We start from the raw sequence: 121,896 nt of genomic DNA, 5'->3' as shown, positions 1-121,896 counted from the left end.
TTCCTCACTTTGGTTTTCCGGTTAGCATAGCCGCATGGGGACTGTAGGTACCCAGAGCTGGGTACCGCTCCCCCAGTCCCGCTAGGCCTTAGGGGACTGGGGTGCTCTGGGGGACAAGCCTGGTCCTCCAAGGGCTGGCCTGTCCCCAAGCTGAATGTATCGATGCTTGCGTTCCTCATGCTAGCTCCTTACTGACACCAAATTTGCTAAATGATGGCTCTTCCCCAACGATGCCAAAGACGTGTCGAAGGAAGTCATGTCCCACTTGAATACAACGTGATGGCAATGCCTCATCCCTTGTCATTTGCTCCCGGGCTCTGTCAATCAAACTCCTGCAAGCTCAGATTTCATCTCTCTCCCCTCTAACACGATGTTCACTGAACTAGCAAATGAAATGTCAGGGAAAAATTGGGAGGATTGGGGAAAGGGGGAGAAATCCGGGAGACAAAACACACTTTGAAAGTCCTTGCCTGCTTTCCAGGCGGCACAGCGGCTGTCACGGCGATCCTGTGCTTGGGTGAGACAGCTCAGTGCCCCTGATAAATCCCCTCCTTGCCCAGCTCCCACTGATCTAATTGCTGGGAGGCCCCAGTGCCTGGTGCTGGGGCAGAGGAGGGTTGAGGCAGCTCCCGTCCCAGCTACCCAACACAGGAAAAAACACTTTTTTTCTGTGATGCAATTTGTTTTTCTGAAAATAACTGGCTAAACAGTGGGAAAAAGGTGAAGAGTGCATGTTCTAAGCAGAAACATTTTAGCCTGTACAAGGGATGCTTTGTGGCATAGCGGTGACTTATAGATTCTCCGGTATTTCTGTGCAAAGCAAAATCGTATTACTTAAAACCAGAGTTGTTTGTGCAGCTGAAGGGAGTTAGGCACCAGTTCACCCTGAATACCTTGAGCATCCTCTGAAAATTCAACCTAAAATACTACTGTGAAGAGACCGTTCCTGTGTTTTAGGGCAAACTACTCCAACCACACTCGTTTAGTCGGAGAGCGGTTGCTGGGTTTGGTTGTAGGGGCTGACATCAAGAGTGTTTGCTGCCGTGGGATGGCCATTGCGGTTGGCTCGGCTTAAGGAGGCTGCGAAGGCTGCGCCTTGCCTCGTGCCACCTCTCTGGGTGACCGTCACCAACCCCAAACAGAAATGACATCCGTGGAGTAAATTATTCAGGGCGCAAGCGGTCACTCCTCGCCCGTGCGATGCTTTTTGCTGCCAGAAATTGGGGTTTCCACATCTTTACGCCGAGGCTGGGTCTGGCTCAGCACCGATGCTCTCCCAGCATCACCTCGAGTCCCTGAGGAGTCGCTTGGTTTTCCTCCTCCCAGTGGCTGAAATGCAGGTCGTCTGCCACTCCTGCAGACGCTTTTACCTTTATAATGAAAACACAGTAATGGTTCCCTGTTGTCTCCCTGGATTTGTGGTTAAATTGCTTTGTCAATGTAATCTTATATCTTAATGACCAAATAATGGCGAGCAACAGGAGCGGAGTAAGAAGTCGCTGGGTATCATTTTGCTGTCATTGTGAAGGCCTTGGAACACGATCCCCATTACAGCAGAATTTGCATTAACATTGTCTGGCCACCATAATCCCACCCAGTTAATCACATTTTTAGAATATTAAAATAGGTCTAACTATAACCTGGGTTGTAACCCCTAGATCCCCAAAGGGCTGGATGGGATTTAGCTCAGGCAGCTCCGTAAAAGCTGACGGAGTCACTGAGTGAAATAACCGAGCGATGCAGAGCAACTTGGCTGATCTTTTTTAGCCATCAAATCTTGTTCTTTGCTGGCCAAGTAATACTCTTGCTAAATCTACAGCATCCTGGAAAAAAATATGAAAAATAGCCCCTGTCCATGCTCAGTTATTTTGGGTTCACGGTTCAATTTTCACTTCCCCCTATCTATTAACAAGTAATGACTGTTCTCTAGAGACGTGCTGCCTTCAGTAGCTGGACTACAGCAGTCAGAGAGGATCCCGGGGTGTTCAGGTCCTGTTGTTCTTGGTGCTAAATACCCTGTTAGAGAGAGGCATCAGGTGTCCCTATGGAACTCGCGGCGATGCGCTTCACCTGAGCGGAGTGCTAAGCAAGCCGCAGTATTTAGACAGCACTGAGTTCTCCTCCCTCTTCCAAATTTCAGTATCTTTCTCATTTTCTGCAACCATGAGCACAGCAAAAGGCTTCTGGTGTAGGATTTAAATAGACTCTAGGTGGGAGGCGAGAAATATTCTCTTAATGTACAGATGAGAAACTGAGGCACGGAGAGATTGAAGGATTCACTCCACGACTGAATTACACCCGGAGTCTGACTAAGACAGGGACAGGAATAGGGACTGTGCGCTCCAGAGTTAGAGCGCTAAATTCATCCTGGGAAATCAGGATGCATTTCCCATCCCTCCTGCTGCTTCCTTGGGTGGCATTCGTGAAGAATTTATCTTACCCCAGCCGTTACCCCAGAGGTGTTACCTTCATCGGATGCTTTTGTGGCTTGATGAGGAGATGAGATGGGATGATTTCTGGGAATGGGGTCATTGACCCCATCTCGATGTACATTGGGGTAACAGCACAGCTCTCCTGGAAGGATGTGAGCCTCGGGGACTGCGGGGATCTCCCGCCTCGTGTCTCTGCAAGGGAGAAGGTGAGGATGGCGGGACTCATCAGTCTGGAGCCAGAGGTTGCATTGTACAACTTATTCCCCAGTTGCTGAGCAAATAATCATCATTAAATCAGGGATAATCTGGTGGGGAAGAACCAGTGGAAGGTTACAGGGAGGGCAAGCAGCCGAACCTGGCTGAAGCAAGCTAAGCGGAGCAGGATTAGAGCATCCATTCATCTGTTTTAGCTGTATAATGTATAGATTGCTCCAAGTTAATCTTGAAAAGTTGGGCTGATGCTGAACTGTCTGTCTGATGCCGGTGGTCTCCCGCAGTCCTGTCTGCAAAGGTTTCAGGCGATTATTAGTGACCCAAGTGGCAGCCTCGAGCCTTTCTCTGTAACTTTTGTCCATGCTATGAGCAGGAGAGGTAGAGCTCATGTTTCCGAGATGACATGAGAAACTTTGCCAGTGAGTTAATACTGCGCTGCCTTGATGTGGCGGCTGGGCTTTGCGCGTTCCCCGCTGTGGGAGGAGAGACAATACATTTACAGTGCGTTAAGGTATTATTGTAACAGCGTTTGCGCTGAAAGGTTTCTGATCCTCTGAAATAAAGAATAGCAGATTTGTCCTAGATTTATCAATGGAGGCAGGGTTCCCATTCAACGCGAGGGAGGGGAGAGCCCGAGGGAGGGGAGAGCGGGCGAGATCCCGCTCGCTGCGGCAGCCGGGCTGATGCCGTCCCGCTCTGCCCGGCTCCCTGGTCCTAACAGGGGATGAGGAGGATTTTGGTAGGAGAAGGACAACCCCAAAAGGCTGCTTGAGAGATGATGGGGTTCAGAAAGGAGGCAGCAAAATTTCCAAGTGATAGCAGAGTGTTGAGGCAGCCCCATGCCGGGAAAGAGCTGAGGCTTGGGGTGAAGGTCCTGAGATGTTTCTGCAGCCCATGTGCCCCTGGGGAGGGATGCTGGGGGGGGGTTCCCCTCTGGCCGTGGGAAGAGGGAAGCTGTGTATCCCCGTAGCTTGGAAATCTGCCCTGAGAAGGCTGTTAAAGGAGGAAAAGAGTGATGCTTGCTCTGCTTCTTTGTAGAAACTGCATCTGATGTTATAAGTCAGCCTGTAGATCATTGCACAGGGGGATTTCTTAAATGGCCGTTAGGAATAAAATTAAATTTGTTGAGACCAGATGCAGCAGAAGAGCTGGATGAAAAAGCAGAGAGAAACTTCCGGAGGGAGGACTGGGACATTTTGCATTAGACAGAAAAGCCACAGTCTCGAGGAGCGGGTTTGATGCTGCACCTCGCACGGTGAGCTCCCAGCCTGCAGGAAAGCACCGCCCAGGTCAGCCATTGCAGAGATATCCCTTCCCCATGGCTTTTATTCCTCTGCTTCTGCCCTTGCGCTCAGCCCTCCTGGTTTTGGAATGTGACCTAGGCCACTTCTGTTGCTGCTTGACAGATCTGGGGCTTGGTGCAGTGCCTGTGTGCAGACCCCTCCAGGGAACACGTGTGGAGCCGGCTGTGGCTGATGCCAAGCAGGAGGTGATGCTATTGCTGTATCCTGGACGCTAAACCCAGCCTTGGCTGGGGAGCCCATGAGAAGGAAGGAGCTGAGGGGACTTTGCCTGGGAGGAGATGATCTGCCCCTCCGGCCTCTCTGTGCCTGCAGCGATGCTGCTGCTGCTCTCCTGCCACAGCTTAATTGGCTTTGATAGGGTTATTGAAGCAGCAGAGGAGCAAACAGGGCCAGGAGGTCACACAGTGCCGGGGGCCACCAGGCTGCAGCCCCTGGCAAAACCCTTTGAGCCAGCGAGATGCTGGACCAAAGCTGCCCAGAGCTCAAGGGTTAATGTCTGCTGCTGTGTTGCAGCTAATGGGGGGTGGGTGGCGGTGTAACAGCTTAATCCTCCTCCTGGTTTTAAGGCAAGGGCTTTTCCTAGCAGCATCCCAAAGGTCTGTGGCTCTCTCAATAGGGCTGGAACCAATTTCCGAAGAGTTTGCCCCCAGCTGAGATCCAGAGTAAACTGTTGCAATTATGGAAGTTATGCCTTGTGGCCTCAAGCCTTTTGTCATCAATAAATGTTTATGGTTTAAAGCAGCCGTGTTTGTTTGCCTTAGACCAGATGACAGTGATTTATTGGCAGGAATCCTGGCAGAGGAAAGAGATGAGGCAGACAAGTCTTGAAGTGCTACACACGTGTATGTAGTGAGCAGATGATGGTTATTTCATGATCATGAAACCTGCAGAAAATAGAGCCTCAAACTTGGATGTGAACAGTTGTTTCCAGGAATTTTTCTCAACCTCCACGCAACACGGGCAGCTCAAGGGTTAATGATGCTCCAGGGCTTTGCTTCCTGCTGTAGCTGGGGTTTGGGCTGGCTGGAGATGCTGCGTGTTGGCAAGGAGGGGCGGATGCTTTCGCTGGGAGCAGGTTGCTGATTAGCACTATTAATTGCTGTAGGAATGATTGGGGAGCAAGACTGGGGACCCATTGCCCCAACTCCTTCATCGCAGGAGATCTGCAGCCTCGAACAAAACAGGACTCAAAAGTGGGGCTTAAAGGCAAGGATGGGGGTGGCAACAAGGACACATGTCTGAGCCTGGGGCAAGGTGACACGGCCTGGAAACGAGCGTCCCTGCGTGTGATCGTGGGTGAATGTCTTCTAATAGCCACACCGAGCTGCTGCCTTACTGCTGGTGTGAAAAACCCATCGCTGGCCGTGGTGAAGGTGGAGGCAGAGCGGGGAGCTCATCTAAAGGCTGTGTTGGGTTAGGTCGCACAGCAAGGTCCAGTTTTTCATCCGCAGAACCTTGCTGAGGCTCATTCCCCCAGGAAACTCCTCTGATTTCTTGTGGCAGAGGGTTTTTTGCCCTCTGTCAGTGAAGATGAAGGTGGGTTCGGCTCGCTCAGACCTTGTCTGCAGTCTTAATCTGCCATTTACAGTCTGGAGCCAGCTCTTACACCAATATTTATTGTTGTTCCCCACCCCCCGGGTTTGTATATTTTGTACATCTTGTTTCTAATTTAAAGTATAAATAAGTGTGATCTTTTCATCTGTTTTTCTCCCTACCTTCTGGAGGCTGTGCTGGTTAGAAATAACCATGGCGATGAGCTAAAGCGGGGCTGGTGGAGGGGTTTTAACCTCCATCGCGGCAGGACCACCCAGCCGGCGTGGGAGCGGCAGCGGGGTCGCCCTTCTCACCCCTCCCCAACCCTCGTAGTCGGGCTTTTTCCTGAGCCAGGAACTCCTTGAATTGCCTAAGCCCCGCTTGGCACGTGGCTGGGGATTAAAGTGTTTCTGCTGTCAGGGAGGTTTTGGAAAAGGAGGACCCATGGGGGGGCTGGGGGGGCACAGCTGGGTGCAGAGATCAGAGGTTGCCACTGATGCACATCTCCTGGGGACAGAGTGTTTTCCAGCGCTGGGCGCCTGCAGAGAGGCTTTCGCCTTAAAAAAATCCCATTTGATCAAAATTAAACTATTTGCATAAGAAGATCAATTAAAGGGAGGAAAAAAAATCCAAAGCCTTTTGGCTTTCTTGCAGGAAAGTCTGAATTGCAGATTTGGGTTCAGACTGAAAGTGCCTTGGTCGAAGGCTGGCTCAGCTTCACTCCTCCGTTTATTTTGCTGGGGGGGGGGAGTGCACACGGACACACACATGCATGTGCAAACACGCACACGCGTGTGCACGCAGGCACACACACGCGCACACGCACACGCTCTCTCTTCTATACAGAAGAAGAAAAATCCCCAGCACTTCAGCCAAAATGCTGATTCAAAACAACTGTTGGCGGCTGCGACTGCCGCTGTCTGCTTTCCATTACCCACAGCCCCGCCGCGGCTTGAAACGGTGACTTGAAACAAACAGGCAAACCCCAAAATTAATAATCAAAATTACATTTTGCCTTCCTGGGGGAAGGGCAGAAAAACTCTTTCTAAGGTAGCGGTTCTGCCAGGAAAAAACTCTCCCCGCTTGCAACCCGCTGAGCATCAAAGGATGCTCCCCGGGAGGGGACCGGAGCCCCTCGGCGTGTTGCTGGGTGGGGGTACGGATCGGGCCCCCCCGCGGGCTGGGGCAGGGGAGGGGGTGCCCGCAGCGTGCTGGGGGCTGCGGGGCAGGGCTGGGGTGCTGGTGGGTGTCTCCGGGAGCGGTGACTGAGCGAGGCGGTGCCAGGGCTGGGGGCGGATTTTTTGAGAAAAGCCTCAGCTCTTCAGAGCAGCGGCAGCCGCTGGAGGAGTTGGGCGGCTGTTTCTCCCTCTCTGCCTGGAGGAGGAGGAAGAAGAGGAGGAAGAAGAGGCTTCGGCTGCCGCCTCTCTGATCCTCCCCCCCTCCCCTTCCGCCCCACACCTTTATGGACGAGCGCCGGAGCTTGCTTTACTCTCCGGCTGCCTCCTCCACCAGCCGCCATCCGCGGGGCGGCTCGACCAGCAGCCACCACAACCTGGGCTACACCGAGCAGCTGCCCCCCGCCGCCTCCCAGCCGGTCCCCGACCAAGAGGAGGAAGAGGGTGAAGAAGGGGAGGAAGGCAGCATGACCGTGGTGGGGGGCGGCGGAGACCCTTTGCTGGAAGAGCCACAGCATCCTCATCCTTTGCTCGGGGGGGACCGCTACGATCACCCCCCAACTCCCGCCGCCGTCCCTGCCGGCCAGCCCGCGGGCGGTGGGGAGCACGAGTGCTGCGAGCGGGTGGTGATCAACATCTCGGGGTTGCGGTTTGAGACCCAGCTGAAGACGCTGGCACAGTTCCCCGAGACGCTGCTGGGGGACCCGCGTAAGAGGATGCGCTACTTCGACCCCCTCCGCAACGAGTATTTTTTCGACCGTAACCGTCCCAGCTTCGACGCCATCCTCTACTACTACCAGTCGGGTGGGCGCATCCGGCGACCCGTCAACGTCCCCATCGATATCTTCTCCGAGGAGATCCGCTTCTACCAGCTGGGGGAGGAGGCCATGGAGAAGTTTCGGGAGGATGAGGGTTTCATTCGGGAGGAGCAGCGGCCGCTTCCCGACAAGGAGTTTCAACGCCAAGTGTGGCTCCTCTTCGAGTACCCCGAGAGCTCTGGGCCAGCCCGAGGCATTGCCATAGTCTCTGTCCTGGTCATCCTTATCTCTATTGTCATCTTCTGTCTGGAGACCCTGCCTGAATTCAGGGATGACCACGACTATGAGGGAACTGGGGGAACCTTTGGGATGGGCGGCGGCCCTCTCCCACCTGACGTCTTCACCAACTCCTCGTCCTCAGCCGCTTCCATGGTGTCGTCCTTCACCGACCCTTTCTTTGTAGTGGAGACTTTGTGCATCATCTGGTTCTCCTTCGAGCTGCTGGTCCGTTTCTTTGCCTGCCCCAGCAAGGCCACCTTCTCCAAGAACATCATGAACATCATTGACATTGTGGCCATCATTCCCTACTTCATCACACTGGGCACCGAGCTGGCTGAGAGGCAAGGCAACGGGCAGCAAGCCATGTCCTTGGCCATCCTCAGAGTCATCCGGCTGGTCAGGGTCTTCCGCATCTTCAAGCTCTCCCGGCATTCCAAGGGGCTGCAGATCCTGGGGCAGACCCTCAAGGCCAGCATGCGGGAGCTGGGCTTGCTCATCTTCTTCCTCTTCATCGGCGTCATCCTCTTCTCCAGCGCCGTCTACTTCGCAGAAGCCGATGACCCCAGTTCAGGTTTCAGTAGCATCCCTGATGCCTTCTGGTGGGCGGTGGTGACCATGACCACAGTGGGCTACGGGGACATGCACCCCATCACCATTGGGGGCAAGATTGTGGGCTCTCTCTGCGCCATCGCAGGGGTGCTAACCATCGCTCTCCCTGTGCCTGTGATAGTCTCCAATTTCAACTATTTCTACCACCGGGAGACGGAAGGTGAGGAGCAAGCCCAATACATGCATGTCGGGAGCTGCCAGCACCTCTCGTCCAGCGAGGAGATGAGGAAGGCTCGCAGCAATTCCACCCTCAGCAAGTCTGAGTACATGGTGATCGAGGAAGGGGGAATCAACCACAGTGCATTCAAACAGGCTGCCTTTAAGACAGGCAACTGCACAACCACAAACAATCCCAACTGTGTGAACATTAAAAAGATCTTTACGGATGTTTAAGAAAAAACAAAACCAAACAAACAGCAACAAAATCTGAGGATGCGGTAAAAAAATAATAATAACAATAATAATGCAAAGTGACTGTGTACTCGGTATTGTGTGGAACATGCACCATCGTCGGTCTGTGTGTGCCCTTGTTTTTATACGTTTATTTTTTTAGATCCTTCCTTTCTAAAGATCCAAAAAAAAAAAAAAGGATTTAAAATTCTCCGAAGAAGACGACTAAAGGGTAAAGAGAAGGAAGATGAAGACAAAACACACTCACCGTCGAAACAGGTGTTTGTTCTGCAACATGTTGCAGGGCTGCTTTTGTTTTCTTGGTTTTGGGGACCTCTCGCTTTGCTCCTGGATTCCCCCCCCTTTCCCTAAAGGCAGCGTGTAGCCGATTTCCCTTCCATCACATAAGCTCACTTGTTGGATTAACAACCCCGGATTGGGTGGGGGGACGAGGAAAACATGTTGCAGAGCGTACTGGAAGGGGGGTGGGAGGAGATAACCATTTAATTTTGCAGACAGTCTCTGTTACCACATTGTTAAATGACACTTAATATTGAAACACGTGTTGTGCCGTTACGGGCACATCACAGGTTCTCTTTTCTCCGCTGTTAGATCATTTATGAAATTCTAATCTGGTCAGAGACTGAGTGCAATCAATGCTGATTTAAACAGAAAAAAACCAAAACCCCTCATTTTCTATTTTTGATTCCCTTCCCCTGCAACCCTACGGCATTATTTCATCCAATGTCAAATTTGTGGCCGTGCAACGGGTCTGTGTGTGGGGAGGAGGGAGGTGAAGGGCAAAATGGAGCGGTTTCAGGTGCGTGGGGAGCGATGCTGGCGTGGACCGGGGGATGCAGGATCCGGGACGGGCTCCTCACCGTGGCTGTGCAGCCTCAAACCCACCCAGCTGGAGACAAAGGGATATTTCCTCCTTTTTTTGCACTGTGTTTGGGAGAGATGCAGCCACTTATCGCAAGAAGATTAAAGTGGCAAACATGCCTTCCAGCGGAAGTCACTAATTCGGACGGGAGTGATGCAGTTGCCATGGCGACCCTGGTTTCCTGGGAAACCCCCAAAGGTTGTCATGGCATCCCTTCTCCCATCCCCCTTGGTCCTCAATCTTCCCACAAAAAACCTTTCCAGATGGTTCCAGCTCTGTCGTCCCTCAGGACATCGTGGCTCTGCCCTGCTACGTGACCCCATCCCGGCACCCCCTTCCTGGGCCACGTCCCCCCTGCGGCTTCCCCCGTGCCGAATAAAGCGCCCGTAGGCAATAAGCACCCCACAAATCCACCTCTCCCTCGCAGAGGAGCTCACACCTTGGCAGTGAAATTTGGGGATGGAGTCTCTCGTCCTGCAAACACGAGCGCTCGCCCCGCCGAGAACGACCCCGCGCTCCCCCTGCGCCGCACGGAGCCCGGCCGTGTCCCCAAACCCGCTGCGAAACGGCACCGAGCAGCCGGCGGGAAAGCTGGGCTGAAAAACCCCGGCAGCTTTTTGAAACAAGGGGGACACGACTATAAAGAGCAGGATTGAAAAGTAACCAAAACCCCGCCGGGGAAAATGCGCCGGCTTCATCTTTACGTGCGCACCAGGGGCCACGGGACATCTGACGGGATCAGGTGAGCTTTGCACGGGGTAAAGTTCAATGCATCGTAAGGTAACGTTGCTTTTTGGGGACAAACCTAGTGTTTTCCACTACTTAGTTTTATTTTTCAGCTTACCTTGCTGCTCTCAGCTATTTTGTTCACGTTAGGTAAAGTGGGATAAGATCCACCATCTCGGATGCTTATATTTGCTTTTCAGCTTGCTTTTTAGTGCTACGCGTAGCAGGAAAACCTGCTGCCTTTCTGCGGCTGGGATTCTCCAATTCTGAGCTAAAAGGGTGGTTTGCAGCAGTTTAGCCCTTGCGTCTGACCCCTGCCATCGAAGCAGGCTGAAGGCAAGGCCTGGCTGCTCAACCTCGAGTGCCTCGGCTCCAGCTCTGCTCTGTTTTGCTGGGTTTTGGGTTAAATAAAACCAGATTCCTTCAAGGCAGCGATCTGCGCAGGGATGCTGTTGGATACCTCTTACGCCAAAGAGAGATTTGACCCCAACCTGTGTGAGTCACACCTTTCCCAGGCGTGAGGAACGGGGGATTTGTCCTGAGCGATGCCGGCCACGCCAGAATTGGAGTTTAGCTGGGATTTTACCCAGACTTAAAAGGATCAGGACAGTTTGAAACACTCTCCCTTAGTCCCAGTTAATAAAGCCCTTATAACCAGGGAGAACATCAGAGCAGCTTCTTAGCTGATGGGACGTGACAGCTTTATTGTAGGTCCTGTAGTTTTCACCAGCTGCAGATCTAACAAATGATCTTTATTAGGGAGATGCTCTGGAGCATCCTGGGGGGTAACAAACCTGGGACCCCTTGTCCGGGATAACTGGGAACGCCCCAGCGTGCCTTTTCCCCAGGCTGAAATGTCATTTCTGCCTACGAGCTCTCACTTTTTATTGTTCTTAAAGCTTTTTCTGCGCGCCTATTCTTACAAGGAGGATTTGAGTTTAAAAATGGGGGAAATGGTCGCACTCGGGAGAGTTTGCAGATGAGTTCTGTGTCTGCGTTTCCTCCGTGGCAGCTGCACGGGGTGCGGAAACCACATGTTCTCCTGGAAGAGGCAGAGCACAATTTTCGGTTTCTCTGCCGTCTAAAATAAGCAGAAACCTTGCAGGTTGTTAGTTTCCTTCCAGACCACTGCCTACCTTATTTTGTAGAGGCAGAATAATTTCAAACGGATTTTATTGACAGTAAAAGATGCCGTATGGGAGAGGTGACAAGGAAACCACTTCATCCACTGGAGTAAAAGGCAGTTTTGCTCCAGTACCAAATGGTATGGCTGAAAAAATATAAAAGCACTGCTGTTCTCTCTGTAAGATACATCAAAAAAGTCGGAAGTGGAAAAATGGGGATATCCTTTTGATGCTCTGCCCCATTTCTGTCTGCCTCTTCGCTCTGTGCTGTCTCATTAGGTACCGTTCAGCGAGATAAATGCTTTCTGTTGCTGCACGGTCTGACGGCTTCTCTTAAACTGGCTGCCGTGTGCGTTGTGCCAGGAACTGGAGAGATTGCTGAAAGATTGCTCTCTTTGCAGCCAGCTGCTTATTTAACTTACTTTGCTCTCTTGCAATGTGCCTCCTATTAGGTCTTAGGGCTGTTTTAACAGTCACTTGGGAGTTGAAGATGAGCTTCAGCCTTTGCAGTGTTTTGGACTCCACTGTTTCTAATGTGCTTAGAGGGGGCAGCATTTGGAGATCAGTATTAGCGGAGCTGCGTGCCTGCTGTCTGGCAGCCTGCTGCAAAACCTTCCCAAGGCAAGGCGAAGGGCTTGCCTAGACTCAGCTTATTACATTAAATGGAGGAAAGTGCATTACTGAAAGCTTCTGGCTGACATTTAAGATCGCACAGAAAGCAAGCAGGGGAAAGGCTGCCTCCCTGGGTAGTCCCTGCTGTGGACTCCCCCGCTTCTCATCTGCATGTGCGGTGTGGCAGGGACGCTCTCCAAAATGTCCTCCTCCTCCGCCCCTGTCCTCCGTACCCGTCACCTGCGAGACTAAGTGACACTGCAGGTGCCGAAGGACGGGAGCAGGGATGGGGACAGGCAGCTCCTGCCCCAGGGACGCAGCCGTGGGAGGCCAAAGCTGCCTCCCTGGAGGCTTTATGTATTCGGTTTATATAGGGCCGCCAGGAGATACAGAGCCTGTACAGCCTCCTGCCTCCTTTCCCAGGCTCCTTTCCCTTTCCCTCTGCTTGTATTTTGGGACCTGTTCCTTTCCCCTCTTTCAGCCCTGGACGCCACCTCGAAACACATCCTTGGTACGGGGGGATGCTGGGGACGCAGCAACCCCAACCTGGCGCCTCCGCTTGGTACTTCGACACCAGCACCTTTTCCTCCCGCTTATTTGCCTTTTTTGGGTGTGTTTCCCCGCCCGAACTCTTCTGAAAAGGTTCTGTTGTTCTCCAGCACAATAGTTGCCTTTCAGGTGCTCGGGGCGGCCGCAGGAGCAGAGCAGTATGTCCCACCCCGCGTGTGGGCACGACAAGGGCTGGGGATATCTCTTTCCTCCGGGAGGGTTAAATTTCTTCCCAGGGAATTGTTCCTGCTCCATCACTCGACAAAATAAGATGTTTTTTTGTTTGTAATCCCCAGTTTATGGACAGTTAAGTGGAGGCAAAGGGCAGGCGAGTGGCTTCAAGGGCAGACAAGTGGCTTCTCCGGAGAAGGGAAGGAGCCATCCAGAGCTCATCGGCAGCGGAGGGGTCTCTCCTGGCAGAGCTGTAGCACAGGGAAAGGGTCTCCTGCAGCGGTTTGTGTGTATGAAGAGCATTCTGCATGAAATCTGTTTAATTGTGTAGTTTGGAGCCCTCTTCCTGCCAAGCTTTTAAAATATGCATATCTTGGTGAGAGCACATGGAGGCTCCTATCGCAGCCTGATGGAAAGCAGGGCCGGTTTTTTTTTCCATTTTTAAATGCAAGTGATCTCTGGGTAGGCTGCAAACCTGCGAGTGCAAACAGACAAATAGGATTTAAATGTGATTCATTTTGCCCTTCGGTCTCAATTGCTGCGTGTACCAAGAAGGAGAGCTCAGAGCACCGCCATCCTCGCGCAAAGGCAGCTGTATGGGCAAGGGGTGCGGGGAAACAGGGACTTTCTGGATGTTGTAGGATGTTGTGGGCAGGGCAACATCCTATAAATTGTCTCCTTCACTGCTACGGAGCTGGTGCTGCTCGTCTGCACCCATAGTCTGAACGGGGTGCTTGGCTCGACTTTGGGGGCTGTTGTACAGCAGGAGGGTGTGTTAAGGACGGGATGCTGCTGCACTAACGCAGCACCCGCTGGGCGCGGGTGGGCCCGACGGGTGCTGCACCGTGGGTGCGGGGCGGCGTGAGCCCTCGCCCAGGGCCAGCGCCGGCAGCCAGGAGCGCTGGAGCGATGCGCTCCTCCGGCAGGAAGGTTTCCCTGGAAACAGCCGCGGGACTGTCACCGCTCTGACGGGGACATTTTGGGGGTGTTTTGGGGTGGATGCCCTGAGGTGCCTCATCCCGGCCGGGAATCGCTTCTCTGGCAGCGGGAGGGTTTTGGCTTCGTTTTGGGGGTGGCGACTGGGGGTTTCCTTTGGGCAGAAGTAGGACTGGCGTGAGGAGGGGGCACAGCCCTGCTGTAGGGCAGAGCCATCGCACGGCGGGGGACGCGTTGGCTGCTGGGGGGAGCCCTGCAGAGCAGCCCCAGCCCCGTCTCCACAGCATCTGGCTCTTGCCCCCCAGCTGAAGCTCTCCTGGCTCTGCTGTGGTCGAGTCCAAGACACAGTCGAGACCTTTTACTCCTGAACTTGGCCTCCTGAACAAGAAGTTGAGTAACGGTGTCTCCGTCAAAGCGATATTCATCCCACCTGACGGCACGGCTGTTTGCTGCTTTGCGCTGGGAGGGCATCAGGGCTCCTGCTTTTTGTCACCAGCAAAACCCAATCCCATTTTTTGCTCATGAGAACCATCCTCTGTGCAGGAGAGGGATGTGTGCAGGGTCCCACGCTGCCCTTGTAGCTGGAGCCCTTTCATCCCCGCTGCTGGCAAAACTCAGCCAAAAATGCTCAAAGAAAACCCCCTGTGAGCCCCTGCGTGCTTTTCCTTCCATGAATAAGGTGCTGCTTTATGAGATACCCAAGTTTCAGGGTCCGCCTGTGTCTCATCACCAGCCAGAGCCTGAATTCTCGGCGCTGAGGATGCTCTGCAGCAGGGCAGGGAAGCCTTCATGCATGAACCTCCCCGCAGGGCACCGTCAGTTTTCTCCTTCTTATGAACCAGGACATGCTCCACTAAATTAAAACCTGTCTCCTATCTCGTTCAGCTTGTCACTCGGGTTGGGAGTAGCTAAAATACTTCCCGATCGCTGGTCTTCCCCTGCTCATAATGGGAACTGTCTTTACCCAACCGCGCTGCACACTAATACGAAGAACCCCAGCTCAGCAGTGCAGGCAGCAGCACGCGCTTCTGGGTTTGTTTAGCAATGATTCATTTCCTTAACACTTGTAATTCAGATGCTTTTCTGAGCGTGTTTAAGCTCTGTCATGTCTGTTGCTTTTCTACAGTTCTTGCACTTCATTTTTAGCATCTTTTAACACACACTGGGTGGGAAGGCTTGGTTTGGATGGGCGGCTCGCACGGCTAGATTAGCGAGTGGCTATCTCTGCTCTCGCTGGCAAGGATGCAGAGCGCCGTCAGTTTTATTTTGATGCTGACCAGCACCAGCCGCTTTGCCTTGCTCCCTCCGAAGCCCCATCATGGGTAGATACAGAAAATCCTTTGGGATTGTGTCGTGGTTCGATCGGCGGCAGAAGCACCACAGGCTCAGCCTCTGCGGGCTGCCGGCAGCAGGGTCCGTGCTTGGGTCTTGCTCTCAGGGGAAGCCGAAGATTGCAACGGAGCAGGATGAACATGTGCTTTCCAGTGTTTCTAGCATTTGCAGAGAGATGTGTTTGCCGTTCGAGTTGGCTGCAGTAGAGGAGCTGAGTGCAACGCGGGGTGGCAGGTGATGCTGTGCTGCCTGCGGGGTGTTTGGCATGGGGGTGGTCCCCGACAGCGGGCATCCCTGCACCCCGGGCCTGCGGGCTGGGGGCACTGCGGCGTTTGCCGGGTGTTTGCTGTCGGCCTGCTGCGTGCCTTTGGGCAGGTCAGCTCCTCTGGGCCTCAGTTTCCCCATCTGTAAATGACATTGAGCAGCGTCATCGTTCGCAGTGAAACACGCTGGGAGCAAGTGGCAGTTTTGAAACACAGAACAGGAAGTAAAGAATCCTCCAAAGGTTTTCTGTTGTCAGCTTGCTTGAAGCTTGCAGAGCCTCCAAACCCTCCCCCCGATACCCCATTAACTGCAGTTATTTCCCCGAGCTGGAGGGAAGCCCAGGGTTTCATCCAGCTTCCCCAGGGATGCCAGCTCTGCCCTGCGGCTCCCCTTCCCATAACCGTCCTCCTCTCCTCCAGTTTCTTCACTCTGCATATTTGAACTTGCTTTTCCATCCTTACAGCCTGTTTCTCTTGAAATCTCTGTGCATTTACAGTCAAAATCCCACTGCTCCCTCCTCGCTGGTCTCTGCTTGGAGCTGCCACCACAGCTCGGTAACGATTTGAACCTCAAACTGTTGCGGCAGGTTAGAAATGAGACATAAGAAGTTTGGGCTTAAAATGAACCTGCCTGCTGCAAATCTGAGCTTGCAGGAGGGATGTGAAATGAGTTTGCTGTGAGCTGGGTGTAGCATTGCAGGATAGAGGGCTTTCCTACCTCTCTGTGTGTGTCGGTGGATGCCGGCACCTGCCGCTTGTGCTCTAACCTGCAGGTGCCTGAATTATACTCTGCACTTCAGAAACCTCTGAGTTAAAAGAGGGACTCTTTCTGCTGCATCTGAAACAAGCCTGGTCTATTCTCTCCTGGGGCTGGACACCTTTCAGCAAGGTCTCTCCCATCCTGGTTGCAAAATGTTCTGAGAAAGCAAAGCATGCACAAGGAGGCGCCAGCCAGTGAACGCGACCTGGGTTCAGCTGGTTTTCTGGCTTGTGGTATCTCCTGGGAACTGGCTTTGTTACTGCGTTTTCTTAACCAAGCTGTCATGCAGCGCCTTTAGAGGAGAGCATTACGCAAGCATTTACCTTTATCTGCTAAATGAGGACCTCAGTAAGAAAAGATAGCAAGGTAATATGATAAGATCTGTTTTCCCTAACCCTGCGTTGATTGGCATCAATTATATCTTCCTCTTTAATTCTGTACTAAGAGTCTCAGCCATTCCAGCATATTGTTTGGGATCAGCGACAATGGCCAGACCCATCATTTTGCAGGTCACTTTGTTTATCCCTTAAAAAATTGGCCCGACTGGAGCTATTTTCCGGTCCTCTATTTTCACCAGGTCCAGTGCTCAAGAGATACTCAATACTTGTAGTATCACGAGCTGCTCACCAGCTCCAAATGCTGGGATACAAGTTACTTGGCTTGGCCAATTTAAAAACATCTACTTTTTGTGGCTGCTGTTTAATATCCTCTGTTTCTCTTGGAGTGGAGAGGATTTCATCACCCCCATATGATGGGAATACATCTGGATCCCTTCAGGAGCCGGAGCAGCAGTATCTCATGAATGCGCCTGACTTTTCACTTGCACTGCTGTTCTTGCTGGATTCGGTGAAATAACATCATCGTTAGGCTGAGGGTTTGGGGTTTCTCTCTACAAGGGCAAGGATACAGCCTGAAAAGGCAGCAGGGAACCCCAAAGCACTGGATTATTTGCCCAGTTTGAGAAAACTGTTATTTACCAGTTAATCTGCAGAGCCCCAACTCTGCCATCCCCTTCTCGCCAAACCAGGCCGTGCCAGGCTGAAGGTGCTATTGGGGCTTTATTTGTGTAGTACTCCAGCAACGCTCGAGGATCCTGGCAGTTTGACCATTGCTTTGCAAAAAAAGCAGAAGCCCTTCCCTGCCGGCAGGTGGGAGGGGGGTGTAATCCCCCCCCAGCAAGCCCAGTCCAATAAAGCATAAACCCCAGTTAGCTTTAAGCCCATGAATAGTCCTTCTGGCACTTCAAGATAAGCCGGTGCTTGAATAACTGGCTGGTCTGAGACCCTTGCAAGGAGCACTAAGCTCCTCTGGTAGCTTATTTTCCCCGAGTGCCGCGCTGCCTTGCAAGGGGATCTTTGCTTCTCGTGGGAAATCCCACCTCTCTCCTTTCTCTGCCTCCCTTCAGCATCCCTGCAACATCATCCCTGCGACATCATCATCCCTGCAACGTCCGGAGAGCAGGTCTCACCCTCCTCGGTGCGTGGATCCTCTCCCGTCTGGCATTTCTCCATTGTGACTCTCCCTTTGGGGAAAATAGGTGCATTTTGGGGGATGAGTGGGGATAGATCCTGGTGCGTTAGGCTGGGCTCTGAACTGGGCAGACAGATCCTTCCTACCTTGTCTCAGCACCGGCTGCTAATGAAGCACCGGGCTCATGTGGTATGATTGGTGCTAGTGCTCATCTCATTAGTTTGCACCACACACTGGTTCTAATATAGTTAATGAGCCTCACTATAGGAAGCTTTACTAATTCCCACTTGAAAAATCACCACGAAAGGGCCAGAATTTGAGCATGTGACTCCCACCGACTTACGCAGGGCTTAAACCCTCAGGAAATTTGGCCGTGCCCCCTCTGCAGGCGGGCGCAGAGCCCGGGGCGCGGCGCGGCAGGAGGAGGGATGCTCCGGTTGCTGCGGTACGAACCAAAGGCAAAACGTATGATTCCTGAAAACGGGCGGGATGTAAGGAGTCGCAGGAAGTTCCTAAGAGTTTCAGTGCCTTAAAGACGGAAGGGAGCATCTCACTATTAAAATAGAACGCAGGGTGAGTCCCTCCGTGCTGTGGGGTTATTAGGCGTCGAAGCCGATGCAATACCAGCTGCTTTTATGCACTCCAGGGGCTCGGCAGCTCTGGCACTGCAGAGGTGGGGGGATTTCTTTTTGCCCTTTGCTAGCCATCTCCATCCCTGCGTCAAAACAAGGTCTCGGGTTTGAGCTCAGTGGGAACGACTCCGTGGTCCGAGCACCGGGCACCAGGTCAGCCCCGGCTCCTGCTGTCCCCTGTATCGGATTTATAAGATCAAGCAATTGCTTAATATTGTGTGAATCATATCGGGTCGGAACAAACCCAGCTTGATTAAGATAAAAACATGATGAGGAAACCCCAGTTTGTGCTAATTATCCTAGATTGGATTTGGAGATTGCCGTTATGTGAGCTAATAGTTAATAACCGGAATATATTTAATGACTCTTTTTTCTATCTTTAGCTCGCTTTAGACTCGGTTGCATTTAGTCTGTTAAACAATTTTAATTAGTAAATTTTCACTTTTTTCTTTGTGGGGAAGGGGGATGTGAAGTTGTCAGAGGGGACCAATGTGCAGCATTTACGCTACTTTGCCTCAAAAAAAGCCCCCAATATCCTGTTGCTTATTTCCAAACCAGCCGGTGCATAAAAGCAGTTCTTTGCTCTGCCCAACAGATAACAGAAGAAGTTTCGAAATTAAGGCCTTCAGGACTGTGTTGAGAAATAAAACGTCTCCAAGGAAATGGCAAACATCACGGACACGACGACTGATGCTGCTGTGGAGCCGACCGACGGAGGGTCTGTCCTCCCCCATTAAACCCATTTCATATTTCATATATACATATGAAATATTATTTGCCACGTTATCTGTGTTTTCTAACAAGTGCATTATGTAGAAGGGAACATCTCTGCAGCCAGAAGATCATCTTCAAATCATGTGCAATATAACGGGACTGAACAAAGCCAGGAAAAAGGAGGAGGGGAGGTGGAAATCATTTGGACATTATTTCAGTCTTTTTTTTTAAGTTTAAAAAAATATCTCTTGAAAGATTAAGCAACCAGAAAAGAAACGTTAACCAGAGCTACTAATAAGCAGTCCAAGTGTTTTACTCGGGGTGGGAGGGAGGTGGGGAAATCCGGCTGCGCTCACTGGTCCCTGTCGAAGGACACGGGCTGTTTTCAGCGCTGGGACACGAATAAGTTCTGTTCCATTTTTCCAACTTTCCTGTAAATGCTCTTAACAAGTAGGTATGTGCTGTACTAAAGGCTGTGATTTATTTTAAGTCCTTATTAAGGAAGTAACATCTCCACTGATGCTGAGGAAAACAGTGTCACGCAGTCAACAAGTTGTGCCTTGCTTTCAGGATCACTCCATGAAAAACTAAAGTAAAATTGAATTTCCAGGGATGGAAAAGGTATAAATCCCAGTCCCGGCTGGTTTTGCCCCTGCTTCGTTTCGTGAGAGCCCATGCACCCTTCTCTGCTGTTTCACGGTACTCCCATCCTGAGGGAATATCATAGCATCGTGTTGCTAATACTATAACAAACAGGAAGCCCATCGCTCCTCTGCCCGTCGCTGCTTCATTCTGCAAGCTGGGCTTTGTTTTCTGTGGCAGGTTAAGAGCTGTGGGTTGCCTGCACTGGGCTGCGAAGCTGTTAAAGCTGGGGTCTCCGTAACCTCACTGCATTCCCGAGGCCTGTACGGGTAAATGCCCAGTGCAATGGGATAAACGGTCTGCGAAGGGATAAATGCAAACGGCAAAGGGGTTTGTGGTCTCTCCTGCTTCTGGCTTCCCCCTCTCGCCCCAGCCCCGGCCACCTCAGCACGCTGCCTCCGTCCCAGCTTTGAGACTAAAACCCACCCGGCACATGCTCCGTCGGAGGAGCAAGGCAATACTCGCAACAGCATTGGATCTCTGGGTGGAAATAGTGTTGGTGGGACCCAGGCGAGCACAGGAACCTCTGCGTCTGCGCTGCAGTGGTTCCCTGGGGATGGTTCGGGGAGTGTTAATTTGGACCGGACCAACCAAAGCGAGCTGGAGCTTGCCCTGCAGCAGAAGATGCTCAAGGGGAGGTAGCGGGAGATGAAATCGTTAGGCATGTGAAGCAGACTCTTGACTCCATGCTGCTGATTGCTTTGGGTCTGTGTCCAAGGACAAGCCTTGAGGTCCCCGCTGGGTACCTGGACAGTGGAGCAAGGACCGCTCTGCCTGGAGGGCAGCACCAAAATCTGGATCCTTCACTGAGCAGAGCCATTGACCTGCATTTCACTCCGGATCATGGGCAGGAGATGGGGAACATCCACAGGAGACACATGTGGGATGCTTCGAGGCACAACCCAAGTGAGGATGCACTTAAAAATAAACACCCTACTTGCAAGAAAGGCTCTGAAATGGGAAAAGTCGGGGGCATATTCGTGGCAAAGCAACCAGCTGACTGCACCACGCGTCTCTCCTTGCGGAAGAGCTTTGAAGATGAATGAGACCCACGTGGGTTTCTGAGCCATCGTTCGGGGCTAGGATTGCTCCGGACCCGTCTGTAGTTCAGCAGAAGACGTTCTCCTTTCTGGCTGTCTAAACCCCGCGTGCGAACTTCAGCTGAAATTAGGATTGAGACATTCCCTTAATGGTGGGGGAATCAAGAACCTTAATGGTTCTTAAAGGAATACGTTGACTTTGGTGAGGTCACGTTTATTTTGTTTGGTTTTTAAACACGAATAATTTCTCGGCTTGAATTCCTCCTCCTGTCATGGCATACGCATTGTTGGTGATGGAGACCTTTTTCAAGGGAGCAGGGCTTGAGGGTCCCAAAGACAGAAGTCTCTGGGGCTCTGCATAGGTACAGGCTGGGGAGAATGGGCTCAGATGTCGAGAGAAGAAACAAAAGTGAAAAGGCCAGCAGTTTTAGTCAAAACTACCTTGCTTATCGTGGGGAATGAAGAGCAAATATGGATCTGGCCTTTAGTGGGACGTTGCTCCGTGCGCTTGTTTACATTTATTCCCAGCATGGTGGAAACCCTGTGGCCACTGGAGCTGTGAATAAATGAATTAGAAAGGGCTGGTGCTGCTGGCACTGGGTTTTATGGCGGCTTTTGCAGCATGAGGTGCAGAGGGAGGTGGGTTGGGCACCAGGGCTGCTGGAAGAGCACGAGGAGCAGGTCCCCAAGCCCACAGGGATGAGCTGGGGGTGCCAAAGCTTGACTGATGCTGGGGAATCACAGAGGTGAAGCACCCAGCGGTGTGAAATCAATCCGGTGTGAAAGCCACCTGCACAAATTGGAGCTAATGGGAGCGGTGGCTCTCATTAACTTCGTGTTTGGCCATGCCCTGCCCTGAGGCCAGCCCGCGGGGGGGTAGGGAGAGGGAGCTCCTCCATGGGATCCTCCAGCAAATTGCTCTGCCAGCAAATCCCCGGGGATCGGGCAGTAACTGCAGCGCTGCCGCAGCCGGGGCAGTCAGAGGATGGGCTGGCAGAGCTTTATTTGCCTCATGGACAACTGTGTCTTGCTGGCACAGCCATAACCCACCTCCCAGGCATCCATCCCCTGTCTGCTGCAGAGGGGAGCTGTGCCCCCACCCAGGCTGTCTCATCCCACAGCTCCCCAGCACCAGAATTAATTAATGCTCAGACCATAAAAAGTCTGAGACCTTAAAAAGAACTTTAAGAGACCCCTTAAAAAGACCATAAAAAGTCCCCAGTGTTTGTGGAGTGAAGGCTGAGCCTCTTTCCATCACTAGGAACCCCAAATAACTCAGCAGTGGTCTCTTCCCCATTGCTGCTGGCAGGCTCGGCACATGGGACCGGGCTTTTTTGGAAGATCTCACCTCCAAAACCACTAAGGAGCTGCAAAATATATTTGTTTGCAGCCTTCCCTTCAGCACGATGGGTTCGCAGAATGCCCCTGAGGCTGCAAAGGAGATTGAACAAAAGCTTTAGCAGCTCTGAAATCTTGAGGGACTGACCCAGAAAGCACTTTTCTACCATGCCGGTGGGTTTGGGCTGCAGCCAGCCCAAGCACCCACGGAAGGTCTGATCCAGCAGCTTCCCACAGCCCTGCAGACAGCCCTGGGTTGTCTGAAGGGGTAACGGCACATTAACAGGAGAATTGATCTTCTGGATTGCAACACAGACCTGGATCTTGGGAAGCCCTGGTCCCAAAGGTGTTAAATTTAGTTTCTTTTGGAACATGATCTAGTAGCCCTTAAAATGGGGGATAGAATGTATCAGTACTAAAGTTATTTTTATTTTTCACCGGTGTTACGGAGAGCTTTTTTATGGCATGTGTATATGTAACATAATTATACCTCCTCTGTTTTCAACAGCCACTTTGTTAAAGCGTCTCTCTGTTACTGTTCAAAGTGCGTGTTTTGACAAGCAAAGTGATGGGAAAGCCCCACATCCCTTGGCCCGCCTGGGTCGGTGGGTCCCAGTGGTCCCCCTCCTGGCAGCAGGAGCGCCCCGTTCCCGTGGCCCGTGGCCGCCGGGCGCTCCGCTCCTCCCCTCCAGCGCTGAACCCACCCCTTGGGCATCTCACGCCGATGACAAGCTTGCCAAGTTCCAACCTCTTCTCGCTTTGTACATACTGGCGTTGCCGACGTTGCTCCATGCTGTTGGGTTTCTTTTGCTTGGTCGCTGAGCCAGCTAATTGTTAATGTGCTGTTTCAAAATAATCGAGAGTTTGATAGTCTTTAACTGTCAGTCCGGTATATTAACCTGTGTTGCCACGACTCTGACTCTAGCCTTGTGCGTTTTAAAGATAACCATCGTATCAGGACAGCCATGTTGAGATGTCATTTGGAGCGGAGGGCTGGATTTGGCAAGGGAAGACAAATTAAAAATGTATCCAGTCGATTAAAAAAAAAACAAAAAAGGGAGCAATTTAATGGTGGTTGACATCAAGAGAAGATCCAAAAAATAGCGTGCATTGATTCCCATAATCATCCGAACGCAGGCTGCTCATCTTTATTCATAGCCCTTCAAAGCCGTGCTCTGAGATGCCGAGAGCATCCCTGAGATGCCGTGCATTAGACGTGCTCTTTAGATGCTGAACACATAGACGTTTCTCCTCTGCGCCCAGCACAGCTGCCGCCTCCGGCAAATGCTGTACGCCATCCCTTCCCCCTTTTAATTTTAGGGTGCTGTTAAAGTGATGACAGCTCTGTCGTTGGGTCTGTCCCGGTGGATAGGCAGGAAAACCAGATCAGGGGAGTTGGGCCGGTAGAGAATCACATAAAGCCACTTGTTTTAAGAACAAGTTTTAAGATGTTTTAAGAAGGTGGCAACAATAGAAAGCAAAATATCTCATAAAGTGTTTAAGGGCGCTAACGAAGGCTCAGTGAGCACAGCAGATGGGATGGGGCTTAGCAGCGTGGCTGGAGAGGGCTTTCAGAGACAACACACAACGGGCTGCTTTGCTTGCCCCGCTAGATTGGGGGGAAAAGCCAGGATTACTGCGGCCCTATCCTGGCCTCCAGCCTCTTTGCACAGGTGCTGGCGAAAAAACTTGCAATATTAATGTCTCAGAAACCAGCCTTTGAGCACCACCGAGGGCGCAGAAGGCTTTAACTGCACACACACTTGGACGTTTTCTGAGACAGATGTTCAAGTGCTGTGACTGCTACTGAATCCTTTTAAAATGAAGGAATTCATGGGATAGCATTTTTCTCCCCTAAAAAGCTTTGGGAGCAGGCATGCTCCCCACTCTTTTGTCTTTCCATTGCAGAGTCAGCGAGAAAGCTGTCCCTTGAGCTGAGACTAAAGCCAAGTAGCAGCCCTGCCTGAATTAAGTTACCCAGCTCTGTAATCCCCATATTTTAATCCACCAGCCTCTGCTACAGGTAAATTATGTTTCTTTTTCACGTTTTTTCTGCCTTGCCCAAGATGACATCATCAGTGCAGCTTTAAAACGAACGGCCTGAGATACTGCCGTCACCCTCTGGTGTTCCCCGTAATACACCATCTCTCTGACCGTTGCAGGGCCAGGCCACTGACGCCGTGATTTCAATGCATTGCTCCAATTCCCGAGGATGATTTCGGGGCAGGACAATTTATCTGGCAATACAGAAGTCATCGATACAGCTGGACTTGCAAGTCAAATGGTATTAAGGGGAAACGTAGCCAGGAAATTGTAAGCCAGTGCCTGAAATAGGGCAGTTTTAAGGCAAAACGATGTGTTTACTGCCATGTCCCTTGTGCTGCCATTAGTATATCGGACATCGCGCTTCATTATTCAAATTGTTCAGGTCTTGCAGGAAAATCGCCTTCATTGCTGAAGGTGAGACATTCCCACGGCTGATTTTAGCATTTTTTAAGGAGAATGGGCTCTTAATTCATCACCTGAGGTCCCAAAACATTGCAAATGGGGGACATTGCATCGACCACCGGCCTCCAGCACGGGAGCAGCTCGTGTTTCTTAATTTCCCATCCTCTACTATGCAACTTACTTCCACGGTATCTTCCTGGGACTGAGACGGCTGGATAGAATTTTGGCTTTGCTTCCCCTCGTTCGCGTGCGCAGCTCGGTAACGCTGAAAAGTTTCCCTGACTGTCTCAACTGGACCACACGAGGGGTAGAGTTGAACAGTGAAATATTGCCTTGTGGAATTCAGTGTATCAGACTGAAAACTAAAGCCTTCCCTGCAAGGCGGCTAAATCCTGACTAATAAGGTGCCATGGGAACGATGCAATTTTGGCCTGGAGGTGTCAAGCGCAGCCTTGTTACTCTGGGTTCGCTGAGGACTCTGGTTTTGCCGGTGACCTGTGTTGCAATTGTTTAAACTTGTCCTTTTGATACCGGTCTGATGCTAAAACAAGCCGCTGCCTCCCATCGTCCTGGCGACCTCCACCGCGGTGTGGGCCTTGTGTTCAGTTACCGGTAAAAAAAGTGATATTTTTTTGTTGTCGTTGCGTGATTTTTTTACCTGATGTTGAATTTATTTTTTTAATGTTTTTTTTTTTTTCATTAGAACTTGAAACTGTTATTTCATACTCAAAGTTCAATAAAATGGCTGAAACACGCAGCACGTGGTGGTTTGAAACGGCAACGGGGTGGGAGGGAGATGTTGGGGATGCAAAGGGTGATGCGAGGATGAGGTTTGAGGTGCATCCTCTGGATGAACTAATTTTTCAGGATGAAATTATCTGCAACTTAATGCAATTCTCAGGAGTAAAATTTAATTCTTTGGAGAAATAAAACCTTGGGGTAAAACCCGCACACTTCCAGCGTCCCAACCAGCCGCCTGGAGAGCTGTGCTCTCTTTATGGACTGAAGAAATTTTGATAATGTGTCACAAAAAGGGACGTCACTGGCGACGCTTTGGCAAAGCAAACGCGAGCAGAGGTGCCCGCTCCGCGTCTGACCCGCTCGTCCTGTCACGGCGGGGGAATCTTGTGAAATGAGGTTCGAAGCTCGCTTGAAAACCTTGCTCTTGGCTTCGTACCATGTCTTTGAGCTTCACCCAAAAGCGAACGTGGCCAAATAATCTCAGAGCTTTTTCTTAGGCTACCGGTTGTCTGAAAAATATTGAATAGTGAGAATGGAGAAAGAAGTTAGGGTTTTACAAGCCACGTTTAATCGGTGGCAGCTGTGACTGGTCTCAGTCCTGCACTCCCACAACCTACGAGGAGAGGACTTCCAAGAGCAGCTGAAAACTGGGGACTTCTCTGGTTCCTTTTGCTTTTAAATTAACTCTTTCTGGTATTTTCAGATTTAATTTAAAAAGCAAGATTCACATTCCTGGTTTGGGACAAACAGCTAGAGATGGTGAAGCGAGCGAAGCCTTGGCTCAGCCCAAACCCCAGCTGAGATTTGGGATGAGCCACCTGAGCTCAGGGAAGTGCAGGGAAGGCTGGGTCTGGTTCAGGACAGGAATCACTTGAAGGGGACCCCTAAGTGATAAATTATTAGAGTTGGTGCTAAAATGGCTTGAAGTGCAAATATAAGCGCTGCTGTGCTGTGCCCCATGGCTGGAGGGCCCGGGCTCCTTCAAGAGGGGTTTTATTTTAGCAGTTGCTGAGCCAGGAGCACAATTACCCCAAGTGACTTGGGTATTTTTGCAAATCCAGTTCCTAGGACTGAAATCCAGGGGGAAATTGTGTAAAAGGCTGCAGGTGCTGAGTCGGGGGGCTCAGGACTGGGAGCAGAGCAGCAGCCAACAGCCACCCCAGGCAGGATCAAACTGGGGGAACTCAGCAATGACGGACAACGTGGAATTCTTGAATTTTACAAAACATACGGTTTGGCACTGTTGGCCTCAAGAAGGCTGATAGGGTCAAACAGGTTCCTAGAAAAGCAGTGTTGAGTTCTGGGGCTGTGGCTTTGTGTGGTTTTGTCTCTCTTTGCTCTCTAGGTTTGCTGTAAGCATCAGGTCTGCGGAGGAGGATGAGCTGGGTGGTGGACGACCCATGATGAGCAAAATCAGCTTCAGCTCAATTATTTCCAAATTATCTCAGAGAGGCTGGACTGGATGGGACCAAACTAGAAGCCGGCCAGTGTTGGTGGCAGGGCCAGATTCAAGGCTGGGAGGAGGGAGCCCCTGTGGTTCAGGGATGGTCAGAGCCAGAGCAGTGGTTTTAGCAGCTCTTGGTGCTTCTCTCTCTGCCATGGCCTTGGTTTCAGTATCGGGTCCCACCAGCGCTGTGCTGCCTCTGGCTGCAGGTTTCGGTTGGCACGCGGTTAACTGGGGCGTGCTTAAGCATCCTGTGAAAAACAGGATGCCGCAAAGTCTGAGATGCAGATGGCGGGCATGAATATCGTCAGCCCTGGAGGAAGGACGGGCACAGGGGCCATCTCTGGCACACGTCACCTGGCACAGGTTTGCTGGAAGAGCAGCAGGAGACACCTTCCACGGCACCACTGCTGAGCGGAGGGCGATGTTCCCATACCCAAGCCATCACTGGGACCCAGGGGTGAACCTTGATTTGAGGTGCACTCCCAGCCCCCAGGGGTTTTGCAGGGTTTCCAGCCCATACCTGGGGTGATAAAGGCATGGAGAAGACATTGCACCAGAGAGCTGCAGAGGGACTGGTTGTGGTCAGTGCCAACAGCTCGTCTCCCCCAAGTCAGGTTTTACTTAGCGACTTGTTGGCTTTTGGAGGGGGGAGCTGGGAGGAGCGCAGAGGCTGCGGGGGCAGGTCAGCCTGGGGGAGGCACGGTGTGACAAGATGCTTCTCGTGCTTCATCTCCGGGAGGTTGTAAACAGCAGCAGGTAAATGCCACCATGGCAGTAACACAGTGAAGAGGATTTGGAGCCACACATGGAAGAAGAACTTGAGCTGCCTGGGTTTGTGATGTACAAATTCATCTTAAAATAAGGGTCTGGAGGAGCCTGGCTGCTGAAGGGCTGGTTTCTGCTGTCCTTTTAGCTGATGTTTGGCTCATCTCCTTCCCCGAGCGTGGGCATCCCCACGCAGGGACTGCGTGGCTACGGCAGCCTCCAGCAGCGCGGCTCTGCGCGCCGATGCAACGTGTGCAATAAATCCTTCACTCGCTGCCTTGAAATCTGCTGCTTGGGAATTTCCTTAGGTGCCATTTCCTTCTTGCGCTATGAAGAGATATTGATTCATCATTCCCTACTCACCAGCTCACCACCAGGCAGGATTTTAATGACCTGTGTCCTACCCCTCTTTCCAAGCCAGAGCATCCAGCTCTTCCAACCGTGGCTTTTCCAGGAAGCTGCAGAGAGGCTCTTCCAGCTTGGAGTCAGGCTCCTGCTGGGTATTTCCTCTCTCCCCAGACCACGCCTTGCTAAGGAGGTCTCATATTAGATACTTTGCTACGTATCTTTCAAACAGAGGTTAGTACCCGAAATGATCTTCCTTTCTATTCCAGCCAGTGAGGCATGACATCCTTCCGCAAGGGTCGTTGGCCATCCCTCTGCTGTCGTATTTACCCATGGGACAGCTAAGATTATTGCTTCCCCCATGGAAATTTCCTTTACTTAACACCACCTGCCCCTGGCCATTGCGACCACTCATTTTATCGATGTGCTTTTGAATTTCTTCTACCAGGGCTTCAGTTTTAGGACCTCACTGCACTCGTTCACAGGCAGCACCAATACCGAGGATTTAGGCTGTTTCTGCCCTGCCAGTATTTGTGAGGGGTGGAAGCAGGCTGCATCTCCTGCTCTTCCAGGATGCAGCGTGTGATTCGCCTCTTGATTTATCCATCAGCGCGAACGAGACGTGCATTAACGAGTGGAGATGGGACGAAGACACCGACCAATGAATGGTGTTACAGGGGTGGCAGATGCTTGGCTTTGCAAAGCAGAGGGTGACAGAGGGGACCGTGCTTTCCTTGTCTGTCCCAGGCGGTGACCGCCGCCACCTGTGGCTTTCTCAGCTCCATTTGGGCAACCTGCCTTCGTCCCAGCACAGGGCCGAACAGGAGTCAATGTGCACAGAGCTCCTCAGCTTCAGGCCAGGGCTGCCTGGGTCTACGTGGGGCTCTGTCCCCTCTGTGTCTGCAGGAAAGGGAATGTCCCCCCGGCTTCACGGGGTCATGGAATCACAGAGGGTCCTGCAAGGGCGGTCGTTCCCGAGGACCCAGCCCGCAGAGTGGTGGGTATTTTGGATGCTCCCAGGACCTTCCTGCAGAACAGAAGCATTTCCTTTGTACACCAACATTTCCACAACCCCAGAAGAATTAAGGACAAATTAAGGGAACCTCCAGGACCTGGACCACGGACCTGAGCGGGGACTGAAGCTGCTCTTGCCCTGGCTGAGTCACCAGCCACACGGTGGGGCCGTGGGTCCTCTGGGTGCTCGGTGGTGGCAGCAGCCCCGGTGGGTGCTGCTCGTCTGAGAAAGCGTAAGCTGAGAGCGAAGGGTGGGGAGGGGGAGAAGGGGAAGCCGGGGCTAAAAATAGATATTTTTGAAAGAAGGGAATGAAAACCTCTTTGAAGAAGTGAGGGGAGAGGGGGAGGGTTTCCATGGAAACGGGGAAGTCTGTCTCTTCCCAAAAGAGGGAGTGGGAGATGAAGAAATAGTAAATATGGCAGAGAAATGACAGCAAAGAGGAGCTGCGAGTCGGTGACGTTCCCCATGGATCAAGGGGAGGGGGCTGTGGGGTCCGAGCATGCCTGGATCCCAGGGCAGGGCAGACTGGGCCCTGACACTGCCTGCCCAGGTAGCCTTGGGCATGTCACCTCATGTCCTCCCTGTGTCACCTGCAGCCCTGCGGCTGTCACCTGCCCACGTCACCGGCAAGAACAGCGAGCCCAGAGCTGCTGGGGACGTGCTTGCAGGTCCAGGTCAGTGTCACCATGATGGGGCAGCTCCAGCCCCTCCCGGCAGCTGGGCAGTGGCAATAAAGCAATGAATTTCCTCCCAACCATTTGAGAAGGTGAACCGAATCTTGGTTTGTTCTACTAGGAATTTTCCAACGTGGCACAGCCATTTCCAGGAGAGACCCCACAGGGAAGGGGGCTGGAAACACAGTGGTCTTGGCCAGAGGGTGAGGGCAGCCAGGGGCTTACAGCAAGGTTGGGGACCAAGCCAGAGCTCGCTGTCACGGTATGCGATTTGATATAGCTCCCAGTCTGCACGATCCACAATTTGGCACAGCTCATGACCTGGTGTGGCCCACGGTTTGGCACAGCTCATGATTTGGCACGCTCGCAAGCTGGCACAGCCCCTGGTTTGGCATGCCCCATGATTTGGCACGGCTCATGATCTGGCACGGCCATGGGGATGGCATGGCCCAAACCTTGGCCCAGCCCAGGATCTGGCCCGGTGGGCTGGGTGCTTTGTGCTGTGCCACACAGTGCCATCCCATGGCTGAAGCTGCCACTGTGCCGCTGTGCCCACCGTGGCGTCCTGGCCCAGCTGCCGTCATGCCCATGCCACCAAGCCGTGGGGAAGGCGCTCCCCAGCCTGAGCATCCCCCCCGGCTGCATCTTCTCCCTGCAGCATCTCCATGTGGGGGGAAGAGAAGAGGCAAATCATCCTCTCAGACCACTTTTCCTCCTGGCTTGTTTGCAGTCCTGCTGCTCCCCAGGGAGGAACGAATGTCTGGGGTGATGGGAACATCCCACCCCGCTCCACGCCTCACATCTGACCTTCAGCAGCTCATGGCCCCCACCCAGCAACAGACACATGGGATGAGACCCACAGGGTCTAAAGATAGCCTTTATGGGTCTGCCTGTCCCATTTGTGTGTGATGGGAGATGCTGTCACCCTGGTTGTCACCTGCATGGGGAACCAGTCCCAGGACTGGTGGCTGGAAGTTGTGGCCCATCGTGGCAGTGCAGAGGGGACCCTGAGGTCACCTAACTTCTCCCCCAAGGCACAGGCAATCTGCTTACAGGTACTGGCCATCTCCACTGGAGGTTTCTCCAATCTCCTCTTAGTCTTGTCCTCCCTAAGCTGAACAACCCGAACGTTTCAACTTTCAGCCCTAGTTCCTTGCTTCGTGGTGAGCATCACCCCCCTGCAGCTGGAAGGGAGGGCTGCTGCCTTGGGCAGATGGGCACGGGCTGGTTCAGACCTGGGGAAAATGAATCATCGGAGAGAAAATGAGATGTTCATCACCTCTCCTCCATCTCGGGGTCACAGGAGCACACCCGGCTTGGCAAAGCAGGCGTTCAGTTGGTGTCTCAGATAAATGCACTTTTGGAGCCCTGAAGCAAGTCTACTTTTTGGTCCCCTTGGAGCAGGAGGGCTGGAAGGACGGAAGCACAAGGCTGGGTCCCCTCGGCATGGAGGTGGTGGCCCGTAGCCAGCCTGCGGGGACGTGGGGGCTCAGCTGACACCTGGAGCCCCGAGGAGGGATGGGGGGGCTTTATCCATGGGTGATGCACAGGCTTGTGAGAGAACGGGTTTTCTTTCCAGAGCTGAAAGCACTTGTGCCTGGCCGGAAGGAGGCTGTTGAGTTCTTTTCCATTTGCTAATTTGGCTTGTCCTGTCCTTTTTGTTTGTGTAAGTGAAATAAAGTGGCTTTGAGAGCCTTTTAACCAGAGTGTCTGGAGCAGCCCGAAGGAGGCACCTGCCCAGGACCGATGCTCGCCCTGCACCAGCCTGGCGGTGGGTCCATTAGCTCTCCTGGAGCGAGCAGCAGCCTGCCATGAAATATTCACAATCATCTTGACGAGCTCCAAAGCCCTCAAGAACTGAAGTTCTTTACCGTGTTTCAGTTGAGCTAAATGACTTTTATTTTCAATGAACCAGCTCCTCTCAAGACCGGCCATCCAGAATGGTGGAGCATCTTTGGAGGCAAAGATGTTGCAACTCAGTGATCTCTATCAAATGAGAATTCAGAGTGATACCCAAAGGAGTTATTTTTAAAATAATCAGATATTTTATTATGAAAACCACCTTGGAGAAATACAGAGGGAGAATGTATTTAACATTAACTTTGCAGCCAAGCAATGTTTGCTGTTTTCCCTTTGGCCATGATGTGCCTTCCCAGGGACCAGGAGCCCAGCCCAGGTCCTGCAAAGCCCAGGTGGGGGGAGCCGCTCCGACCTATCGCACCATGATATTTTGGGATCCGCCAGCAGCATCTGCTCTGGAAAAGCAAAGTCTGCTCTGCAGGTCCAGGTCACTTTGTTCCCCAGCTGCCTTCATTTTTAGATGCTGTGCCACCACATCGGGGTCACTGGTGTCCCTCGGTGTCCCCTCCTCTTGCCACCACGCACTGAGGTGTGGGTGCTGGCGGGGCCGGGAGCACGGTCCTCTGACACAGGCAGTGGTGGGAGGTCGGGTGCTTTCCCTGGAGGGTGACTCAGCCCTGGGAACTTGCTTACAGCTTTCACAGCTCCTCACATGACAGGGGCCCAGTTATGTCATCCCCTATGGCTGGGGTGCCTCGGCTGGGATGGAGGTGGGGGCTCAGCGCCCTGCCCTGTCAGAGCCGGCTCTGCTCAGCACCACGGCCAAGCCTTGGTCCAGCTCGGCTCTTCCTCCTGGCACGGCTGCTGTTGTCCTCCCCTTCCCCCAGAGCCCCTCTGGCCTTGCAGGAGGTAGCATGGGTTCCTCAGGACGGACACCATGGGGAGATGCCGTCGTCTAAGGCTGTGCAAGATGTGTGAAGGTGGTGGGACAGGGTCTGTCCTCTCTGGAGGGGGCAGCTTGGCTTACGGCAGCACGGGGAAGCGCTGGTGCCTGTCCCAAGTGATGCAGCGTGAGGCCGGGCGTGGGTCATGCTTTGCAGTGTGACTCTGGGGCTTCAGTTTTGCTGTTCTGGTTGAGGCCAGTCCTGGGGACACCCTGCCCTGGGGGTTTCATCCATGCCCCCACAGCACCACATCATGGAGCATCCCCCAAACCCACCGCCAGCAGGACACAGTGGGGGGAACAAAGGGGAAAAAAGCACATTTTTGCTTTTTGTTTGTACGGTGCAGGCTGGCTGCAAGCCCATGAGTACAAGGTCTGAACAGCCTTTGGGAATAAAGGCAGTAAAGCCAAGGGAGCTCGTCTGCTTCCTGAAGGGACCTGGACACCAGATCGCCTGGTCCCTGGGGTGTCCTCGCGCCAAGTGACTTTCCCAGGGCCACACACAGGTGGAGTAAGGTTTACAATTTGGATGACTATAAAGTCCATGTGGATAAGAGAAATATTCCAGAAGAGACTTATTTTTTTAATTATTATAACAATGTGAAGACATCAGCTGGTTAAATCCATGTTAAACAGACAAGTGGGTGCAGAGCATCAGCTCGTCTAGTTCTCTGAAAGGCTGGGTTACGTCTGGAGTTGTCAGCGTGGCTGAGGGAGGCGGGTGCAGACACACAGACTATAATAATAGCTCCAAAATTAGGATAGTAAATCAGGAGAGCGTCACTCAATTCAGAGAAATTCCCCTGATTTGCTAGAGATGGGAATTTGGCGCTTTGTAAGGAGCTGGTGCTGTTTATATGAAAAATCCCCCTGGTTTTGCAAAACCTTCGCAAGGCGGCAGCAGGAATAACAAGTTAGAAATTCAGCTTCACTTGAATTGTTCTCTGCTCGGCCTCAGTTTCTGCATATTGCATAAGGATTAGCCTTGGGCAAATCATTTTCTGGATTCAGCCTCCCCTGCTATGGCAGATTTGCCTTCAGAACAGGCTAAAACGATGCAGATGACATTAAAAATCCCTCATCTAGAGTAGCCTCATGTCCAGCTGGGTGCAGGCAGTAAGAAAAACCGTACGTGCAAGGGTTGTTTGCGGCAGGGAGTGAAGGATTCCCAACTTTGCTGCAGGGTTAGAAATTCATTTTCAGTATTGGGATCTGGCTGGGGCTTGGGGAAATATATTTCTGTTTCAAGATGAAGAGGGATGCTGGGAGGAGCAGTGGGAGATAGCATCCCCCTTCACTCTCTGGTGCTGCACCCACCCCTGGCTCTGGGCCACCCGCAGCCCCTGGCACTTTGGGGAGTTAAAACAATATGGTTTACCCCTCCCATGTCCCCAGATCCCCACGACTGGCTGGGCATTGTGCTTAGCACTGATTTTCTCGGGTATTCCCGGTGGTCCGTGCCCTCCTTTGCCACCTCGGGCTGTTGTCCCTGGGGCGATCGCCCCCGGCACTGGCAGCCCCTCGCAAATTTGACCGCTGCGTACGGGAATGGAAATATTTCCATCGCCTCCTCCAGCACTTGTGTTTGCTGGGTGCCGGGCGCCTTGCGGGACTTGTTGCTGCCCCAAGGCTCTCCTCGGGGCCCTGGGGCAATGGCAGAGTGGTCCAAGCAGATGCATCTGCATCGTGCCCTAAGGCAGGGCTTGATCCATAGGTCTTTTAGGCCAAGTTGGTATGAGCTTGGCCGCCTCCCTGTATTGGGGTGGGAGATGCCTCCATGTGAAGGGAGGTCTGTAAATGCAAAGAGATACAAAATTATTGCTTTTTACATCCTCCCCCCAGCCAAAAGCAGGACAGTGTGGTCCCTGCGAGTCTGATCCTGCCCCATCTCCATCCCCCAAGCTGCGCAGGGCTGGTGAATCTCCATCCCCCAGATCTCGCTGAGCAGATCCAGGCTATTACCAAGAATATGGTATGGACTGGAGCCGCATGGTAAAGCAGCATCACGTATCCAGGGATATGATTATTTCCCAGTGGTTGAAATCTAGGTCTCTTGCTTGGGAGGAGGGAGGCGGGGGGGGGGGGGGGGGGAAGACGCTCATATTAATCTTATGAATATTCATGGAGAAGCTCTGCTGTCTTCGGAGGTTGACTCCCGGGGTATGAGTTTGGGGGGCCGTAGGTGAGAGGTGCCGGCAGCGGCGCGGAGCAGAGCGGCTGCTTGTGCATTCGCCGCATGCCTGACTGCAGAGCCAATTGTAAGTTGGTGCCTTTTTCTCTCCCCCGTCGCCCTGCATCCTTTCCCCCCCCACTCCCCGCCGCTGCCCCGCTTAAATACAGCCTGGCCATAAACCGTGCGAATGGAGGGGTTTGCATTGTGGTCACCAACGTGAACTTGCCCTCAAAGCGTGCCACCCAAAATCTCACCCCTCTGAAATACACGCATGGCTCCTGCCTGCAGTGGTCCGTGCAGGCAGCGAGCAAACTGAGGGTCTCTGGGCAAATCTTCTTCACCTCCTCCACGCTTCCCCCTCCAACCCCCAAATTTGCATGAATTAACCCCAAAGATGCCTGGTGGGTTGCCAGGAAAGCATGCAATGGGGAGAAAGTAGGAGAAACTGAGTGTTGGGATGTGTAATGTCAACTCAGATGATGCTGTAACCGTCTCCGATAAGCACCAAGCATCACTGCTTGGCTTTGGACTCGGAGGAAGGAGCCTAGACCTCATGCTAAATAAAAATCAACATGTTAAAAGAAATAAGGCAATCTCTGTGCTGTTAAACAAATGTGGGGTGTTTGGGGAAGGGAGAAAGGGGAGGAGAGAGTTTACAGGCAGGAATAAAACTGTATTTAGAAAAAAAAATTCAAGGTTGGTTGATTTTTGGTAAAATGGGGGTTTGTGGCTGCCAGGTATTTTTTGCAGCACCAGAAAGGTGGTGTTGGTGGTGTTTTAGCACGATGCTCAGAGGAGCCAGGAAAGGTCAAATCCAGCTGAACTCCTGAGCCAGCCGCTGGGGAGCGAGCAGTGGGGAGAAAATGCAGGAGGAAAACTGGGACACATACAACCTCCTCTCCTCTGGGCCTGGCAGAAAAGGGTTAAGCAAAGCGGTTGAATGCTGCAAGCCTTGTCAGGGTTGTACTATTTTTTCTAGTGCATAAGGAGAAGGGAGAGGAGGGTTGCACGGAAAGGGGAAATTTCCAAGAAAAGAGGGATCTGCGGCAATATCTGCACCTCGGGTGATGAAGAGAGAACCCACAGGCATAAATGGCTGGGAGAGAGCTGAAATCTTTGCCGAGGAGATTGGGACCGCGGGGTTATTTTCCACCTGCCTCCCCTACCCGGTTCTGTAATCCTGGCTCAAAGTAGACAAGTCGAGTTGGAGCTGAAGAAGGGAGGTTAGAGGTTTTTTTGATTTTTTTTTTTATTTGGGAGGGAAACAAAAAACAAAAAAGGAAAAAAAATGAGAGGTTGGTTGGACCTCTCTGGATTGAGCATCTCCACGGTGTGAGGCAATGCAGGATGATCGAAATGAGCGCTCGTTAGGAGCAGGGATGCTGACGATCCGGCACCGACCAGGGACCATAGCCTCAAGATCCCCATGAGAAATTTTGCCCACCGGAGTCGAATTCCCCCGGGGGGGGTGGGTCGGCCGGGCTGGGGTTGGCTTTTGGGAGGATGGGGAGGGTGGATGCAGGTCGCGTGGGTCCCGCGGTCGGGCCCACGATGCTCACGGCTCCTCGGAGCCGTCTGGGGGGGCAGGTGGCCTTGTGGGGGGACAGACAGGGACCGGTGGGGGGTTCAGTCTTGCGGATGAAGCCAGAGCCTCCTAAATCACCCGGGAGCGCGACGCGTTGGCGCGGGCGCTGCGCCCAGTGGGTACCACCGCCTCCCGGGTGCTCGGCGGTGGTGGGAACCCACCGTGGCTTTGCAGAGCCTCAGCGGCCGGGGTGGGGGGGCTGCGTCGTTCCCCCCCCTCCCCTTCGCCTGGCACCGGCACCCACGGGCAGCCCGGCCCCACTGCACACCGTGGTGTTGGGCGAGAACGGAGGGAGATGGGGCTCTGGTTTTTTCCGCCTTGCCGCTAGCGCGCTCTCGCCCTCCTCTCGTGTTGCAGTGCAGGTTGGCCAGGCAGCGGGCAAACAGCTCGCAGGGAGGGAAAAAGGGGTGCCTGGAGGAGCTGAGGCTTTGCAGATGCTCCTTTCGAGCCCCCAGCAGCTCGCTACCTTCTTGGTGTTTTTTCCAGGCGATGCCACACCTCCCGAGGACACAGGGGACATCGGGTTTTGCTGAGCTGAGCATCTTTTCACCGTCATACCGAAGGCATCAGACAGACGCTCATCTGCCCTGAAGTGCAGATCTGCAACAGCTACCGAGAAGACTCTGTCTCTCTGTCTCTCTGTCTCTCTTTCTCTCTCTCTCTCCAGTCCAAACCATTACAAGACCTGACTTCCACCATCTGGGAATCTAACCCCTTTTATGTCCCTTCTCCTTTTTCTACGATGACTCACCATTATTTTTAACTTTGAAGAGAGAGGAAATTATGGGGATCTTGGAAGCCTGTATTTCTCTCTAGGATTTCCCCAGGGTCAGATAATCGGTGTTACTAAGAGACACTAAGATTTGGCTTCTCCAGGTAATGTGATTTGTTTTCTGTGTGCCATGGTGGTTTGCAGAGAATGACAGGAGCCGGGACACCAGCGGTCGAGGAGGGGGACTGCAGTGGTCCGCGGGGCAGCCTGCACCGGCGGCTGCAAATCCAGGCAGCCGCAAAGCTTGCCCGGTTGGCTGCCGGCAGGGAGGGCAACATGTCGCCTCGCCGCTTTACGGCCAGGGCAAGAGGATTGGGAAGGTGTCGAACTTAAAGGAGTTAGAGCTTTCCTAGAGGGTAGATTGCCTGAGATTGCATGGTTAAATGTTAACCCTTCGCTGCATGCCTGGAAATGAGCTGAGCCTGGTCCGCCTCTCCCCGGCGCCCCGTGGGGTCCCATCACCACTTTAGGGCTGGCTGGGGTTATTTTTCTTCCTTCCTTTTTCTTCCCTTCCCCCCTCCTTTTTTTTTTTTTTAATTGGAATTTTTATTTTTAGCCAAAAAAAGAGTTCTGGATTTCCAATGCCAGGTTCTTCCACACCGGTTCTGAATAGGTGACGGTTCCTCAGGTGTTTTCTCTCTTCCACCTAATGGGTTTAGATGGGAGTTTTTGAACTTTGTCCCAAAGAAGGCAGATTAACCCCCCCGAGGAAGGGGATAGACATGCAAGTGAAGGGAGCTGCTCTCCTCCCCCCAACTTTATTTCATCTCTCTCTTTCTCAGCAGGGGCAATTTTCTTTCCTTTATTTTTATTTTATCTTTTTTTTTTTTTTTTTTTAAATCATCCCTTCGCCTTTTCATGAGACACTTCCAAACCTACGTACCTGTCCTTCTGCAGGATAGTAGCCCTGCCCTGAATCCGATCCCACCACCGGGCACTGGGAAGAGTTTAGCATAAGGATTTCTTTTAAACCCCAATATGACAGTTGCTACCGGAGATCCTGCAGATGAAGCTGCAGCTCTTCCCGGTCACCCGCAGGACACGTATAACCCTGAGACCGACCATGAATGCTGCGAGAGGGTGGTCATTAATATTTCGGGTCTGCGCTTTGAGACACAGCTCAAGACACTAGCCCAGTTCCCAGAGACCTTACTAGGGGATCCTAAAAAGAGAATGAGATATTTCGACCCGCTCCGGAATGAGTATTTCTTTGACCGGAACAGACCCAGCTTTGATGCGATTTTGTACTATTACCAGTCTGGTGGGAGGTTGCGAAGGCCCGTTAACGTGCCCTTAGATATCTTCTCGGAAGAGATCCGTTTCTATGAACTGGGGGAAGAAGCGATGGAGATGTTTCGGGAGGATGAAGGCTACATCAAAGAAGAGGAAAGGCCATTGCCTGAGAATGAATTTCAGAGACAAGTGTGGTTGCTCTTTGAGTACCCCGAGAGCTCAGGCCCTGCCAGGATTATAGCTATTGTCTCCGTCATGGTGATTTTAATCTCCATCGTCAGCTTTTGCCTGGAAACGTTGCCCATTTTTCGGGATGAGAATGAAGACATGCACGGCAGCGGGCTGAGCCATCCCCCCTACTCCAACAGCAGCATGGGCTACCAGCAGTCCACCTCTTTCACAGACCCCTTCTTCATCGTGGAGACACTTTGCATCATCTGGTTCTCCTTTGAGTTCTTGGTGAGGTTTTTCGCCTGCCCCAGCAAGGCTGGGTTTTTTACCAACATCATGAACATTATAGACATCGTAGCCATCATTCCCTATTTCATCACCTTAGGGACGGAGCTGGCCGAGAAGCCGGAGGATGGTCAGCAAGGCCAGCAAGCCATGTCCTTGGCCATCCTTCGAGTCATCCGCTTGGTGCGGGTCTTCAGGATCTTCAAGCTCTCCCGACACTCCAAGGGGCTGCAGATCCTGGGGCAGACTCTCAAGGCCAGCATGCGGGAGCTGGGCCTCTTGATATTTTTCCTCTTCATCGGCGTCATCCTCTTCTCCAGCGCCGTCTACTTCGCCGAGGCCGACGAGAGCGAGTCCCAGTTCCCGAGCATCCCCGACGCCTTCTGGTGGGCCGTGGTTTCCATGACGACTGTTGGCTACGGAGACATGGTCCCCACGACCATCGGGGGGAAAATAGTGGGTTCCTTGTGTGCCATCGCTGGCGTATTAACGATTGCCTTACCAGTGCCCGTCATAGTGTCTAACTTCAATTACTTCTACCACCGGGAGACAGAGGGAGAGGAGCAGGCTCAATATTTGCAAGTAACCAGCTGCCCAAAGATCCCCTCTTCCCCTGACCTAAAGAAAAGCAGAAGTGCCTCTACTATTAGTAAGTCTGATTATATGGAGATTCAGGAAGGCGTAAACAATAGCAATGAGGATTTTAGGGAGGAGAACTTGAAGACAGCCAATTGCACGCTAGCTAACACAAACTATGTGAATATCACCAAAATGCTAACCGATGTCTAGTCGCTAAAATCTAGTAACGTATTTAAAGCTGAAGTGGAACAATTGCAGATATCGAGTGCTGCTCTGCATTGTAGTTAATACAGTATTTTCTACGGTGTATATTTGGTTCTGCATGGGAAGCAATAGCTGTGTAAGTGACTTTTAACCTTTGATTTCCACACCGAATAAGCACGTTCGTGCAAAGGAAAAAAAAAAAAACCAAACCAACAAACCATTTTGTTTCCCTTCTCCCATCCCAGGCTTGTGGGTTTCCAAAGGTACGGAGCAGACGGGCATTTCGAGCAATGGGATGGGGATGCGGGGGGCAGCTCCGGCCCATCCTGGGGTACCACGAAAGGCGGTCCCTGTCCCGCGGAGCTGGGTGACAGCCAGCTTCCAGGCGTGGGGAGCGGCTGGGAAAGGTCAGGCAGAGCTTAGTGAAGGGAAGATGCGGTCGTGTGGCCGAATTGCTTGAAGGCTCGGGTTTCTGCCCCGGGAATGCCAAGTGTGAACGCATCGCCCAGGCTCGTGTTTCATAACTGAAAATGCTGCATGCTGCAATAGTTTCAGCCACTGCAGTATGCCAGTGTGAGGCCCAGGGGAGGGATAATTAGTATGACGGCACATTATTTATTAAGTCTTAAATTTTCTATGCTAGGCATCGGGAGGGATGAGTAAATAAATCAAGAGCTTGGATTTTATTTATTTATTTAGATGACACTTCCATCACCAATATTTCCAGGATCACCAAAGACACCTCCACTGACACATTGAAAATGAGTTGGAAAAAGCATCATTTTTTATATCTATATATAAAACTGGAGCAACTATGCTGTGGCCTATAATATATTTATACTGCAGTGAAATTTAACCAGTAATACAGTACAGCTGCATGGATATTTGTTGCATGAATCTGAATATTTAATACACACACAAATATATATTTTCTTAGTAGACTATACAGTATTCATGTTTATAGTGTTTATAGATTCTCCGGTGGCTCGAAGGAGACTCATGGAAGTTAAAAACTCTCCATTATACTTAAAAACTAGATGGGAAGGCATGTGCTGACAACAGCTTGATAGATATCAAGGCAAAGCCTGAGTATCCGAGTATGCAGACACGAGAGCCGACTAACGCGAGCAAGGGAAGGTGAGCTGAAAGTTAAACACCTGCACTCATTATAGGGCGAGTAATTAGTCATTAATCTTAGTGTCATGAGCAGAAACCACGGTGGACCAGAGAGGGCACGAGGAGCAGGTGGAATAGCAGGTACCGGCTCTCCTGACCTGTCTGTTCAGCAATTTCAGCCATTTCCCGTACAATTATTGTGTGTGTGTATATAGATATTTAGAGAGCGACTATAGGGCCAAATCCTCAGCAAGCGTGAGGGCTCGGGGCACTGGGGGCTCCCTGGCTGAGGGCTGTTGGGGTGGTGGTGTGTGGGCTGCAGCAGGGCAGCCTGCGCCGGGGCGCCCGCGGGATCGCCAGGGCAGGGTGCGTTTTGGGCTGCAAAACTCAGCTAAGCCATGTAGAGCCTCAGCGCTGGTGGTTTATTTCCTTTCAGTAGCAATAGGTGCTGAGGCTGGGATGGGTCTGAGCTCACGCCTCTGAGCCTTTGCTTTGCCTTCCTGCAGGGTTTTAGGAGGGGGAGTCGAGGTGCAGAGACCTCAGGTTCGTCCCAGCCTCTTCTTCATCCCCGGTGTTATTCAGGGATAGGTGGGAGCTGTTGGTCCAGGGGGGATCTCATCTGCTTTCCCCACTCCCATCTGGATTTCCTTGTGTTCTGCCCCATTGCCAACAATCCCTAGGGACGGGCGCCCCATTCCTCAGTCAGATCAGGGGAGAGGGATGCAAACCTCTTCCAAGATCATGGTCAAGCAAGGCCTCCCTGGGGTGTGGGATGGGGGGTTTAGCAGCCTGCTGAGCTGGGGTGAATTTGGGTGGAACTGGGGCACGGTCAGTGCTGTAGCGCTGCGGTGAAGTGTGGGCGCAAGGAGGGAACCCCACTGCAGAGTGCGCGAGGGAGGTCGGTCAAACCCTTCCTGAGCTCAGAGAGGAAAACCATACTAATAACAATAAAATAAACGGTGCTAGCGTATTCTACAGCAATGGTTCAAAATGCTGCTTTAGGACCGGATCCCTTGTGCTCCACTCGGCCAGGTGGAATCTCTCCTTAGTTTTATTTTATTGATTGATTGATTCAGGCCTGGCTATAATTAATACCAAGTGTCCATGGTTAGTGTATGAGAGTCCTGGCTTCTGTGTGGTGCAGAGGACCAGCAGCATCAATGCATTGCATCTCAAAGATGCTCAGCACCACGCAGCATGGGGGCCCCAGCCTGTCTTTAATTATAGCTCATTATATTAGGAGCCTTCTCCTCCCTCTCTGCTGCTGCAGCAGCTCTGAAATGGGAACCCCTGAAATGTGTTAACATCTTAAACACACACAAAAAGAAACTACGCAACCAAAAGCGATAAATCTCTGCTTCTGAAGCTCATCCCATTGAATGGGATGGGGCTGGTGTGAGCCACTGGCTTGGACACGGTGCCCAGGGCCAGCTTCCATCAGTCCAGCTCACGGTGGGTCCACAGGGATGGGAGCTTGCGTGGGGAAGCTGCCTGCTGTGCTGGGGTTCTGCCCACCCCACCCATGGGTGCCCCTAGCACTGGGCAATCCCATCCCTGGCGTGCGGGAAAGCACCGAGGCCGAGGACAGGTAGCTGCAGGTTTTTTGGGAGGATGCTGGCACTCAACGAGACTTTGCAAAGGCTTCAGATGATTTGGGGGAGCGTCCACCAAAGTCCTGGGTGCGTCTTGTGCCCGTGAGTGCCATTGTGGTTTGGTACAGAGGAAGATCATAGTTTTCTGGGAGAGGTGTTTTGTTGGGCACAGTGTCCCTGTGGGCTTTCCAAGGCCGGGCAGGAGTGGAGAGTGGGTCCATGAGCAGGATCAGGCACATCCAAACCCACTCACCAAGCTGGGGGGGCCCGGCTGCCTTGGGAAGCCCCAGAACTGCATCACGGGGATGAACAGGGCCAAAGAGCAAGAGGCCACGTTCCCCCTGTCATCACCAAGGTGAGCTGGCGTCCGTCCCCATGGCAGAGGCCAGCACGGCTGGTCCCTTCCTTAGGATGGATCCTGCACCTCCCGCGCTGACCCAGGAAGATGTTCCTGGGGAAAACGAGCCCTGGTGGGAGAACATCTCTGGGCTGCCCTTGGCACCACATTTAGGAAATAGGGAAAACACCCAGATAAGTGCTCAGATATTTGGTTCAGGGCAAAAAAGGTCAGTGGGGGCCGTAGATGGAAGTGATCTGTCAGGCTGCACGAAGCAGAAGGGTCCAGGTTTCTCCCCCACACAGAGAAATGCTTCCCCTATAGCTTTTAATGGGATTTGTGCCTGCAGGTCGGAGCTCTAGTGCTATTTCTAGCTTTGCTTCTGACTCACTGATGTGATCTTGAACCAGTTTTTCAGGAGGAGACTGTGATTTTTTTTCATTTCTTTTTTTTTTTTTCTTTATTTTTTTCTTAAGGAGTTTGGTGTGAGAGACTCTGGGCCTGTATCTGCAGAGAAGCTGAGCATCTAAAACTCCCCTTGATTCTGAAAGGGTGCAAAAATAAGCTGCAAAGTGGGTCAGACTGAGGATGCTAAATTAGGAACTGGGGAGGGGGCGAGTCCCACCTAACGTAGGTGGTCTGGTTCCTTTCCTCCTTGCATGGAGGCGTTTGCTTCCCTCCAGAGCTGGGATGGAGGACTGCTTCTTTCTGGTCTGTGGAGGTGCGCCTGGGTTGGCACCCAGAGGAGACAGCACCTGTATTTTAGTTTAAGGCTTTGTGCTGTGTTTTTGGAGAGATGGAAAGTGGTAATTACAGTGCGGGTTATCTTCTAACACCCAACCGCATGCCTGAACCTGTGAGTAACCCATCAGCCTTCTAATATCTTCGAAAATCTCTGCTGCGAGCAATGGGGTGAGGCTCATGTATCACCTGGACACCACCAAATTATTAAAGCTGCTAGGAAAAAAAATATCTGTATGGGGCAATGAGTTTTACTGGGAAAACTAATCTCTGCAGCGATGTTTTATGTCAAAGTCCTACAGATTTGAATGCTGAGCTATATGAAGAAAAGCATCCCTAGATTGGTGTTGTGAGAGTGTAGCACGTGGGTGTATAAATATGAGCATATTTGTGCATAAATACACAGAAGGAGAGAAAAAGACAGAGGAGGAGGAGGTATTTCAGGAAGGGCCTTGCTTTGTTATCAGATAATTCCTGGGTCAGCCCTTGAAATTGCTGCCAAAGTCTTGTAGATTTTTCAGAGCTCGTGATGCACTTAGGGATGGGCCTGAGTGGAGAAGGAGATCCGGATCTGGCCTTGGAGGTGGGAGCATCCCGAGGGGCTGGTGGCATCTGGCTCCGCACACCCCTCTGCAAACCAGCAGCTTTGCGGCATCTCTGTTCTGGATCCTGAATCCCCGGCTTGGGCCTGTCACAACCATTTCTGTGTCTGTACAGGTGAAGCCAAGCAGAAGTCGAAGGAATTTGTTTGCGATGGAAGTGCCGTGCTCCACTGGGTGGGTTTTTCAGGGTTGTTTTTGTAATGGATGGATTTTAAGTTCCTCGAACCAATGCTGGCTTTGGGTCCCAGAGCAGTGGCAAGAAGCATCTCCCTGTTTTGGAGCCAGGGTGGGTTTATCTTGAGGTCAATATCCATGGGGGGTTCCCAGCGTTTCTTCTATCAGTGGGAGTTGGTCAGCATGCCGCTAGGGCGAAAGGGGCTGAGGGGCAGGGAGAGTCAGAGTCAGCCCCAAACCATTTTGTTTTGCAACCAAAAAAAATGCTGTGGCTCCCTCCTCGCACCCCCGGCAGCATTCAACCTCCTCCATGCCCAGTGCCTCCCTTGGAGACCTGCTGCTGCCCCTCACCAGGAGCCCCGAGGGGGGCCAAAGTCCCCCCCATGCACCAGCCACTGACCTGGCTCCAACCAAAGCACTGCCCTTCCCCAGCCCCGTGTGAACGGCACCCCGATGGCCTCAGTCTCCCCATGATGTTACTGCATTTGGCTGCCCAAATTTTGCCCCCCCTTCTCAGAAACAGGTGCTCTGACCCTGCGGCCTCCGATTGTGGGGGACTAGGACCAGCCTCCGGCTGTGTAAATCATCCCTGGGAGCACAGCACTGATTTACACCCGGGGATGAGATTCCCCAGCTCAGCTGTATGTGGTGAGAAATAAATTCCTTATCCGTGTTTTTCTTCCAGGGGGTGGTTTGGCTTGTAGGAGCCGCTGGACTTCATGTAACCGCTCGAGGTCCACGCATGTGGACCCTCATGGGGACCACATCCCCTCCCCAGACTTGCCTGGCTGTCCTGAGCTTGGGGTTGGTCTTCTGGGGTTTGGTTTTTGGGGATTTTTAAAATTTTTTCGGCTGCCTATAAGACTGTAGTTATCCGTTTGCGCTTGCTCCCTCATTGCTTGAGATTGCGCTCTTGTCCTCCAATGTCACACGCCGAAGCGCAAGGGGTAAAAATGGGTATTGGATCACCCCTGCGTGCAGTGCCTAATTTGAGTGAATCAATAGGAAGAGGAAATCCAAGAAGGACTCATCCTAAGGATGCTGGAGCTGAACCTTTTGTTTCCATGGTTACGGGAGAAATGGGACCAGGAATGGAGAGAGGCCTATAAACTGTTAAAGGAGGACTCGTGGGAATTTCAAGTCATTTAACCATGCGTTTGCTAGACAAAAATTTAGACACCAGCTGTATCCGAATTGCACAGTGTGTATAGACGTTACTGCTCTTATTGACGACGCGGGGTGTCCTGGGGTTTGGGCGGATCTACGGGCTGAGAGGCACCCGAGTCAATAAGGCTGACCGTTGTATATAGGTATACAGTTCTGTGTACATACATATTCCAAATGAGCATTTGCTGTCTGGTTTATCATGAGTGTATATAATTTATTCTTCACAGAGTATCACAATTTTTGTAAATATCGGCACTAATTAAGAGAAAATAAATATGTATATTATTGAGGAGTTATTTTGATGTCAGTTCTGTGGAGGGTGGGGAAGAAAAAGACAAGTGGCTGTATTTTTGGTAGACTGGGTATTTTTTCTCTGTATGTCTAAACCTTCTGTGAGAAGAGACAGAAACCATGGAAAAATCGGTTTTTGCTCCACCGTCAGCTGGTCTGCAGGGCCTGTTGAAGGGGGAGAACCGTGGAAGGAGCTGATGGGTGTCAGTGATGGGCACCAGCAAGGACGGACACGCGGCATGGTGTGTACGGGTTCCCCCGTGGGATTTGCCCCAAAAAAGCTCCAGCAGGATGCAGGTGGAGGGGAAGGGGCTGGAGCTGTGGTCAAGCCCCCATTTCCCATCGTTCCCCGCTCCACCAACTTGGGTATGGGCCATGTCTGTGCAGGTATCGGGGAACGGGTGGTGCTGGGGCATGAAACGGCTCTTGGGAAACCTTGCAGGCACCCAATGGGTATTTTTTTAAGCTGGTGATCCCTCTTGGGAGAGGGAGAAGAAAACAGGCAGGGATGGTGCTAGTAGCATATTCTCTGTGGGGTCACAAGCCTCATGTTCCCAGAGATGTCTCCAAGCAGGATCTCCCGCAGGGAACGAGGGTGGACTCCCCCAGGACGGCTTTGGCTCCTCTTGCAGAGGAATGGTTTGTTTGCTCCATCCCTGGGAGCAACTGTAGCAATATTTTCTCCTGCTGTTTTATCTTCTCCTGTCCTATGAGTGTCTTGGGGCAGCAAAGGGCAGGGAAGGCGCTGGGGGCGCTTGGTACTTTTGGGGTTTGCCCGTTGTCTTGGTGGCTTTCACAGGCAAGGCCGTGGCTCTGGGCTTCCCTTCTTGCAGGGTAGAGCTGAGGTAGCCCACCCACTCTGTGCTCACAGCATGGGGAGTCAAACATAAAGAGAAGAGATCATCCTTCTCCCATGGCATGGGTTGGTCCTGCTCAGCTCCAGGAAGCGGCACTGCCTGGTAACCCAAGGGTTAGCACAGCAGTGCTAAACCTCCACCTCAACCACCCCGAATTCCCTCATATTGGTCATGAAGGAGCCCCTGGTGTGGGCTCAAAGCCAGAGTCCTTTGGTCTGAGTGTGACTTGTACCAGTAAGGCCAACTGTGTGACCCGGGGACATCATGTTCCGTGCCGTGCCTCAGTTTCCCCATCTGTACCACAGCTTGCTAAGCTGTGTCCAGGGACGCAGCAAAGTGCAAAGCTTAGCTCAATATTGGGACAGTGAAAATGCATAAACGGGTGGTTGAACCCGTGGGTGGGTGTTGCGGGAGGAGAGGAGGTATTTAAGAGCGGCCAATTCTGCACATTTACATATGGAAAACCATTTGAGTGCACAAAAACTAACATAAGTATTTATGAGCAATGCATCCTGAGTGAAATGTCACAGTATTTGCTATAACGCTGAGTGGAAGCAGTCCCCAAACTGGGCCAGTTTGTGTTCCTCATCTCCATTTCCAAGCCCAGGAGAAGCTCCAGTCGGCTTTGGCAGATGCCAAAACCTTCCCTTATCTGTGTCCCGTTGGCTTGTGGACTTATAAATATCTAAACACAAAGTGGTACAAGGATTTTGCAGAATAGAGTCTGCTCTGCGCAGGCTTTCCAAAGAGATGGCAGGAGGAGGCTGCGAGGCAGATACAGTAATTATTTTAAATTGCCGGTCTATCAGCGTGCTGCGCCAGCCCGGCCGTGCTTGGAGGATGCGGGAGAAGCTGTCAGGGGTGTTGCATCCTCCTGCCAGCCAAGCTGCTCGTGCCTTTGCACCATTCACAGAGTCAAGGAAAGGGACAGAAGAATTACACGGTCCAACACGGAGATGTCCCCGCGCTTGGGCAGCCCTTTCGGCCCCGTGATAGCAGCTCCCAGCCTGTGATCCTGACTGCGGCAGGCGGCTGATCCCCGCTGAGCACAGCCTGGCTGGTTATGCCTGTGCTAAATGACCTACTTTCCTCCACTTTCTTTGCTGAGTGTTGCCTCTCTGCCAGGCAAAACCCCACAAAACCCCTCGCAGATCTGCTCTAGCTCATAAATAAAAGAAGTCTCCAAAGTGGCACAGCGATGCTCCTTGGCGCAGGGGGAACCACGCCGCATGCCTTTGCAAAAGCTCCTCTCTCTGCTGGGGGCTCAAGCCCTCAAAATCCTGCTCATTTACATCGAGGGAGGAAAAGATTCAAGTGCCAGGAAAGCACTACCTCTGTTACTTGTCCTGGAAAGCTCAGGATGCTCAAACCCCATTACAGCCCATCGCGCGTGCCCCAGGGACAAGCGGGAATTTTTAGCCCTCCTGGCTGCCTGTTAGCGAGTCCGCTTCCATTTGGCAAAGTGGGCACTTGGATCCTGAGATCACCTCCCGGACCAGAGCTGCGAAGAGGCCATTAAGTAAGATGCTGAGAGCGGGGAAGGGAAAATGATCCAGCACGCGGGAGGCTGCCACCCTCCCGGTGATGCTGTGCGGATGGCCGGGGCAGTGGGGCTCGGGCGGGAGCTGCTGCAGAGTCAAACCATTGGTGCTCAGTGCCGTCGATTTGGAGTAGCCTTAACCAAATGGCTGGGTGCACAAAATTTGCAAGGGCGGGTGTGTGAAGTGGGGCCCCCGCAGCCTATCTTTAGGTAACCTCTAGGCAAAGGTTTGGCACTTGCACAGCTCTCGCTGAGATGCACATTTATCCCACAGCTCTGGAAATCAGGCCAGGTCCCTCTTTCTCCTTCCCACTTTCTCTAACTCCTTCTTGGCCCTCCTTTGCATTTGTGCTGGGTGTTGAAAAACCTATTCCTGGGAGCAGTGCTTTCATCCACACCCTGGCACAGTGCGCGGGGCAGGAGAAGGGGAGCTTTAGGCGAATGAGAGCAAAATCTGGGTGTATTGAAGAAACACAAGTATACACTTTTACAGATGCTGAATTGAGTCTGCTGGGGCCCTGGATCTATGAAACATTAGGGCAGACAAAATAATGAGGTGTGATCCAGAGATTAAAGCCAGCTCTACCCAAATATTTAGAGCTACCCCAATATTTAGGCCCCTTGCTCCAATGTTACCCCAATCTCACGGGGAAGGCAGGCACTCAGCAGCTTTTCTCAGCCCGGCATGCTGAGCTCCTGCTTGGACATCGCACTGCCCTGTGCCTCTCTGTGCTGGGGAGATGCAGAAAGAGCCATGGTGAGGCTGCCTCAGCTTTTTGTCCTTAAAAATGGTGGGAAAAGCTGGGTCCAGGGTGCCTGGGAGATTTACCAAAGGCTCAGCTGGAGGTTTGCCCCCTCCAGCTCTCTGTGGCTTGCTGCCCCTGGGGCAAAGCTTGCTCGCTGCCCCGGGTGGGCACAGGAGACGGGCGCCTTGATCCAAGCCCGAACCCCGTGATGCTCCACAGATGAGTCTTTGGGAGATGATTGGTTTGAAGGATGGTTTGCTGAGTTTGTAGGGATCCAAGGGGATTGGGCACTACAGCCTCAGGGTTAGCAGAGAAACCCGGGGGCTGGTGAGAACCCGAGGGGGGTTGTTTCACTGCTGCTTTAATGCAGCTCCTGACAAGAGCAACACGGGGGTCTGGGGGGTCTGGAGATGTCAAGGTCATCATGCTCCTCGCATCCACACGGAGATCATCCAGGCGCAATCCGCCAGCTGCCCCCGCATCCGCAGCAACCTCCCTCCCGCAGTCACCTCTCCGCTCCGCAGGCACCGGGCAGGATCAGGCCCCCAGGACACGGTTTTTACCCAGCGAGAGGTGAAGGTGGGGGAAAGGCAAGGGAGGCAGAACAAATCTATTCTGCCAGGCACCTGCTCCCTGCCTTGCAAAAAACCGCCGATGGCACATAGTTTGAGAGCGTAGCCTTTTCCGCCTAGGCGCGGGGTTGTCTTCCACTGTCCTTTTATCCTTGGCTAATTAAAGGCAAATCTCTGCTGAAGGAACACAGTTCTTCATAGTTGAGCCTTAGTAACTAGAAAGTGGTTGTGAGCACTCAGAGGCAGCTGCAGAAATCCTGGGCAGAGATCATTTTTATCTCGCAGCTCACCAGCTTTAGCTCTGGGGATAATAAATTCCTGAGCTGTAGAAGGAGGCAACAGCAGATACAGCCCTGTGTTGTCTGAGTTTATGAAAGGATCAGTTGGATGGACCAGCTAAACTCCCAAGTCATCCCTGGAGAGGACCTCGGAGATGATGAGGCCATGGTGAGATCCCACGGATCGTCTGGGTCCCTGGAGATGCTGTGGGGACTGGCTTGGATGAGCTCCATCTGAGCAAATGAAGGTGTTTGCTTATCCCTGGGCAGGCAGTTCTTCTCATCCCCAAGGAGATGCCTAGAGACAACTGAATCCCATCTGGAAAGGGCATCACCCTACTGGTGATGGAAAGGGAGGTGAGGGAGGCTGCTCCCAGGTCTCTGGTGTTGGATGAGATCTTTGAGATAGCTGGTCCTGGGGAGCCCAAAACCAGGCTGGGAAGGTGGAAAGGGCAGAGGGAAGATGGACCACATTTTGCTGCAGCTGCTCTCTGACCCCTGCCAGCGCTCCATGGTGGAAGGGCTTTGCTCCAAACCTTGTGTTTTATCCCCATGGGAGGGCTGCACAGGCCCAGAGGAAAGGAGCAGGAGATGTTCCCCCAGCTTCAGCTGTCTAAAACCAAGCAGCCGGGTCTGCTGGGGTTACCTGGGGCTCTGCCTGTTCCCAATGGAGTGACTGGCACCACCGAGGGGTGGAGGGATGAGGCTCCTCTTGGCTGTTGGCCTCCCTCCAGCAACTGCACGGGGGGTCCAGATGGTTGCAACTTCTTCCACTTCCAGACTAGTCCAATCCATGATCTTCAGCATTCACATGCTGGTTATTTCCACTCTTTAAAAGGCAGAAGGAGAATTTAACCCTGAAGGACCTCCATCAAATAGGAAGAATGCTCTGCGCTTGTATAACATCTCCTAGTCAGGCGGCCCAAAGCACTCTACTCACAAATGTTTTTAAAGGTTTTGGGTTACTGTAATGCCCTGAAACCCTTAAGGATGAAAAAAACCAGCGGAGCATTTGGTACAGCAGGGCATAATTTCATGAAGACAGACACAAAAAAAAAAAGAGGTTGTGGCATTCAATAAGGCTGGCAAGAGGCAGGCAGGCATTGATAGTAACTATTATTATTCTGGTGATGATGTTACGTGGCTCTTACACAGTGCTTTTCATTAGTAGCTCTAAAGTGCTTTAGGAAAGAAAAGATTCAGATGTCTCGGACCGTCTGCAGCGATTTCAGCAGAGGAGCACAGGCGATGGTCGTCTGCAGAAGCTCTCACTGCAGCTTTACTGGTTGCAGGGCAAGGGCCTCTTCTGCTCAGCTCCCAGCCACCCTAATGCCATTTTATTTCTTATTCGGCTTCTAGAAGTCTCCCTGTGCTGCACGGCCTAGGGATGTGGCCCTGACAAAGCAGTGCAGAGCCCTGGGGACACCCCTTTCCATGAATGACCCCCTCCCCCACAACCCCCTGACATTCCCATTATACCTGCAATAAATGCAACAGACTGATGCAAAAATCTCGGCGTTTTCGCCCACCTGCACATTTATTCCCACAGTGGGAAGGGACACGAGGTCCCTGGGAAGGGGGACACCCCCATGGTTTCAGTCTGCCACCCTGCAGGCTTTTGCTCTGCACAGGCTGTGCAAGGACAGAGAGAAAGGGTATTGCAAGCGCTCCCTGGCACGGCTCTGCGGTACAAATTCCCCTCCGGACTTCCTCCCCGCTCTGGCTGGGGCCCAGGCAGGTAACATTAGCTGCCCTCTGCCATAGCCCTGCTGATGCGGGTGCGAGCTCGGGCTCCAGGCACCTGAGACCATCCCTGAAGCAGCAGTAGCTCCATCCTTGCAGCATCGGGCAGAGCAGCCTCCTCTGGGAAGGTCCGTCCTTGCCTTCACGCTGCCTGCAGCGTCTGTGGGCAGGGAGGAGCGGCTGAAGGTGAGCTGGCCTCATGCACTGGCTCAGTGAAAATACTGCTTTGAAAACAGCTGGTGCCTGTGCCTCATTTCTGGGGCCCTTGGGTGTACTCTGAACCCACACAAATGCTCCTGGGTGCTGCTGACATTCAGCCTGCGTTGGAAGGAGCCCAGGTTTGACGTCAGACGGCACACTGGCGCTGCTGACTGTCTGTGGGGCTTTGCAGCAAGCTCGGCCTCCGCCCAGGGGCTCCCCACTGCACATAGACCCCACTGCACGCAGGACTCAGGGTTTTGGTTGCCTTTTCCACTTGGCTCCTTTAGCATTGGAAAACTATCCTCTGCACTGGTTGGCAGGCGCGTACCCCAGAGCGTGTGCACCCAGACCGGTCCACGACCACGGGACATGCGCGTGGGTGTGCTCCCTTACGCATGGACATGCAAAGACATCCATTGAATCCCAGTGAGCACTGCTTGCAGATCCCTTCCCCTCCGTGCTCTAGTTCAGCCTTAGTGATGATGCTGTAGGGGAAAATAGCTCGTGGGTTTAGCTCAAGCAGTTCCCGGGTGGGATGGTGGCACCTTCACCATGGTGGGAGTTGACACTGGAAGAAAACAGCCCCTGTTGGCTCCAGAAAGAGAAGCAAAGGCACCTTTGACCACAACGCAGGCATTGCTGGGCAGGAGAAACGGGATGACACTGGGATGCTCTGCCAGAGGGAGAGGGTTTGCTCAGGTGGCTTCTCCCTGGCAGGGGCACGGGGGTGGCTCAGTTCGGCTCTGCTGTGCTCTGCGGCTCCCACGAGCTCGTCCTCTCCCACCCCACCAGCATCAGCAGAACCGCCGGCTCAGCACAAAGCTGCAACAGCGCGGCTCAAGGATTAGACATTCATTTGCCATAAATAGAAAATTGGGGGAATGTGTTTTAGTGTATTAAATATATTCTGAGAGGCTGCTGATGCGCAGGAAGATGACTGTCCTATCGATCTCTGTCCTGGTCCTGCTCCCCACCTCGCTCTGGGCACAGATGACCCTCTCGCCCTGTGCCAATCCCAGGGCCTGACCCTGTGGCCAGGAGCTGAGGAGTTGTCACCATGGTGGTGCTTTTTGGGAGCAAAGACCCCCTAGAGCTGGGCTCCCTAACAGGCTGGTCCGCTGGGGATGTCTCACGCCTATGGAGTCATCCCCAGGAGGACCTTTCCATTTGGTCTCAGCGTTGGGAGCCCCATTACGGTCAGCAGAGAGAAACTCCTCCACATGATTCATCCGGCTTAATTTAGCCATTTACCTTGGGGCCAGAAGAGGCATGCCTTAAAAAAAAAACATTTTTCTGCATTAGTGATGAAAGGAGTCAGGGAAACAAGCTCGGGTGGACCATAGATGCCCACTCTTGGTGCAAGGGATGCCACTCGGATTTCCAGAGCACCAATGCCTGAAAGACCCTTATTAGGACCTAACAGTTAGGAGCTGTGTGGGATGGGATGGCTTTGATACATGCCAAGGCAGAGCAGTGCTGAGACGTGGGGTTGGCACGACTGTAACTGCTTCCCATCACCAGCTCGATGCCTGGATCCCTATTTTCACAGTGAAGCCATAAGGTCATGCCCCCTGCTCTCTCTCCTGGTGCCTTTCATGCCTACAGCGAAGAAAGAAGACCCCTCTGGATGCTCTTTTCTGGGCCACATGCCTTTGGCATGCTGGGGATGTGCTTTCCCGACTGCCCGTGCTCCCACCGTCTGCTTTGGTGGCGTGATGCCCACTCATGCCTTGGCCGGATGGTTTCCCAAGGCAAGCTCTTGCCAAGTGAAGATGGGTTGAATGCCCAGCCAGCACAATGCTGCGGGTGCCACAAGCCTTGGCAATGGCATGGGGGAAGGGTTTGGGGGACAAGAGAGGACTGCAGGGTCCTCATGTAGCTCTGCTGAGTGGCATCCCTTGCACCAACAGTGGACATCTATGGTCCATCTGAGCTTGTTTCGCTGACTCCTTTCACTGTGAACGCAGAGAAGTGGGTCCTTTTAAGGCATTACTCCTCTGGCCTGAAGACAGATCTCTACATTAAGCTGGGTGATTGATGTGAAGAAGGTCCTCTTTCACTCTGCTGACCGTGACGGTGTCTTGGCAACAAGACCGCATGAAGTCCTCCTGAGGATGCCACCATGTGTGAGAGACGAGGAGATGAGTCAGGGGGCTCCAGGTTCCCACAGGTGCCATCTTTCCCCACACAAAATACAAGTCATCTTCTCATATCCTCGAGTCCTTACTGCTCGTAGCAGTGGCTTCTGGTGCTGCAAAAGGAACCCAGAGCAGCACCAATGTCCCATGGCAATGCAAGGGTCAACAGGGCTTTGCGGCAGCTCAGCTCTTTATTTTCTGTGCTACTGAGCTGGTTCAGCCCTAGGTGCACATCTTGGAGTGCCTTTGGTTCCCAGTGCTGCCAGAGAGCCCCAGCACCCCTCTGCCACCGCTTCAGTGTGGTGCTTCAGACCCTGCATATGTCCCTGGATTTACTCCAATTTTATGCCTGATGAGGCTCTCAGGAGTTACATTGCCAGTTAATGGACCTTAAAATACCTAGAGAACCTGGTCCTGCTCCCCTGACTTCACTGAGCGTGAAATCTTGCTGCAGGGTGGGTGATGGTGAGGGTGTCGGTGCCCAAGTCCTATGGAAGCAGGGAGGCTCATCCCTTCGGGTCCCATGGGAGAGCCCAGACTCTGCCTGGAGGTGAATATTTTGCATGTGTTTCCATGCAGCAGGAGCTACAAGATGTTATTTCTCAAGGTATCTTCTATTCCTTGTTCTCTTAATATTGGGTAAAAGCTATGCCCATGGCAACTGCCTCATGGCTATGCATTTCCAAGCCACGCAGACGTGTTCTCTCCACCTGATCTGTCTACAGGAGGATTTCCACGCGCAGCAGAGGAGCAAAGGACACTGGAAGGCACATGACGAGGCATCCACAGGGAGATCGGACTGAACCCGAGTGTCTTGAGAGTGAAGAACGTCCTTCTCAGGATGACCTGGTGATGTTTCCACCCTGAAGCAAAGCCACTCCTTTTTAGTGACTTCCTGCTTGGTTCATAAAAACATTGGGAAGGATGGGGAGATTTTCAGTGGCCTTGGGAGAGACAAAAAGTCTCATATGGTCCTTCTCCTTATTGATCAGACCATCCAGATAAGACCTTCCTCTGAAAGCTATTGCCTCAGCTGTCCATTTTTCCTCCAAAACCCTCCTGCAATGACTAGCTGGCTGCTGTCTTCAGCGGTTCAGCTCATGCTCGCATCTGCCGTTTTTATAAATAAGTGATGAGTGGATTGATTAGTCACTTCCCTCCGACTCCAGGCCTCTCACCCCCGACCGCTTGCTGGCTTAAGTGGAAACTTCTCCAAACTCTTCTAGATGGTACTGGGGTGCAGTTCCCCTTGGGATGAGGTGGGAGTGTTTAAGCATCAGAAAAATCTCTCCTTCACCTTTTTTCCCACCTTGCTGAGACATAGAGCTGGTTTTATCCTTGCTTACCCCCTTACCCAGGGGGTCCCACTCCGGATCCCTGGAGAGGGATGAAGACGAGGTGTTAGCAGGGTGGATGTGCCCGCTCTGGGATCCTCACTGCTGGGACTTGGTCAAGGTGGGGCGTACATTAAGGCGTGATCATGCCCACAGCCAGCCTGGCCACGTGCACCGCAGGAAAGGATGTGCTGCCTCTTTTCTCCCTCTGACAAGTCCCTTTAGCACAAATCCTCAAAATAAAAAAAAAAAAAAAGGGCCTGGTGTCTTGTGGGTGCTTTAAAACCCCATCCCCCTGCAACGAGTCCCTGCCCATGGTTATGCACAAGGTGGTTTTATCCTGGGTGGGAAGGAGCATTTACTGGGGTGTTTCCCCCCATTAACCCCTTGCCTGCTGCTAAATGTGCTGGCTGGGGAGGAAAGGAGGAAGTGGCCAAGCCAGAAGCCCCCACCTCCATCCCCTGTCCCCTCCCAGCAGGTTTGTGCCCTCCTCGGTGTGGTTACACCGGCAGCCGCATCCTCCTATTTAGAGGAAATCTATAAACCACTTAGTACAGAGCGAACCCGCCAGCCTTCCAGCAGCCTTCTGCAGAAAATTGATCAGCCAAGGGTTTAATCTTGGCATTTTCTTTTTTTGCCCCCTTTCTCTCTCCTTCTCTGTTTTTCTGAAGCCACCTGGACCACCCTCAGCAACAGCACCCAGCACCCGCCGGGCTCCATCCTGCTCCCACCTCTCATGCAGCGGTGCAAAGCCCCACAGCTGGTGTCCCCATGGCCAGTGGGCTCCCCCAACCAGCCCTGGGGGTTTTGTGGGCCCAATGCATGGACATTTCCTTCTCTCTTCATTTCCAGAGGTGGGAAGAGCAACCAAGAGCTGGGAAACCATCCCCAGCCAACCTGCACCTTGGTGCTTAGCTCATCCACACGCTCTCCTTGCCCTTTGCAGGCTCTGGGATCTCTGGGGATGGGTGAACTAAGCCAGGCAAAGGTCACAATGCCAAAAAAGTTACAGATCTTGCCATCAACCTCGGAGGAAGGAGCAAACCCTGCCCAGATAACCTGAGCCTGCATGTACGCCCAGAAAACCCCCACATCTGGCCAGGACCCACCACAGCCGCTTTGGCCACAGGGGCTGGTGCAGAGATTAGAGCCATTCCTGAGCAGGGAGCTGGGGAAACGTTCGGTTTTTTCACAGAAAAATGGTGACTCATTGACTGAATGGTGGTTGTTGGTGGTGTTGGTGTTGGTGGTGTTGTTGTTGTGAGAATCATATTGTTTTGATTAATATCTTGGCTTGGGAATATAGATGAAGAAAATGAAGTTTTCAAAGCATCCCATCGGGAAAACAAAAACTCTTTTGTTTCAAATATTGTTGGTTGGGAAAAGGCTTTTAAAAGGTTAAAACTGAGTAAAATGCTTGGCTTAAGAGAAACACTCATACAAATGTACAAACTGCAAAATTTTTTGATGTCCCAAACTCTACATTTACCCTAGTTCTAAGGACGGAAACCAACTAACACCCCCGAAGAGCCTCCAGAGGTGGGAAAGATGTTTCCAGCCGAGAAATTGCCTGTAAGAGAAGGATTATAGGGTCAGGCTCTGTGGAGGTACCTTGGGCCTGCTTTTTGCTCCAGGATGGCCCCAAAGCCGCTGCGGTGATGGAGCTGTCGATCTAAGCCATGGCATGAGCGGGAGCTGCTGGTGCTGCTGGTCCCCCCTCCCCGGGTGACAGCTCAGTGCTGGGACATCGCACTGGGGGTGGAGCAAGGGCTGCAGCCGGCAGCAAAACCCCTCCTGGACATTTTTTTTTTGCCTTTTCACTGGAGGATGATATAGGGATTTGCAACCAGAGGCTCACCGGGAGGAGGACCGACAGCACCACAAGCACGTCTTCACATGCGCAGGCTGGTGCAGGGAGAAACGTAAGAGCAAAGGGCCCTCGGTGCGTTTAAAACCACTCTTGCAAAGCTGGGAAACCCTCAGTCCTGGTGAAAAACCACATAAATCTCTGGGAAGAAAATGCCCAGAGTTTCAGCAGCTGAGTGCATCCCCAAAGGGGACTTGAAGCAGAGCCTGGGGAGATGCAGGCTCGCCGTGCATGGCGGGATAAGGTGGCCATCAAGGGAGCCGTCAGCTGAGGACCCACAAGTACCACATCTCTGCAGACATGGTGGCAGTGATGCTCTGAGCCATTACCTACGGGAAGGGTTGCAAAATACTGAAGTGATGCTGAAGCTGGAGGGGACACTCGGGCACACGGCAGCTTCCCAGGGACGTGCTGTTCTCCTAAGCACCGCGAATAAAAAAAAAAAAAACGGTTTCAGGATGGGGTTTGTTCCTGGAGGGTATCCCTAATTCCTGCAATGAGCTCCCAGATATTCCCAATCCATTGGGACTGGGTAAATATCCCCAATAAGCTGCCCCTCATGTCCAGGCTGGATGACGCACCAGGAGCTGGAAGATGGCGTGAGGCCGCACGTTATTTTAATGTCAGACATTGTTCTCTTGTTTTGCAGGTGCCGAGCAGAGCTCAGGGAGCTGCAGACCAGAGCAGAGGGGATTTGCTGATGGGTTTTGTGGCAATCAGGAATTTGGGTGAAATCCCACCAAGGTTTTGAGCCAGGGGAAGGCAGCGGAGGAGAGGGGAGGAGAGAGCCGGAGGTTGAACTGTGTTATTCAGATACTTGTTTTCAACAAAATATTCACCTCTTTCCTATGGCGCAAATACATCGCCTTCTGAACTGCCCTTTTCCAGAAGGACATTTGCTCCTTACCAAGCCGTAAATCAGCTTTTTCCCCTGGGGTTCCCTTGCCCCTGCCCCAGCGTATACACAGCCAAGGAGACGCCCCGTCCTGTCCCTGTGGCACCTGCCACCCACCCCATGCACCGTCCCCAGCTCGCCCCCTCCACGGGCTGCCCTCCAAGCCAGAGGCTCTGCTCAGGTTCATCCTCCCGAAGTTCAGCTCTAGACATCTTGGTGCTATTTAAATATTTACAGCAGACGGTGGTAAAAAAGATTGAAACATGAATTATTCACAGCTTCGCTTTTATCTTGGCAGGGGCCGTTGTATTTAGCAGGGAGGATTCCTCCGGCAGAGGGATGGGCCATGGGCAAGAAAGTGGCTGAGAAAGTGGGGAGTGGGGAGAGAGGGTCTCAGGGTGGCCGGGGGGAAACTGAGAGGGCGCGGTGAGATGAACCTGGCATGAATACAAGATGTATTTTTTCCTCCTTGCATGCCTTTCTAAGTGGCCCAGGGCGGGTGCATCGGGAGGACGCGCTGGCACGCTGCCGACGTGCCTGGGCACATGGGAGCTCGCCGGGTGCGGGAGAGGCTGCGGCGCCTGCACGGCCCCGTGTATGGGTGTAAGTCCTGGCTCCAGGCTTGTTGCCAAGCCTGTGCGTCCCTGTGCCTGAGCGAGGGGGGGATTTCAAAAGGGTCTGCGTCCTGAGCTGCCGCCGCTTTGGGCATCCCTGGCACCGGGCGGTCTTGTAGCCCAGCCTGCACCGATCGAAATGGAGCGTTTACGCAAGTGGTTTCCAGTGACTGGGGAATTTGTTGCAAATCCCTCCATACTCCTGCTCACCCCCGAGCAATTTACCCCAAGGATGGTTGCAGAAAGTGTAAAGCAACCCCCTGCAAGACACTTTTTCTGGAGACTCAAGGGTTTCAATCACACCCTCGAGGCAAAAATAAGTGTTCAAAACTTCAGCTGCAAAAGGGGGATGGAAAATCCTCTTTGCCTTTCTGTCCCTGGCAGCTTCTCCCCATCAGCACTGACTCCCACCAGCCTGCGGATGGATTTTGACACCGTTTCAGCTCTAAAGGGGAGCAGGTGACGTAAATCAGAGTCAGTTTTTGGAGGGGAGGAGTGGGGGAGAAACACGTTGGGAAAGAAATCCCCAACCCTGTGTCTCCTCTCCCTGTGATTAGGGCTTGTTCTCAAGGCAGTGGCATATAATAAGTATATATATATATAGTTATATATATAATGAATAAACCTGAGCCTGATGCTCGACCAGCCTCACCACTACGGGCAGGCAGAGGAACCCAGCAGCATCCTGCCCAGCCCTGCTAAATGCCCTGTACAGGAGGAGGGAAGCCCGCACCAGTCTCGCCGTGGTGGCTGTGGCAGCGTCGTGGTTTGCAACAGGCAGGACATCCCTGCCCCTTGACTCCGCCGATTCCCGCTGCGGGAGGATCTGGTCCTCTCCGGCTTTCCATGCTGTTGCATTTTCTTTGCCTGCAGTAGGAGGCGTGGAGCGAGGCTGTTTGGTTTCCAGCTCTGTTTCCTTCACCATCCCCGGTGAGAGCAAAATTAAAACGGGGTTTTATAGCTCCTGCCTCCCAGCAGAGGCTGCAAATCCTGCGCGGAGCGGCACGAGGGGAGTGGGCAGCCAAAAGGCAGCTCACAGCACGGCTCGGAGCAGGATCGGTCCCCGTGGGGCTGCCAGGGCAGCAGAGCAGCCGGTCTCTGCTGCCAGCCTGGCCTGTGCCAAGCGCCGGAGGCTTTTCCTAAAGAGCGCTTTCCCATTATTCAGCCTTAAAACTCCCCTTCTAAGTCATCGCTGATGTGGGGGCCAGCCTGAATTTCTGGGGATACCCCATGTTACCCCAGCTGGCGGTTTGGCCCCTCGACTCCGTAGCTGCAGTCAGGGAGGGTTTCCCCTTGCCCGCAAGAGCCACTGTACAGAGCTCAGGGGGACTGGGTTTGTAACTCGTGGCAACGCGGGAGTTTTTAGCTTTTCCTGGGAGGGCGTTTCCTTCTGTACCTCGCCAGGAGGGAAATTAAAGGCCAGCGAAGGGAGCGTTTGCATGCCTGCACCCCAACACCTGGGTGCTCTTAGGGAGAGCGCCAGTTGCACCGTTAGCGACTCAGCATCGTCAGCCTGCAAACAGAGGGTGCCCTGGGTTTTTGCGGACGGGAAAAGCTGCATTTCCTTGTCTGTGGGTGAGTGGGCACGTACCATCACCAGGGCTTCCCTAAGAGGTTATTCAGCCATAATAAAAAAGTGTTAAATGATGCTGAGTAATTAATCCCATGGAGATATCCCAGCGAGGGCTGCGTGGTGCCAGTGGGGTGGGAGAGAGGGCTCATTCCTACTTAGCAGAAGGAGAAATGAGGTGCGAGGAGCTCATCTGAGGAAGAGAGAAATTCAGAAGGTTGAACTGAGGGCTTGCCAGGCCTCATAATTAAGGGCTATCCCTTCCCTGGGAAAGACCCATAATTATTTCCTTGCTCCTGGAGGAGAATTAGTCATTGCTGGCCCCAAAAAAGATATTTCTTATTTTGTCTTTTGCATCGCCAGCGAGGACAAGGGGTGCCCAGGCAGCTGACCAAGGGCTGTCCCTGTCCCTGTGTCCAAACCAGAGGCAGCTCTGGTTTGATGTGAGATTTCAAGGCCTCTGCCCCAGTGCAAACCCCCACCCCGAAAGCCAACCTCTGGCTACCCAAATTTCAGCCCCTCCTTGGGCTTTCAGCGCACTGCAGCAGAGCTCTGTCCCAGCCGGGATTTGCTAGGGGTGTAGCTTTAATATTTGCCTAAAGTCTTTTCCAAGAGGCCCCCCAGAGCTGGAGGGAACGGCGGCAGGTTGCAGGGCTGAGATGGGTGGCAGGCTGCCGTCAGGGCAGGTAACGTTAGGATGAAAAGGAGCGTTTCTCCCTAATGCCAGCAAAGCAAGCCAGTGCTGGAGAGGGGACAATCCAGGGAGCCCCTTCCCACTTGGGAATTGCTTCTGGAGGCTCCCCAAGGTACAGCTCTCCAAGGGATGCAGCACATTTTGCAGTTTTATGGGTGCAAACAGAGGCTTGTCTACCCCAGAATCCTCCAGCAGTGATCAGCATCAGCTGTCCGTGGAAGCGGATAGGGATAGTGTCTCCAGACCTTTCCCATGTCACGTCTCTAAGGATATGTGTCTTGGGGACTGTACTGCAGAGCCCTGCCTGGTTCTGCATGAATTTGTCCCTGCATATGATCTGTGGGGCTGGGAAGATGGGCCAACCCTCAGGTATGGTCCAGCATCTTCCAGTGATGGTCTAGTGTCTTCATTGCTCCTTTTCGCCTTCTTAGTAAAGCAGTGGGAAATGGGGAGGGAGGATGCTGTGACCACCACTGAATCTGGGGTCACAGGGTGCCCAACATCATGGGTGCTGGTCACAACCAAGAACCTTTTTCTTCCTATTCCCTGCCCCCAATAACTAGATTTTCACCCAGATTTTCATCCCAGCCAGCACATCTGGTCCTGAACAGCAGGAAACCTGCTCATCAGCATCGTCAGGGGAGCTGCAGCCTTCAAAGCTGTGGGCTAGTCGGGCACTTGAGGAAGGAGGCTGATAATCTGGTGAGCAGCTCCACCTGCCTGAGGTTAGAAAAGGACCTTTGGCAAAGGCAAACCAGTCTGGGACCGTCTGTGGGGCTGGTGGTCCTACTGGGACAGCCAGGTATGCTCTGCTCTTGGGTTCAAGCAGGTGAGCGAGGCCAGGCAGAGTTTAGAGGGGAGCAGAGGTTGCGTTTAGACCATTAGACAGCAATAAAAGGCAAGATGTGACTATTGGAGGGTGCAGAGCTGCATTTCACATGCAGCAGTGCTGGGGATGTTGTGACAGCTTTCTGGCAGCTCCCGTCTGCATCGGCCTCCCGTGCGCGATCCGGGGAGGGGGAAGAGGGTTTGTTAATGGGAAGGATGAGGAGAGGTGGGTTTCTGTGGGCTGGTTTGTTTTACACCAGTGAATTTTACTGACTAGTTTCAGGGCGCGCACTGTTGAAGCGGGGGTGCGGTGCTGCCTGCTGAGCTGGCAGGAGTAGGGCTGGCGGGGATGGAGGGGAACTTTCTTGGGCAGCAATGAGAAGCCAGCCCCCCGGGAGCCACCTGGAGGTAGGAGCAAACACCTCATATTTTTCTCAAATGCCTATTTTTCATATTTCACCCCAGGAAGGCTGTGGGGTGCAACGGCCACTGGCTGATGAATATATCAGTGTCTAAGAGCTCCTGATGAATGTATCGGTGTTTAAGAGGGTCTAAGTGAAACCTCCCCCTGCCCAAGAGACTGTGTGAAGGTGCTGAGTAGGTGGGGTTTTCCCTTTTTTACCCCAAAGAAGGTAATTTTTGCAGAGGGCACTTGTAACCCTTTAACTTCCAGGAGGCTCACCGCATTGAGGCAGGTTTACACCAGCTGAGGACCCACAGCAGCTTTTTAAACATCACATTGGGGGTGAAAAAGGGAGAGAATGGATGAAGGAGGGTGAAGGGGCTCCCATCTGCCAGGTCTTTTCCCATCGCTTCTGCTCGGCTGTGCACGGCAGTGGAGGGGGATGTGACAGGTCATCGCACCCATTTGCCGAGCTCTGGGAGTTCTCCGGAAAAAGGGGATTTGGATGGCAAAAGCCAAGCTTGGGGGAAGAAAACAGCATTTAGGGAGAACATTGGAAAGCCTCATCTCCACCAAGACCATTCCCGAACCATAACGTTGCTGTATGCATCCCGCCTCTCTGCTTCCATCGCAGGAGTGAGATTTCATGATCTAACGCTTAGCTGTCACCAAGAAAAGCGCCTGCCTTTTCTGCAGCTCTGGCACAAGCCCATCTAAGCTCTAAAACAGCAGAAAAGTGAGTGTTTTTGCAGCAGGTGAGCAAGGTGAGGAGGCTGGGAGAGGGGAAATGGGTCCCTTATAGTGCCTGCAGCATCCTGGCTGATGGAAACATTGCTACCTGTCACCAAAAGCCACCCCACCCCCCCTCCCGCCCTAGGGGAATGGGGCTGAGAAAACACTTGTTAGGCAAAAATGTGGCTTTTCATCCCAGGGGTGAATGATTTTTAGGGGAATATATTACAGATGTGAGGTCCAGAGTATGAAACAGCTGTGAACCAACCTCTTATTGTGGCTTCTGAGAGCTGGTGCCTAAATCCTTGGGACAGTTTGATCCTAGATCCTTAAATCCAGTGGCTTTTGGTAGCAGAAGGGTCCTTCCCTGTATTTCCACCCTTGCCTTCCTCCCTGGAGCAAGGAGCATCAGCAGGAGCCCGGTGTATGAGTGGGGCCTGGCAGGCTTCCAGCTCTGCTTTTACCTCAAATCCTCAGCTTTTTAATTACAAGCAAGAAATTACCCCAGCAGCCTGTGCCAGCCCCTCTGTGGTAGGCGGGTCTCACCTTTAGGGCCAGATAACCACGGCGGGGGGTTAGGAATATATGTTGAGATACAGGAAACAGCTTGAACACCTGTTCCTATGTATTTATACCTATATGCATGTTGATATATATGTGTTTGCAGTCTCTTTTGTCTCTGTACATGCTCATACTTCATCTCCTTCCCTAGAGAGCAACAGCACCAGCCAGAGCAGCTTCCTCTACACCTTTCAAATCAGTCCAATAAGTCCTATTTTCATTGGAGGTGAAATTTTTCCCCAAAAGGACCAATTCTTTTTGTCCCTAGGCTCCGCCTTTGTTGCAATGCATCCCTGCTCCCCCCAGCAGGCCGGGAGGCTGCCGGAGCGCAGTCCTGCTGCAGCCAGTGTCCCATTAAGCACCTCTTAGTGCAACAGCTTCATTCACACCCACGGCTGGATGGGGTTTCGGCGCTGGCAGTAGCCTCGACCCCTGTCATACCCTGCTGTGTGTGTTGAAATGGGTGATTTTAATAGTGAAGAGGGCAACTGCAGCCCTTAAAAATCCCTCTTGGTGCGTGTGCGCCCATAGGTAGCACACCCCTAAATAAAGCGTATGCACCACTGTCCTCTTCTGGCTGGAGCTGTTATATAGCAGCCACTTGTACTCTTCTATCACATCCACTTGCCAAGACATGCAGGACCCTTTTCTTGGGGTAAATTTGCCATGTGCCATCCCTCCCTGCAGCAAAGGATGGGATTTGGGGGCCTGACTTTGTCAGCAGCACAGCCCTGAGTTTGGGCAGCGAGGGGGTGGGGGGTCTGGATGCAGCTGCCGGGTCCTGGGGGCCATGGGGTGCTCCAGTGGGTTGCTCTCCCCACCCTGCTGAGATTTAAATAAATGTTATGGCACACTGTAAAAATACAGCGTCTCGGATTAAGCTGCTATATTTCCATCGCCCAGGCAGGGGCACTGTTGGATTTAATTCCTGGTACAGGATATTTTGATCTTTTACGGTTTATGGTCCACTAAAGCCTCTCTGGGTGGGGCACAAATTCCCCTACGAGGTGAATTTAAGATTACTGGCAGTAACTTTAATTTTCTTATTAATTTTCAGAGCCACCCTTAGCCAGCAGGACCCAGTAACCACAGAGCAGACAGAAGCTGCTCCTTCGGAGACGTCAGCAAGCACTTTCTAATGTTACCAGGCTTTAGCTGCTGCAGGAGCTTGCTCTGGAGGCTCAGACAGAGTAACCTGTACAGGCAGAGCTGCTCACTAGCTGCTGCCCATGTACTGAAGGAGGAATGATGGAAGCAGTCCTGCACCTCCCTCACCCGGTACAAAGGGATGCTTTGGCAGCTCAGCCCTCTTGTGTGCTTTGTGCCTCAGTTTCCCCATCTGTAACCTCGCCTTGGACAGGGATTTGAGGCAATGACGTGATCCCACACTTGGCCTTGCGACTCTGTAATGCAGGAATATCTGCTTGGGATGGATGTTGCCTTATGGTTGTTTCCTGCACCGTGCAGGAGGGAGCCTTCCCCTCTGCCACAGCTCCAATGACGCTGATTACAAACAGCACCAGAGCTGTCTCCCTGCCTTCCTCCCGGCTGTCCCCATCCCACACAGGGAGAAGAATGGACCTAGCAGAGGTCCTAACTTCAGGCTTCCCCCCTGCTCCTCCATCTTTCCTTCCCTAGTTTGCAGGGGCACCAAAGGAGGGGTATTGCCACCCTCTTTTCACTGCTGCAACCTTTTATTTTCCATCTGTGTCTCCTTTCTTCCCTGACTGTCTGAAAAGACACCATCTCCCTCTCCTTTGCCTCACTTTTACCCCAAAATGTGACACAGCCACACCTACATCCCTGCACGAGTCCAGCGGCAGAGACAAGGTGGGTGAGTGAATCTCCTCCTCCCTATGCTGTTGATTCGAGGGAGGGGATTTTGCACCTCTACCCCATCTGGTGAGACCCCCCTGCAGTGCTGCATCCAGCTCTGGGGTCCTCAGCACAGGAGACACATGGACCTGTTGGAGCGGGGCCAGTGGAGGGCCACAGCAATGGTCAGAGGGATGGGATGTCTCTCCTATAAGGACAGGCTGAGAGAGTTTGGGTTGTTCAGCCTGGAGAAGAAAGCTCTGGGGACCCCTTGTTGTGGACTTTCAGTGCTTAAAGGAGGACTATAGGAAGGATGGGGACCGACTTTTTAGCAGGGCCTGTTGCAATAGGACAAGGGGTGATGGTTCTGAACTAAAAGAGGGAAGATGCAGACCAGATATAAGGAAGAAATTTTATATGCTGAGGGTGGTAAAACACTGGTTGCCCAGAGAGGTGGGAGGTGCCCCATCCCTGGAAACACTCAGGGTCAGGCTGGATGGGGCTCTGAGCAACCTGATCTGGTTGAAGATGTCCCTGCTCATTGCAGGGGGGTTGGACTGGATGGCCTCTAAAGCTCCTTTCCAACCCAAACCATTCTGTGATTCCTCATCCTTTGGCTGATAGAAAATGGACAAGCAATGGCCCCTCCATGGAGGCAGCTGTTGTGGGGGTTAAGTAAGGACTGGAGATGGATGCTTTATGTCATCCTTCATGGATGTTGGGGTGAGATGCTGCTCTCCCCAGGGAGGATGCAACGGTGTGAGCAGATACGTGCTGTGGTCAGAGGTGGTGGTGAGAGTTTCTTATTACTGATACAGAATAGCCTGATTTCGGTGACCAGGAGCTGCCGTGACGTGGGTTAGGGTTATGCAAACCCACTGAGAAGGTGACAGGCGTGGAACAGGAGCCTGCCCGTTGATGGGGCAGCGTCGCGTTGGGCAATGAAGACCGACACGGTGGAACTTCACTGGGGTCAGCGTGGGGTCCGGGGTGATTAGTGACAGTGTTTATAGACAGCCTGATGAGGGGGTGGGGATCAGATTGCCCACCGCTGCCCTGGCACGAGGGATAGCATAGCACAACTTGGTGAAATCAGAGTGGGCAGAGAAAGTGATCGTGAAAGATTAGAGAAAGGGGGAGAGCTGGGGAAACGGGGCCTCAGGGCACAGGGACAGCGATGGCGGGGCCATCGTCCCCTGGTTAAAGAGCTGGTCCAGGGACTGGGATGCTGCTCCTGGCTCTGCCCTAAATGCTCTTCACCTCCTCTGTACTGGGGATGTGGTTGTACCGCAGACCTGCCTGAGATTCCAGACTCAAAGCAATAGCAGAGGGTAAACCTGTATGAGCATCCCTTATTTTCTGTGCTCCTCTTGCTGCCAGGAGCCAGCCCCAAAGCACAGGGGTGGGGTGGTGGCCTCCAAGGTGCTTAATAAAACACGCTGCTGTGCCCCATGCAGGTTCAGAGCAGGCTGAGTGTGCTGTGCCAGCAGATTGTGTCCTCTAAAAACATCGCGTGTGGGCATTTAGAGCTTGGGGAGGGAGCACCTGATGGGAAGGACCCCAGCATCAGGCAGCTAGCAGAGTGCTGCCCGCAAACCAGAAGGGAAACGGGGCTTGGGAGGGCGAGAGGGGAAACTGCTGCCCCTGTTAAAATAGGAGCGAGTGGCAGCCCCAGCCTGCCCGCATCCCGGGCGGCTGCTCAAACCCGCTGCCACATTATCCCAGTCAGGGATGCACTGACAAGGCAGATCTGTGCCCTCCCTCGGCTTTGCAGAGCTGGGGCCATCGGCCGAGTCATGCAGGGAACAGCGATAACCCCAACCCTCCTTTTACGAAGTTATCCTCAGCTTTTCCTTCTCCTGGTCTGAGTTTCTGGGGTGCTGGGGACCCCAACTCCCAAGTGCATGGAACAACTTGCCTTTGTGTCCCTCTCCTTGCATCAAGCAGCCTTCCCCTCCCCTCCCTGCCTGCCAGGCACCTGCTGGAGCGTGGCCAGCGCAGAGCTGCTGGCGCTCGGCTGCCTGCACCACCGGCAGCTCGGGCCGCGCCGGCCGGGGCGGGCAGATGGCAGGCAGGGCAGGTCGCTTTCTGCAAAGCAGCCCAGAGAAAGCCACCGTGAGAAGCTTTTGTTTTGCTGCCCGGAGCTTCTCTTTCAGGTTCAGCGTCTCCAGGGCATGGACGGGTCTCTGGGAGCAGGAGCAGCCCTCGTCTGATGCGGGAGGTGTCTGACCCTCCTTGGAGAGGGATTGAGGTGGCCAGTGGTCCCCATCCTGCTCTGGATGGATGTGGGCAGCCGAAACCCTCGGGGGAGGCTGGATTCAGTGCTACAGCTTTGACGCTTTCATTGATGAGCAAAACACACACACAAGTCCTGCAAAGCAGGAAAATAAAGGAGAAAAAAGAACCAAGTGGGACAGAGATGAGGGAGAAAGGAGGTGATGGAGATGGCAGGGTGCAGTGAGGAGGGAGAAACACAATCTACCCAAGCAGGTACATAATTTATTTGTCCATTAGCTATTAATAAGCTGGCCTTTTGTATCAAGTCTCCCAACGCCCTTGTAACAACTTCAGGCCTTTCTGCGGAGCATCACCCTTTCTGGGTGTTCCTGTGCCACTTGCCATGCTAACATGATTCTTGATATGTCCTGTGCCTTCGTTACCACCATTCAGCTGAACGAGTAATCGAGATTCCCCATTACTGCAGCGTAACAGTAACCTCTGGGAAATACCCGCGAGGCAGTACCGTCTCCTAGGGATACTGGGCATGCATGGCTTTGGGTGGTGCTTTGAGGATAAGGTAAGTCTTTGGGGCTTCCTTGTGAGTTGGGTTAAAGCAGAGTGGCCAAGCTGATGACTTGGGCAAACCACGAACTTTTCCGTCCACCACCTGCTGTTCATGATTACTGCATGGTATCATGGTGCCTGATACCAAGATGCAGAGCAGCTCAATGTAACAAAAAGAGGTGGAGAAGACCCATCCATCCCGGTCAACAAACTCATGGCTACCCTGCAGCCTCCAGCATGTGCCTTCCTCCCATCTTCCTCACCAAGCAGAAGATAGATGGGCTTAACCCATCTCATGTATTCTTGGAATAAAGATGACCAGGGCACCATGCCATAGGCTTGGAAGGACCCATCAGAGCAGCCAAAGTCACCAGTCCTCAGTGGCTCAGGGAGCAAGGTGAGTCTTTGCTAATGGGAAGACCCTTCTGCAACCTTGGGGTACATCACCTCTTCCTGGCATTGCTGGATGCTGCTGAGCTAAATGCAGGGATGCTTTTTGAGCTTGCCCATGGCATGGGATGCTCAGCACCTCCTGACCAACCCCTGAAAGGCTCCCAAGGCTTCCCTGGGACCTGGAAGGGCCACAAGTCAACTGGTCCCCAAAGTATTGGCCTTGTGTGCCTTAGGCATTGCACAGGGGAGAACGGTGAGGCCAGGACCCAAGCCCGAAGCCATGCAGCTCCCGTTGAGGCAGCAATGTGCCTTGGTGGGAGCAAGAGACTGGATTACAGCCCACACCTGGGCAGGTAGGAGGTGCCAGACTCTTTGTTCCCTTTAGTCTTAAAATGTGAATGTTGCTTCTTAAAGCAGGTGTTGCTGCCAGGTGGGAAGCTCTTAAGGTCAAGGGGACTCGCTCGCCCCATGCGTACATTGTCCATGGAGCAATGATGGGGGCAAATCTGCTCCCAGGTAATGAAGCTATCACCTGGCGGGGTTCAGCTCAGGAGCTGAGCTCTTGGGGGTACAACCCTTCTCTTGGGGCTGGGTGCTGAAGAGTTCGGGTTTGGTCAGGGCAGTTGTTACCCCCGCGTGTGAAGATGCACCACAGCCCTGCTTGCAGCACCGCGTTTCTTCCCCGAGTTTCCTTTAAAGCCAAGGACAGCAAGACAAGGTAGGGTTTCACGAGGGTGTAGGATTTCCGAATCTGAGTCTTTCCTGAGACAAACTCTTTCTAATCCTTACCTGCGTGTCAGAGACATGCAGGCACCGGCCACATCCAAAACCACCCAAGATATTCTTATTGCTGGAGGAAGGGCTGTAATTTAGGCTGGCTGAACGGGGCTGCAGGTGAGTGACTGGTTTTAATTTTATTTACTGTGCTTATAAAAGGCAACGATGATATAATGGCAATGTACCAGAGCCCAACACCCATGGCAAGTTCCCACCTATATTAAGCCACTCCTTTTACTTTACTTTATTATTTCCAAGATGTGGAAGAATCACCTGGTTGAAAAGGTTTCCATTTATATCCGGCTAAAATGGTGCTTGGCTCATAGTTTTGTACCAGGTTGTGCTGATACAGGATTTTTGGATGCTTTTGGGTTTGTGCCTGAACCCAGACAGATACACTCTGTGCTTTGAGCATTTACAGCCTTTGTTTCTTTTCCAAGACTTAAATAAAGTAGTTACTCTTGGCTATGATCTTTTTAATGGGTTTGAATGCTTTGCAAGTCTTCCATTAGAAAATCATCAGCCGTTGCAATCTGCTTTATTGGAGCGTATGCAAGAAACATTGAAGAAACACCCACGAGGAAATATTAGTTGCCTTCAGCCTGCCCAAATTAAACTGTAAGGACCTGGAGTGAAATAATTCGTCCGTATTTCTGACAGGCTGAAATCTATGGCTGCCAAGTAGTCACTTAAAACCTGAAACAGCAGCGGGAGCATCAGTTCTATTGTGCTGAATTAAATGGGGAGGGGATGAGATGCAGAGCGGACGACCGCAGATTTGGGCTGCAATAATAATAGTTAATGGGATCTTTCTTTTTAGGTTGGCTTGGTGTCACCTGGAAATAAAAGAGATATTTTAGGTGATCCTGAGGGACGGAGCATGGGAATCTCCACTGCATGAAGCTGCGCAGTGCTTATCCTGGTGACGCAGAGCAGGGTATGGGGAGGGAATATTGGGTCAAAACTGCTTCTAGTTCCAGTGGATTCAGACAGTTTGTGTTTAGTGGTGATGAATAACGTACGATTTTCAGAAAGTCCAGTTTAGTTCGTCCTCCCTGGTGTTGTGTGTTGGTGCAGGAGCGCACACGGGGCTGGTCCTGCTGCCGCCTCAAGGCTTGCTGCGGCTCTTGCACTAACAAATGCTTCCATCCTCCCAGCACCAAGGAAGAAGCCCGTAGAAAACCAGGCACTGGGTGGAAGGACTTGGAAGGGGCCACAGAGACTTTCCTTGGCCACCATTGGCTTCAGGTTCAAGCAAGTATCAACCCAGAGTTATTCCATAAGCATCTTCAGGGCTGTTCCATGTTTGATGTGTGAAGAGTTGCACAGCCTCAGGGGGAGGCAATCCCTGTAGAGACTGTAGAAATTTCCATACAAGCAAAGCCTCAACCCAATAAAGCCTAATTTTTAATGAGGAAAAAATTATTGCTGATTCCCAGAGCAATACAATCTGGCTTCCTCGGTTGCATCTCCCCCAGCCCCAAAGTGGCTTAAAACTGCAGCTTTTACGTCTGTGCTCCCGTGAATGATTTCCTGTTGCATGCCAAGATGAACCTGAGCTCGTGGCATGCAGTGGGGAAAACCATGGCTTTGCTGTGATCACTGAAGTGCTGCCCTGGGTGAGGAGGGGGACCAGGGCACCCCATCCCAGGCTGGCCATACACCACTCTGGGCTTGGCTGCTGTGGGGCGCAGCTGTAACCATTTTCAAAGGTCATGGGAAGGAGATTGGGAAGTTGCTTTAAGGCAAAATCAGCTCCAACTTCACACGAGGAGCCCAGGGCTGTCAGGGGAAGATGACCCCAAGGGGCAGCTTTTTGCTTTCTTTCTGCTTTGAGATCTCCTTTTCCCCACAGCTGGGGGGAGATTTTCCAGGACTGATTTTCCAGGATGTGAAAAGATGGTTGCTTTTATTTCTTTTTCTTTCCCTGGGGGTTTTCTTTGAGCAGCACCTTTGGGAGCGCCCGGATTTGCACGCCCCATTGCCGGGATGCTGCTGAAAGGGTTCAGTGCAGGCTGATCTCAATATTTTCCTTTCCCAGTTCAACAGCACAGTGTGGAAATCTGCCCCAATTACACAGGCTGGAATGAAGCTCGAGGGAAAGGCTCAGCATCCCAAGCTGCTGGCAGGAGGATTCGGGATGCGGGCAAGGGCTGGGGGCAGCTTTTGGAGGTCTGTTGGGAAATGCCCCGGCTGGCACTCACCCCATTCCTGTGTGCTGGATCCCTTTCCAAGGTGATGCTCTTGTTTTTGCCTTTGCTTGTGAAGTTTTGGGGCAGGGAAGGAAGGCAGTGCTCTTTGCAGGGGCTGGAGACACAGATAGGAAAGGAAATAGCTACAGTTTCATCAAATCCTGCGGGCAAAGTGGGCAGGGGCTTGAAACAGCAGCTCAGATGCCTTTGCTGAAGGCAGCAGGTGATGCTCACAGCCCTGATGGCTCTTTGGACTAACTGAAGGGTTATGGCCGAAACCAGCAACCTCTGCTCTGCACCTGGCTGGGGCTGTTCTTGGCCGTGTCCGGGGCACGTCAGGACCCTGAGCTGTGCAGGCAAAGTGTGACCCTGCTGCAGAGGTTCACAGAGGAACAGGCATTCCTGATCATATAAAAATGGGAGGGAAAAAGCACCCAGGGGTGCAGTTCCTGCTGCCAAAAGTTCAGCAGTCTGGGAGTTCCCCAACAGCAATTGCAGGCTCCCAGGAACAGAGGATTTACCCATACATCAGAGCGAAGCCAGGCCCAGGTGTTGCCAGCAGCCATGGGAGCAACGGAGGGTCCCGATTCTCTGGTTTCTCCTTCCTTTCAAGTGGGTGCAAACGACTGGTGTCCCTGTGAAATCAGCACTGTCATGGCCGAAGGTGGCAGAGCATCCCAGCGAGCAGCCCTTGCAGGGGCGACGGGAAGGGCCACATTTGAGCATGACCTCCTCTTTGTCCTCTCTGGGCCGCTCCTTCCTCACCCTCGCTTGGAAAACAAAGGCCATGCACACATTTGCCGACGCAGAAGCGGTGGGCTGGAGGCCTGGATGCCGCCAGTGCCGGTGGCCAGCGCCCAGAGAAGGAGCAAAAACCCATTTCAGGCACAAGAAGAATGAGGGCAAGGAGTCCCACTGGGCTCACGTGGGTACCAGCATCGTCTTTCCGCCCAGTGCAGGAGAGGTACGAGCATCCCTGCACTGCTGCGGCCACGCACCCGCGAGAGGCGAAGGGGCAGCACTGCCGGGCAGGAGGAGGAGGAGGAGGATGAAGGCAGGGGGACCAGGTGCCTCACGTGCCGGAGGAGGATGGGGATGATGCAAAAGCCGGGTTTGTTACTCTCTTCTTCTTTGCAGCTCCCTTCGTGGTGGGGCGAAGTCGGGAGTGGAGGAGAGGAGGGTTTGGCGGGTGGGTTTGGGGGCAGTTGGGTGCTGCATTCCTTTTTTATTGGGTATTTTTTGGGTGGTTGTAACCAGGGGAGTTTAGTTTGCCCTTGGAGGAAAAGGGAGGGTGAAGGGCTTCTGACTGCCGGGTGTGTGCTGTGGGTAAGCCCAGCTTTGCCGGGAGCCGGAGGGTCCCGCTGGCATCATCTCAATCACTTTAAGTCTCAATTCCTTTTTGATGCTGGATCTAAATTTGCTGGACAGGACCGTGGGGTCATGGGCTGCCGTGATGTGCCTGGGAGATGTCCTGATCTCTGCAGTGGCTCTGGCTCAGCACACGATGCCGCAAGCCCCGGGTGACACCAGGACCCCAAACCCTGCCACTGGCTCATTTTAGCTGCTGTTGTTGCAAAAGTTGGGATCAATGCAGGTATCCATCTGACCCGATCAGCGGCTTCCTATTGCTTTCCATTTATACCATACATCCATTTTTGGCTCTGGCTGACAACCTACTAGCAGGGTTTGCCGCCACTGCGGATTTTGGGGGGGGACAAAGTCATTTGTTTGTCCCTAGGAGCAGACTGAGGTTACAGCTCAGAGCCCTGGCCGCTGGGGGCAGTGGGGTGGGGGGGGGGGGCTCTGCCTCTATCCCAGCACTTTCAGACAGACCAGGAAAGTTTCCCATCGATTCAGGATCGAATTATCTTTATCGTGTTACAGCCACGGTAAGCAGGGAGGGTGAGATGCCTGCCTCCCCCATCCCTATCCCGGCGCCCTGATGGAGCCAGGATGCTCAGAGGAAAGGGGTCACTCCACGCACCCGCGCTTTCTTGCATCTCTTCTGGGGCACACTAATCAAAGCACTTTAGAAGTGCTTTGTGTTCATCTCTCCATCCCCCAGCCTCTTCCTAAAGCATTTCAATCACTTTGCAGTGGCAATTGCTTCCTCAATTGTGGCAGAGAGGAGACCACCAGCCTCCAAAAGCATCCCCAAAAGCCACCACAGCACTCTCCAAGTCAAAAACCCATTTAAATCTTTTCCTGAATTGGGCTAAAACCCTGACTCCAAGCATGGGGAAGATGAGGAGGGCTCAGCTGCAGCAAAGCCTGGCCCAGACCCAGGCTATCGCCAGCTCCCTTCGGCGAGCAGCCTGCATCGCTGCAGAGCTCATTTCACCCCATCTGGCTTTTCCTGCTACCTGTGTTGCCCTGCAGCAGCTTTTATGGGGCACCCGGTGCGGGACCACGTCGGCTCCCTCCTAGCAGGAACTCGCCCTCGCTTGTTATTAAATTACATCCTGACCCGGTTAATCCATAGCTGATTAATTTTGGATTCTATGGCTGGGTATCAGAAAGGTTTCATCTGTCTCATGGCGTGTACTGCATGTACTGGGCTCTCTGTTAATCTGGTTTTTTTAATGTAAAAAAATATGGGTGGAAAATCAGAATGAAATATGCAAACTGGGGAATATTAAAGGGGTCTGGCTGGGCACGCTCCTCTGCCTGCTGCGGGGGTCAGCAGTGAGGGGCCCCTCTGTCCCGGCACCAAGAATCCAGTTTGGGATCTTCCTCCCATGCATCTTTTCCCGCAGGGCTCCTGCCTAGCTGCATAGCACGTCACCAGCTCCGGGGAAACTGAGGCACAGAGATGGAAGTAGCCCAGAGGAGTCGGTGGCCACTGCTTCAGGCTGATCATTTCTTTGCTGGTGTGATTTGTGGGTTTAAATGTTGGGCCTCATCCTGCCCCCCCTCACCTGCGACACACTCCTTTTAAAGGCAAAGGCCTCACGTGGTGGGTCTCAGAGTGGGCTGCTCCTGAGTTCTGGGCTCCTTTGGTGCCGTGGGGTGGGAGAAACCCTGGGCCGCTCTGAGCCACTTTGTTATTTCAGCATATTTTGGCCCCTTTTCCATTTCTCCGCTTTTCCCACACCGAGGACTTGGAAGCGGAGGCAGCTTTTGCCGGACCCCTGTCATCCCCTCGAACTTCTGAATTATTCTTTCCTATTTTTTTCATCATTCAAAAACTATCAGCATCTCCCCTCCTGCTTATTCCCTCTCAGCTGCCCGCATTTGCCTTGAATTTAAAGAGCTTGATTTGCAAAGGTCTCTTCTGAGGAGCGGGATGAGGCACAAACTTTTGCAGGATCTTCCCTGGCAGCAAACGCAGGAGCTCCTCGGTTTTCTTCCAAGGACGGTTCCTGGCAGCAGCAGATGCCCCGTCCATCTCACTAAGCCTCCAAGGATGCTCCCTGCCTCATCCAGAGCTCAAATACTGCCTTAATTATCGCCATCCCTCATTTCATTTCCCTCAGTGCCGGAGCAGCCCATCGGCTGGAGTCGGTCAATAAACCCAGCCCTAAATCGAGGGGGGCGAAGGGTTTGGGTTGTGCTTTTGCATATCGCAACCCTTCTGCATCCCCCCCTCAAAATCCAGCCCTCCCTAGTGCCGAGGGGGTTGCCTAATTTAAGGGCACTTCACGCGGTGTTGGCAAAATAAGAAAAATTCACCCCGGTTATTTCAAACAACCCCAGAGGTGCCGCGGAGCCAACTCAGCTCCATCCAAGAGCTGCGTAGCTGAAATAGTAGGGCTGAACCCTGGCTAATTAGTTCTGCTAAGAAAGGGGAAAATTAGCAGGGGCTCATTACTGCAGTAAATTGCTCTGTGGACTGAAGCGCGTGCCTGGCGCGGCGCAGAGCAGAGCCCGGCAGACGCACTGCTTTGCAGAAGTCTCTGTGGGCATCATTTTCCTTGAGAATTAGGGAAAAAATCAAATTAAGGGTCATTGCCTCCTTACACGGGAGTGGGAATGGGGTCTGCAGGGCTCCTCCTGTCTCCTCCTTCTTGTTCCCACCCTGCTCCAGTTCATCCCATGACAGATCACAGGGGAAATGGGTGTGATGAGCTGGTCGGTCCTCTGTCCCTTTCTCCACAGGGAAAATTAAGCTTCCCTGTGCAAACACAGGCCCACGCAGCAATTCGGGGACTTGCAGCGGGGCAGGCTGCAGGGTGTGTTTCATCTCCCCTCCGGCGGCCGAGCTGTGCGTGCTGAGCTGGTGGGCAGCGATCCCACACCAGCGCCTACTGGATGCCTGTCCGCCCTGGATGCAGGACACCCTCAGGGGCCACATTCATCTGTGGGATAAATCCTGGCAGAGCTGGTGGTGCCAGGAGCGTGGAGCAGAGGATTGGCGGGAGAGAAATGCAGGAGGGAAAGAAATGCAGGAGGAGGACAGGGTGCCCGGGGCAGCCTGGTTTGGAGGGTGGGTGGGTGACTATTTAAATCCTTAGGGTCAAAAGGGTTTTTAAAGTCACCTTGGTTGAATGTAAAGGCAGAACCGTCCCGAGGGTATGCAGGGTGTTGCCAAAATCTCTGGAGATGAGCAGGTTGTGTAACCGTCCTGCTTCTTGGAGGCAAGGATGTTATCCTGGGCATTTCGCCCTGTACCCGTCTCCCCTGGACCATAACTCTGCTTTGAATTCAGGGATGTTCCTGTTAACAGCAGGTTTTTGCTAGAGCTGACTTCTCAGCCCCGGCACAAGCCAGACCATCAGCTCCTGCGGATGGGTTTTCGTGCTCCAGGTTTCCCTCTGCCACAGCTGCTCTCTGCCCAGGTGCAGGATGCGACCCTGGTGAGTGCCAGGGGCGTTTGGGGGAAAAAAAAAAACCCAAAAGAGGTCAGGTTTTGCCCACAAATACCATCAACCTGTGGTCAAAGGCCTCCTGAAGCTGGGTTTGGAGAGGAGATGTGCACAGGCTGAGGCTGAATTTAGGTGGCAGGAATATTGAGTTAATGCCTTTTTGTTAGCAGAGCTCCAGCTGCCTCACTGGGGTGGGTAAATATAAGCACCGTAGTCTATAGGGGTGCAGAGGGGGTGTATAAAATGGTAACCCAACCCTGAAGGGCCTCATCAAAGGTCTGGGTAATGTTGTGTCCTGTTTCCATCACAGATGGCTGGAGATGAGTATACGATGCTCCAAGTGAGCGGGTCCTGGGCTCTCCTCCGGGACAGGGGGGTTTAATGCGCTCATTAACATCGCAGGGGGAGAAATAGCTCAAAGGACAGAAAAGGATGGTGGAGGGAGGGAAATCGAGGTGACCAGGTCCCTCAAGACCAAAGGAGCGTCACTGTGGAGGAATTCAGGCTGAAGCACATGGGTAGAAACGTGCCACCCCCTCTTCTCCTCTTCTGCTTTCCCCAAATGAGGAGGCCTGGGAGGAGGTGGAGGAGGAAGAGGGGGAGGAAGGTGGGGAGGTCACCTGGGTGAAGGTGGAGGTGGGACCCAGCCCTGTGTGAGGCCACCTGACAGGGATGAAACAACCCTGGAGCACCCATGGCGAGGATGCCTCTGTGCGTAGCAAGCTCTGGAAATGCAAGGAAGAAAAAATGGGGAAAGAAAAAGAAATATAAAAATCCCAGTTATTTCAGTGAATCGCGGCCAGTTCCATCCACCTGGGGCATTTATTTATTTATTACCAGAGGTTATAAGCCCAGCGGCACTGGGGTCCGAGCCAGAGGCCGGCTGGCAGCCAGGCGTGAGGAAGGGGCACGTCCCCTCCCTCCCTCGTCCCCCGCCGATGACCTCCATGGGGCTATGCCGGCCGTACCTGCTGCCGCAACCGGCCCCAGCCACCCCGGGGTGGGGACAGAGGTGTCCCACGTGGCGGTGGCACCGCGGCCGTCCCCTCCTGGAAAGGAGCCCGCTGCACCCACGGCCACAGGCAAGAGGTAGGTGGGCAATGGGGGATGCTCCAACCCTTGGGCTTTCCCCTCCCCTCCTCTTTTTAATATCCTTATCACATATTAATATAAAAACAGCCCTATCGCCTGCTGTAAATCTCTCTCCCGGTGTCAGCAGCGTGCGGGTCCCTGTCCCCCCTCTCCACCTCCCTTATGGGGACCAGCTCAGACCTTGCCACGTCACGGACAAGACTTGTCCCCGCTGGACCATCCGGAGCATTATTGGGGATTAAAGGTGGCATCCGCCAGAAGGGCACGTCCTCCCGCCTCGCTCGCTGACGAGCGGGTAGGGGCAGGAGGTGGGTGGTCAGGGTCCCCCTCCCCGGACAAGCAGGGCATGGGGAGAGGGTGTCCCCTGCACCCCACCAGTCCCCTTTCCCGATGGATCCGCAGCTCATTTTAGGGCTCCTGGGGCGATGGCGGGGCCGAGGCGCCGAACCGCGCCGGATCCTGCCGCCGTGCCTGCCAAAGCCCATCCCCGGCGTGCTGGGCTGCCAATTATACAGTGAACCAAATAGAGAAGAGCCTTTTAAATGACATTGCCTGCGTTATCCCAAAGGGACCTTTCAAGGGTATGGCTGGACTTTTTTTTCACTCTGCTTTCCCTACACATCCCTATGTGTGTTTAATAACTCTTCCCAGATGCAGAGAGTGTCGGTACTTCCAGGCCCTGTGCAGGTAAGTCTCTGTAGGTGATGGAGTGGGGGGGGCTACGGGAGGAATCGCCTCCTGTCTCACCCCAGCACGGGGGTGGTGGGGAGGGGATGGGGGCGGGGGGAGAGGCTCAGCATCTCTGATTTTCTGGAAAAACCTTGGAAACGGCCATCGTTCACCCCAGGAGCGTGAGGGGTCCCTGGGGATGAAAGGATGACGGGTGGGAAACAGAAAGGAATTGCAGCTGGGGAGATGTCGATGGTTGCGGAGGGGCTGGTGGAAACCACGGCCCCGATTTACTGGGATATGAGGGGCAAAGCATGAACTCTCTCCCTCAAAATGACCTTTCTCATTCACTGTCTCTCTCCTTCGCTTGCTTTTTTTTTATTATTTTCCCCAGCCAGGGATTTCATTTGAAGGGTATTAGTTAATCAGATTCTGAGAAGCAGATGTTAGGTGATTTAGGAGGAAAATATGAGGCAACTTTCTAGTTCAAGCCTCCGCTGGAGCCCGGAGCACGCACTGCAAAGCGAGCGGCTCCCTTCTTGCTTTGGGAGGATGCTTTGAGGCTTTGGGCAGCACCATTAATTTTAGTCTAAATTAAAAATGAGAGGGACGGGGTGCTCTGGGGTTTTGGGGACAGGTGGGGTACCTATCTCAGGTGATGGGGTCAGGCAGACATCAGCACATTTTGGGGCTTTGCAGGCAAGAAAAGGGAAGTCAGAGCCCTGCATCCCTTGGGCAGCTGCCCCAAGGGCTTGACGGAGCTAAAAAGCACCTTTCCATGTCCCAGTGGGGAGGATGACCACAACTCTCCACTCTCAGTCATGACCATGGCAAAAAAATTGTCCCTTCACTGCTCCGTGCCTCGGTTTCCCCATGAGGGGTGATGCCGGGGGTGGGGGGGCTCAGTTTGATGTGCACAGAGGCTCCAGGGCAAAGCCAGGCTTCAAGATTTCACTATTTCTTCTGTGACCAAAAGTCTCAGGTTGAAGCTGTCCAACCAAGCAAGGGCTGGGGAATTTTCTTGCCTGCGGTGCCAGCAGGCAGTATTAAGAGTTAAGCACACTTAATGCTTAAAATACCAAGATCTTCTCATGGCGCTGACTTAGGATGCAATTCCATGGTCAGCTTTGGATGCTCTAACTTTGCCCCACTGTTGAGAGAGGCTCCTGGGCACGTGGTCCCCTCTGGGCTCTCCCACCAGGACCGAGGTATGGTGGGGTGTGTGGTGAGTCAGGGCAGCTCACACATCCAGCTGAACACTAAACATTCCTTCTCTCCTGGGTCAAACTGGGTTTTCTTTTTTTTTTTTCTGACTTAAAAATAATGCCTGGTGTTTTGTATGAAGAAAAAATAAGAACACAAAAAGGGAAAGATATGTGCTGCTGTTTCGTTTTCCTTTAACGCTTTTTTTTTCCCCTTGAAAGATTCAAAACAGCTTTGTTTGGGGCTGGGCTTTTCGCAGAAACCCTTTGCCTGCCTCCTGACGCTACTTGGGCACTGAAGCGTGGGTTATCTGCAGCTCTCGTTGCCGTCTCCCCACAGAGGTTGCGTTGCACTTTCTGCATCCCCCATTGCTCCAATGTGACATCTGGTTCTGCTCACAACAGCTTGTCAACAGAGCCACCACAAAGTCAAGCCTGAGCTGGATCGGGCCCCACGGAGAGCTGCTGTGCTCGGACGTGCCTGAGCAGGGCACGCGGCCATCGCTGGGGCTCGAGGCCTTGGGTCTGGAGTCACCGGGGCTCCTCAGCTTTGCAGCAAGTTGCTTTGGGGTCAAAAAAATTGAGCTGCTGCTTCTTCCTCCAGGCATCATTTCCACCCCGTTGCCCTGACTGCTCCTCTTTACATGTCTCCAAGCAGGAAAATTGGCGCAAAACCAGCCAGAAGCAGCTCTATAGAGATGGATGCCTAAGAACAACCATGCTCCACGGCTTTTCTTTTTAAAGCAAAGAAACGTGATCTTTAAGTAACTTATGATAAACTGTGGGATATGTCCCCAAATCCAGAACCTCATGACTCTGCTGAGGAAAGAGCAAGGTTGAGCCCCTCGTCTGGGATATGGATCCTGGCTACTGTATGAAGTTTGCTTTTGGGGTTGTAATGCTGAGAGAAAAGGGAGGATTTGTAGGAAGCTGGGATGTTAACATCTACTTCTGCAATGGATTTGGCTTCCTAGCTTGTCCTACCCAACTTCGCCAGCTGAGCATCGGCATGGATGGACGAGTTGTCTTCTGGGGAACAGGGGAGGAAAAACTTCAGAGCCCCAAATGGCTTCATTTAAACGGGGATGTTGAGGCACCGGGTGTAGCTTAGTCCCCACGGACAGGATGGATCCCTTCGCAGCACCTGGCTGCGCGAAGCAAAGCCTGTGGTGGAGAGCATCCCCATCACAGGACCGGCCCAGCGCCGCTGCTGCTCCGTGCGGACGCGGCCTAAATTGCCTTGCTATTCTTGGCAGTCGAGGGCATTTGGGTTTTTTAGCTCCCTCTCCCTGGACTTCACTGGGTAAGAAAGCCAGTGTGCCCTTGGTCGTTAGCAGTCACACGGAGCAGCTTTATGAGTCCTTCTGTGGTTTCCCATGTCCAGAAATATATCTCTGGGGGAAAGAGCTGGAGGGGAAATAAAGCAGGGCATTGAATTTACTTGGAGAGTGCCTTTTTGGGCAAATGTCCCCAGAACAATTCCCTGTTAATGTCTAATTTCTGTTCATGCTTCTCCCTGAGGCAGGACAGGTAATTTCCCAGCTCTGTATCTTGGCCTGGTCCCTGGGCTCCTCTTTGACTTTGCCTCCAAGTTCAGTACAGCAGCAGCGGCGTGTCAGGGAGACGCGCACCCAGGAGTGTTCTGGGGACATGGTGTCTGTTGCTGAGTGCCTGATAGAGCCAGTCTGGGCAAAAATCCACCCCATGGCCTGAAAGATGTTCTCCAAGTGACCTGTTTAGCCCTTGTCTTCTTCCTATGGCTGGGAATATCGGGTCTACCATGAAGGAGGCCTAGGAGAGCTCTGGAGGACATCACCTTATCCACTGCCCACCCCGAAGTCTGGATCAAAATAAGGGGTCCCAGTTTGTACCCCTCTTCACACAGAGCAAAGGGGTTCACCAAGGCCAGTGGACATGTCCCTCTCTTCCTGACCTGCCTTCCTCACGGACCGCACTCCCCAAATCCCAGCGTGGCCTCTAGTTTGGGAATTGCTTTCCGAACGCCAGTTGACCCAGCTGCAGCTTGCCTAGGACCTCCTGGGGTTTGACCCAACGCCTCTCCCAGGTGGAGCAAGGGCTGCTGCTAACCAGGACACCCTCGCTTAGTACCTCCAAGTCCTGCTTCAAACTCTGGACCCACACCTGGAAATGTCCAAAAAGACCCCTTTCTTTGCAGGGTGGGGATTGCTGGGAAAAGGCTGGGTGGGACACCTGGGTTCACCCCCATCCTCTGCTACAGCCTGACCTTTTATCCTTGGGTGCTGTAAATGGGAGGTTTAATGATGATAATGAAACCATGCCAAAAGGGCTTGCAGGATCCAGAGATGAATGACTTGCTGGAAGTATAAGGCTTTTGCCAGTCAATGAAATTAATGTTCGCATTAAAAAGACACATTGTTTTCTGACCTCAGGTTTGTTTTGTCCTTTTCAGTCGAGCCAAGAGATACATATGCACAATTCAGCTCGCTCTCCCTGTCTGTTCACTTGCAGATCCTCATAGCGTGGGAAAGAACTCAAGCTGCCGGCATCCGACCCGGGGATTTATGCTGCTAATCTGATTAGTGTATGATGGACGTGTCCAGTTGGAAGGAGATGGAGGTGGCACTAGTCAGTTTTGACAACGCTGATCAGATCGTGGAGGATCCCTGTTATTCAAACGACCTCAGCCCCGCCGGCCAGTCACGGAAAGGCCATCCCAGCTGCGCCAACCTCCTCTCCAACTTGAGAATCCTCATCAACAGCGAAAACACCAACAATGAGACCATTTTCTCCAGGTTTTCTGCCGAGTTCAGTGAGCACCTGGTGGGGGAGAGGGTGGGCATGGATGAGGGGGACCAACGAGTCATCATCAACATCGCTGGGCTAAGGTTTGAGACACGGCTCAAGACCCTCAACCAATTCCCCGAGACCTTGCTTGGGGACCCAGAAAAGAGGATGCGTTACTTCGACTCCATGAGGAACGAATATTTCTTCGATAGGAACAGGCCCAGTTTTGATGGGATCCTGTACTATTACCAGTCCGGTGGGAAAATACGGCGCCCGGCCAACGTCCCCATTGACGTCTTTGCTGATGAAATCACCTTCTATGAGCTGGGTGATGAAGCCATGGACCAGTTCAGGGAGGATGAAGGGTTCATCAAGGACCCTGAGACCCTCTTACCAACCAATGACTTTCATAGGCAATTCTGGCTGCTCTTTGAGTACCCTGAAAGCTCCAGTGCGGCCAGGGGTGTAGCTTTGGTCTCCGTCCTGGTCATTGTCATCTCTATCATCATCTTCTGCATGGAGACCCTGCCGGAGTTTAGAGAGGAAAGGGAGTTTAAGTCCACCCAGGAGCTTTCGAAGAATCTGACAGACACCTTGCTGGCCCACAGCACCTTCACAGACCCTTTCTTCGTCATAGAGACAGCCTGCATTATCTGGTTCTCCTTCGAGCTGTTTGTCCGGTTCATCGTGTGCCCCAGCAAGACTGAGTTCTTCAGGAACATCATGAACATTATCGACATTGTGTCCATCATCCCCTACTTTGTGACGCTCACCACCGAGCTGATCCAGCAGAGCGAACTCAACGGGCAGCAGAACATGTCCTTGGCCATCCTGCGGATCATCCGGCTGGTCAGGGTCTTCCGCATCTTCAAGCTCTCCCGGCATTCCAAGGGGCTGCAGATCCTGGGGCAGACCCTCAAGGCCAGCATGCGGGAGCTGGGCTTGCTCATCTTCTTCCTCTTCATCGGCGTCATCCTCTTCTCCAGCGCCGTCTACTTCGCAGAAGTGGACGAGCCGCAGTCCCATTTCTCCAGCATCCCCGATGGCTTCTGGTGGGCCGTGGTCACGATGACGACCGTTGGCTACGGCGACATGTGTCCCACCACCTTGGGTGGGAAGATCGTGGGGACTCTGTGCGCCATTGCAGGGGTATTGACCATTGCGCTGCCCGTCCCCGTCATCGTCTCGAACTTCAACTATTTCTACCACAGGGAGACAGAGAACGAAGAGAAGCAAATTCTGCCCGGGGAGGTGGAGCGAATACTCACCAGCGTGGTGACGGGAAACGGCAGCATGGAGTCACTCAATAAGACCAATGGGGGTTACCCTCGAGACAAGGCCAAAAAATGACGGTGGAGGCCATGACGGGACTAGGCACTGTCAGGTGGGATTGGCTGGATGAGGTATAAAACATCTGCACGCTCTGATTTTTTTTTTTTTAAACCAAATGTGCTGCTGCTTTTTTTTTTTCTAGACATTTTTCAATCTCTGATTTCCTGTGGCTGTTCAAATAAATACCATCTTTCTTATCTCTCTTCCCTGCCCATCAGTCTGTTTTTTATTATTTGATGCTCATCTGCTTGACATTTAGCTTCTCTGTCCATGGCGTCAGAACGGAGTATCCCATATACCGAGATTTCCCCCACTTACTGGAGAGGAAAAAAGGGCAAAATGACACGGAATGCTTTGCTTGGTGGCACCCGGATGTCCAGGGATGAAGATGGGTCCAGTTCCCTGCTTTTCTTAATCCATTTTAAATAATTCCTCCCCACTCCCCGCTCAGGAGCCGGGGGTCTCACCAACTCCCAGATCTGGGACTGAAAAATAAGCTGGCAAATTAGAAGTTCTGTTTTCAGCTGGATGAGTTCCCTGGTCTGCTTGCCTGAACAATATGTATGGCACAGCAGGGTGGGTAGTGATGGATTGATGGATGGGGCCAAACCACTGCGGGGGGGGCGGGGGGATTAGGAGGAGAGATGGTGACTGGTCATGGTGGCACGGCCACCAAAAGAGGTCCAGGGCACCGTGGCTCAACACCCACGGGGGTTTCTGATGGAAAAGTGATCTCTGAGCGAGGGAAGGGGATTTCTCCTGCAACAAATGCTCGACGCAGGGGTTGCCTGGTGTGCAAATGCCCTTGGGGACCAGCCGCTGTGACCTCGTAGCTTTTATTGTCCCTTCTGTTGCTGCAGATGGGGCACGGAGTAATGAGGGCTGACGTTTCCCAACAGCTCGGCCTCACGTTGTAAAAAGGCACTTCTGGTTTTCTAAAACATGCGAATTTCCATCGGCGCTTTTGATGGGAGAAACCAGCACCAGATCATTTTGCCGTTCTCTCTAATGCCAGCAGGTTTTCTTCTGACAAAAACATTTTGTTCCAACTTCACTGTTTCACTTGGCTTTTTTTGATGTTTCTGCCTACATTAAAATCACAGTTTCTCATGCAGTGTCTACACATCCGCTTTTATATCCCACATCTGTTATACTTGATGTCTCATCTCCTAAAGGTTTGACACAATCATTACACAACGCGCCAGCATCTCTGGTTTGCAATTTCATTCTGAAAGGGGCCATGAAAGATGGATTTTTTTTATTTTTTTTTTTTTAATTCCTGGTCTGATGGTAAATGTGAGTTTGGTTTTGCTGGGATTTTCCCTGTGGCAGAAATCCTGCATCCCGCCAGCTCTGCTGCAGAGCTTGTGCTGGCTCTGGTCTGAGAGTTGTTATTTTGGTTTTGGGGCCTTTTCGTGGACCGTCTGTCTGCATCGAGGCCTTCGCATCCCAGGGGGGTGGATCTGGGACATGACCAGCACACCTCCTTCAGGACAGGGATGAATTCCCCCTTTTTGCCTGCTTTTCCTGGTTTTTTCCCATCCCTCCACGATCCTTTTCCTCACCCCATCCATTGCAACCCCCAGACTGTCACCCCAGTCAGGAGTAGGAGCTGTGAGAGCTATTTAATCTCCTTCATGTTCAAGTTCTCATCATCTGCGGGGATGGCTGGAGGAGGCACAGCTGGGGAGCAGCACCCTGCGACATCCCCAGCCCCTCTCCATTCACCCCTCAATTCTCTCCAGCAGCTCTGCCACATCACTATTTTTATTTCAGAGCAGGTTCTTTCCCCTTTTCCTCTAGAAAGCTTGACATTTTTATATTCTTTTATTTTTTTAACCCTTCCCTCCCCAAACTTCACTCCCAGCCTGTCAAAGCTGAACCACTTTTGGTGTTTATTCTTCGGGAAGTCACCGCGAGAAACCCTTCTTACAAGGTTTGGGCTGGGAAATATTCAGCGTGACCAGCTATGAGCACATCTTCACTGCTCCTGCCCCCGCAGCAAACAGGGACCGAAATGGTGCTGGGAAGGATGGATGGATGGATGGATGGATGGATGGATGGATGGACGGATGGAGGGACGATGAGCAACCTGATTCTACTTAACTTGTGAACTTTATTCTCAAATAAAAGGATAGATGCTTCAAAGTCTGGCATGCAGAAAAGATTGGTTTTTTGGACTCAACTTTTTGTTCTTGGCTTTGTGCTGCTCTGAGGGGGCTGGGCCCCAGCTGGGAATCACTGAGGGGGGTTCAGGACATTATAGACCTGAAGGCTCCAGGTCTGTGAGCCAAGGACAAACTCTGCAGGGGTTTCCCCAACACTTCGGCTTACACCGGCCGTTGCGGGAGGCCAGGTCCAAGGAGGAGCCATGATTTATGCTGTGAGGACAGGGTCAGAGGCATTAAACCGCTCCAGACACAATAGATTATTTCCGATTTATCCTAAAGTGAGAAGGAGGAAAACCAGGCTCTGAATACCCAGTGTCAGCACTCAGCTGGTGCTCGATAAAAACCTGCCAGAAAACCCAATCTCCTGTACAATTTGCAGCTTCCCAAATACAGGCCCAGAGCTCAAAGCTCAATGAAATCCACAAAAGGCTTTTATTAACTGTACTATTCTTGACTCAAGCCTTAATGAGCCAATCTGTCATGTCCTCTAGCACGCAGGCTGAATTTCCACTTGAAATTTTGTACTGCCACAGAAAAAGAGAAAAAAAGAAGCCGAGAAACCTCTCTGCTTTATCAGAAGCTGTTTTTTATCTCTGGGCTAAGCTGGAACTTGTGTCCACATGTGAAATATTTGTCAGCTAGAAACATCTCCTTCCAAGCAAGCCCTGGAGCCTCCTTTTGCCACCAGGCAGATATTTCTGTGCTTCCCCCCGTGCGCAGGAGTACAGTTTTGGCACCGCAGCCACGAGATGGCACTCCAGGATAGACGTTTCCCTGGATATAGACAGCCCTGACATGTTTGCCCCTCACTAATTCATGCTTGGGAGCTTTTAGCTGGGTTGTTTCTTTATTGCGTGTGTGAGCGTGGATGTGGCAAGGGGTGCTTTGGCCGTGGGGGATGCTCTCATGGAGGAAGCCCATTGCAGGGTGGCGGTTGCCAGGGACTCTTGGCACGGGGGCAGAATAGCCATGCCAGGAGGGTTTATGAGATGCCTCCTGGCACAGCATTTGGGCTGTTGGTCCTGCCCGGGACAAGGACATGGCTTTCCTCTCCTGTCCCACTCACCGGTAGCACAGCTACAGCCCCTGGGTGCTCCTGTCGGGTCATGTCCACCCTGGCAGGGGCTGGTCCATGGGTTGCTGATCCTCAGATCAGTACCGTGTTCACTTCTTGTTGCTCTAATAATGAGAAAATTCCTGTGATGGAGCTGAGGTGAATCCCTGTCTGCCCAAACCCCAGGCTTGGGTCCCCCTTGGGCACAAGGGGTTCCCACCTGCTGGGCCTCAGAGACCCAGGGCTGTGTGAGCTCAGGGAGCTGGCGGGGATAAATCACATTTCCGCCGGCCCACACCATTGCACTCGTTTTGGCTGGGATAGAGTTAATTTTCTTCATAGTAGCTAGTACAGGGCGATGTTTTGGATTTGTGCTAAAAACAGTGGTGATAATGCGGAGATGTTTTAGTTGTTGCTAAGTAGCGCTTACACTAGTCAAGGACTTTTCCAGCTCCCCACACTCTACCAGGGGCACAAGGAGCTGGGAGGGGACACAGCTGGGATGGTGACCCCAGCTGACCCCGGGGCTGTCCCACACCGTGCGGCATCGTGCTCAGCACGAGCCGGGGGAGGAGGAGGAAGGGGGCACGTTGGCAGTGATGGTGTTTGTCTTCCCCAGTCACCGTTAGGCGCGATGGAGCCCTGCTCTCCTGGGGATGGCTGAGCCCCGCCTGCCCGTGGGGAGGAGGGAATGAATTCCTTGGTCTGCTTTGCTTCCGCGCATGGCTTTTGCTTTACCTGTTAAACTGTCTTTATCTCACCCCATGAGTTTCCTCACTTTTACTCTTCCGATTCCCTCCCCCGTCCCACCAGGGGCAGGGCGGGGAGCGAGCGGCTGCGTGGGGCTTGGTTGCTGGCTGGGGCTAAACCATGACAATCATATACTCCTTCCTAGTTCGCTCAAATAGGGCAACCTTTGCCTGGTGAGAGGAGAGAAAAATTCATTTCCAACCCTGTTCGCCTGGGTCTCTCCCTCTGCGTCCCTGTTCTCATCAGGTAAACAATGTCCAGGGCCCATTGGTGATGGCACCTCATTTATCAATAAATAACGCAAATAGCCCCTATCCCTCAGCACAGGAGAGACGCCGAAGCAGCAGGGACTCTTGGCTCTCTCTCCCGGGCGCCTGCTGCGTGCCTTCACTGCAGCTGCTCGGGAGGAAAGAGGCAGCCTCCATTTTTAATAGGATTTTATATGGATGGAGGTAATTTCCTTTGAAAAAATGGGGACTGCTACTTTAAAGGAATGAAACAAAATTAGAGAAGGTACAATCCTGACCATTGCGAGGGAAAATGATCATAAAATAAATGTATTAGGTTTTGTTGGTTTTTCTGCACAGTAGTAAAGGCTGTCCCTGAGCACTAGCTGGTGTTTCCAGGCTCTTGGTGCCCATCTCACAGCACAGACTGCTTCGTTATTGGGAAAGGGGCCTTCGATTGAGATTCGTTATGGGGAAACAACTAAATGTAACCGGGTTGTTCTAAACTATGGAGACTGAAATAAGACATCCCCTCTACACGTGCGCGGCTGTGGATGCACTTCTGTAAAACCGTCGTGATGAGAGGGCACGCACCGGGTGAGAGCCTCCTCCTGCTCTGCTCTCTTGGGCGGGCCAAGGGAAATCTCCAGCCGGGCCACATCCTCCTTGGGGGGGTCACTGCCCTGGGATGGCTTTGGGCTCTCAGACACCATGTAGGGGAAACCTTGAGCCCAGGGATGGGGAGCGATCGGGTGAGCCACTGGTGGGACGTGACTGTGGGTCTGCAGGGATCTGCGCTGAGACAGGCTGTGTCTGGGATGGTGAGTTCATCCTCCCAGGATGGAAATTTGGGTTTTCCAGAATCACTCACTTGATGTAGCCCTCTTGATAGATAAAAGAGGCAATCTTGTCTTCCTAGTGACCCACCCCTCAGCCCCTGCAGGCTATGACCGCAGCTCCCAAAGGCCTTAGCCAAGATTGTGTAGCCCAAGTGCTCCTTAGCTACCACAAAGCAGCAAGTGTATGACAGCTCCTTCCTAATTCCTGCTGTTCTATTACAAATAAATGGGCAGCCACCAACTTGAAACATCACCCTTTTATTCATGTGTGAGCAAGAGATCCCCAAGGAACCTTTAACACCAAAAAACATGGTTGTGGCCTGGTTGCTTGATGAAACCACAGCACTGCTGGCATCGTGGTGGAGCTAAATAGCCTTGGCCAGTCCAACACGGTTGTTGGCCCGGTCAAAGATGCTGTAGTACACCCTGATGAAAACGTCTCCCAAGATCCAGAGCTCCCCAGAGGTGTTCTGGAAGCTGCTGATGCAAGGTCCTTGGTCATTCTGCATTTGAGCAAGAAGAGGCAAATGGGGGAGATGTGGGCTAGTATCTTTTCTTGCATTGCTCTGGAGGCCCATGGCCATCCATCCCCTGCCTCCCATGGAAACGGGAGAAGCCAAGGCAACCAGAGCCATTGGAGAAAGTACAAGGACCTTGAGAGAGTCTCCTGAAGCCAGGACCACCTGGTCCCCCCTTACCTGCTCAACGTAAGCCAAGGCAGACACAGGATACTGAACCCCATCGATGACAAAGATGACATCAGCCATGGCAGAAATGGAGCTGCAATTCACGTTGTACTGCAGAGAGCAGAGGGAAAAGGCTCTTAGGTGGGAAACGACATGCTTACGGGGTGAGGAGTGATGGGTTTCACTCTCCTAGTGACCAGGAGTGTCTCATGGTGCTTTCTATTGGAGGTATCAGAGGAGCGGGGCTGGTTTGCCATGAGCAGAGATGCAGTGGCCCTGTGCGTGGGAGCAGGCTTGGCGCTGGGCTCAGCAGCGCCAGGCTGCCGCCAGGGCAAGCAGAGCAAGCCATGGGTGCTCTTACCTCTCCGTACATGTCCTGCCGGGCCCCGACTGCGCTCTGGATGTTACTAATGCCGGAGGGTGGCCCAGCCACGAGGGAAGTCCCGGTGTCAATGATGGCTTGGCAGCCACCACTACATGCAACCTCCTGGCTGTTCACGATGATGCTGGGGGGACAGCCAAAGCACACGCCCATTAATAACCAGCTGGATCTCAGTGATGTTTTAGATCTTCTTTTACAGGCGTTAAAGCTGAGTAACCCAAAGTGCTGCCCTTGAGCCTTTGGCTTCTTGGAATTTGCAAGACTAGCTGGTATCACAGCCCCTGTTGCACACATGGCACTGAAGCACTGAACACAGCCCAGCAGCTGGGACCCAACTGAGCCCAACAAAGTAGGTTTTGGACCATAATTTTCTCTGCTCATCACCAGAGACATCCCCAAGAGCACAAGCTTTGTGCACAGAAGAGCTAGGCACAAAGCGTCCCCATTTGGGGTGGTACTTACCAAAGTACTATGGATTTTGGCCCTTTAACCTTCTGCATCCCACAGCTGTGGGGTGTGATAGGCCAGTGGAAAGACTTTGATGTTGATGAGTCCAAGGTCTCTTTATAAACGATGGTTAGAAATGAACATAGACCAGTAGAGCTGTTTTGTTACCTGTCCATGGAGATCTGCCAGTAGCCTTGGTAAGAGACGGAGATCCAGTTGATGGAGCCAGTGAAATAAGACTCGTCGATTCCCCCGAAGATGACCACACTCCCTGTTGTCTCACTGGATGACATAGGAAAGCAAAACAGTGGAGAGTTTGCCACGTGGCTTTAGTGCAGGTAGCTCAAAACAGCAGGGCTGTGTGCCCCGCGGGGTGAGATGTGTGATGCCATGGTCACATCGACTCCCCTCCTCATTACAGGGCACCAGCGAGGCAGTGGTGTAACAGCAGTGTGTGCCAGTCCTTTGGACCCAGAAAAAGGGAGCCATGGTGGAAGCATGTGGCTGGAAATGAGAGAGGATTCCCAGCAAGCCATAAGCTTCCCGGTGAGCCTGGTGGACACCTGCTACCAGCCCCCAGCCTTGGCATGCCATGACAGAGGGACGACAGCCGGATGGTAGCAGTGACGGTGGAGGAGCTGGAGCCACCAGCAAATGCAATGAGCTGCATGAGCTGCATCTGCTACCTTCCCCAGCCCTTGAAACCCACATGGCTTACCGGGACAGATAGACCGAAAAGAGGTTCTCCTCCAGCAAGCTCTCGTTCATCAAGTTATCAAACACCGGCATGATCCCATCAGCAGCCAGATTTGGGTAGCCCAAGCCCAGGATCCCATCAAATTTGACATGGACAAAGAATTGTCCGGGCTCAGTTGTGCTCAGGCCGAAGAGCTGGTTGGTGTCCACCAGAGATGCAACCTAGGGATGGGGAGGTTGCCATAAGATCTCAGGTGCTGCAATACTGATGTTAGTCAGGTGGAGAAGGCACAAAGGACCCCCACTGGAAATGCCATCGTGACACTCACGGTGACGGTGTCGGAGCCCACGATGCCCTCCATGTCACCCGTGCCATACTGAATAGACAAGTTCTGCCCTGTGCTTTTGTAGGTGGAGGACAGTGATGGGTTAAACATCTGATGGTTTTCTAGAAGGTAAGTGGGAAAAATCAGAACTGAAGCTTTTCAGCAAGGCTGAGCTGTAAGGGAAGCGTGGGAGGAGGAACCCTGCTGAATTGCTATTTAGACCTGCCATTTATTATCCTGCTTTCAGGAACAATTTAGCTGTGAGCATTTGCTGTACGTCCCTGCCCCTCCTCCAGCAACAAGGGATCCACAGGAAAGCCCATCACCCCTTTTGGACAGCTGGGGAAACTGAGGCACCGAGCACTTAAGCACATCACCCTGTGGCGTACAGCACTGAGCAGGTCCTACACCCCAAACGCTCACCTCTCCAGCGCGTTTCACAGATGCTGCGGACCCAGCACCACGCGGTCTGCTCCTTGCACTGGCTAGGTGGCCCCTGGTCCCCTGACAATGTCACCCCAATCTTTGGGCTTGATCATGCGGTTCTAAGCCCAGGACAAGCTGCTGGACCCAGCTCTGCCGAAACGGGGATCCCTGCCTGCCCCTACTTACGACAAGCCAGGCTGGTGCAGGAGACGGAGGGAACCCAGAGGTTGGAGGAGCCGGTGTCGAAGACCACGGTGAAGTCCTGCGGTGGGGTGCCGATGGAGATGGTCCCGTAGTACTCCACCTGTGGGGCGGCAGGGCCAAGCGTTGCTTTCAAAGCATGAAACCCCAGGCTTTCAGTCTTCATGGTCCCTTTCATGGGGGCACCTTTCTTCTAGCAGAGCTGCTGGGGGGATGTTTCAGTGCCCTGGCTCTGTCCAGGGCCGCCAGCATGGGCAGGAAGGGGCAAGGGATGTGAGCTGAAGGTGAAAGGATTCAGATTTGGTCCATGCACAGCACAGGCACGGGGACGGGTGTCCCACAAACCACCCCAGGGCTGCGCCGCTGGGGGACAAGGCCAATACTCACATCAAGGGTGTTCAGCAGGGGCTCGGTGGCCACTTCGGTCCTGTTGGGAAAAGCATGAGGGAATTTGGTGCCGATGTTGTAGCAGTGACTCTGGAAGAAGCGGTGCAGCAAGCCCTTCTCCCTGAGGACCTCTCTCAGCTTCTTCCCCCTTTCCAAGGGCAGCCTGGCACAAGCACCAAGGGAAAAATAAGTTAGGATTTTGTTGCCTGCAGCTCCTGCAAGCGGCATTTGACACCTTCAATAGCTGTGCTGACCCAAGAGCAGAAGCAGAGCGGCCTCCCCCAGACCTCTGAGTCAGGGGGATTTCTGCAAAACCTCAAAGCATCTCTAGAAATGAGACCCTCCACGAGGCACCACCACCTCCTCTGCACCCCTGCAGCAGCTCTCCCAGCCCTCACCTCTGCTTCCCAAAGCCATTAAAAGGTTCTGAGCGCTCATTTTGCCCCTTCACCTCGACTCGAGTGGCCTGTGAGAGCGATGCTGTGGCAACTTACCTGGTGACACCCTGGGAGAGGGCAGAGGCAGCGCAGAGAAGCACGAGGAACCGCATTGTGCCGGGGCAGCCAGGGCAAACGGCCAGCGGTTTATATAGCCCCTGCGCACCCCACCTGCGGTGCCAAGAGCGGCGGGGACCGCTGCTGCCCCGGCCCCTCCGGCGGGCACCCGGCCAAGGCAGGTGACACCCAGGGACTGAAGGACACGGCAAACATCGGCTAATATCAATACGTCACCCAGCAAGGTGGGGTGGGGGGTGATCACACTGCGCTGACCATGATACCCTGCCAGAAACCCCATGCTCCCCCTTGTGTCCCCCCTCCGAACCGCCATCCTTTAGCACCCCAAATCCTTCATCGCGACCAGGCACTGCCTATTTGTGGGCATCATTTTGGCTTCCAAAGCCGTTGCAAGCCGCAGTGGGACCCCCCCATCTAGCCCAGCTGGGCTGGGGAAGGGGGCCCCACTGGGTGCCAACGTGTGTGTACACCCTGGGGAGGTGGGCGCGTGGGGTATACGCACGTTTTGACCCTCCAGTGCCCGCCGTTATCTGCAAAAACCAATTAGTAAAGTGGGATGCAAACAGGCTGTGGGAAAGGTGACCCTGCAGCACGCTGACCCCTCTCAGCGTGGTTTGCCCAGCGATACGGGGACCATTAAAAGCAGGATTAAAACTCCTAATGAGTAGCCTTGGTATCGCCCGCAGCGATAGCGGCATCGGCTCGCCTCCGGCAGTTTGCAAAGAGGAGAGCACGAAGGACGCGGGGCGACGTGCGAGATGCGAGATAAGGCTCCTCGTAGCCGCTCGGTGCTGATTTTATTTGAGCAGCGTGCCCCAAACGACTACGCCCCCCTCCCGACCCCCGAAACTTGGTGGCAGCTGCTGGTATCGCGGCAGGACATGGGGTTTCGCTAACGGCAGCGTGGAAAAGCCGACGGACCCTTTTTTTTTTTAACCTTTATTGTTTGACTTTCCTCTCAGCGGGGCTGCTATTTAGAAAAGATGCTGCAGGCAGAGCCGCTCCGTCCCTGCGCCGCCGGGACGGTCCCCTCTGCTGTGGGGGGAGGTGGTTTCTGCGACGCGGCTGGTTCTTGGTGTGGAGTAAAGTGGGAATTAATCATTATTTTTTTCAGCAGAGGGAAAGGAACTAGCTGAAATTGTCTGGTTGCTTTATACAGGAGTGGGAAGGGGCTGGGGCTGGGCTATGGCAGCCAAAAAAGTAACGAGGCGCATCCCGGTTTGGTCCCAGTCGTGAGTTCAAGCTGGGTTTGAAATGAGGAAAGCCATCGGGACAAACGGCAGAAACCCTCTTGGGAACAAAACGTCGCCCCAAGCCAAAAACAAATTATAAAAAATAAATATAAACAATAAAATTATAATATAATAAATAATAAATATACAACTGTAATAATATTAATGCATAATTCATAATGAATATTATAAATAAAAAATAAAAATACAGCCCCTACAATCTATATTTTAATATAACATAAAGATATAAAGCTCACAAAGTCCCGTCTTAACCCTGCCATTAGCCAAGCAGCTGCCACGGGCTGCTGTCTGGGGTCAAGCTCGCCCCCGCGGCGTTCAAGCCACGGAGTCGCAGATCCCCGTTGGCGACCCCGAAGGCCAGCGTCCCGCCCGGCTGCAGGGGCAGCCCGTGGCGCCGGGGGCTCTGCAAGCCGCTGTGGGGAGAAAGCGGGGGTGGGAGCAATGACTTATGCTCGGGGGGAAACTGGGATGGGTTTGATGTGGATTTTAGGGAGGGAAATGAGAATAGAATAGAATAGAATAGAATAGAATAGAATAGAATAGAATAGAATAGAATAGAACAGAACACTCTCACGCTCTTTGGAGACCATACATGCGATTATTTGAGGTGGGCGCACCTCCGGGATGCGGCGCTGGGTGTGTGACCCAGGGTCCCGGCGGGCCCCGGCCCGCTCTGGCTTGCGCAGCCGGTCACGGTTCACCGTGGAGGCAGGCCGTTACCCAGCGAGCGGGGAAACGCCGGAGCAGGAGGCCGAGAGGGGCACCCGGCTCCGCGCCGCGGGAGGGAGGGAGGCAGCTCACGGGAAGCAAACAGCCCCCGTGCTCCGGATTACAAGGCTGTGTTGACCTTTCCCCCCCCGTCCCTGCGGGAGGACGTGAGCTTTTGCTTTGCTGCTTGTGCTTTTCCCCCTGCGCAGAGGTTCCCATCGCCAGGGGGAAAAAGGAGATTTGCTAGATTTTGCTCCCCTAAACGCACTTTGAAAGTAGCTTAAAAGTGGTTTTTCTGCTAAACTGCAGGTAGACCATGCTGGGACACATCCCTGGTGAGAGCGTGGAAGAGGGGAGCAAGGGCAGGGACCCTGGACTAATCCTGGGCGCTGGACTCATCATGACTTTTTCAATTTAAAGCCACAGGGGGGTTGGTAATTCCCCCCAAGCAGCGCTGGCCCAGGGTCTGGGGGGGTCCCCCCAAAATGGGGACTGGGGCTGGTAAGAAGTTGTTTGGTTGCTTCATTTCTTTCTGTTGTTGTTTTTTCTGCTGGGAGAAAATAATTTGCAATATTTTCCACCGGGAGATGTCTAAAAATTAACTAAAAAAAAAAAAGGCAATTAGAAAAAGCGAAAAAATAATTAAAAAATATTAATCCCAGCCCTTTCTGCACACGCCCAAGCTTGTGGAAGCTTAATAGAAGAAACCCAAACCACAAAACTATGTATTTTTTTATGAATGTCATGAAACATTGTGGGTTTTCACCTGACTTTCCCCCCCCGTAGTGCTATGGGACCCTGTTCTATGTGCCAACCCATGGCGTCGCCCGCGCCCTTCTGCCGTGGTCCCCAGTGCCAAGCAACGGGTATCATAAACTTGCTTTTTTTTACTTTTGTAAATAAAAAGCAAAACTTCTGCTGGGTAAAAAACCTAAATAAAATCAACCCAGTCATTGCCATGTTTTGTTTTCACCAAGTTTACACTAATTTTGGAGGGAGGGGAGAAACAGGCGCAGGGAAGCTTTCACCCAGCATCAAGTGCTAAATCCGAATTACTTTACTCTCCGTGATAACACAGCGCCTGCCACAGCTGTGCTTCTGCTGTCCTTTGGGGTCTTTAGAAATAGAAATAGTTGCTGCTGTAGCACCAAACCCCACCAAACGGGGAGGGCCAGAGCACAAGGGCGCTGCTGCTCCCGCACCCATCCCCGGGAGCTTCCAGGAGCAGCTCTGAGCACACGCGCAAACCCCCGCAAGCAGCTTTGCCTGTAAGCACCGCTTCTGCTTGAAAGGAAACCAAGGGGGCTCTTCTGCTGTAATTGCTGATTATTCCTTTTTATTTCTTATCAGTTATGATTTATTTATTATTTAATTGCTTTAGGAAGCAGGAAAGAAGCTCAAGCGATACATGATTTTTCCACAGTATGTTTTTAAGAGCGGATCTGAAAAGCACGTGTCCGAGAGAACTTTTAGCACATTTCATGAACTTTGATGTCCCGTTTTCCTCTCAAATTCGACCGCCATAAAGAGAGGCTCCCAAACCTCATCCAGTGCCTGAACCTAAGGCAGATGCTGGGGCTGGAAAACATTTTTCTACGTCCCAAAGACTCACATCTGGCACAACACGGCTCCAGCCAGTCCTACTTCAGCCTCTGCCAAACACATTGCATTGCTTGAACTTTGGGGAAACCCATTCCTTAATTCCCCACAGCTACTTGATATTGAGTTCTTTTAATTGCAGGCTAGATTACATCATCCATCACCTGCTTGAAGAATATATATGCTGATAAAACACTATTGGGCAAGACAACGACGGGAATCACCATGACAGAAATTGTTTATCGGCATTGCAGGGAAACTGCTACAACTCCCCCAAAAGGAAGCTTCTGCCCCTCTGGCTTTTGTCTTTCCTAGCGCGCGACTGAAAAGTGTAAAAATAATTAAAGCCGGCTCTCCACCACCACCTTCGCCGCTGGGCTCAGCCCTGCAGACGCTTGGGCAGATGAAATGATGCTGCTCAGCATTGCCTCCCAGATTTTACCATGCGCCAGGATAAAAACCACAGGAGGAATCTCTCGGCCACTGGGCGCTCGGCCTCTACTTTCACTCTCCCGAATTGCATCACCTTCGATTTTTTACCGTATAAAATAAAGGAGGGGGGTGAAAGCCAGCTGACAGCACCCATTACACGCAGACAACAGCTTGTGAAAGGGATTTTTGAGGCCACACATTTGCCACACACACTGTCCTTCGATGCACTCTGCAGAGGATGCTGGAGCCGGGTCCTGCTCCGGGCTAGGGCAGAGCTTTGCTAAGCCACATGTTGGAGCAGCCTGGCCTGACCGTGCCTCCGCTCCCCATATAACATATAGCTTATAACAACACTGTCTACTGTGGAAAAGCACTTTTAAGGTTGCCTGGTGCTATGTGGGCACCCAGCGGCCATGGGAGAGGGCAAGAAATGGGTGCTGGGGGTTCACGGATGGACAGCTGGGAGCATCACCCTAAAAATCAATGTTCTTGAAGTTGATGGAGCAGCGGTAGCGGCCGTCGAGGAACCTGGAGCATATGAAGTTGGGCAAACACGGGCAGGTGTGGTGCTGCCGCTTCCCGACGAAAGGGACCTGCGGAGAGACACAGGAGAGATGCAGGAGAGAGGAGGGCGTCAGGGCTCTGCCGCAACCAAAAGATTGTCAAATGGGATCAAAGTCCTGAGAAAATCTCTGGCTCTTCTCAGAGGTTTAATGGGGATGTACCTGAAATTAATTTTTGATCCCTCTGAAGCCCTTCGCTCCTTCCTTGTGCAATCAGAAGGCGCAGCACCATTAAATCTTGCTCCCACTGTGCCAAATCAATACGGGAGCACTGAGTGGCACTCTCCCCCTGAGGCTGGGACGCTGCCGCTGAATCCTAACGGAGGAGGGATTGCAGCAGTGTTGCGCTTTGGGCTAATCCCAGTGCGCTGGCGGTTCTTATCAGACAGAAACCACGGCGCTGGGGCAGCTCTGCGGCATTAACTTGGCTTCTCCTCGCTCGGCAGAGCGTTTACGACTCAATTTGGAGCAGCGTGGCATGTGCTTTTCTTCAAATGAATGGGGCAGGCGGCTCAGTCCCGGCTGCGAGTCAAGGTCCTCAGCACCCGTGGGGCATCCGAGGATTTCAGGTGGTGCAGACAGGCAGGGCGTTGCTCAAAACGCTTTAGAGGCCGAAACCAGCTGCACCGCGCCAGCTCGGGGACCACCACTGGTTGCTGGGAGCCTCATCCCAAATCCACCCCAGCCTCCCCGGCACGATCCCCTTCTCCATCTCAGAGCTTTAATAGAGTTTTTCCACCACGCGAGGAGCTCGGTGCCCTTTGCCCGGTCCTTGTCCCCCGCCCCCAGCCCCACTGGGCAGCCCCATGCTGGTACCTTGTGACTGAAGGGGTGGCACTCGTCGCCCTCCTGCCCCAGGGGGGTGCACATCCGCAGCCCCCGCAGCCAGAGGCTGACGGCGCAGCAGGTCCCGCTGCCGCACTGCAGGTCCCGCTCGCAGGCCTGGGGAGAGGCACGACGCGGGGTTAGTGGGTCCGGCCCGGGAAAGCATCGCTACCCCTATTCTGGGGGGGAGGCAGTGGAGAAATCAGCCCATGGCAAGCTGCTGGGTGTAACCCCTTAAGGGGGATTTAAGGGAGAGGGGTTTGCTGCTTTTAGCTCTCCTGTTTGGCGTTAAGGTGGGGAGGTTTTGGGGCAGGACACGGGTGGATTGGGGGTGATGGGGTTTGCAGGGTGAAGGGATGCATGCACGTCCCTCGTGGGGGACAGAGGAAAAGTTTGTAGCTGCCCAACTTAAAAGCAGCATTGGTGCCAGGTCAGGGCAGCAGCATCGAGGGACAAACCCACTGTCTGGGTCCTCTGTCGTGTTCACTCGTCCCCCATCTGAGCTTATAAAACCTGCTAAATAATGCAAATGCCCAGTGCTTTTTTTTTTCGGGGGTCGGGGGGAGCAGAGGGAGCGGAGTAATGCCAACAGCTCAGCCCGACCCCGAGGCAGATATAAAATGGAAAATGGTCACCTCTTCCCCCAGGATGGGGAAACTGAGGCACGGATGCAAATACTGCACCAGCTCACCGCCTGGACGCCCATGAGGATGTTGGGAGGAGGTGGGCGGGGGGCACCTCCAGCACCAAGCAGGTCCCATTTTGCCCCCCAGGCTGTGCTGGCCAGCACCAGAGCAGCCCACTGCGCCCCCGACCCGTTCTCCAGCCCATTTTGCCACCCAACCCCCCCGGGGTCACCCTCCTTGGGCACCTCTCTCCCAGGAGCCCCCAGCCACACGCCCATGGCTCGTACAGATGAAATGTGGAATTTGCAGCTGGGTTAAAAAACACGAGGGCAATGGACAGAGCATGATTTTGGGGTGCAGCTCTCTTGCAGGGGGGAAATAAGGGGTTTTTGCAGAGCCTTCCCTTTCCTGAAGGGAACTTCGTTCTCCTTGAGCATTCAAAGCACCTGGTAACACCCAAATACTGCTAAAAGTCAGATCCCAGCATTGATGGACCTGTAAATTTGGGGGAGGGGGTGCCGATGGGGGCTGCAGGCAACCAGGGAGCGGCACATCCAAACTCTTTTCTCTGGTTCTTCAAATGAGTTATTTAAGTCCTGGGAATAATTTCAAGAGCTGCTGGGTCTATTTGGCCCTGGATGGAGGAGGCTCCCCCCATCGTGGCTTTGCAGCTCTGGAGGTATCGGGGTGGGGGTCTGGGGAGATCCAGCCAAAAAAGAATCACAGGCTTGAAAGAAATAGGTCTGGCTGTAAGGGGTGCCTGGGAAAACCCATCAGCTGGGAAAAGCCAGGAGGCAGAGAGGCAGCCGGGAGGCAAACGCTTCATCTTGGTTTTAAACAGAAGGGTTTTCGCTGCCAGGGGAAAAAGGAGGGTGTTCCACCAAGCCCAGCTGTGCTGAAACCAGCGTCTGGACTCCTGAAGCACCACAAAAGCCTGGAGTCTGTCCTCAAAACTCGCTGCTTCTCTTGCTTTTAGCACCACCCTTGGTCCAGCCCTTGCTCAGCAGCACCGAGCTCTCGGACCCACCGAGCCCCAAAAGCCCACTAACACAGCGGGGTAAGCATCATACCCTCCTTTGCACCCCAACATTCCCCCCCTCTTCTAATAATTTCTTTAATTTGGGAGGGAGAAAGACAATCTGGGATGCTCGAGCCCTTGTTCCAGTTGGGAACATGCTCTGGGGGATGCCCATAAAGATATAGTCATTTTTTCTTGCTGGAAAACTTCCTAAAATCCCCCATTCCGCTGCGTGCCAGGTCTGACACGGTGCTGGGAAGAGAAGCAGAAAGAGCAGCTCACCAGAGGGACTTTACACTCATGTGGGCTCGGGCTGACTCTGGGAACAGCATCCACACATCGGAAAAATTAGTAATAAATTGGGGAAAAAAAAGAAAACCCAAAGAAAACAGCAAAAGGCACCAATTCCTGCCTTATTTCCCAAAATAATAAAATAAATAAATCTGCCAGGCTGAGGACGGACCCAGCACTTACCCCGGTGATGACGGCGCAGGGGCAGGAGGAGACGAGCAGGAGCAAGCAGAGGGTTTGCAGGAGTCGGCCCATGGTGCGGGGGCAGGAGGCGTCTCCCCTGCGCCGCCGAGGTCTGCGGCAGCCCCGCGCCTCCGGCCCTATATAACCCCTTCCAGCTCCGCCACCATGGGATTTTTTTTTTCAGCCCCCTGATGATCTCAGAATAAGCAGATGAGACCTGAATCTCTAATGGCACAAAAGAAATATTAATAAAACACCGAGGAAGGGGAAAAAAAAAACCCAACCCCAACCTCTCCCACCCACACCCACATCCCAGGGTTATTTTTCAGCCGAGCCAACACCGCTGGATTTTGCAAGCACACCGCTATAGCCGCGCTTATCCCTGATGGCTGTACTTAAACATTGAATTAAGAATTTGTGATTATTTAGCTAAAAGAAAACACAAGAATAAAGTTAGCCTGCTAATTCTCGGCTCTTAAGACCCCGATGTGTAATAATGTGGCTCTGTGATAAATATCCTGTAGAAACAGAGACTCGGATGCATTTATTTGTGAGAAAAGAGGAGGCAGAGAGGGAATAATATCTTTTCCAGTAACGAGGGTGTGTTTGAATCTGAATATAATGTGTAAATAAATTGATTTATGGTTTGAAGTATATCCCCCATACCTCAAATTGCGTTTGGTGTATCGCCTGGCAGCACAAGGGAATAAGACCAGGGATTGCTAAAAAGGCAGGAAAAGCTGGAATTATCCATTCTTTTTAAATTTGTAGATCCTGGGAGGAGGAAAGGGACATCATCCCAACATGCCTGGGGATGGGGGGACCTCGATGAAAACACCCACCAGCCCCCACAGTCGCATCCATCAGGTGAGAGAGGAGCGAGAAGCCTCTGCAGCCGCTGCGATGCGATGTCCCCAGAGAGCTGGGGCCGTTCGTCACCTGACGCCTCACCCCATGCAGCCCCTCTGGGAGTCCAGCAATAAAAAAATACAAAAAATCATTAAAAATTTAAATACCCTTCCATGGCCAATACATATTCCTGGGCTCCCACAGTCCAGCCCTGGATTCAGCCAAGGACCCCCAGGACCAAGCACCCAGTGCCCGCAGCGACCGTGGCTAAGAGCCTTTGCACAAGGGCAGGATATAAAACTCCATTTTCCCCCCCAAAGTAAAGATGGGTTTGTGATTCTAACTCAGCAAGATGGATTTTTCCAGCCCTGGATTGCTAGGTACCATCCCCATAGCATCAGGGCCCCTCACCAGCATTATAAATGTAGTCCCTTCTGGCTTTTCCCACTGAGGAATAAATATCCCTGAGCCTGATTTCGGGGCTGATCCCTGCTAGACCTGGTCCATGGGGATAAATTAGGGACCAGAAGCAGCCGGGGGGGCTCAGCCCCATGGGGGAAACATGGCCTGAGGTGATGGGCCAGGATTTGAAATACTGTTTTGATCAGAGCCACGCAGTTTAATCAGGCTTTTCTGTTGAATTTCTTTTGTAGAGTCCAGTGTTAAATCGCCTATTTAACTAGTTAAAAATAGCCCCGGCATTTCCCTGCCCGGAGACCAGCACTTCTTTTGATGTGGCAGCTGTTCTGCTGCTTCGCTAAAGTCTCCTCCACCTGGGCTTGAATTAATTAATCCCAACTCTCCTAAAAAGCCCCCCTTCCAGAAATCCTGCAGCCAGGAACGGTTCTTTCCTCGAGAAGGTGCTGACAGGACGGAGAGGATGGAGCCCACAGCCTCCATAGGGCATATTTGCATTTTTCGTCCTCTCTTGCTTCCTGGAGGTGGAGGAAAAAACCCTCCAAAAAAGACAAGACAAGTCCAAGCCATCCCAGCAGGGTGGGATGCGGTGTGGAGCCCCTGGGCAGTCGGGATTGGGGTGCTCGGTGCTGTCTGAGAGAGCTGCCAGCTCGACCAAGGGGAAAGAAAAATAAAATAAAAAATAAAAAATCCTGCTGCACTTCACTTCTCCCATCAATAACATTTTAATTTTCTGACCTGACAAGCCAAGATCTATCGCCAGGCGCAGCCAGGAATGGCTTCAGCCGACACCTTATTAGTGTCGCCGAGCATTGCGATGCACCCAACATAAATTACCTCCTACTCTCCGCTGGCAGTGGGGCTTATTTCTGGGGGGGCTCCTTGCAGAAAAGCTGGGCTGAGCATCACTTTTAACAGCTCTCTGCACCGTGGGAATGGGGTGGGAGTCTTGACTCTCCCAGCACCATATGCACCAGTCCAGCATGGTTCTTCTTGCTGCAGATATTGTGTTCCAGCCCACGTCCCCATGTCCCTGTGTCCCCGCATCCCCCCCCGTGGTCCAGCTCTGAGAGGATGCTCTGGCCGGGGTGGGTGTGCAGGGGCACCACCATTAAACAACCGCCTGAATCTCATTTCGCCGTGCAAATCCTGAGGCGCCTGGAGGGAGGGAAACACAAATAAACCACGCTCAGGAGTATAAAGGTGGAGAAAAGGGAGGAAAAAAGCCCTAAAACTGCAGCGGTGCCACTCGCTCTCTGGGGAATCAGCTTCCCAGGAAGGGATGGTTTGAGGGGCAAGGGGATGCAGGGCCTGGATTTGCAGCTACCACCCCCTCCAAATTAGGGCATGGTGCATGTGTGAGCCTGCAGTGGCTTCTTTGCACAGAGCCCTGGCAAGCTTCCAGGGATGGAGGATGAAGGGAGAGGGATGGGAGTTTGGGGTGTACTCTGGGTCATAAAACCATAGAATCATTAAAGTTGGAAAAGACCTTTGGGATCATCAAGTCCCACCACCAACCCAACACCCCCAGGCCTCCTAAACCATGTCCCCAAGGGCCACGTCTGCACGTTGTTTGAACCCCTCCAGGGACGGTGACTCCCCCACCTCTCTGGGCAGCCTGTGCCAGGGCCTGACCCCTCTGGCACTAAAGACATTTTCCCAATATCCAACCTAAACCTCCCCTGACGCAGCCTGAGGCCGTTCCCTCTCGTCCTGTCCCTGGTGACCTGGGAGCAGAGACCGACCCCCCCCTCACTCCAGCCCCTCTCAGGCAGCTGCAGAGAGCGAGAAGGGCTCCCCTCAGCCCCCTCTTCTCCAGGCTAAACCCCCCCAGCTCCCCCAGCCGCCCCCCAGCACACTTGTGCTCCAGACCCTGCCCCAGCCCCGCTGCCCTTCTCTGGACACGCTCCAGCCCCTCAAGGCCCTTCTTGTCCCGAGGGGCCCAAACCTGAGCCCAGCACTCGAGGTGGGGCCTCCCCAGGGCCGAGCACAGGGGCCCCATCCCTGCCTGGCTCCTGCTGGCCACACCAGTGCTGACACAAGCCCAGGGGCTGGTGGCCTCCTTGGCCACCCGGGCACTGCTGGCTCATGCCCAGCCGGCTGTCAGCCAGCACCCCCAGGGCCTTCTCCGCCGGGCACTTCCCAGCCCCTCTGCCCCAGGCCTGGAGCGTTGCCTGGGGTTGGTGTGACCCAAGGGCAGGACCCAGCACTTGGCCTTGTTAAACCTCACCCAGCTGAGCTCGGCCCATTGATCCAGCCAGTCCAGGTCCCTCTGCAGAGCCTGCCTGCCCTCGAGCAGATCAACAGCCCTGCCCAACTTGGTGTCATCTGCAAACTTACTGAGGGTGCACTCGATTGCCTCATCCAGATAAAGATGTTAAACAAGACTGGCCCAAACACTGAGCCCTGGCGAACCCCACTCGTGACCGACCGCCAGCTGGGTTTAGCTCCGCCACCCTCATTTGGGTCACTCCCAATAAAGCTGGGCGGACGCCTTCGCGCACCGAGGCCTTTTGGCCTTGCGGAGCCGCCGTCCCCGCGCATCACGTGGGTGACGCCGCTGCCAGGAGCGGCCGGGTAGGGCGGAAGAGGAGGGGGGTCGCGGGGCCCGGCGGCATGGAGGGGACGCTGGAGCAGCACCTGGAGGACACGTACGGGCCGGGGCGGGGGGAACACGGGGCACAGGGACCGGGACAGGGCTGGCCGTGCCCCGCCGGGGCCGCGGGTTGCGGGGGGAGCTGGGCTTAGGCCAGCCCGAGGTCCGGCGGGGGGTGCGGGCCCGCCCCGGCGCTGACCGCCGCCGTCTCCCCCCCGCAGCATGAAGAGCCCGGCCGTGGTGGGCGTCCTCTGCACCGACTCTCAGGGGCTCAACCTGGGCTGTAAGTAACCGAGCCCCACCGGGGCCGCCGGGTCGGGGCGCACCGGGCCCTGCCCTGCAGGAGCCCTCCCAGTGTGACTGAGCCTCCCAGTTTGAGGGCACTGGCGTGCAGGGGCCTCCCACACGCTCTGGGGGCACCAGGCCCTGCCCTAATGCATCATCCCCCCCTCTCCTTTCGGGTGTCCCTAGGGTCCCTCTGGCACCTACTTTGCACCGTGGTGCTTGGCTTCCCACACACAGAGGACGAAACCAGAGCCAGCTCTTCCCACCGCTGGAACTGAGGCTTTTGGGGGGTTTGAGGGCAACAATTAGGGGAGAAGCTGCATCAGCCCACGGGGGAGGCAGAGGGGTCTAAGCAGGAGCCCGTGGCTCTGGGGAGAGGCTGCTTCACTCGAAGCGCTGTCACGGCATGTGTGGCTTCAGCCAACATCTCCCACCTCCCGCAGGCCGAGGAACCCTCTCCGATGAGCACGCTGGCGTCATCTCCGTCCTCGCTCAGCAGGCAGCCAAGCTCACCTCCGACCCCACTGATACGCCTGTGGTGTGCCTGGAGTCGGACAGCGGGTGAGAGGACGGGGCCAGACTCTACAGCGGTGCCCAACGCCAGGCCAAGGGGCAACGGGCACAAGCTGGAACACGGGAAGCTCCACCTGAACATGAGGCCAAACCCCTTCCCTGTGCGGGTGCCAGAGCAGGGGCACAGGCTGCCCAGAGAGGCTGTGGGGTCCCTTCCCTGGGGACATTCACCCCCCGCCTGGACGCGGTCCTGTGCCCCTGCTCTGGGGGTGCCTGCTCATGCAGGGGGTGGGACGGGATGAGCTCCAGAGGTCCCTTCCAACCCCTGCCAGTCTGGGATCCTGTGATTCCAGCCCACGGGTGCCACTTTTCCCCCTATCCACCCTCACCCCAGCCCTGGGGCCCTCCCCAGAGTCACATCTCCAGAGCAGCTCTCCTCATCTTGAGCTAGACTGGCAGATGTGGAGGAAGCCCTGTCTCTGAAGCCATGGGAAGGTAGTCACTGCCATAGGCATGTGAATTTATTAGATTAATGGGAACATAAGGAGCAAGAAGTGTAAAAACAGTAGGAAGCCTTTCAGGGGGTGGTGGCTACTGCAGCTCTATACTTCTTCCACACTTGGCATCCCCGCGGATAACGAAGCCCACACTGTGGCACTCAGCATGGTAGGCAAAGAGTTTTCCAGCACCATTCATGGGAGTGGGCAGAAGAGATGCAGCGAGCACCAGGTCTAGTGTAGAGCTGGGGGTTGCTGCAGCCACTGAATGATACCCCTGTCACCCATTCCCACCCCTGAGGGGGTCATTTCCCACCCATGTCAGCTCCTCCTCGTCACAGCTGGCTTTTCAACTGCCTCAGCACTTTTCTTGTTCTAGGAATATCATGATCCAGAAGCACGACAGCATCACCGTAGCAGTGCACAAGCTAGCATCCTGACGTCAGGAACCTGTGCAGCGCTCCACTCCCACCTCCAGCCCAGCTCCACCTCACTGGACAACCACTTTCCTCTGCTGCTGCAGCGCAGAATGTGCTTGTAGTACCAAACCTGGGCTGAAGGCTCTCCCTTTCCACTTAACGGCTCCTGTGCAGCTATCAGGGTCTCCCAACTCACATTTTAGCACTGCTGAGGATGAAATGTGGGTCACTCACCAAGCTCGTGTAATGATCAGATACGAGGGGTGTGTGTGTGCATGGCCTTCTTTGTTGGAGAAATCAATAAATGACCTGCAAAAGCACGCCTTTGCTTCTCTTTGCTCCTGCTGTGAAAACTGTGCCCGTTGCTTTGCCTTATTCCCAAAGGCAAGTGAGGTAACCTCTCCCAATCCATTCTTCATCAGCATTTCTCTAGAGAAAAGGAACAGTGCACAAATACTTGAATTAACGGAGGCTCCTCCAGTGGAAGAGGACCTTCTAAGGAATTTCTCCTAGGAAATGTTCAGCCTCCTCTAGTTAAATGTTCTGTGCGAGAGCTGCTTGCTTGCTGTGCCTTGGATTGAAGTTCAAACCTGGAGGCGCTGGCCCTGCCTGTGCTCCCCGTGCGACCTGTAAATGGATGTTGACAACACCCTCACAAATCCAGGCCGCTCTCCCTCTTACCGATTCAAGCTTTGAAACGGTGCAGGGAAACAATCCCGCGAAAAGGCTTTCCCCTTGAAAAACTGCTACGCTCAACTGCTTCCTACATGTAAGGGAGTAAAAAAGGAGCCGGCCTGCAGCCATCCTCATGCGTAAAGTGGAAGGGAGGCTCCACAGCAGCACATGAGCTAAAACATTGCGCTGGGTCAGAGGCAAAACGGCATTCATGCTGCTTTGACTTTACTACTAAGGAGCAGCTCCGCTTGTCCGTGACGCGTGAACGTCTTGCGGTCGTTGCCGTGTACGAAACGGGCAGCAGGGGCGAGCCTGGCCTGCACGGCTGGGCTCTGCGCGCCTCTCGGGGTCAGCGTTAATTCCGTGTAGCAACTGAGAGCAGCAGGCGTTTGTGTGCCCGAGCTCTGCAGTGGTGGCAAAGGGTCCCTGTTCTCCCCTCTCCCGGACAGCCCGCGGGGCTGGGAGCAGCTCAAGCCGAGCGGTTCCTCCCAGACATGTGACAGCTCCCAGTACCGATGCTGCCGCCAGCGCCCCAGCCCCCCGTCCTTCAAGCCCTTAAACCATACTCACTGCAAAAACCATGCCACTTAGATAAAAGCCCAATGCACATATTACAAGTCCTACTGTAGGGGAAGGTTCTCCATAGGCTCTGGTAGATCCCAGGATCCTCCAGGAAGATGGAGCATTGCCTTCTCTGCCAAGGGAGGGGAGCAGAGATCGCTATCACGATCCTACAATTTTATCTGACCTCAGGAACACCGATTGGGGTGACAGGTCAACCGAAACGGGGGTAGGAAGCGCGACGGCTGTATTTACCGGGGAATTTGTGCATATTTACAATAGAGGCATGGAGCCAACTCAACTCTCGCTCGACTACCAGCTCCACTCAAGTGCTGCAGCAGCGCAGCTGCTCCGCTCCAGCTGCCGAGCATCTTAGCTGGCAAACCTAAAGATTGCTGGACTATCCCCTCCTAAATGACGCAGTTTCCTGGGCCAAGAGCCATGCAGCAGAGGCAGGGCAGGCAGCGACCGGGCTCTGCTCCGCTGCGGCCGCCCCCCGCCCCAGGTTTGGCTTCAGTCCACCATTGCCACCTACTGCTCTGCTCAACGTCTGGCTAGCTCCAGGCAAAGCCCTGGGTCTTTAACCTTTGCAAGCTTCCCCTGCTCTTTCCTCCCAACAGGATTTCTGCTCCGAAAGCCCCGGGTTTCCTGCTCCCGGCTGGGGAAGGGGAGGGACTCCTGGACTTGTGGCTCCACAAGTCCGGCTCTGCCTCCTGGGAGGAGGAGGACGGGCTCCGTCCACACAGCCCCGGCGCTTGCCAGGCTCCATGTCCCGATTCAGGGCTCGTCGGGAAGGACAGACACCGTTGTCCTCCCTGAAGGACCAGAATTTGGGGTGCCAAGTCAGGAAGGGGGGATTTAGTCTCTGGAGCAAAGGAAGAAGCGATTCCTCTTTGCAGTCGGCGCTTTCAGGGAGGATTTTCCAGCATGCGGCAGCAAGGCGGTAAGGAAAAGTTTCAGGTTCATCAGCCCCGGCTGCTCTAGGGTCCAGCTGCTCCCTCGGGCGGGATGGGTGAGAGGATGGAAGGGAAATAAGCTTCCCATGAGAGCTCAAAGATGGACAGTGACCCCCCGCCTTCTGGCACAAACTATCTGCTCTAAGTGCTTGGCACTTAAAATCCCTTAAAGCTTAAGTGGTTACAGTAATTTGGTGGGAAAGAGAAAGGATATTAAACTGTTTGCAGGCGGCGATAATGTGCAACTTAACATCTGTTGGCAGAAAGGTTAGTAACAGCTTCACCCACCCTCAAGAGCTTTCGCAAGCTGAATGCAAAATACTGGTGCCTACCTCATTAACAGCCAGGGAGCTGAAGGGTTCAAAGGCAGCTGATGCTTGCACAGGAGCAGTTTTTTTAACTGAACAGCAACAGAGCGAGGTGTTAACGTGTCCTGAAATTCTCATTTCCAGGGGAAAAGAAGGAGGAAGAGCCGGAGGCTCCGGCGGCCGGGGAGAGCCCAGGCACCAAAGCTGCGGACGAAGGGTGGGCTTGGGGAGTGGTGTTTCACTTCTTCCTGGTAAGCAGAGAACAAATTCAGCTAAACCCTCCCGAAGCTGGGGCAGACAGGAAGTCTCGAGCCTCGCTCACCCAGAGCAAGGGGCAGGAGAGGCTGATCCCACCGAGCTAAGGGCAAAACTCAGCGGCGCTTTGCTACAGAGAGCCATCACCCATTTCACTGCAGGCTGAGCAAAGACACACACCTTCCCCTGTGAAACGCCACCCGAAAACATCTCGGCTGATGGAAATGAAGGTGCCCAACCTGCAGCCCAGGGCCAAAGGGCAGCTTGCAACGATAAGATGACTTTCCCCTACTCATACACACCATCACTGGGGTACCAAAGCCCAAAGGGGTGTCTTGGACCTTGAGCATGGGCAAGATCCCATCTTGGGGCAGCGGAGGATCGGAGCTGAGCTGGGTCCCCAGGGATGTGCTGCAGGAGCAGCACAGGGTGCAGGCAGCACACACGCGCTCGGTTATGCTCTCCCGGAAGGACCGGGCATCTCGACACCACTTAAAGGCATTAATTCTCCATGCTACAGGCTTTAAAACCACACACCATCTTCCCATCAGTGCTGAAGACGATGCCATCCCCCAGCTAGGAAAGCGTTCCCCCCTTCCACTCCATCCACAGTAACTCGCTGCCAATCATTAACCACCCACTACCAGGGAAGAGGGAGGGAGTTAACGCTGAGGACACAAACCATCCTTTGCCCCTGCGGCAGGGTTAGCCTGGGAAACTGCACTGGTAACGTCCATCCCCGCTCCGCTCAACACCTCATCAACTCCTAGTCATCCTTCAGGGCGCTCAGGCCCATTTAGATTATTTTTTATTATTAAAAAGTAACTTACAGAGAAAAAAAACCCTACAAGAGTCAGGTTCTAGTGTTATTTTGTTCCTTCTCTTTGGAAAAGCCAGCTTGCACAGAAGGTGTTTTGAGGGTCTGTTAATAAAGCGCAGCGTGGCCACCACCAGTCCGCCCTGCTCCTATTCCCCACCACACACTACACCAGTTAACGTGTCCCGCTTTGTTCCTCCCCAAACACAACAAATTATCCACACAAGAAAAGCAGAAAGAAAAGCTTTTCCTCCCGTCTGACCCCTTTGGCATCTCACCTCTGTCTGCTTCCAATTCAGGTCAACGTACTCGTGATGGGGATGCTCAAGACCTTTGGGATTTTCTTCGTGGCTTTCCGAGAGGAGGTGGGGGGCTCCTCCGAGCAGGTCAGCTGGATCGGCTCCATCATGTCCTCCCTGCGCTTCTTAGGAGGTGAGCTGGCGTCGTACGGATGGGGGCAGCGCTTCAACCTCAAGCCCATTTGCTTTGATGTCAGGGGCACCGAGGATGCTCTGCAGATCCGCCATCCACCCCAGGCTGCTGCGAGCCGGACACGGCTGGTACCCACGCGGATCTCGGCAGCAGCACGGTCCAACGACAGGGATTGCATGTGTCACGACACCTTGCTGTAGCAGGTTTATCATATACCTTCAGAGCAAAGCCTCACCCCTAACACCAACATTATTGCCTCCGAGCAAGCCAGCTGCTTGCTCACGGCCACTGAGCACGGTGTGCATTAGGAAGCAGGCCCAGGACATCTGAAAGTTTGGGCTTTGGTTCCTTCCCCTGCCCTGTCCCCTGAGCTCCCAGGGCACGAGGCAAGGCCTCTTGGCTGCTCTTGAACATTAACCCATCCCCAACTGCTTGTGACACCCCCTCCCTCCCAGGGTGGCACAAGGACCACTCGCCAGGGCACCAGATGCAACGGCCCCAGTACAACTCCCCAAGCCCTGCAAAGCGTCATTTGTCGTCTTCAGCCCGAGATTTCTCCCTCCTTTCCCTTCCAGCCCCACTCGTGGCCGTGGTCTGCAGGAAGCTGGGTGAGCGGCCGACCTCCATCATCGGGGCCAGCTTGATCGGAGGGGGCTGCCTGCTCAGCACGCAGGCCACCAGCGTCCCCTTCCTCTGCGTCTCCATGGGACTCCTCCTGGGTGAGCAGCCTGCGGCTCGGGCTGAGATGAGTAAAAGCAGCTCCTGTACCGTTAAACCAGGCAGCCCCTTTAACAGTTAGGCATCCCCAGCTCCTTTCTCTGAGATGTTGCGTGAAACCCCAAAGCTTCACTCTCAGGAGCATAAAATACCAGTTTCAACAAGCTAGGCCCAACTAACCTTGCTTTTTTTCCAGACTCGACGTGAATCCCAGCCTTTTAAAATCCCTTACTAAAAGTGCACAGCCTGAAAACCCCCAGACACTAAATTCCACGCATGAACCTTGTTCTCCACTGACTGCAACAGCAAAAGCCCCCTCGCTTTCAGCCTGTGAACCCCGCAGAGTGGCTCTACTATGGGGACAACGCGCTTGGGATGGCATGACTTTGAATCCCGAAAGCTCACAACATGAAGCAGTCACTTTTTGGGCACGGACATCTTATTTCTCCCCTTCCCGCAGGTATGGGGTTTGCCTGCCTTTACCAGGCGGCCGCGGTGATGATGGCCAAGCGCTGCAGGACCCGGCTGGCTTTCTCCAACGCCATCGCCCGCTCCGGGATGGGGCTGACATTTCTAATAGCGCCGTTCACTCAACTTCTCATCGATTTTTATGGCTGGCAAGGTGAGCACATCTCCCATTTAGCCAAATTCATCAGCATTAAGAAGGAGTTTGAGGATATCCGGCAGCATAGGAGGGTCTTTTTAAAAATTAAAGTTGGATGCTCCGAGGGACAACTCTGCCTCATCTAGGATAGTTTGGGGACATCTGGTTAATGGTTAAACACTTAATCAGTCATTAAAGTTAAGTCAGAGACAAAACAGAGACCTCGGAAACCAAAACTGAAAATCCCTACTTTTACCACACTTTTTCAGATCATTTTGAAGATCCGTCACATGTAACGGGCTTCTAATGAGAGAAAACAAAACAAACTCCCAAATCCCAGAGGTAGCTCTGGATTTGTTGTGCGCATCACAGCAAAAGGGACCTCCAGCCAGAAAAACAGGAATAAAAGCTCCTGTAGGATACCTCCTCCTTATGACAGAGCTTTCTCCATGCTCAATACAAACTACACCTTGGTTCTAGGAAGATCATTTCCTGCTGCTCCTCCGTTCTCATGCTGGGAAAAAAAAAAAAAGCATCTTCTCTCTTCCCTCAGGTACTCTCCTGATTTTTGGAGGCATCATGTTAAACCTCGTGCCTTCCAGCATGCTGCTGCGCCCCGTCAGCACCCCGCCGCCCCAACGCTCCTCTGCTACAAATCAAGACCGTGAGTCTTTAAAGGCGACAAAGGATTCAGAAACCTTCGATGGGTGCTTAGGTGAAACCACTCGCAGGGAAATACAGCTCTGCAGCGCACAGGACCTTCCCACCACGGAGGGGCTCATGATGCCCCACGGCAGAGATGTCTCTGGTCCGGTGAATACGTCGGCTTTGGAAGGGCTTGAGAAACTCCCTGTGGACAGCTGCTCACCAGAAATGGCCACCGAGGCCAAGAGAAGCTACAAATCCCTTCCACCGACCGAAAAAGAAAAGTCACAGCCTCTCCTCGACGTCTCCCCGCTGAAGGATCCGGTCTTCTGCATTTTCACGTGGTCTTTTTTGTTCAGCCACTTGGCCTACTTCGTGCCCATGTTCCACCTGGTAGCAAGAGCCAGGACGCTGGGCATAAGCAGCATGGATGCCTCTTACCTCATTTCAGTAGCTGGTAGGCAAAAGAATCTTTTAAACCCATTTATAATTACAATGATGCTAAAATAGGAAAGAAAGGCAACTCAAATCTTGCCAAGAAATAGGCCCAAATATGGCCTAGAATAAATCTTCATGAAAGAGCTTTAGCTCACAGCCCTTACCCCCTTCTGTATATATAGCGTCGCCTTCTGTAGATGTACAAAGTCGCTCTCACATGGTGGGTGGTTCTCTCAACCTAAGCTAGATGATCGCCCATCCTCGCCGCACCGAACAAGCACAAGTTGCCAATTACATAGGTGCTATCTGTCCTCCTAAAGCCTTCCCACCGCGGCCCCTGCTTTGCTTAAACCCACAGAAATCCAGAGTCACTCGGCATTCAGAGACCTCCAGTCTGACCCAGGAACGTGCGCAGAGAGAGAAAAATTCAGTATTGGGGGGAAAAAAACCCCACCATTACCTTGGATCTAGCCATTTGGTGGCACATTCACCTCCAAGGGAAAAAAAAACAAACCACCAACCCCCAGCCCCCCAAAATAACAACATGCCTGGGATTATCACAGGGATTAACCCTAAAGTCGCGTCACGTTAATAAAGTGGCTGCAACCTCAGACATCATAAAATATTTTATTGTACAAAAATAAATTTTACTTCCACACTGCCGTATAATATTTAGAAGTGACGTGCGCTGTCCAGGAATCTAGAAGGAGAGCGCAGGAATTAATCTGATATTTTGAGTTAAGAGCAGGATCAGCACGACATTAGCTGACAGGGAGCCCTCCTCTGGTCTTTAGTTCATAAAAACATATTGAGAAATGCAAAACCCAAGAATTAAAAGTTTGCCGAGCCTTTGAAAAAAAAATGCTGGGCTTCTATCCTTCTTTGCTTCTTTATAAAAATTAAAATCTCATAAGCATATTTCTTCTTAATATTCTGCTTTTTCTCTATCTTGAAAAAGATGGAATGACCAACTTATCTTTGCTATTTTTACTGAAGGGCATTTCAGAGTTTTCTGCTGAGTGCACAGCCCTTAATTGAATTTTTACAGACCACTTTAGTGCACCCACAGGCACTTGGCAATAGCAGGCACCGAGGTAAAGAGGAAAAAAAAAAAAATACACAAGCATGAATTTTACAACAGCCTAAAAACACCTTCCTGGAACTTCCCGGCATTTCAGCCCTTCGCGGTCACGTTCTTACGGCGAGCGGCAGGTGGGGTGGGGAGGCACTGCAGGGCAAGGCAGTGCAAAATGGCAAAATAAAAAGAGAAATTAAGTCTTCTTTGAGGCTCTGGTGAACTCCTCTTCCCCCCAGGCATCACGGAGACGGTCAGCCAGCTGCTCTCGGGCTGGGTCGCTGACCAGAACCGGACCAAGAAGTATCACTACCACGTGGCTTACCTCGTCCTCTGCGGCGTCACTAACCTGCTCTGTCCTCTGGCCACCACCTTCCCCTTACTCATGACCTACACGGTGGCCTTCGCCATCTTCTGCGGTGGGTTCATGGCTCTGGTCCTCCCTGTGCTGGTGAGTAGGATATTTCATTAAAAATTGTAGCACGTGGCATTTCCAACAGTATTCCAAAGTCATCCGAAAACCCCTTCATAAAGCTGAATTGCCCTGGGCTGTTGCAGACCTGCGTGAGAGGGCTCTCCCCTCCAGCCTTCCCAGTTTGACCCACTGCGGAGCCTCAAACCTCCCCTCCGACCCACTTGCTGGCATCCACAGCCGAGATGCAACAGAAGCACTGGGAATTTATTGCAGATTTTTAATGACCTGCCTCTGCTAATGGCCTTCCACATCCTCCTTTCTAAAGGAGACTGCTCCAGCTCATCGGAAATGAATGGATTCACCCCGGCCCCTTCCCACTAACGCTGAGAGGTCTGTGTGTGTCTGCTCCCGAGCCCAGAATTATCTAACAACACACACAGACCTGTCAGGAACCGAGCCGGGTAGTGAGGTATCATTATAATCTGGCATTTCTTTCTGGGAAGGAATTCAGAGTTTAAAACACCTTCCTCAAAGTCTTAGCAGCACTACTAGTTTTGGGAGATGCAGAAAAGCATCTCGTGTCCCAGTAATTTCCGTGCTGGCCTTAAGGAGGCGAGCGGATTCCAGGCCCGATCGGACCTAGAGGTGCAAAGTCCTTTCAAAACTGCAGCTGAAGAGGAAACACTCCAGAAAGGGGGGAAAAAAAACCCTCTTGTGCTTGCACATCCACGTGAACTCAATCAATGATTATCCATCTTGTTTTACAAACAGGTGGATCTAGTGGGTGTGCAAAAACTCAACAGCTACTTGGGGTTTGCTGCCTTCTTTGCTGGGATAGTAGCCATCGGCGGACTTCCTCTAGCAGGTAACTCTAATGTTGCGTATAATATACACCCACCGCAGATATCCAGTGACAAAACACGCTCCTGGTTCACTTTCCTACCCACACGCATCCAAGGATGGTTTTTCTGTCCAAGCGGGGAAAAAAGAAACCAACCATATATCAGAAATTTATCTTCACACACTGGTGATATTTTGCTCATGAATTCTCAAAACCCAACTAGCAGCTTGGAAAAAAGCTGCAGGGGTAAAAAAGGAGGCTAAATTCCCCACACACATTTCAACCCTGACCACGGCAGAAGAGCAACGGCCACGTTACCGTGGATTTTAGCCCCAGCAGGGCGCTGAAACACTGCGCGTGGAACAGAGGGCCTGGAGAGGAAGGGAGAGGAAGGTAAGGCAAGGACGCCTCAGCAGCAGTCCCACCAAGCAGAGGCACTGAAGCATAAGCAGAAGTCTCAGTTATCTCTTGTTTTGGAGAAGATTACGCAGGTCAGCCACAAGAGCTCTTGGGCCCAAAGATAAGGAGGATGAAAAGACCTTTCCTCTGCCAGAAAACCAAGGAAGTTTTGAGTATCTGGCAGATTTCAAGCACTTAGAAGTGAGCCTCCAATCTCTGCGTATGGGCTCGGGCTCGGTGGCCTCCAAACAACTCAGCCACGACAAAGCTTTTCCTTCCCCTGACGATCTTTCGGCCATACCTCATAGCTGGAAACAGGATCTGAGCTCTTCCTCGGTCCTCAAGGTGCAAAGAAACCAGGAAAAGCTGTAAGGTCAAGTATCAGTGTGAACATTGTCCCGTCACTCACCTAGCAAATGGATCCTGAATAAAACCTGGCAACTTGTTCTTTATTTACTGCTTCCTGCCCTCCGCTATCAGCTGCCCCACGCCTGCAGAGGCACTTTGCTCGAAGCTGCCAAGGGTCCTGTAAATACCAGCTCTGTGCGAAGTTTTAGCAAGGCAGCTGTACCGCGAGCGTGTGAAAAAAACCGATGCCCCAGATCAATATTTCTAGGTTGGCAAAACTCTGTATACGGATGCAATTCCGAGCGACTAAAGCGTTTCATTGACAGTGTGCTTTACACCGTCACGGTGATACATAGCCTATATCGGGTAAGACCTCTCTGCGGATACAAGATGTATGTCCGCCAGAAAGCAATCCCCGTACAACCACCGCAGTAAATTCCCCGACACAGTAACATACAGTATGAAAAGAGCTAAATAACCTGGCTATCTCTTATCCATGCATCACACACGCTGAGATAGCCGTTGCGCTTTCATCCGCTTCCAATATATTTTCGTTAATGGGAAGCCTTCTGCTTTCTGAAAGCGCTAACCTCTCACGGTGCGAACGTGCCTGGATTTTGTAAAGAAAGCAGGTTTCCTGCAAAAAGCCTTCCACAGAAATCACTCTTCTTAATACTGGTGAGATAAATAAAGGCCAAATAAAGCCAAGAAGCAAAACTCTCACCGATCCGTGTCACTGTAGGCAGAGCGAGAGGGAAACAATTCCGAGTTCAGGATCTAGGTTTGTGATCCAAGATAAATTCTGCAATTTTCCCTTCCAGTACAGCTTTATGTGACCAGAAGCTACCGATCTGGTGTCCAAAAGCATCTGCTCCTGGCAGAACACAGAACAGGATTTAAACGCTATGTGAGACGCTGGGGTTTAGTGCCTCCGACTGCTTCTGACCTCCCTAAAACCTTGACTTTAGAATCACAATTTTATAAAGCTCAAGTACTTTTATGCAGTGGAACCCAAGGCACAATGAGAACCACTAAGGTTAAGACCGCTTATTTTGCATACTAGATCAAAGCCTAATCGCAGGGCAACGAAAAGGTGACTTACCTGCAAATCTGTTTCACTAAAAGCCCTTCAATGTGGAGGCAGCCGGCCCGACCAGAAGCCCGGGGCGGGAAGCCTGAAGGCTCTTTCATAGCTCCGCACCCGCCAGCGCTGCTGGATTCTTCTGCCACGCTGAAAAAACACCAAACAAACCCAAAACAGAACAAACATTATTTTGGCAAGCTGCAAGCAAGCTAAGGAGAGAAGAGTACGCTTCATTTCCATTAGCAGTACAGCTCCGTAACTCAGACTGCAAAAGAAATGAAACAAACCACGTAATCCAAAATTACAAGACACAAACATCAGCCCCAGCAAATTTGGGTGGTGAAAAGGGAGAGGATGGAGTCATTTGAAAGCTGTGTTGGCACGTGCATTTAGATGCTCTCACCTGCATCTTCACCCTAGGTGCTGCTACTCTGGGCATCGGGAATAAACAAAACTTCCAATTAGGGACCGGCGGCACAATTTAGCCAGCCTGACCACAGCCCGCAGCATAAATATGTGCCGCGGCTGTCTAGGTTGGACCATTTAGGTGCCAGGGATTTACCGGCATTGCTTACAAAACTGCTGCTTCGCTGAAGTTTGCACACCCTGAGTTTCTAATTCAGCTTTCTGCAGCAGGAATGATTTTTCTTTTCTGGATGGGGAGCGGGGGCACAACACCGTGGGTGCTTTAGAAGGCTGGGGCGCCGTGCGGAAGGTGGTCGCAGCGCTGCTGGTGAGGAGGCAATGCCGGTCTCTCAGCGCCAAGTACAGCTTATAGAAAAACAAAACAAAAAATTAAAAAATATCCTGAAGAATATTTTTAAAATAATTTAAATCAGAGGTCCACAACTGGGGGACTCTGTCCTGTACACCTGTACGACTACGTTAGCATCCCTTCTGCTGTCCAAATCCCACAGGCCAAACCAGATCCCACCTTCGAGAATAAACCACTCTGCAAAAAACCATCAGGGTCACGGAAGAGCCACCCACGTCACCAAGTCCAGCGCCACGGGATCCTCCTTTCTGACAGCCAGCTCCGCCTTCGCCTGCGCCGTGGCTCACACGATATCCCTGAGAAAAAAAAAACAGAGCTGAAACTCCCTCCCGAGAGAGGCACGAGGCAACAGAAACTGAAACCGGGACAGAGCAAAGCAGCCCGCAGCCTTTCCTCTGGTTCATAAAACCTTCCTGCAGGCGTGTGAATCTATGGCAGGGAACACGTTAGCGCCTCTGGTTTGTCACAGAGCCCCAGATTCTACCAGCACCGTTTCCTTCCCTACTCAGGGCCGCGGCACTCGCCGATAGCAGCTGCAGCGCTCCTGTGCGGCTGAGATCGGGACCTCGGGGGATTATATTATTTCCCTTCCTAACCAGAGTGGGTTTTAAGAATCCCAAATTTGGGCCAGATCTGCCTTTTGTGTAAATCATGCAAGCCCACGGATGTCACTGGAGGAACAGCATTTTACACCAGCAGTAAATCTGGCCCTGCCACTAACCCACCTCGGACACCCAAGCACCCCGTGCCAGATTTAGGAGTGTATTAAGGTTTTTATTACATGCAGCAGCAACTTCCATCACTTTGCCTATTTTAGATTCAAACGGAGGAATTATCCACCTTTAAAATGATTGTCTAGACACGAGGTGACGTGCTATAACTAAACAAAACACTTTGAGGTCATTTTAAAAGGTGACCTGCCCCCTCGCAGATTCCTGAGTCTTTATGGAATTTAGGTTTTCCTTTTAAGTGCTCACAAAGCTACTTTTAAACAAGTTCACTTCAAGCTCCTGGCCTGGGATCTCTCATATTAGACAGGTTACATTAAACTGGGTCTGCTCACAAGAAGGCAAAGCTGGAGGAGCTGGAGTTTGCAGCCCAGATGTTGCAAACACCAACACATGCAAGTCATCTCATTAGTCCAATGGGATCTTCCATCTGCTGCAGCAGCTACACTTTTAGCCCATTTATTTAAACAGGAAAAAAACATCAGGGATTAAATTCAAACAAAATCCACATCCACTACAAGGATCTGGGAAGAATGACCGACAAGTTGGCCTGTTACACCGATGGCAATAGCCCCAGCTGCCCATGTAAATGCTGCACGGCAGCAGGCACACAAAGGGTTAAGTTATTCTTAAAGAAAATATCTGAGGAATTCTTAAATGAGAACACACATCCTTTGCTTGCCGCCCACCTCCCAAAATGATTTTTTCAGTGAGAAAAATCCAACAGCTTTAATAACAATCTTTTCTCCTGCAGGGTGGCTGTATGACTACACCCAGACATATGTCTGCTCTTTCCTCTTTGCTGGAGCCTGTGCTCTCCTCTCACCTATTTCTTTCCTCTTTGAGCCTTCGGCCCAGAAATGGAAGCTAAAAAAAGCCAACCTGAACAACAGCCCCAGGCCTGGCTGAAGCGATTCTGCGGCGGAAGTTTTAAAGGATGGTCTTCGATTGCATCCATGATCGGAAAGCGATTGCCAGCACAGACCTTCTGTACCGGGAAATAAACAGCAACAAAAATGAAATTAGGAATTTTTAGATGACAGATGCACAGTTTGTATAGCTAGATATTTCTCCTGCACGTGTGATTAAAGCCATCTGAGAAATACGCAGTGTAAAGCATTATTTGATGGGAAAAAAAGCATTATTTGATGGGAAAAAATAAGGCCCACGACCCGGATGGATGTCGGCTTCACTTTGACTTTGCTCCTGAGCCGTGGCTTTCTGTACCTCAGATTTAACCCCCCTGCATTCAGTCTGACAGCTCGGCATCGGAGCCGCAGAGCCGCCCCTCCAGCTTCCCCAGCCCCCGCGAGAGAGCAAAGCTGACTCACCTCTTGGGCTGGGGCAGCCAAGGACCTCAAAAGCGCCAGAGCACAGCAGGAGATTTTAGCTTATTCTATTTAGATACGAATAATTAGCCCCAGGGAGGGAGGCAAGGACAGAGGGGTTACAGAGAGAGAAAGATTGAACTTCCACGAGGATACGGAGAACAGCTGTTCCACAAAAACCTCTTTTTCACCGAGAAGGATGCTGCACCGTGGCTGCTCGATCTCCCAGGCATGGTGTTATTTGCCACAGCGCAGAGGACCTGGAAGCAAAACCAATTCTAATTAAAGCCAGTACCACGATACAGCTTCCTTGAAGACCATACCCGTCTCACAGATCCGCTCCCCTTCTCCTCCCAGTCGTCCCGCAGCTCTCAGGGATTCAACAAACACAGGAAAGTGGCTTCCAGAGCCAGGTAACACTGCTGAGCCTACACTCAACCAGCATCCTATAGATTTAATTTGGATAGGCAGGGTGTAACAGCTGCTTTGACTTTCTTTCAGGTAGTAAGGTTGCAATTCTTTTGCACTATCACCAGATATTTGAAATTATTACACAGATCTGGGATATCGTAGGGGTTTTACACGCAACCATCCCAGACACTGCCATTATCCTTCCCTCCCTCCTTTGTTTTTTTTTATTAATATTAAACCAACAAGAGAGTGGTTTCCCCTATAGAAACGCTCCTTTAAACTGTCAAATGGATTATTTCAAGCACAAAATTACGCGGTCTATATTTAAGAAAAGCTAGAGAACATTACAGCGGTGTTAAGGAACGAAAACATTGCCACAAGCAAGAAAGTTCCCTCGCAGATAATGGGCCAGATTCAGCAGTTACACAACAATACAACGCCAAAGAAACCAGGCGTGCTTAAACAAGGGAAAAATTTAGCCTTGAATTTGCAGCAGATAGGGAGTATCAGCACAACAAAGTGGTTAATTTTTCATATGATGACTCACAGCTTCTCCTAACTCCTGCAGGGATCCGCAGGCAGCCACTGCTTCAGAAATTGTCTTTTTACACCTTAACCACTGCATCAGACGCCGGATGTGAATCAGTTGTACCAGTTAATATCTGTATCTATGGGAAGATCTCTAGCGGGTCATTTTCCAAGCAACTGGGGTTTAAGGATAAGATGACTACTTAAGAAGCGTTTAAGGCACTGGGAGCTTAAGGGGGGCGAGCAGGTACCGTGTAATTTGGCTCGAGCCAGTCCTGCGCTAAAGCCTTCAGCTGAGGCCTTCTGCAGCAGGGACAAAACTTTCATTTGCAAATTTGAGGTTTCACCTCTTGAAACACTCCAGTTCATCACGCTCCTACCGAACAAGTTAAAGGCTACCAGCAGCACTGCTTTGCTGCTGTGATAGGAACTATAAGGAACACTTGGCTTCAGTTTTCCAGTCCGAAACCTTAAAAAAACCCCAACCTTATTCTACATCTCTCTAACACATATTTGAGCTCAGCAGTGCTTTTTGCTATTAACCAAATCAACGTGGGGACGAAGAAGAGCCAACACGCCACATCCTCGCCCCGCTGCTCTCACTCCACATGATTTACAGCACCTATCCCCATGCTCTAATCTCTTCCTCTCCCCATAAATAAAGCCACTCTGCTCAACACCATCCTCCTTTCAACACAAGCCCTGCTACATTTTCACCTCTTTCACCACCAAGAAACGACCTGCAGTGGGATGCAGTGCCCACACCTCCCATCCCATCTGCTCCAACACATGGGGTCTCTTTAAAAGCTCCAGGTTCTTAAGAAGAGTCCTCCCCTGTCCTCTCCAGAGCATCACATGCCACGAGATCCTTACCCGTGTTTAGAAAAATGGGTTTCCCAAGTGGTTGTACCCTCTATTTCCTCTGCAAAGGACCAAACAGCTCAGGAGCTCCCATTTCCCACAGCATCCTACCCAACAGATGGGCACCACCAGCCTTTATTTGCCCCCAGAATAAACCTGCAGGGGCCAAGTACCTCTCTGTAGCCCCGATCACCTCTTATCCATCAAAAGAGGTTGAGGAAAACAGTCTCCATAATAAGAAACTCCTCCCAGCTGCCCTGCGTAGTCCTACCACCAGGCTGGGAGGTGGGAGAAGAGTCTTCAAGCCTTTGTCTTTGCAACCGAGCGGGCTCAGGATAACCTCCGGTGGTCAGACACAGCTCTCTCCTCTCACACCTTTTGCTGAGAAGGCAAGCACAGAACAGATGTTTTAGCTCTTCTCGCAGGTCTAAAAACTAAAGCCATTTATTTACTTGCAAAATACACAGAATACATGCATTAAAGCAACAAACATCAACGATGACGGGAACGTAAGCCCGGAGGAAGACTTTTCCATCCCACTGAAGTCATGTTGCAAATAACTTCATACTGCCAGTTTTGCATAGTAAAGGGCATCACATGCTGTTTGGATAAATGCTAAAGCAGGGTTCGCTGGGACACAAACGAGTTTAAAAGCTGTAACCTCTAGGCTGACTAGCAAACCCCCTTCGCGCTTGCTCCCTTACTCAACAGCATGATACAAGTGAGAGAAAATGAGCAGCAAGGACTTAAAGTGATCTTCTGCATGGAAAGGGCTTTGCTAAATGTGCTGCCCGCTCCAGTCCTCCCCCCTGGACCTGGGAAAGCAGCAGCCCACCAGCAGAGGACTGAATTCCCTTGTGCTTTCCAACCCGCCCGTACCCCTTGAGCATCACCTCTGTGCCAGCTCTGTATCGGAAAGAAATTGCTAACAACCTCCTAGAGATCTTTCCAAGAAAATAATTTAACTTGTAATAAATTAAAAAAAAAACAAACAAAACCTTGTAAAACTAACAACAACCTCCTCACTCTGTCTGGAGTCACGCGGGTGTAACATTCTCCTGCCCCAAGCTCGTCCCTCGTGCGCGCTGCCTGGGGTAACGCGCTACGCGGGCTGCGCCCCACTTGTATCCCGATGAGAAACGTGATTTGGAAGCATTTTACCAAAGATTCTTGGTTTGAAAACCTTCCTAAAATTCATGCCAGGAAGGCAGCACAGGGAAACCGAACGCTAAAGATGTTCCCAAAGGATACAGGCACTTGCAGGCTACCAGAGCTCACTGGCGAGGCATTTGGGTGACGGAAGGCTTTTACAAGAAGCCCAAGGAACCAGCCTCCAATTTTCACTGTATCCCCAGAGAAATCTGCCGCAACACCCCAAACGCCCTCAGAACACAACATGACTTTCTTTGTCTAACATTTTCCAAGTACCAATGGACAGGGGCCTGTGAGCCTGATTCCTGCTTAATTTTAGCACCACATGACTAAGAAAGGGAGAAGAAAACACGAACTTGGCTCCTCCAACAAGGCATCGCAGCACACGCCGCTGCGGTTAAGGATTAGTTACTCCTAGATTTGTTTCATCCAGACAACTTGGCTGCAAGGCTGCCATCCTTCCTGGGACTTACCGGGGGAAATGCTTTCCTGATCTATTCAGTGATTTATTCCCAGGTATAATCCTGCAAGGCAGCTCCGGGAGCTAGAGCTCTAGCCAAAAAGGGAGCAGGCGGTAACACAAGAGCGCTGGGACTTTGCTGCCATCTCAGCCCTGCCCAGAAGAGCCTGGTCACCCCCCGCCGCCCGTTGGGACCCGCTTCCAGCGCCCGTGCCAAGTATTTTGGCAGGATTGATTTATGGGGTGGGCACCTGCTGGATCTTAATCCCCACTTCCACTGATTTTACATAAGCCAGGATAAAAAGCTGCTAAGACTCAGCTCGGGTATATAAAAGCTTCGGAAGTCGGTGCAATCAGAGATCACATTGAGAAGCGCATCGCATGAGTCCTTAACTCACACTGGAATTATTTTATATT

At 52.6% G+C, this 121,896-nt stretch overlaps 7 protein-coding genes across 8 annotated transcripts; 5 read left to right on the top strand and 2 right to left on the bottom strand.

The window, feature by feature from the left end:
• The first annotated feature begins 6,800 nt into the window (after positions 1 to 6,800).
• Positions 6,801 to 25,090, top strand: LOC142067054 (potassium voltage-gated channel subfamily A member 3-like). Of its 2 annotated transcripts, XM_075115306.1 has the most exons (3): positions 6,801 to 10,318; positions 18,747 to 23,908; positions 24,048 to 25,090. In XM_075115306.1, exon 1 carries the CDS (start codon positions 6,945 to 6,947, stop codon positions 8,694 to 8,696), a length of 1,752 nt encoding a protein of 583 aa, XP_074971407.1. In that variant the 5' UTR covers positions 6,801 to 6,944; the 3' UTR covers positions 8,697 to 10,318; positions 18,747 to 23,908; positions 24,048 to 25,090. The 2 variants fall into 2 exon arrangements, with proteins under 2 accessions (XP_074971407.1, XP_074971406.1); XM_075115305.1 differs by having other exon boundaries at positions 18,747 to 25,090.
• A 10,138-nt stretch (positions 25,091 to 35,228) lies between these two features.
• Positions 35,229 to 45,081, top strand: KCNA2 (potassium voltage-gated channel subfamily A member 2). Its single transcript, XM_075115309.1, has 2 exons — positions 35,229 to 35,459; positions 36,308 to 45,081. Exon 2 carries the CDS (start codon positions 37,572 to 37,574, stop codon positions 39,069 to 39,071), a length of 1,500 nt encoding a protein of 499 aa, XP_074971410.1. The 5' UTR covers positions 35,229 to 35,459; positions 36,308 to 37,571; the 3' UTR covers positions 39,072 to 45,081.
• Positions 45,082 to 80,891: 35,810 nt separating this feature from the next.
• On the top strand, positions 80,892 to 83,081 carry KCNA10 (potassium voltage-gated channel subfamily A member 10). Its single transcript, XM_075115308.1, has one exon. It carries the CDS (start codon positions 80,953 to 80,955, stop codon positions 82,501 to 82,503), a length of 1,551 nt encoding a protein of 516 aa, XP_074971409.1. The 5' UTR covers positions 80,892 to 80,952; the 3' UTR covers positions 82,504 to 83,081.
• A 4,810-nt stretch (positions 83,082 to 87,891) lies between these two features.
• On the bottom strand, positions 87,892 to 91,627 carry LOC142067060 (embryonic pepsinogen-like). The gene is made up of 9 exons (XM_075115313.1): positions 91,572 to 91,627; positions 91,078 to 91,240; positions 90,676 to 90,793; positions 90,067 to 90,185; positions 89,760 to 89,959; positions 89,210 to 89,323; positions 88,574 to 88,718; positions 88,225 to 88,323; positions 87,892 to 88,029 (listed from the first exon to the last, which is right to left on the bottom strand). Exons 1-9 carry the CDS (start codon positions 91,625 to 91,627, stop codon positions 87,892 to 87,894), a joined length of 1,152 nt encoding a protein of 383 aa, XP_074971414.1.
• Positions 91,628 to 94,712: 3,085 nt separating this feature from the next.
• PROK1 (prokineticin 1) lies at positions 94,713 to 102,924 on the bottom strand. The gene is made up of 5 exons (XM_075115315.1): positions 102,697 to 102,924; positions 99,933 to 101,514; positions 99,091 to 99,315; positions 96,964 to 97,089; positions 94,713 to 96,177 (listed from the first exon to the last, which is right to left on the bottom strand). The coding sequence occupies exons 3-5, from the start codon at positions 99,160 to 99,162 to the stop codon at positions 96,058 to 96,060; spliced, it is 318 nt and encodes a 105-aa protein (XP_074971416.1). The 5' UTR covers positions 99,163 to 99,315; positions 99,933 to 101,514; positions 102,697 to 102,924; the 3' UTR covers positions 94,713 to 96,057.
• Positions 102,883 to 104,986, top strand: LAMTOR5 (late endosomal/lysosomal adaptor, MAPK and MTOR activator 5). The gene is made up of 4 exons (XM_075115316.1): positions 102,883 to 103,007; positions 103,174 to 103,235; positions 103,681 to 103,798; positions 104,627 to 104,986. Exons 1-4 carry the CDS (start codon positions 102,973 to 102,975, stop codon positions 104,685 to 104,687), a joined length of 276 nt encoding a protein of 91 aa, XP_074971417.1. The 5' UTR covers positions 102,883 to 102,972; the 3' UTR covers positions 104,688 to 104,986.
• A 1,433-nt stretch (positions 104,987 to 106,419) lies between these two features.
• On the top strand, positions 106,420 to 117,673 carry SLC16A4 (solute carrier family 16 member 4). The gene is given in 10 exon segments (XM_075115307.1): positions 106,420 to 106,845; positions 107,311 to 107,417; positions 108,538 to 108,670; positions 109,246 to 109,389; positions 109,848 to 110,009; positions 110,545 to 111,093; positions 112,389 to 112,600; positions 113,336 to 113,429; positions 117,494 to 117,633; positions 117,635 to 117,673. Coding segments are annotated over 10 exon segments (1,596 nt in total). The 5' UTR covers positions 106,420 to 106,829.
• The last annotated feature ends 4,223 nt before the right edge of the window (positions 117,674 to 121,896 follow it).

Source organism: Phalacrocorax aristotelis, chromosome 21, assembly GCF_949628215.1.
Source record: "Phalacrocorax aristotelis chromosome 21, bGulAri2.1, whole genome shotgun sequence".
Classification (NCBI taxonomy): Eukaryota; Metazoa; Chordata; class Aves; order Suliformes; family Phalacrocoracidae; genus Phalacrocorax; species Phalacrocorax aristotelis.
This window is presented reverse-complemented; position numbering and strand designations above follow the sequence as displayed.

Excerpts from the sequence above, each read along its gene's own strand:
- KCNA2 (XM_075115309.1), top strand. The coding sequence starts at position 37,572 with ATGACAGTTGCTACCGGAGATCCTGCAGATGAAGCTGCAGCTCTTCCC.
- LOC142067054 (XM_075115306.1), top strand. The coding sequence starts at position 6,945 with ATGGACGAGCGCCGGAGCTTGCTTTACTCTCCGGCTGCCTCCTCCACC.
- LOC142067060 (XM_075115313.1), bottom strand. The coding sequence starts at position 91,627 with ATGCGGTTCCTCGTGCTTCTCTGCGCTGCCTCTGCCCTCTCCCAGGGT. Across the intron at positions 91,241-91,571 it reads CTCTCCCAGGGTGTCACCAG|GCTGCCCTTGGAAAGGGGGA; the intron begins GTAAGTTGCCAC and ends TGCTTGTGCCAG. Across the intron at positions 88,324-88,573 it reads GGCAGGACATGTACGGAGAG|TACAACGTGAATTGCAGCTC; the intron begins GTAAGAGCACCC and ends TGCTCTCTGCAG.
- KCNA10 (XM_075115308.1), top strand. The coding sequence starts at position 80,953 with ATGATGGACGTGTCCAGTTGGAAGGAGATGGAGGTGGCACTAGTCAGT.
- PROK1 (XM_075115315.1), bottom strand. The coding sequence starts at position 99,162 with ATGGGCCGACTCCTGCAAACCCTCTGCTTGCTCCTGCTCGTCTCCTCC. Across the intron at positions 97,090-99,090 it reads CCTGCGCCGTCATCACCGGG|GCCTGCGAGCGGGACCTGCA; the intron begins GTAAGTGCTGGG and ends GCCTCTCCCCAG. Across the intron at positions 96,178-96,963 it reads GCCACCCCTTCAGTCACAAG|GTCCCTTTCGTCGGGAAGCG; the intron begins GTACCAGCATGG and ends GTCTCTCCGCAG.
- LAMTOR5 (XM_075115316.1), top strand. The coding sequence starts at position 102,973 with ATGGAGGGGACGCTGGAGCAGCACCTGGAGGACAC. Across the intron at positions 103,236-103,680 it reads TCAGGGGCTCAACCTGGGCT|GCCGAGGAACCCTCTCCGAT; the intron begins GTAAGTAACCGA and ends CACCTCCCGCAG. Across the intron at positions 103,799-104,626 it reads TGCCTGGAGTCGGACAGCGG|GAATATCATGATCCAGAAGC; the intron begins GTGAGAGGACGG and ends TTCTTGTTCTAG.